Source organism: Diaporthe citri, assembly GCF_014595645.1.
Source record: "Diaporthe citri strain NFHF-8-4 chromosome Unknown scaffold_2, whole genome shotgun sequence".
Taxonomy (NCBI): Eukaryota; Fungi; Ascomycota; class Sordariomycetes; order Diaporthales; family Diaporthaceae; genus Diaporthe; species Diaporthe citri.
In genome coordinates, this window is record NW_025064847.1 from 5,613,988 (window position 1) to 5,743,220 (window position 129,233).

At 49.5% G+C, this 129,233-nt stretch overlaps 27 protein-coding genes across 27 annotated transcripts; 12 read left to right on the forward strand and 15 right to left on the reverse strand.

Moving 5' to 3' along the window:
* Positions 1-1,044: 1,044 nt before the first annotated feature.
* INS49_007097 (uncharacterized protein) lies at positions 1,045-4,446 on the reverse strand (the record flags this gene model as incomplete). The annotated part of the gene is made up of 3 exons (XM_043167862.1): positions 1,045-1,048; positions 3,668-4,268; positions 4,326-4,446. 3 exons carry the CDS (start codon positions 4,444-4,446, stop codon positions 1,045-1,047), a joined length of 726 nt encoding a protein of 241 aa, XP_043029006.1.
* Positions 4,447-5,000: 554 nt separating this feature from the next.
* INS49_007098 (uncharacterized protein) lies at positions 5,001-17,545 on the reverse strand (the record flags this gene model as incomplete). The annotated part of the gene is made up of 12 exons (XM_043167863.1): positions 5,001-5,058; positions 5,155-7,713; positions 8,357-10,816; positions 10,871-12,071; positions 12,408-12,834; positions 12,988-14,884; positions 15,143-15,437; positions 15,516-15,671; positions 15,765-15,856; positions 15,909-17,297; positions 17,348-17,384; positions 17,440-17,545. 12 exons carry the CDS (start codon positions 17,543-17,545, stop codon positions 5,001-5,003), a joined length of 10,677 nt encoding a protein of 3,558 aa, XP_043029007.1.
* Positions 17,546-18,307: 762 nt separating this feature from the next.
* Positions 18,308-23,620, forward strand: INS49_007099 (uncharacterized protein; the record flags this gene model as incomplete). Its single annotated transcript, XM_043167864.1, has 5 exons — positions 18,308-18,491; positions 18,556-19,155; positions 19,210-19,407; positions 19,481-22,975; positions 23,079-23,620. The coding sequence occupies 5 exons, from the start codon at positions 18,308-18,310 to the stop codon at positions 23,618-23,620; spliced, it is 5,019 nt and encodes a 1,672-aa protein (XP_043029008.1).
* A 901-nt stretch (positions 23,621-24,521) lies between these two features.
* INS49_007100 (uncharacterized protein) lies at positions 24,522-26,317 on the reverse strand (the record flags this gene model as incomplete). The annotated part of the gene is made up of 3 exons (XM_043167865.1): positions 24,522-24,712; positions 24,783-26,027; positions 26,266-26,317. The coding sequence occupies 3 exons, from the start codon at positions 26,315-26,317 to the stop codon at positions 24,522-24,524; spliced, it is 1,488 nt and encodes a 495-aa protein (XP_043029009.1).
* Positions 26,318-28,488: 2,171 nt separating this feature from the next.
* INS49_007101 (uncharacterized protein) lies at positions 28,489-31,998 on the forward strand (the record flags this gene model as incomplete). Its single annotated transcript, XM_043167866.1, has 2 exons — positions 28,489-28,654; positions 28,727-31,998. The coding sequence occupies 2 exons, from the start codon at positions 28,489-28,491 to the stop codon at positions 31,996-31,998; spliced, it is 3,438 nt and encodes a 1,145-aa protein (XP_043029010.1).
* A 3,072-nt stretch (positions 31,999-35,070) lies between these two features.
* On the forward strand, positions 35,071-36,117 carry INS49_007102 (uncharacterized protein; the record flags this gene model as incomplete). Its single annotated transcript, XM_043167867.1, has 2 exons — positions 35,071-35,428; positions 35,486-36,117. The coding sequence occupies 2 exons, from the start codon at positions 35,071-35,073 to the stop codon at positions 36,115-36,117; spliced, it is 990 nt and encodes a 329-aa protein (XP_043029011.1).
* Positions 36,118-36,444: 327 nt separating this feature from the next.
* INS49_007103 (uncharacterized protein) lies at positions 36,445-38,045 on the reverse strand (the record flags this gene model as incomplete). Its single annotated transcript, XM_043167868.1, has 4 exons — positions 36,445-36,812; positions 36,968-37,735; positions 37,792-37,974; positions 38,033-38,045. 4 exons carry the CDS (start codon positions 38,043-38,045, stop codon positions 36,445-36,447), a joined length of 1,332 nt encoding a protein of 443 aa, XP_043029012.1.
* Positions 38,046-39,045: 1,000 nt separating this feature from the next.
* On the forward strand, positions 39,046-40,488 carry INS49_007104 (uncharacterized protein; the record flags this gene model as incomplete). The annotated part of the gene is made up of 1 exon (XM_043167869.1): positions 39,046-40,488. The coding sequence occupies one exon, from the start codon at positions 39,046-39,048 to the stop codon at positions 40,486-40,488; it is 1,443 nt and encodes a 480-aa protein (XP_043029013.1).
* Positions 40,489-41,641: 1,153 nt separating this feature from the next.
* On the forward strand, positions 41,642-42,988 carry INS49_007105 (uncharacterized protein; the record flags this gene model as incomplete). Its single annotated transcript, XM_043167870.1, has 4 exons — positions 41,642-41,845; positions 41,893-42,386; positions 42,469-42,545; positions 42,615-42,988. The coding sequence occupies 4 exons, from the start codon at positions 41,642-41,644 to the stop codon at positions 42,986-42,988; spliced, it is 1,149 nt and encodes a 382-aa protein (XP_043029014.1).
* Positions 42,989-43,469: 481 nt separating this feature from the next.
* INS49_007106 (uncharacterized protein) lies at positions 43,470-44,960 on the reverse strand (the record flags this gene model as incomplete). Its single annotated transcript, XM_043167871.1, has 3 exons — positions 43,470-43,888; positions 43,951-44,479; positions 44,562-44,960. 3 exons carry the CDS (start codon positions 44,958-44,960, stop codon positions 43,470-43,472), a joined length of 1,347 nt encoding a protein of 448 aa, XP_043029015.1.
* A 1,013-nt stretch (positions 44,961-45,973) lies between these two features.
* Positions 45,974-47,828, forward strand: INS49_007107 (uncharacterized protein; the record flags this gene model as incomplete). The annotated part of the gene is made up of 4 exons (XM_043167872.1): positions 45,974-46,014; positions 46,082-46,310; positions 46,398-47,577; positions 47,671-47,828. The coding sequence occupies 4 exons, from the start codon at positions 45,974-45,976 to the stop codon at positions 47,826-47,828; spliced, it is 1,608 nt and encodes a 535-aa protein (XP_043029016.1).
* A 218-nt stretch (positions 47,829-48,046) lies between these two features.
* On the reverse strand, positions 48,047-60,101 carry INS49_007108 (uncharacterized protein; the record flags this gene model as incomplete). The annotated part of the gene is made up of 6 exons (XM_043167873.1): positions 48,047-54,085; positions 54,683-55,067; positions 55,566-58,360; positions 58,431-59,923; positions 59,996-60,032; positions 60,081-60,101. The coding sequence occupies 6 exons, from the start codon at positions 60,099-60,101 to the stop codon at positions 48,047-48,049; spliced, it is 10,770 nt and encodes a 3,589-aa protein (XP_043029017.1).
* A 2,237-nt stretch (positions 60,102-62,338) lies between these two features.
* Positions 62,339-64,057, reverse strand: INS49_007109 (uncharacterized protein; the record flags this gene model as incomplete). The annotated part of the gene is made up of 2 exons (XM_043167874.1): positions 62,339-63,761; positions 63,864-64,057. 2 exons carry the CDS (start codon positions 64,055-64,057, stop codon positions 62,339-62,341), a joined length of 1,617 nt encoding a protein of 538 aa, XP_043029018.1.
* Positions 64,058-65,013: 956 nt separating this feature from the next.
* Positions 65,014-65,877, forward strand: INS49_007110 (uncharacterized protein; the record flags this gene model as incomplete). The annotated part of the gene is made up of 1 exon (XM_043167875.1): positions 65,014-65,877. The coding sequence occupies one exon, from the start codon at positions 65,014-65,016 to the stop codon at positions 65,875-65,877; it is 864 nt and encodes a 287-aa protein (XP_043029019.1).
* A 268-nt stretch (positions 65,878-66,145) lies between these two features.
* Positions 66,146-67,231, reverse strand: INS49_007111 (uncharacterized protein; the record flags this gene model as incomplete). The annotated part of the gene is made up of 3 exons (XM_043167876.1): positions 66,146-66,408; positions 66,587-67,010; positions 67,073-67,231. 3 exons carry the CDS (start codon positions 67,229-67,231, stop codon positions 66,146-66,148), a joined length of 846 nt encoding a protein of 281 aa, XP_043029020.1.
* Positions 67,232-68,402: 1,171 nt separating this feature from the next.
* INS49_007112 (uncharacterized protein) lies at positions 68,403-70,149 on the forward strand (the record flags this gene model as incomplete). Its single annotated transcript, XM_043167877.1, has 3 exons — positions 68,403-69,396; positions 69,469-69,843; positions 70,106-70,149. The coding sequence occupies 3 exons, from the start codon at positions 68,403-68,405 to the stop codon at positions 70,147-70,149; spliced, it is 1,413 nt and encodes a 470-aa protein (XP_043029021.1).
* Positions 70,150-72,412: 2,263 nt separating this feature from the next.
* Positions 72,413-74,558, reverse strand: INS49_007113 (uncharacterized protein; the record flags this gene model as incomplete). The annotated part of the gene is made up of 3 exons (XM_043167878.1): positions 72,413-73,949; positions 74,012-74,381; positions 74,546-74,558. 3 exons carry the CDS (start codon positions 74,556-74,558, stop codon positions 72,413-72,415), a joined length of 1,920 nt encoding a protein of 639 aa, XP_043029022.1.
* A 2,057-nt stretch (positions 74,559-76,615) lies between these two features.
* On the forward strand, positions 76,616-79,243 carry INS49_007114 (uncharacterized protein; the record flags this gene model as incomplete). The annotated part of the gene is made up of 1 exon (XM_043167879.1): positions 76,616-79,243. The coding sequence occupies one exon, from the start codon at positions 76,616-76,618 to the stop codon at positions 79,241-79,243; it is 2,628 nt and encodes an 875-aa protein (XP_043029023.1).
* Positions 79,244-79,539: 296 nt separating this feature from the next.
* Positions 79,540-81,108, reverse strand: INS49_007115 (uncharacterized protein; the record flags this gene model as incomplete). The annotated part of the gene is made up of 1 exon (XM_043167880.1): positions 79,540-81,108. The coding sequence occupies one exon, from the start codon at positions 81,106-81,108 to the stop codon at positions 79,540-79,542; it is 1,569 nt and encodes a 522-aa protein (XP_043029024.1).
* A 646-nt stretch (positions 81,109-81,754) lies between these two features.
* INS49_007116 (uncharacterized protein) lies at positions 81,755-83,253 on the reverse strand (the record flags this gene model as incomplete). The annotated part of the gene is made up of 4 exons (XM_043167881.1): positions 81,755-82,671; positions 82,726-82,798; positions 82,872-83,125; positions 83,181-83,253. The coding sequence occupies 4 exons, from the start codon at positions 83,251-83,253 to the stop codon at positions 81,755-81,757; spliced, it is 1,317 nt and encodes a 438-aa protein (XP_043029025.1).
* Positions 83,254-84,191: 938 nt separating this feature from the next.
* On the reverse strand, positions 84,192-87,149 carry INS49_007117 (uncharacterized protein; the record flags this gene model as incomplete). Its single annotated transcript, XM_043167882.1, has 7 exons — positions 84,192-84,512; positions 84,587-84,854; positions 84,919-86,336; positions 86,393-86,560; positions 86,608-86,803; positions 86,857-86,973; positions 87,037-87,149. The coding sequence occupies 7 exons, from the start codon at positions 87,147-87,149 to the stop codon at positions 84,192-84,194; spliced, it is 2,601 nt and encodes an 866-aa protein (XP_043029026.1).
* A 1,655-nt stretch (positions 87,150-88,804) lies between these two features.
* INS49_007118 (uncharacterized protein) lies at positions 88,805-96,623 on the reverse strand (the record flags this gene model as incomplete). Its single annotated transcript, XM_043167883.1, has 4 exons — positions 88,805-92,932; positions 93,008-95,766; positions 95,842-95,928; positions 95,999-96,623. 4 exons carry the CDS (start codon positions 96,621-96,623, stop codon positions 88,805-88,807), a joined length of 7,599 nt encoding a protein of 2,532 aa, XP_043029027.1.
* Positions 96,624-97,757: 1,134 nt separating this feature from the next.
* Positions 97,758-99,175, forward strand: INS49_007119 (uncharacterized protein; the record flags this gene model as incomplete). Its single annotated transcript, XM_043167884.1, has 3 exons — positions 97,758-97,784; positions 97,862-98,523; positions 98,596-99,175. 3 exons carry the CDS (start codon positions 97,758-97,760, stop codon positions 99,173-99,175), a joined length of 1,269 nt encoding a protein of 422 aa, XP_043029028.1.
* A 485-nt stretch (positions 99,176-99,660) lies between these two features.
* Positions 99,661-100,212, reverse strand: INS49_007120 (uncharacterized protein; the record flags this gene model as incomplete). Its single annotated transcript, XM_043167885.1, has 2 exons — positions 99,661-99,995; positions 100,074-100,212. The coding sequence occupies 2 exons, from the start codon at positions 100,210-100,212 to the stop codon at positions 99,661-99,663; spliced, it is 474 nt and encodes a 157-aa protein (XP_043029029.1).
* A 1,163-nt stretch (positions 100,213-101,375) lies between these two features.
* Positions 101,376-102,785, reverse strand: INS49_007121 (uncharacterized protein; the record flags this gene model as incomplete). Its single annotated transcript, XM_043167886.1, has 1 exon — positions 101,376-102,785. The coding sequence occupies one exon, from the start codon at positions 102,783-102,785 to the stop codon at positions 101,376-101,378; it is 1,410 nt and encodes a 469-aa protein (XP_043029030.1).
* Positions 102,786-107,704: 4,919 nt separating this feature from the next.
* INS49_007122 (uncharacterized protein) lies at positions 107,705-109,266 on the forward strand (the record flags this gene model as incomplete). Its single annotated transcript, XM_043167887.1, has 3 exons — positions 107,705-107,867; positions 107,919-108,297; positions 108,354-109,266. The coding sequence occupies 3 exons, from the start codon at positions 107,705-107,707 to the stop codon at positions 109,264-109,266; spliced, it is 1,455 nt and encodes a 484-aa protein (XP_043029031.1).
* A 2,874-nt stretch (positions 109,267-112,140) lies between these two features.
* Positions 112,141-116,290, forward strand: INS49_007123 (uncharacterized protein; the record flags this gene model as incomplete). Its single annotated transcript, XM_043167888.1, has 5 exons — positions 112,141-112,446; positions 113,585-113,648; positions 115,014-115,027; positions 115,089-115,249; positions 115,312-116,290. The coding sequence occupies 5 exons, from the start codon at positions 112,141-112,143 to the stop codon at positions 116,288-116,290; spliced, it is 1,524 nt and encodes a 507-aa protein (XP_043029032.1).
* Positions 116,291-129,233: the final 12,943 nt, after the last annotated feature.

Here is a 129,233-nt window from a genome sequence, read left to right on the forward strand (position 1 = left end):
AGCATTACCTTTAACTATATTAAGTTTACCTTTATATTAAAATATATATAAAATATATTTATAATTAATATAATATATACTTAAAAGGGCATAAAAGGTATTATATAATGCAATTAATTTAGCAAACTTTTGCTTATATTAATAATAAAAATTATAATAATAATAGCAATTAATATATAAATCTTTATAAATATTATAAATATACTTAAAAAGGATATTAATATTAATTAAAACTTAAATATAACCCTTATATAAAAACTTTTTAATAATAAAAAGCTGCTAATTATTATTATTATTATTGCTTAAAATAAGGTAATTATTAATAACGTAATAGCTTTTTAAGCCTTAATTATTATTATTAAAAGAATAAAATAAGTTTCCTTTAGCATTAATAATAATAATACCTTAATTATTATAGTTTTTATTAAATTTATTAATAAATATTATTTTATTAATATTAAAATTATAATAAGGTTAATATATTTATATTATAAATATAAATTAAATATAAGCTAAATATAATAAGAATATTATTAAATGCAAGTTAAGCGTATTATAAGGTAAATAAGTTAATATAATAAGAAATTATATAAATATTGCTATTAATAATATAAAAAAGGGCATTATTAATTAAAAGGTTAAGTTTATAATATAAGTAATAAGGAATTATAAGGGTATTGCTAATTAGCGGAAATATTTCTATTAAGGTTATTAAGGCTATGTATTAAGTATAAGCTAAAAAAAAATAAGATAATAATAAAAGTAACTTATTTAATTAATAATAATAATTAAAATAAGGTAAAATAATATAAATATATAATAATAATAAGTAATTAATGCTATAATTATATAATAAAGTTATTAAAGAAAGGTTATAATATTTTATAATTATAATATAAAAGGAACTTAAATATAAAATAATTGCATTATAATATAAATTAAGATTAAAGAATTAATAATTTATAATTATTATAATAAGTAAATAATAATAAGCTAAGCATATAGCTAATATATATTATATTTAATATATATTATAATATAATGCTAACTTAATGCAATATAACGCTATAAGGTGCATAAATATTAATAAGGTAAGGTAGGAATATATAGCCTATACCTTTTTAATTAAGTATAAATAAGCCCTAGCATAATTAATATATATAGCTTATATATAATCATAACATATTAATAAAGGATTATATATATAGTAAATGCATAATTAGCATAAGATTATAAAAACCTTAGATTTAATTCTTATTATATATAATATAAGAGTGGAAAGGGGGTTATATAATAAGCTTAAGCTATTGCCTAAGCTATAATATATATTTATATTAAGCTTATATTACATTTAATCTTTTTATATAATAAGGCATATACTTAAAAGATAAATTTAAAGTTAGGCCCTTTTAAGGCTTAACTTACTTTTTAAATATTGCAATTTATAACTCCTTTTAAGTACCTTTTAATAAACGCTTAAGGCCAACCCATAACACTATATTACTTATTAAAAGCTACTTATTATTAAGAATATCTGCAAGGCATGCCTTTAATAAGTTAAAGATTATAAGAATTAAATTGCTAAGTAGTGGGTAAAAGTTTTTTAAATTAACGAGACGTGGGTGATTAAAGGCCCTTATTATAAGCAATATATTATTTGCAAAAGCAATGAGATTTGGCACCTTAATTGCATTGTTAAGAAATACTAATAAAAAGGTGGTTAAATGTTTTAAGCTTGCTTTTTTAGCATCCCTAGCTATTAAAAGGGTCCTTGCTTCTTTTAAGAAAAGGAATAGGGCATAATTACGGAGGAAATGTATTACGCTCATATGATCCCTTTTATTAATGGCTAGGTTATGATGTATTGGCAATAAAAGCAAACGGAGCTTATTTTTATGCATAATAACGCCAGCGCTTATGCAGCAGCGGGTATTTATAAAAACCTTTATAAATAAAGAGTGATTATAATGAAATGGCTAACCTTTAGCCCTAATCTTAACCCTATTGAAATAATTTAATGTTATATAAAAAATTATATTAAAGATTAATATAAGTATATTAAAAAGCCCTTATATAATTAGCTATGGCAATAAGTATAAGAAGCTTAGGAGTAAATTAATAAGAACTTTATTAAAGACCTTTTTGCTAATATATTTAAGCATTGCAAAGATATAATCACGGCTAAGGAATGACATATTAAATGGTAGCTAATAATAGCGATAATGATGATAATTAAGGGCTTTTAGTGGGCTTTAGGGCATTATAGCCCCTAGAAATGCAATAAAATAATATAAATTAAGTATCTTTTTAACGTTTAAATTAATGATTTATAAGGGTAATTATATGCAAGTATTTAAAGTGTTGCGTTAAGTATTGCGTTAACTACCCCTTTGGGCTAGCTGGATAATTTGCTATAAAATCACATACAAATTGGGTAGTAATTGATAATGTGGGGCCCGAGTGACCTGCCAGGGGGGTTTTATTTCCAGGGGAGACCACAGTAGGTACTTGAATAGACAGGTAGACTAGACCTAGGTACTGCAAATTGCGGGGCATTGGACCTCGGGAAGTCAGGTAGGCATGTTCTGCAACTTTTCATCCAACTCGACCAACATCCAAATCAAAGCGCTGCTCAAGTACCTATGTCGCCTGGTATCGGCTCAGTGATTTCCCTCCAGGCTTCCCATCAGAGTCCACTCACAACCAACTTTGACGCCCTTGATACAGCAGTGAGAATTCTTGCTGGGCACAGTACACTCAATCTGACCGACCCGTCGGCCAACAGTGTAAGAGTCCGCTCGATCTCTAACCTGCAGTTTCTTCTCAGAGCAAACGCTTAAACAAGGTGAGATGCACACACTAATTCGCTCGTCGGAAATATATGCTATACGTGCGTTACTCGACGTCATGAACATCTTGTTTACTCAAGTGCTCTAAACAAGCATCATCCTCCGGCTTTCCTCTTTTAAGTGCACCAACAGAATCTCTCCTCAACTGAGCGATCAATTCAGCTTTCTCCGTCACACAAAGTTTGAGGTTGTCTCCGATGTTCTGAAGTGAAGCCCTTGTTATTCCATTTGCCCAACACTTCAGTCATGCGTTCAGCAGAATTCCCCTAGATATCCAAAATGGGATATCCGCATCTCAAACCTTGTCACAAATCTCAGTCCTGAAGTTCTTATACAACAGCGAACATGACCAAGCGCCCAGCATGTCGTCTCGCACTCGTCCAAACAACGCTGTGGTGGAGGCTCCTCAACATGGTGTTGACCAAGTTGCGCAACCCCCCCGGCCCAAGATGAACCAAAGCCTCGGGTGGCAAGCCCTCCGGCGCTTTGTCGACTAGCTTGAGCTCTACGAGGATCCAACAAGCCCTGTTGCGAAAGAAAACCGAGCAGGGAAAACAACTCACCGCTCATAAGCAAGGCAACCAACAGGATGCTCTATCAGCTGGGATAGGTACCACCCGATCATCTCATGTCACGCATAAAGGACACGTGCAAAAAGAGAGAAAAGCGAAACATTTATCACTCATCTCCCGTTTCTGGTGATTCTGGAGACCATGAATTCTGCAATGTATTCTGCATCATACCGCCTTGGAAAAATTTCCAACAAAGCAGCATAGTAGGGGGGTCGCCATGCCGTAGCCCGAAGCGCCGAGACGTACTCGAGATACTCTGGGTAGTATCCCGCATATCCCCAGTCGATGATGGCCGTTATGCGTGACCCTTGGACGAGAATATTTATGGACTTCAAATCCCCATGAGTGAAGACCACATCATAGTCCGTCCGCATCTGGCTGCGCACCATGTTGTGCATAGGCGCCGCCCCCGGCCAGTTCCGAGGAGGGTCTGAAAGCACAAAGTCGATGTGCTCGGCCACGGTCCGGAACGGGCCCCCCTCGTTGACGAACAAGCGAGAGTCAACAGCTGGACCGCCGTCGAATGATCCGATGAAGGACCCTTTCAGGCCCCGGAGCTGGGTGAGATAATCGCGGAGTTCCTCGCTGATGGCTGCAATTTCAGTACTGGATAAGTCCTTCCATGCCTCCTCTAAGGTTAAACCCTCAACAAACTCCATTGTAATGGAGTTTGAAGTCGTCTCATAAACCGTCGGAACCGGAATCGTTGTGTTCTCTCTGAGAAAGCGTATCGCGGCGGCTTCATTAGATATTCGCAAGGGGCCCTCGGTGGTGTTGTTGATCTTGGTCACTCGGTCACCGTGCCGAATGACCTTTCGTACACCGAATTTCTCCTGAAGTACTTGTCCTAGAAGCATCTCAGCTCGCGGAACTAAGTCGGAGAAATCATCTAGGGGTGTCATACCATCTTGGTTGCCTACATTGGAAAGACTGTCGGCACTGGCAACGGCGGCCCCAACGTCATGTCCGGTTCTTGGCAAGGAGGCGTCGTCCGTAGTATCCTGGGAGCTTTGTGCATCTGCCATCGCGGCTTTCGGTAGAGGGTGCTCGATATGACAGAATATTCGCAAGGAAGCGATGGCGGTGAAAGGAAACCTGGAGCAAGTGGATGAACTCTGCAGATGTTGGTTGGCATGGGTAGTGTGTAATAATTGTGGTACTGTACAATGCTTTTGTAAAGTCACGGTGCCAGCTCCTATCAGAGACTGATCGTCTACTGACTGATAGGTCTGGGCATTGATCAGAAGCAAGCTGGCAAAACCCCGGGAACTTATTCAGTAGACCCAACCGTGAGCAATTTATAGCAGCTTCAGCCTCTAGGAACACAAACACACCCACGATTTACCAAAATAATATGCGCATCTTTCTCACGAGGCTTCGATTCTGAGCTATTTCAACGGTACAGGTCGTCTGGACAATTGCCAAGGTACCATGTTCTCTAAGTTTACGCACATATATGGATGTGCGTGCGTGCGTGCGTTGTATGTATTCTTCCCCAACCAGACCAGATACGCCAGAATGCATCCCTCAACAATCCATCCAACAAGCCGGACAGTCGCGATTCGAGGGACAAATACGATCAAGCCAAGTACGTATACGAGTTACCCTCCCGCTCCAAGTAATCCTTCTCGATGAGCCTACGAAGCAAGACAGAGTTAGCAACGAGACGGAAGATTACGAAATAAAAAGAGCTGATCAGTCACTCCTACAGGGCAAGGGAGGCATGTACTCACTTCTCAATGTTCTGCTTGATGTCCCCCGGGTCCATGGCGCCCCTGCTCTTGGTCTGGTTGATAACCTCGGCGACGAGCTGCGCGTGCGGCATCGTCTTGCGGCTCTTCATGACGCGCACGATGGCCGCCTGCGTCTCGAACTGCCGGTCCGCCGCCACCCGGCGGTGCGTCTCCTGGTTCTCCTCGGCCGTCTCCTTCAGCTGGATCTGGTTGATCTTGACGCGCACCATCGGGTGCGTGAAGGCCTTGTTGAACGAGAACGTGTCCGTCGGGGAAACGTCCCTGCCCTTGGGGTGCTTCGCCAGCACCCGCACCTTGCCGCACGCCAGCGACTGCAGCGTGCGCTCGAGCTCCCCGCCCGACAGGCCCGTCGCCGTCGCGATCTGCTCGTACCCCAGCACCCCGTCCGGCGCCTGGTTGAACAGCACCAGGACGCTGGCCTGCATCGCGCTGACCGCCAGGTCCTTGGTGCCCTTGGCGAAGTACCCCTTGACCATGCAGTGCGCCAGGTTGTGCTTCCAGAAGAGCTTGCGGCCCGTGTGTTTGTTCTTGTAGAAGGCGTCGTACTGGTCGATCTTCTTGGCAACGTCCTCAGGTATCAGCATCTTGACGTCGGGGTATGACGGCCACGCTGCTTGGGACAGCACGCTGACGGTCAGGTCGCCGCTTCGATCCCTACCTGTGGCGTCCAGCCAGCCCTTGTAGGTGTCCATTTCCTCCTTTGCCAGTGCCATGTCCTTGAACATCTGCTCCAGGTTGTGGGTGAAGCTGGAGCCGCACTCGCTCTTGAGCTTGGTGAGCATGCTACGCTCGGCGTCCTGGCTGGCACTCCGGCCCATGAGCAGCCGACGGGCCAGGTCCTTCTTGTAGAAAGCTTCAAAGACGTCCTTGCCCTCGATGAAACGGAACAGCTCGAGTGCTGCGTCCAACTGCCGGTCCAGTTCGGCATCCTCGTCCCCTGTGCTGGCCTGACCACTCCTCTCGGCTTCACTGCGGTCCTTGCTATCCGAGATCAGGGATTTTGGCAGAGCCTTAATTCCACCTCGCAGCAACATGTCAATGTGCTTGGCGATCATCTCTCCGACCTTGGAGGTGCCAGTGCCCCAGGATGATGATATCTTCTTGTCGTTGATGAAAACCGTGAAAGCCTCTCGAAGGCTGTACGTGAAGACCTCATCACCCCCGAATGCATCACGGATCATGGTGTCCATAGAACGCCGGAACTCCAGCAGTCGGATGACCATCTCATCGCCTTTCTCTGTGTCGTTTACTATCCTCGCTCCCGCCTGCTGTATGTACTCCTCCCACGGCCCCTTGAGCTTTCTCGGGATGTTCGACAGACACAGCAGCGAGTACAGTGCCTTCACCGAGCTTATGTCGTTGTCATCCAGTAATCTCGACACGTCGCCTTGGTCCAGCAATACCGCGCTGTAGTTTTGTATGAGGATCTCGTGGGCCTTCTCGAGTAACAGCACTTTCGTCGTGCTGTCAAAGTTGTATGTGTTGCACCTGTAGTCCTCCCGCTTGAGGAGCCTCTCGCATGCCGTGATGTACGACCTCAAGCCATCATTGCTGTGCTCAGCAGCAAAGTCCGTGAAATAATCCTCCGACTGCCGCAAGAACTCCCTCTCAAACTTGCTGCCGTAGACCCCGAGAACCTTCAACATGTTGATAGAGTCGTGCAAGAGCGTCGGGTCGGCCGCCGCGTTGCCCCGGCGGTCGTGCTCCACCAGCTGGCACATGCCCGCGACCACCTTCCTGCCGCAGTCCGAGTCGTCGGCCGAGTTGAAGACCATCTTGCGGAAGAGCGACAGGAGCAGGTCGTTGATGGACTGGTACTTCTTGTTGTTGAGCAGGAATGAGCGGTCGAGGTAGCTGAAGGCCGAGCGGACGGTGATGAGGGTCTTGTTGAAGGCCGCCCACTGCGTCCTCACCCGCAGCAGCAGGTCGGTGCTGGCCACCGCGCCGCTGCCCTCCCTGATCCGGCCCAGAATCTCACGGGACAGGTGCCTCTCGCATTCCTGCTTGAGCACCCCGAACAGCTTGTCGCCCTCCCCGCGGAGGCACAGGTCCTCGACGCCGCGGTAGACCCGCTCCAGCGGCACGCGGGGCACCTCGCCCCTGAGGATCGACCGCAGCGCCGTCTCGACGTTGTCCCACGTCTTCTTGTAGTAGTCCTCGACGTCGGCGGCCGTCTTGGAGCTGGCCCTCAGATTCTTGATGACGATCCGCCTGGCGCCCGACAGCGGCTGGAAGCCCGCCGCGCCCTCGGGCTTTTTGCCCATGGCCTTTGCGCTCATCGTGCCCGCGGTGGCCATGGTGTTGATGGAGGCGGCCGAGGTCGGCCTGAAGGCTGTGGTGGTCGGCGCGGACTCGCCGGAGCGGATGCGCTTGGGGTCGGGAGCAGATCGCGACTGGGAGGAGGAGGGGATGGAGTCGACTCGATGGCGGCGTCGGGAAGGGGGCGAAGTGTGGCGGTGGTTGTCGGGGGTCGAGTTGTCGAAGGGGCCCTCGGTTCCTGATGGCCGTGACTGCATGCCCAGGCCCCGGGGGATCCAGCTGCAACAACTCGAGCTGTTGTCGCACAGATCCTGGTGGGTATGTTGCTTCTTGGCTGACGGGGCTGACTCTGCTTTGACTTGTGAGGTCCAGTACTACGAAACAAAACCCGAAAGTGGGAGGACCAAAGTCTTCTCGTCCTTCGAATGTGTGCTAAAAAGTAGACACGAGCAGGAATTAGTAACGAAGGACGACGAGGACTTTGGGGAAGGACGGTACCACGGTCAATGACGAGTGAGATGTGACCGGGCCCGCGAACGTCGAACGGAGTTAAAGAGCTCCCCCACATTCTGGTAAGCTGACATGCCGAGGGCCCACGGCGTCCCTCTCCCCAGCGATCGGTCATGCATGGGCCTGAACTCCATAACTGGCCGTTATATGAGCAGCCCAGTCTACTCATATGTATGCTGTAGGCTCTTAAGTAGGTATCACCTATTTCTCTTACAAGCATCTCCGGTCAACTGTCAGACCGTCTCAGCAGCTGTGCTTCTGGATGAAACAATTGGTTGATATTAAAGCCCGATATTACACACATTCTGTACGATGGCCACAGCTACTAACATGTACAATCTCCGTTACAAACCCCTGTCCCAAAAAATGCATCTGCAGACCCTCCTGCTGGCCCAACCTCTATCAAGCATACGCCGCCCACCCCGAGTACAGCACCGCCAGGTTCCTCTCATCAGTTGCTTGGTTGATGAGGTCGTTCACTGTTGCCGTGACGCTCAGGGTCTTGGACAGCTTCTTCCTGACCACCTCTAGCGCGCGGTCTGCCTCAGACGGCTCATTCACCACGCTCTTTTTCTTCTTGTCCGCCCCCACGCCCGCAGCGCCCCCCTCCTCGTTCCCACCGTCGCCCTCTTCCGCCCGTCTCGCCGCCCCCTGTAGCTTCGCCAGCCTCATAGGTGTCGAGCTCCAAGAGTAGAGCGGGTCGTATCGAAGGACGTCCAGGATCGTCATGATCGAGTACGTCTCCTCACGCAGCGCGTCGAGTGTGAACTCGCAGCACCTGCGGAACACCCCGTCTGTTTTAGTCACTCCCATGCCGTCCACAATGTCACGCGTCATGCGGAACGGTACGACCTCGGGCACAGGCAGGATGCGCCCTGACTCGAACGCCACACCCAGATCGATGTGCACGACTTCACCCGTCTTCTGATCTAGGAGGATATTGTGTCCGTGTCGGTCTCCGAGCCCAAGCACATGCCCGAGGATGGATATCGCAGCCGTCGTGCGCGTATAAGCGAGGCGCTTGACATACCAGTCGTCCGGGTCGGGGAACGACTCTATGAAGAAGTATCGCATCACGGGATGGAACTTTTCCGAAACCTTGCGGTAGGTAGAGACCCTCACGTCGTTGGTGCGGCCGGCGACGTTGGAGATCTCCTTCCTACAGAGATTGCCCTTCATGTCCTTCGGATAGTATCGTTCGTGCGCCGGCATGAGCCAGTCGTGTAAAGGTATCGTGTTGGCAACAAACTCGATCAGTCCAGACCTGTTCGTGAGAGGCAGCACCTTGTAAGTCCTGATGCCGAGGTTCCGCTGCCTCGTTGCTCGGTGTTGCTTCAGCAGGGAGGACACAGCAGCAAAGACCTGCTCCATGATTGCGTCTTGTCGAAGGTCGTCATTACCGCCTTTGACGAGCTGCTTGTACCTCTCTCCGTTGCTGGCGACCACCGTGATGATCTTTGGAGCGCTGACACCGGATGCAATCGATATGGTAGGCTCCAGTCTCTCTATCACCGGAACCGTTGAGTAGTTCCTATCCGCACGCAGCTCGATCTCCAAGGTTGGTGGCGGAATAGGGTATTTCGCAAGGCATCTTGAGAGGGTAGATGCATAAGGGGAATCCTGAATCTTGATCCTGGCCCCGCTTCTATACCGATCACTCTTCTCCTTGGCCAGATAATGATAGCATCCACATGCTTTCTTGATGGCGTCCCATGTAACTGCAACTCCGCCTTTCTGTCGTTCAAACTCTTCCATGACCTTGGTTGCAGCCTCCTTGCGTAACATGGCAACCTCATCTTCTGCGTTCGGGTTCGTTCTAATTCCCGACCAGATCTGATACATGCCGTGGTACGGGTGGTCGAAGCAGATACGGCAGACCAGGTCTCTTAGTAGGGTCTGGAAATGGCTCTTGTCAAGCTGTAAGCGTGAGCTTAGTTGATTCATGAGTGTGGCAAATTTGCGAGTTGGCACATTCCTGAGGAGGTGATGAACGGCCATATTTGCGACTTCTGTTTCTGAGCGCTCAAGCCACAGCGCGGTGAACCTGAGTGCGTCGCTGTCGTGGTCATCCGAAGCAGATAAAGACTGCAGGTAATTCTCAAGGCTGAGTTTGACAAATTCGTTCCGAGTTCTCTGGGTCCGCTGGAGCTCGGTCTGGTCGAGGAGCAGGTATTTCTCGGCTGTCCTCTGGTACCTGTCATACTGTTCCCTGAGCTGTGAATTCTTGGCCGATCTGTATTCCTTCTTGTAGTGCTCCACTTCGTCCGCTTTCGTCTGAACTAGACGCTCAAGTCTGCCCAAATCTTCAAGCATGTCGGGGTCTTGTAGCTGCTCATCGCAGAACACCGCAAATTGGTGGAATACCTGCCCAGCTTCCTTGCCCGAGCTTTTGCCCTTCAACTCTTTGAGTGCAGGCTCGAGGTATTTTTTCTGAATGCTGTCGGCTGTCTCGAGCTTTGCGACTGACACCTGATGCCCAATCTTGGAAAGCAGATCAGCGTGCGTGACGGGGATGCTTTGTTTCTTCAGAGACGAAGGGTTCCCCTGAAGCCCTTGCAGGAGTCTGATGGATGGTATCATCTCCCCGTAGTCCCAGAACGAATTGGCCGTCTCTAGAGAAACAGCAGCATCGATACTCAGACCAATGGCTTCGCTTGAGCTGACAAGGTCTGTCAACCTCGTCGATACGTTCAAGGACTCTTGTCTGGAATGGTGGAATCGATAAATACTTGATGACAGCAGCATGCTCCGAATCTCAACCAATCGAGCTTCCGGTGAAGTGAGGTTTAGTGTGCTTCGAATCACGTCCTTTTGGCCAAGAACACTGAATGTTGTCTCACGATGAGACAAAATCTGGCTGACATCGTCGTACCTGATTTTGGATTAGCAAGATATTAGAATCCTCATTGTCGCCAGTGTCACAAACCTTCCGCTCATCATCCACGCCGACCGTGCCTCGAAATCAGCCAAAACCTTTTCGAGCTCGGCAAAGTCAGCCACGCCCAGGACAGTGTCTAATTCGGTAAGGGCTGCAAGTGTGCCCAGGTGTTGCCGCAGTTCGGACACTCTCAAGTCTCTGGTGGCTAGACGCTTCATCGTTGTTGCCAACCCGTCCTGGACAGCAAGTCTTGCAGGGTCCGTCTCCACAGCCCTGTATATAGACTGGTACGCCCGGTAGGATGTGGCGGCATGGTTCTCAAGGCTTGGGGGTGCAGGTAAGTTCCAGATCTCAAGGCGCCTAGCGGTGGTGAAAGTGCTGTCTAGCGAGGCAGAATCATCATGGTGTTGTTGAATTTGGAGCAAAGAGTTGGAAAGGCCGGACAACCCCAATCCACTGAGTATTTGGACGAGAGACTGCCCGTCACGATCTGCTTCAGAGTCTCTCATACGCAAATGGCTGTCATATTGAGAGCCGCGGAACGCCAGGCTCTTCCCGCCCTCCTTTTCATACTCGAGTCGTGCCAAAACATTGGACAAAGACGCTGTACGGTTCAACCCGTAGTAGGCATCTGGATCGTCTATGTTTTCGAAAACTTTCAGCAAAGTCTCTGAAGAGTCTTCTGCCTCTCGTGCAGCCGAAGATCGCCGGGAGTTCCTCGCTGGTTCAGAAGAGGCTAGTTCGGCGAAGAGCAAGGCAACCCTGAACATGCCACATCCTGTAGCTGCTACTGCCACACTAGACAGGTCCAAGTCAAGCCAATGCGATCTATCGGCAATCGAGGTTTCATTCGGAAATTGTCTTGTTCTCAGGTGGAGTATAACATTGATGAGAAGCTTGATGTTGTCACTGGCTGCTGGCGAAGTTGATCTCATCCATTCTTTGAGGGCTGCGGACAAGCCACGTTTCAGCGGTCTCTGGCTGTTGAGTTCCTCGACAAGCACCAAGTGGGCAATGAAAGGTAATGCCTGCTCAGCGAAGCCATCGATCTCGCCCAGAATTAAGGGCAAGGTCGCCAGGACTGCGTTGCCTTTTACAGAGCATGCGAGATGGATGGAGGTATCTCGAGCCCAGGAAGACGACTCTATGCTCTCAGCCTCGAACACCCCGACCTTGGTATGTTTGATCTCTCCGCTGTCTGTAGGCGGCGTCTGGTATTGCATCCAGTCAGACGATGCAAGGAGGTTTTCTGGAAGGCTTCGAGTACAGTCAGCAATCAGGTCGTGGTCTTCTGTAGAGGACGCATGGGACACAATCTGTCTCAAGGCAGACTCCGCGAGACCAGCATGGGCCGAGTTGTCGCTCAATGTCAGATTTGCCAACAGTCTCAGCAAGCCGTGCACAGAATCACCATTCATCCCCATCGTCCTCTGATAGGTTGACAAGTGTGATTCTCTCAAGACGTCGCGCGGAATGCTGCCAGATGACGCATAAGAAGTGCCAACTACTCGTCCTGCCCATGTAAGATACTCCTTACTGGAGTTTACTGCCCGACAACTTTTCCAGATCATGGGGCCATGGGCACGAGCGTCTTCGTCGGTGTCGATTATGTCGTCTCTGTTGGCTTTTGGGATCTTGAATTCGCCGCAAAGCATCCGCAGAGCCAGCTCACGAGCAGACTCGTTCAGCAGCTGGTGCTCCTGCTCGGCATCCTTGAGTATTTCAAGCAAAAGCCTGCTTTCCTGCGTGTCCTTCTGAGAGTTTCCCGACGATCGGATGCTGGATGCTGACTCAATGATGGCTTTGAAGGCTTGAGCCTGTGTATCTGACTTGAAGGCGGACGACGACTCGAAACCCTTCAACAGCTTGACGAACCACACGTGGAAATTCTGAGCCTTGCTCACGGTCGACTTGAATTGGCTCTCCTGTGTAGAGCTGGCCTGACTCGACTCCAAGAACATTCTCAGGCTGGCCAGTGTAGACAAGGCATAGCCCGCTAAGAATGAAGGTGTCTGTGCCAAGTGAACGGTGCCTTGGGATATAAGCCAATTACTCATTGCAAGAGCTTCGTCCGCGCACTGTGAATTCGAGAGGAAAGGCCGGATCGACTGTAAGAGCATCTCGAGAGGGTACGAGGACGTAGTCTGGAAACCGGCAAGGCATACCAATATTCGGACCTTGCGGACAACTGACAATGCATGCAGTGGCCCTAGAGCTGGATGGATGGTGTTCAACAGCCTCCGCGCTACAGATGTGACCAAAGGCGGTGTCCAAAGGGACAGGACATCGTAGTTCGTTCTTCGGACCAGATGGGAAATTGCCCGGACAAGGTATTTGCCCTTGAACATGGGCTGCTGGTTAGGCCCCAGAGCTGTTGACGATTGGCCGCATCTCTTGATCTCGTCCATGAAGTCCGCAGCATATGAGAAAGTCTCGTCCTTGCGCCACGAATCTTCAATTGCACCCTCCTGGTCGATGACATCGCAAAAATGTCCAATGATGTCTGGGAAAGTACGATAAATACGATCCAGATAAGGCTCTTTGCCAAGAAGTTTTCGGACTCGAGATTCCGAGGAAGTTGAAGAGTCTTTAGACGAACTGAGATCATGCATGATCGAATATGCCATGATCTTAGAAAACCCTTGCTCAACCAACTCCACAGGCGTAACGTGTAGCCTACTGGCTAGGCCGTTGACTGCTTCGTCTTGGCCTCGCATGATCATATGAGCAGTGGCCTCCGTTCTTGCTCGCTGGAGGAGGTCATCAAGACTGGCAAAGCCAAATATGCTGAAGGGGATATCTTCGAACGAGTCCTTCTCGAGCCAGGTGTAGAGAAGCTGGGGGGCGAACAACTGGAAGAGCTCTTGAGGCGACTTCAATAACCTTGCCAACGACACCATTTTCATGCCGCGAGTGGCATATTTTGCAGATCCGGCAACCTTTCCAGACGTCTCCACAATGTGGTATACACATCTCCTTAGCAGTGTTGGACACTTGCAACCAAGGCCGGCCAAGACGAAAACACGCAATCCGATGCCCTCCATAACCTCTGGGTCCGTTGGCAGGGCTTCCAGAATGTCGACGAAAATGTCTTCGTGAGTGCTTACAACAAAGAATTCGAAGATTCTGGTAAGCCTCGGTGCAATGTAGAATTTGGCGCGCATACTACCCTCCCAAAAAGGACCTGGTCGTGGGTCACGAACCTCGATCCGAGTCTTTTTGAGACTATCGGGCGTTGAGAGCAGAGTTTTGTGGGGAGGTGATACCAACGACTTCTTGTCCTTGTGGAATTGGGCATTGATCTCCCACAGGTGAAGAAGTAGCCCAGAGTATGACAATTGGACCTCTGGCGACATCAGGTTGTGCGGCCAAACTGATTTCACCAGGATATTATAAAGATCCACAAATGGATTGACAAGGTCTGGATCACCTTCGCCCATGGACCAGACAGGTGCGAAGGACAGGAGTACGTCGACCAGCGTACACAAGGCGACCTCGCATGTCTTGTAGTTATCCTTGAATACGACTGCCGCAGTCTGCTCAACGATATCCTTGGCGTAGTTGGAAACATTGCCGAAGTCAGACTGGAGAAGTTCGACAAGGAATTCTCTGCAGAGAAGGAATTGATCATCCTCGAGTGAGAGGAACTTGTCCATGAAAGTCTCAGGTATAAGTCCAACCTTCCCAGGGTCACTGAAGTATTCGGAGAAAAGCTGCAGTTTTGTTTTTGTCGCCTCGAAGAAGGCATTGGCGCTCATGCTTGACGCGACCTTTTGTCTTGGAATGAGGAAGCCTCTGTTGCCGGGCTTCTTCCGCCTGTCTTGTGACTCGAACTCGTCGTCCACGTCCATAGCGTCAAGGTCCTGGGTGGGCCTCTGTTGACTGCGCTGATCATCTATCATGCCTGATAGTCTTGAAAAAAGTCGCAGAAGATGTGGCTCCTTGCTGCAGAATTGCTGCACTCGGAACGAGTCCAAAGGAGGGATGTAAGGAGCGAGCATCGCCAGGATCAACTCGAAAGATTCACCACTCTCAGATGATTCGACGACCATCTGGAAGCACCTGTCCCACAGGCTTAATAACGTAGTGTTGATATCATTCATCCCCCGGTGTTCCGTGATTTCGAGGTGTGACAGGAGAATATTGCTCGAGATTAAGCATGCTAGCAGACTTCGCCAACGATCAGTAGATAGGTGTATCGCTGCATCGTCGCTACGCCGAGTCCCCGATTGGGAAGAAGGCTCTAGCATCTCCACAAAGTCGACCAACTTGGGATGTAGCAAATCCAGGACAAGCGTTTTCGAGGTCTGCGAGCTTGACGGCTGCGAGTTGGAGGTCTCGTCCGGCTCTGAGAATTGGCCCCCACCATTTCCATCCGAAAGCGCCACTAGATGCTGACTCCGTACTGCGGCATCATCCTCGCTCAGTAGAAGCAAATATCGAGTCATCGGAATGGTGTCGTTGTAGGATTTCCAGAACTGGCTGAGGTTACCGCCTACCAGCCCCATCTGCGGCGGAACTTCAAATTGAGGCACGCCACAGCATGATAGGAGCAGATTGACGAGATCAACCGGTACCATATTACTTGCCAGTGACGTGGCGTAGTTTGCTTCCGCTGAATACTGTCAGTGAAGAGCAAGTCGGCGCGGTACAACTTCACGCAGCAGATAGGAGGGGAATCGACTGTACTTACCTGGTCGCCACATAGTAAACGCCCATCGTATTACGTAGCTCGATGTTTTTTGGCTGGCACTGGGAACCATAGAATTGCGTACGCTGGCCAGGCAATGCATGAATACCAGAGATGAGTCAAGCAGAGCAGCCGGACCGCATATGTCGGCCATTGTCACTATGTTGTTGACATCATTTGCAATTGCATGGTGTGGTATCAGCCGTGTTTGGAGAATGACATGGAGCAGTACGCAAGCTGCTCGGCAAGTACTGGGGATGCTGATAGACCTGACGGCCAGCTGCCATACTTGTTTCCACCGTGCTTCGGCGTTCTCATCTCTCGCCTGCGACTCAACAGCACAGCTGTGAATGCCTGGTCAGTAGATTGCTCAGTAAAGCCGGGAAGAGGACGTACCTGGCACATGCAATCATTGCCCAGGACGACGAAAGGCCTTGCTTGTCACCGATCATGGGCAACAAGTCCTCCATCACGGTCATCATCTGTTCTTGGTCCAGCTTGCTCAAGGGCAAAAAGAAGGGCAGCAGTTGCAGTGAAGTCAGTTTGGTTGCGGCATCCGATGATAACATTTTTTGGTGTATCCTATTGGAGCCTCCAGCACGACGTTGTCTTTTCCTTGGTTGGCTGTCCTCAGTCGCCAGACGCTGCGAGTTGCTTTTGGAATGTTGCAAGAAGATGAACTCGAGTTGAGACATGACCTCAACCAAGGCCCAGCGGCGTTCTGCATGTTGCCTGAAAGGCTTCAAAGCAAACAGGCCGGTGGAAAAGTGGCCAGATGAAGCCTTCAGAGATGAGAAAGTCACGTCGTCAAGTTGGAGGCGAGCTCGAGGATTCCGCGAGGAGTATTCGCCCCAAAGTTCGTCCAACAACTCTTCGAGCTGCTGAAGGAGAGCCGCAGCCGGATCATCCTGTAGCAAGTAGTCCAAGTAGACGCTGATCGCATGCATGGTCTTCAGCATTTCGTCTCTTACCAAGAACTGAAGTTCATCTTTATCGAGGGTCCGGCGCTGCCACCAGTAGCCAAGCAGTGGCACAAGTTCCCTCGTTAGATGCTGACCGAGGGCAGGATCATCACCGGCAGTCTGCAACAAAATGCGATTCAATATCGAGAAGGCAAACCTGTGCAGCTTGTCCAAATCGAAACGCAGCCGCAATACCCGCAAGACAGCATCGGCCACCTCTTGACGCTTTGACATGCAGGGCGCATTTGGGGCGGAGACCAAAGACTGTAGACATTGGAGGAGCGACAAGAGGTCATTGCGTTGGACTTGCCCTGCACCACGCTGGGTCCCCAGCCGCGAGCGAGCGCTCGAAGGGCCAACCGAAGAATGACGAGCAGTTCCAGGCGCAGGTGAGTCCCGGCCGATGAGGACGGAGGCATGGGCAGAATCAGCGCCGTCCAAAAGGTTGCAGATTCTGTCAACGAGAAACGTGACGCACTGTTTCCAGCCGCTGCCATCTTTCAAAGCCAGATTCTCGACGTGGGTAGGACTGTCGAGTATAATCACCAACGTCTGCATGTAGTCCTGTGCGAGAGGCTCAAAGAAGTCTCCATCGTATGTGGGAAGCGTATCTGTGATATGGTCGATGATGGCTCTCACGGTTTTACCTTTGAATTTAGAAAGACCATGTGTGACAGTCTCACGCAAGGCCTTGCCACAGTAGCCGAGCCGTTCGTTCGCCTTCCCTGTGCCTTTGCCACTCAATAATACCGTCTTGTCGGCCAGAGCCGCTTGGAACAAGGCTTCACAGATGCTGTGATATTCCTTGTCTTTCAGAACCTCACTAAGTCTCGTCAGCTTGAGCTGGCTGAAATGAGAACACATGTTCCTTACTGATTCAAAGTAGGGTTCCTGAAGAATGAGATCAGGTCTGTATATACATCAGCAGCTTGTACATTCGACCAGAAGGGGTTTCGCTGACAGACCTTGCAGGGCTTCACTGCGAGCGGTCACCGCAGTTCCGGTGATCCAGCTCTTGAGCTGCGCAACATTGGTGATCTGAGGTCTCAAGGCCGGTTTCCGTGGCGGCATGGTGACGACCAACACCCAGAGAGTTCATCAAGGCGAGGCTATTGTCTGAGACGATGCAAACTCTCGGTAAGGCGAACAGACCAAAGGTGAGAGGATATGAGGCAAGGCTGGAGGCCAGTCGCACAAAATCAACAACAGCACGCCACGGCCAGTGCGATACGTGAACTGCGACGGGGCGAGAGTCGATGAACCATCCTTAAATCCGAGGCGGCTTGAGGCAGGATCCGTTCCTCGGGAAGGACAGCAGGTGCAGGTCGGCCTCAGACGTTGCTGACGTTGTGTAGTGATTTTGGTCGGCCGGAAGTCTCAGTTCTGAAATCCATGATGTGAAAGAGTGCAGCTGTAATAAGAAATCAGGCAGGAAGGAGTTGGCGTTCAGTTGAAAGCGCTCCAATGCGCCTTCTCTTGCATGGTCCCGGGGACCCCCTGTCAACACAAGAGCTGGAGCTCTGGCCACTTTACGCCCCAGACCCATACTTAGCGGCTCTGTGATTGGGGAAGAGCAACAAGGCTGCAGAAAGTCTAACAGACCCGGCCCCTGGGCAACTGCGGACGGCAGAACCGCGTTGCCGCCAAATTTGTGTACGGTACGCGACAGCTTCCCTGCTCCCAAAAGTTCGACAGCGTCAGCGCTTCTACCAGCTGGGCCGACGAGAACCACTGCAGCGCCCCAAAGTCGACCCAGCGCCGTCATACCGACTCGGCGGAGACAAAAAGAAGACACTGCGATGCGTTGAAAACAGCACAGCAGAGCAGTTCACCATGGCCGAAGTCACTGCCCTGGATGGCCTCGAGGCTCTCCACCGAGAGCTTGTCGCAGCCTGCGAGCATCGCTTCGAGAGCCTCCAACTCCTCGAGCAGGAGCTTGACGCCCATGCCGAGGCTTTCAAGAAGCTCCTCGACAAGCGACCGAGGAGCAATGCCAGCCGCGATGTTGTCAAAACTGGTTTGTTGCGCCTGGAAGAACATTGGCCAGCGAGAGAACGATGCTGATGGGGTTCGCGCAACAGGAAAGATCACGGTCGATGACGAGAAATACTCCATCAACGCAGAATTCCAAGAGATGGCCCTCCAGCTGGCCGACGAGCTAGACCTTGACGAGGTGGACTCGGCAAAATTGCTTCTTGATTCTCAGGACGACACTCGAACCCTCGGCCGCCCGTTGCTAGAATGTGGTGTCATCCGATTCCACCAACAGCGCAGGTACCTGCTGGACTGCATGCGACTCTGTATCCAGATACGGACCTCCGACGACGAAGAGCTCGACCCCCTACAAGATGCCTTTGGCACATACGTCACTGAGAACATCTATGGCGGAAGAGATAATGCGAAGATTGTTTCGAGATGTATGACGGCCATGCAAGACATAAAGAACTGGTTACAGAAGCTTGCAGACCGGATGACCACTGCGAACGTCGTCTACGCCGGCGCCGCTCCTCGGCTGCCTTACCACGAGGTGGTCGAGTTCTCTCGCGTCAGTCTGGCACAGCAACATGAACTGCTGGCCTTGATAATGGCCAGCGCGATTGAGAAACGCCACGTCAAAGCAGATGACTTCAAGCAGCTACTGAAACATCTGCAGAAGGTGGATCGTTATGATCACCTGCTAGGTATGAAAATTGTCTAGGAACAGTCCAGACATTCCTGCTTACTGATTGCTTTAGTCCACTTCTTCCCTGTCATTGGCGCCTACGTATCTTGTTTCGGTTCCCCCGAGGGGAGCGCTTCCACGCAAGAGGGAGAGGAGTTCAACAAGTTGATATGCAAGCAGTCCGATGACGACACTTGGGTTATGCCATATCTGCATGCTGCAGTACAGGTATGGTGGATTGCTGAATACTCGGGCTGGTTCTCCCAGATTGGTGAGACAGGCAGGCAAAAGCTTGGTATGTAACAGCCCTGCAGAAGTTTTCCCACATACTGACGTGGACGCAGACGAGGAGATGTTCTTCGGGCCCTTTGCCGAGGCTATGAAAGCTGGCGCCTTTGACTTTGTTCTCTCCGTTGCTGCGGATGTGAAGACTCCAGAATGGCAGGATGCTGGTCGATTGGGAATACGACACTGGCTCCAGAGAAAGTCGCCCTCCCTTATCGATGCTGCCCAATTCTCAGATTCTTTCCAAACCGTCCTCATGGTTCATCTAGAGAATTTGGTAGAGGGCCTCATCTCGAATCTGCCAGACGCACTTCGCAGGATGCGGAGCGAAGAGGACGAACAACGCCAGCTCAGTCAAACCCATGAACAAGATTTGGATCTGGAACGATTCCTATTGATCATCGCCTACGCATATGAAGGCCGGCCTGACGCAGCCTCAGCCTTCTGGACAGACCCTGACAGCAATCTCGCCGGCTTTCTACATTGGGCTTCCCGAAGAGCGTCCACGCCACTGGTCAGCGCCTTCTGTGAGATGCTACAGTCCATCTCGGATGATGATGCTTGCGCTACAGCCGCCCACAACTTTCTTTTAGACGAGAGTCAGCCGGCATCTGGCAAGATGCGGAAATCTCTCTCGCTCACGTGGACTCAAATCTTCAAGGAACTCCACTTCTTCACGGTCAAGCTCCGGGAGCGACCTTCTACATCACAATCACACATCTACCGCTCCGGAAAGCCCCCACCCGAACAAGCTGAGGCCGAGCCTGAGTCGGCGATGATGTTGGAGTGTTATCTTCGACTCATCACCAAACTGTCAACACAAAGCGAAGATGTCAGGACATTCCTCCTCACGGACGACTTCAACCTGGTACAGGGGCTTTTCCTTCTGGCCAGCACCCAGATTCCTCCCAGGTTGAAGTCGTATACTTTCTACGCACTACGGGCGCTGATGAGCCGCAAGACGGAAGAGGAAGGTACCATAATGTGGGCCGTACTCGACTCGTGGGCGACTGGGCAGCACAATCCGCCTCAGATTCAAGGACGTCAACCGGCTGGGCCAACAAACCAGACCCCAGCCGCTCAAATGCGAAGGCAATTGCTGGAACTTTCTCGTGGATTCGAGGAGCCGAACGCAGTGGTTCAGCTTCTGAACTCTCTTATCTCTCCCGTCAACGAATCGTCACCATTGAATGATGCCCTTCCGTTTCCAGAAGACCTGGGCTCTCAAGTCAGGATGCCAGGTATTGATCCCTACGCGGACTATGTCCTGGGTTTCGTCTTTGCCGACAATTCCGGAGCCCTGCAAGATATGACCCAGATGAGGATGCTGCGGCTGAGCTGTCTTGAGTTTGCGCTGCTGTGCCTCGACACCTTCAACGAAGATCTGATTGTGCTCGGCAACGAAACGAACATTCCTGTGGATTCCATCATGGCGACAACCGATCTCGCCGCCTACATCAGACTTCATCCCTTCGCGCGCGTGATGGAGTGGATGTTGAACGAGCGGGTGATGGCTGCCCTTTTTGAAGCGATAAACCAAAGGCACCCAGATGATGTCGCCCAACTCGCCAGTGCGCCTCCAGATTCGCCTATAATACTGAGCACTTTACGCGCTGTTGAGGTTGTGAGCAAAGTACTCGACATGCAAGACACGTATGCCGATCTCGTGCGCCCGCTTCTCCGGAGCCAGTCGATAAAGAGAGAGCCAGTGGCGACATCGTACACATCTTTCACCGATGGGATGATGAATCACCTCCCTCTGATCGTGAATCTGGGCCGCTACTGTGGAATGGGCCACCCAGGGTTGACACTCGCATGTCTGAAACTGCTAGAGAAGGTCTCTTCCTCCGCAAGGATAACCTCAGCTTGGAACCCCGGCCACTTTGGTCAAACGCACCGCAACAAAGCCATTGTCGCTTTGGAGACAAATGGTGACGCCGAGTCCATCTCCGGGTCCTTCATTGCAGAATTGGTAGCTCCTCTTGATCTGGCGCGAGGGGCAGATACACCCAACTTCATGATCAAGTTGTACATTCTTGACTTTATTTTTGCCTGCCTGCAGGCCACTCCTAATCAGCCCACCATAGCCCATCTGTTCCTGGGCTTTCAGTGTGGCATGGATTCCGTGTCAGTTGAGACCGAGGGAGACTTCGATTCGCGCACCTCCATGTTTCACCACTTGTTACGCGTTCTTCTTGAGACGCCCTTCGGTGACGAAGAGACGGGCATGTGGCGGTGGACGATTGAATTGAAGTTCAAGATCATGAGGATTCTTCGAATCCTCTGGACCTCGTCTCTGACTTCGTCCATCGTTCTGAATGAGCTCAGGGAGAACGAGTTCCTCTTTCATCTCCTCCTCGGCGAGATCCCTATCCAGCCCTCGTTGTCTTGGGATGGTCAGCTCATGACCGGGCCTGAGTTTCTGATATCCGAATCATCCATGACTTTCATATCCTTCCTTGCCCTCCGCGCGATCACTCTCGAGTACGCTAGCATTGAGCTGTGCAGCGTCTCCCAACACAGACTACCACACTTCAAACGGCGACTCATCGACGCTCTGAATGGACAGCTTAAGGGGGACGATGGCGAGCTCATGCCAGTGTCGAGCATTTTCGATCTCTTCGACTTCCTCCCGCCAGATGGGCAGAACTGGGGAGTGCCACCACCACAATTTCAATACTACCGCGACCTAGACCTGAGGCCCTGCTTGGCTGAAGATGCGGATGGCAACCCCATATACAACATCGACAGGGTCAAGGACATCTTGCTGTTGAAACGCAACGAGTTCGCTAACTTGGGCCAGATTGCCGCCGAGAAGGACATAGACTTGCTGGACAGGGAGGAGTTGCTCCTCGTGGAATTCCTTGAGTTCTCGAACCGGCAAAAACAACTGAGCTCCTTCCGCCTCAAAGTGCTCAGGTATTGGAGCAATGTGCTGTTAGTCATGTTCGAGTCGAACGAGTTCAAGGGCAGCGCACAAACCTCGTTCCTCCTTCAGGCTCTCCAAGCCGTACTCCCCAGCCTCGAGATATATGCGTCGGATAGCCCAGACGAGGCATATGAGCTGGCCAAACTGGCCAAGATTCTCCTCTTCAAGATCGACTTCTCGACAACGGCATCTGAAAGCGGAGACAGTCGGAGAACCGGAGACCTGGTCAGCGACAAACTCTTCCAGCTCTTCCAGATCTGCCTGGCGGCCATAGGCAAATGGGCCGGGAACTCGGAGCTCCGCGCCCTGTACTACAGCATCTGCTACCGCTATCTCGCGGGCATCGTCCAGAAGGACCAGGACTTCCTGCCCAGCCGCCACAAGGCGGTCAAGTCAATTCATGTGCATGGGGAGAGGCTGCTGAACGTCATCTGCGACGACGCCTACGGGAGCGACGCCGCCTGCCAGACCGCGGCTCTCATCCTCATCAACGCCCTTGTCAAGGTGGGTAGCGTCGAGGACGACGCGTACGTGGTTGAGAACCTGAACAGGCTGAACTTCATCGGCATCCTGGTCGACTCGCTCAGGTCCGTGCTGGCAGAGTGGCTCGAGATCGTCCAAACAAGTGAGTCAGCCAAATTAACCCCAGGCCAAGCAACCACCCCCCCCCCCTTACCCCCGCCCCCAACTCAATAAATGTAGACCAACCAAACTAACCGCCCAAGCAGGGAACATGGAGGCCGAGCTCCTCTGGAACGCCAGGCTCGCCCTGGTGATGTCCATCTGCCAGACGCGTGATGGCGCCAAGCACGCCCTGCAGGCGAACCTCTTCCCGGCCATCGAGCAGTCGGGCCTCTTCGCGGCGGACCCGGAGCTCCTCGAGGACGTGCCCGGCGCCGCAGCCCTGGAGAGGCACTACGCGCTGCTCGTGCGCGTGGCGCGCGTCGTCTGCGCCGCCGTGCTCACCCGCGGCCCGCAGAGCAGCGTCGCGCAGGGACCCGCGCGCCGCTTCCTCTCCGAGCATAGGATGCTCGTCGTGCAGACTCTCAAGCGCAGCGCGGGCATCGGCGGCGCTGGAGCAGAAGGAGGAGGTGCTGGCGGGGCCGCCAACAGGGAGGCGGCGCTGCTCCTCGGGGAGGCCGTGGAGGAGCTGGCCGAGTCGTTCATGGTGCTCATCGCCGCGACGGGGTTCCTCGAGTTCGAGGAGGAGATGGCCGCGCCCAAGAGCAACGGGCAGCAGGCCGGGGGGCTGCCGGTGCTGTTTCACTGATTTTACGGGTTGCGAGACGGAGGGGTTTGGGTATGTGGCTCTTTGTTTACTTCTGGCCGAGTTAGGGTCAAGACATTGTATGAATGAATGCACCGTAAAAGCCTAACTGCCTAGGTCGACAGACACATATGGTTTAGGTCGATCGTTTGTTCTGGGGGATGATCGTTTCCTGGGATTGCATTCGTGTTGGGAGTCGGTGAGCAAAAAAGTGCCTGGCCATATGATCTAGCCTCTGAGGCTCGTAGATAGACGGCTGGTAATCTTTTACGAGCAACAAATTCTTTGATGACAGTGGAGAATAAAGTCATTCACCCAGTGGATGGTTCAAGGGGCCCTCCAAGGTCTGCATTCAGGTTCAAGATACTGCTTGCCTGGATGAGAGTCTTGTGATCAACGATCCGAAACAGATTAGTAGTCACCAATCAAGGTGCAAAAACCATGGCATTATGTCTTTATTTCCATGTGTTGCTTGTCGGGGCTCCTCGCCCTCGGCCGCAATGAACGGCAACAAGGGAGAAGCACGCCTCGGGTATTTACCTATTTACCAATTGTGACAAATCCATCTTGCCAATCCTGTGCCCCTTTCCTGACCCCCTTACCAGCCATGCAAGACGCCGCGAAAATGCAAAGGGGTATTGTTTCAAAACCATCGTGAATGCTGCAAATCGTTTGTGGTACAGCCTGTCGGCTTGTGGTACACACTGATGCCGGACTCTTCGTCGGAAGAAGGAATGCTGACTGTCTTTCACATGCTCTGCTTGTTGCTCCTCCAGCTTCCCTCTCCGCACCGGATGCTATCATCCTGCTCCTAGAGCTGGTTGTCCCTTGACACGTCAAGCACCGTTATGGCCACCACTCGACTCTCCCTGCGACAGCCTCAACCGTTGTGGCAATGAGTGGGTCAACGACGAGCGGGTTGTTTTCCATTTTTCTTGGAGGGTCTGAGCTTCAACTCAAGGTGGAAAAAGGCCTTCGCCGGAGGCTTCGATTTCGGAGTCGGCTTGTCCAAGCGCTGGCGGCACATCGGGCAGACCTTCTTAGTAAGTTCGGTATGCATGGCCTGGTGGAGGCATTGGGCGCAGAACATGTGGCCTGCAGTGATTGTCAGTCGGAAAAATGTATACAGACAGGCAGTGTGGCAGACAAGCTCGGATGGACATACCACAACATGTTACTGTGAGGTTGGTGGCCGCGTCCATGCAAATGACACACTCAAACGTGGAGAGCTTGATACTGCTGTCCTTGACGGGCTGGAAGAGGTCTTTAGGCACCCCATCGTCGGACTTGGTCAAGTCGTAGAGCTCAACCCCACCCGAGTCACCGTCTCCATCGAAGAGGCTGTCGAGGTCGTTGTCATCTGACTCTATTGCAACAGCCGCTGGTATGGGCGTATAGTTTCTGGAGGCTGCAGGTCGCGGAGTGTTCCTCGAACGCCCAGGTGTAGCGGCCCTGCGCGCAACAGCTGTACGGGGCCGCTTGGGTGCAGACGGGCCGACCTCATGCTCTTCGGGCGAAGCTGCTGCTGCGCGATTGCGCTTTCTAGTGGCAGGCATCTCGGAATGCAGTGAATCGACGGTTCTCTTGTCGTCCAGGTCGTGGTCACCGTCCCCCTCGTCCTCCACCTTAAACAGTCCAGTCTCGGGATCGGGCAATCGATGGGCTGGCGGATAGTAAGAGTGAGGTCGCTGTCGATGGGCCGAGTGATTGAAGATCGGATCGTGCTGAGGCTGATGTTGTGGTGGGTTTTGTGGGCTGTACGGTGGCAAGGAAGGCGAAGAAAAGTCGCCGGTGGCGAGAGCCTCGAGAACGTCGTCGCTGTTCGGTTCGCGCTGGCGGGCCTGCCGAAAGTCGTCGTTGGGGAAGTCGTGGAACGGCGGGGCGAGAGGGTGGTGAAGGGTTTGGGGGCCAAGATTGGCGGCGGGATGGGAGAGAGGGGAAAGGTGACTTTGCTGTTGACTAGCGTTTAAGCGAGAGGCTGATGTTGTCGCTATTGAATCTGTTGTTGTTGTTGTTGTTGTTGCGGTTGCAGTCGGGACGTTGTCGGTAGGGCGAGTCGGGCGGTAGGGGCCCGTGCTGGGGTGTTGTGACAGGGCCAGCGATGGTCCGTCACGGCGACGGCGGCGGGCTAGTTGGGATGACGTCGACAATGCTGGAGCTGTAAACGGCGACTGGCCAGCGAGACCAAAGGCAGGTGCGTGTGTGGGCGAGATTGCAGGTGCAGGCTGCCCCAGAGACGAGTGGAAGCCGAAACTCGGCCTCGGCGAGCCCAGGGAAGAGTGGAAGGAAGTGAGGGAGTTGAGGAGAGGCGGTAAGAAGGGCGCCAGCGAGGGCGTCGAGGGATGGCTGGACTGCAGAGCGGGATGTGATGGGAGTGGTTGCGTCTGTTGCTGCTGGTCCGGCCAAGGTCCTAAAATCCGAGATAGGAAGAAGGTCAGGAGGCGATTAAACGGTGGGGTGCTTTGAGGCAAGAGAAGGCAGCGAGAAATAACGAAGGCAGCTGGGGAAATTGGATTCGATTCGGTGGGAAGGTGCTCGCTGGACTGGGCTGAGCTCAGATTCCGCTGGATTGAACGGGGTTAAGCTGGGCTGGGAGGAGAAAAACTGGCAGACGGAGATGTGAGGATGAAGGTAAAGAGTGTCCTAACCAGAAATCCAAGCGTCCATTTCGTCCGATAAGAACGGAGACCAGTTGGTCATGGTTGTGAATGAGTAGGATACTGTCGCAATCGGGAGCTTTGGGGACGTTTTTCTTCCAACCGAAGTCGCCTCGCCTCGCCCTGCCACAGCATTCAATAGGCCACCAAGGATGCCCTTGTCGATATCACTGGCGTTGCCGATGTCGCCTCTGGTGCTGCGAAATACAGTCCGGGCCGGAGGAGCATCGCATATCTCAACGGTGTCACAGGGGAGCAGGCAATCAGGAGAACAGGAGGCTGACGGTGGGCGGGTGAGGCAGGTTTCCAAGGTTCTTATGGGGCAACGTGAGGACCACTCAGTGGGTGAGAGGCTTTCGACGGCGGCAAAGGTTGGCTGGCGTCTGGACCTTGTTTGGACAGCACCCTCAGAACTCAGAACATGGGACTCAGAACGCAGGATGCAGGACTCAGGAGAAGGAAGTGAGGCCTGGACCAGGCGGCTGGGCTGTATTTGAGTGAGATTAGAAAAGTGATCCAGTATCTTCTCACCGCTCAGACGTGGTGTGGTCTCTGGCACGGAGGCCCAGAGATAATACAGGACGGAATAAGCAACTCAGCAGTACAACAAAGCTAGAGTACGTGTGGTGGACGCAGGGTTTGTAGAGTGGTCCTCAACACCCCGGGGGGGAGCACAAGAACAGCAAAAAGGTCAGCGAGCCAGGGGTGGTGGGCTGAAAGAAAATAGGTAGGCGCGGGCAGGAGACGCAACCAAGCTGGAGTTGCCCAGATTAAAGTACTACGGATATAATGTGCAGGTGCGGCACAGGGTTACGGGGCCACGACCTCCCAAGGCTGGAGGTGCGCACAAGGGCAACAAGGGGGAGAGGGGCATACACCAACAGGCTGGGAAAGGACAAGACGCTTCTGCGGGAGGAACGGGATCGGGAGGTTGGAGTTTGGTGGGACGGGACGGGATTGGCCCCGACATGCACGCATACCTAGGTAGAGTGCGTATAGACTGGATACGTCGATATGTATGCGGTCTAGACTGTGGATACATGTACATATAAGACCACCTGGCACACGAAGCAGAGAGCACACGCATGTATGAGCTGGTCTGGACGTCGGGGAGGACAGGCTCTCGGAGAGAGACGAGGTCACCACCAGCGAGGCTCGCTTGCGCGCTTGCTCGGATGACCCATGATCCCGCGCTGCTGTATGCCGTAGACTGCAGCCCATACGGGAATGAAACCAGGCAAGTGACATGTCAATTCTACAGGGCAACAATGCGCCGACCTGACTGCCTTGAGCAGCTCCGAGCAGACCGGTTTACTGGGCACAGAGCATTTCGCCATGGCTCCTTGCCCCCCAATCGCATGCTCCATGCGTTTCCTGAACCGCAAACTTGCGCCTGGGTGGGAATTGATGCAGACAATCAAACACCCCCTTCACGCCCACAACCACCGAGCACCATGCGTGTGATACCACTTGTTGGCCTAATTGTCCACGTTCGCCCAGACAAAGACGTCGGTGCCATGCCCTGCAGAGCCACAGCAGCATTGGTCCCAGAGCTGGATGACGGTCCGTGAACTCACCACACATGACTGGCTCGCTGACAGACAACACAGACTGACTGGTCATTGATCCGTTGACTGGCTGCTGGGCTGCCCTTGAAGAGGGGCAGGGGTACTGCTTATGGAACGACAGGGGTCGAATCCCATTTCACAGTCTAATCGACAAACCCCGGTCTGTCACTTGGTTTTTTTTTTGGGGGTGGGGAGCTCTCAATGGAGTAACCCGTCGCAATTTTTCTTCTCTGTGCCACCACCACACCACGCCCATGTCCATGCCACAAAGCCAGTCGCACCTCCCAGGCTTCCCGTGCAAACCAAGAGATACTCCAACGCGCGCATTCAAGACGCGAGGCTAATACCCCTAACACGCTACCGACCAGCAAAGAAGCACCTTCATCCGGAATCACCCACCTCTCGCCCACGTCGCTCAAGGCCATGGAGTGAGATGCCGTGCCATCAGGGACTGCGCCCAGCCATGATATCGTCCTTAGTGCGGCCGTCCAATCTATGATCCAGGGGACCCTTCCAACCTTAGCACTCGACCCTTTGCGACACCATCTAACACCTCGACCCCACCCACGAACCGTTGCGCCAGCGAAATCCAACTCTCGACACAGGCGGCAGCGCAGCGGACAAATGCAGAACTGGATGCGATAGAATGATCAGCCCCCTCAGGAGCCCCCTCCGAAGTGCCTGTCCCACTGCGAGTTTCGTCCGGCTTGCGAGGCATCGGGCGCATCGGAGATGGACAGCACAAGTTCGCTGGCAGTCTGCCACTGCCACGGCAGAACACGATAGGAAGACGCCGAATAGCACGCTTGCCAGTAAGGATGCACCCACCTTCCGGACTTGATGCATGCCAGTATTGCCAGAAGACTGACTTGATGCGGCCCTAGTCCCCTCGACCGCTCGCCAAAACGCAATAGGGGTTCAGCAGCTGAGCGAGCACCTCTACCCACAAGTCTTTCCCAAAGGATCCGAGCCTCCCCCAGAGTCCCTCGTCAAGCTCTCCCAGGATCACCTGCGACGTCACGACCTCCTAGGCAAGACTACCGACCCGACCGATCCTATCGCGTTCACCCTTCCAAGATTACAAGCCCCAGACACGGGGACGCTGGATGAACATTTCTTTAGACTCGGCACGGATGCCGCGGAGCCCTTCCTGTCACACGCAAAGCAGTTCGCAAGGTCAAATACGCCCCAACAGCCCAGGGAATGGGTACACCGGAGCGGATGGACAAAATATTACTGCAAAGATGGGACGGGGCCAGAGATCGCGGAGCAGGTGGAAGCGCCGGACGAGACTATGCTGTCATTTGACGTCGAGGTCATGTGGCAGGAGAACCCCTTCGCTGTCATGGCCTGCGCTGCCAGTCCAACTGCCTGGTATGTGTGGCTTTCGCCGTGGCTACTGGGTGAGACCGACGTTAAGACCCAGCTTGTGCCCTTGGGCAATCCCACCAAGGAGCGGATCGTTGTCGGGCATAATATCGGATACGACAGGGCCAGGATCCTCGAGGAGTACGACATCAAGCAGACGAAGAACTGCTTTCTGGACACCATGTCGCTGCATGTAGCAGTGAATGGCATGTGCTCGCAACAACGACCGACCTGGATGAAGGCTCAAAAGAACCGCGAGAAAGAGCGCGTCGCTCGAGCCGAGGGAAACTTCAGCCTGGACACCTTGATGGACGAAGAAGAGCTGTGGGTCGGGAGGAGCTCTATCAATTCCCTGCGGGATGTGGCCAAGTTTCACCTCAACGTCTCTATGGACAAGTCCGCACGAGACGACTTTAGCGGGCTGGATCGGCAGAAAGTCCTGGAAAAGCTGGACGACCTCTTGAACTACTGCGCGGCCGACGTTGCCATCACACACCGCGTCTTCTCAATCGTCTTCACCAACTTCCTCAAGACATGCCCCCATCCAGTCAGCTTCGCCGCATTACGGCATTTGTCCTCTGTCATTCTACCAGTAGATACCTCCTGGGATTCCTACATCGCTAACGCCGAGGCAACATATCAAGAACTGTCAATCGGCGTCCAAGAGCGTCTCATATCCCTGGCTGAGAAGGCTTTGGAGGTCAAGGACGACGAGGCAAAATGGAGCAACGACCCCTGGCTGAAACAACTGGATTGGTCGGGGCAGGAGATCAGGTGGGCCAAAGGCAAAAAGAAGGGCGACCCACCAAGGCCGGCTAAGAACCAGAAAATGCCTGGCATGCCCAAATGGTACAAGGATCTATTTCCCACAAAAGATGCCCCTATGAACATATCGGTGCGGACGAGGATAGCACCTCTGCTTCTGAGGCTGTCCTGGGAAGGAAACCCGTTATTCTGGTCAGACGAACACGGGTGGACTTTTCGTGTCCCCCGGGAGCAGAAAGAAGAATATGTCAAGAAATCAATGAAGCTATGCGATATGACGGACGAGAAGACGATTCCTTTGTTGAGAGACGACTTCAGTGGAGCTTACTTCAAGGTTCCACACAAAGATGGCCCGACGGCTCGATGCGCCAACCCGATGGCGAAAAGTTATTTGGGTCATTTCGAAGGCGGGGTCTTGACATCTGAATATGCTTATGCAAAGGAGGCACTGGAGATGAATGCGTCTTGTTCATACTGGATAAGCGCCCGCGAAAGGATCAGGTCGCAGCTGGTTGTTTACGAAAAGGAACTGCGCGTGGCCAAGGGACAAGATGCAGGGGGGTCTGCTCAGGGCTACATCCTCCCGCAGGTGATACCGATGGGCACCATCACGAGAAGAGCTGTCGAAAACACGTGGCTGACAGCGAGCAATGCCAAGAAGACCAGGGTGGGCTCGGAGCTGAAGGCAATGGTCAAGGCGCCACCAGGCTACAGCTTCGTGGGAGCCGACGTGGACTCTGAGGAACTCTGGATTGCAAGCCTACTCGGCGATGCCATATTCCAACTCCACGGCGGCAACGCAATCGGTTTCATGACGCTAGAAGGCTCGAAGGCCGCAGGGACCGACCTCCATTCCCGGACGGCTTCGATTCTCGGAATCTCAAGAAATCATGCAAAAGTCTTCAACTATGGGCGGATCTATGGCGCAGGCCTCAAGTTTGCCGCCCAGTTGCTCCGACAATTCAATCCCACTCTCTCCGAGCGTGAGACCTACAACATCGCAATCAAGCTGTACAATTCCACGAAAGGGGCACAGTCGGAACGGAAGTCCCTCTGCAAGGGCAAATTCTGGCGAGGTGGCACCGAGTCTTTTGTTTTCAACAAGCTCGAAGAGTTTGCTGAGCAGCGACGTCCGCGCACACCTGTTCTCGGCGCCGGAATCACGGAGGCACTGATGAGCAGTTACGTCAGCAAGGGCGGCTTCCTGACCAGCCGCATCAACTGGGCCATCCAGAGCTCAGGCGTTGACTACCTCCACCTCCTGATCGTTTCCATGGACTATCTGGCCCGGCGCTTCAACATAGATGCGCGTCTTTCCATCTCGGTACACGACGAGATCCGCTACCTGGTCAAGAGCGAGGACAATTATCGGGCCGCCATGGCGCTGCAGGTCGCCAACCTCTGGACACGATGCATGTTTGCCCAGCAGATCGGCATCGACGACCTCCCGCAGTCGTGCGCTTTCTTCAGTGCCGTCGACATAGATCACGTCCTTCGCAAGGAAGTTGACATGCCCTGCATCACCCCATCTCACCACACACCTATCCCACCAGGCCAATCCATCGACATCCAGCAACTTCTCGCCAAGGGCAGCGAGGCCCTCCTCGACGAATCCATCACCCCAGAGAACCCGCCACAACTCGATCACATTCAGTATACCCCGCGTATACCAGTAATGCAGACCCTGAAGGAGGAGGACGCCTCCACCACGGACCTAGCCTTCATCAAGGCGCAGATCACGTCCGACATGAAGGAGCTAAACGAGATCTGCATTGAGCAGCGCAAGAAGATCGCCGCGCTCACGCCCAAGAAGGAGGCTGCGCCCCGCAAGCCCAAGGTCCTGCCGTACTCATCGCACGCGCAGCTAATGCCCATGGAGGAGCCCCTCTTAGTATCTGAGGCGTTCCGTGCCGACCAGGCCAAGCGCTTCGGCAGCGGCGCTCCCGGCCAGAAGAAGATCGACTGGCCACGGACGGCCCGCTGGCCCAAAACTCATGTCGCCAGCCGGGGGACGGGCCACTGAGTGGGGCTCATGGGGCTGATGACTGCCCTGCGGCGCAGGCGCACGTCGGTTTCCTTTTTCTTCTGTACATTTTACGTGGCAGAAGCCCCTCGCCTATTTACTATGCACAATACGTGGCCACTGTCGTTTGGAGAGAAGCCGGAGGGGGCGGTGTTTCTGTTTATGTGCATGCACGCACGCGCTGTTTGGATACCTTGGCAGGTGTTCTTGTATGGGCTCGGCTGGGGGGCCTTCGCATCTTGTTTCTGGGCCGGCGCAGGGCAGTGACGCGGAGCATATCGCGGATAGCTGCCGGAGTTGAGCGTAATGGGGAAAAGGCAATATTGATTTTTGTTGTACTGCAGTCACGCCTAAGGTGTAGTGCCGCCTTTCGCGGTTGAAATCAATCGAATTTGTAAACCATTCTATCTTTCACCAGATGGCACTCCGTGATTTGTCGCCTCCTCGGCGTTGGAGGAGATGGTATCTGAGCATGATGACGATCCGGCCAAGGCGAGGAGGACAAACAACGTGTTCCCTCAAACCGGGTGCTGGATCCGGGGTATCAATTTGCGAGGCCGCAAGCGGAAGCTCCAAGGCGGGTTTGCTTTTTCGACCCGACCGTCCTGCGGACAAGCTTGCTTTTTTTGCTCGCCACTGAGACTTGTTCCGGTCAAACCCGTTGTGCACACATTTCCTATGAGTCTCGGGAGAAGTAATCAACGGTTGCCACAGTGGCTGGCCATGGTATGCCCACGCCAGGCGCTGTCTGGAGGAGGGAGTCCCCAGGAAGCAAAATAAGCGGGTGGGTGTCTCACATGCAGGTGGTCAGGCCCAATTCCGCGGCGATGCTCGTGGCATGACAACCCAGACAGCACAAAATGCCGCCCCACAGGGCGCCAGCCAACGGTTGTCAAGGCGAGGGTTGCGTGGGAATTCTAAAGATGCCCCGGTGTGACAGGCCTGAGACAATGCTCCTTGCGGCGGCGTGAGGCATCGTAGGTTGCTTTTAAATCCCCCTAGCGGCTCCAGGCCCGTTATAACATTCTGATTACTTGTACCAGATATAATTTGGCCATGTCTCGCCTAGAGAGCTTGCTGCTCGCCTTCCTTGGCTGGTACACACATGCCTGGGAAGGGTGTGTTTGACGATGGTCAGTGGGCCTAGATTGACTTCTCACAAACACCTCTCGGAGGAAGAAAAAATGCAATCAAGGATAAGTTAGAGAGCCCCATTTTTTAAACAGATAGTCTTTACCAGCCACAAGTAACGTTATATGCACTAAGTTTCCGTAGCACTCCGTAGAAATGTTTGAATACTACCGTACCACTCCAGATGTCGATGTCACGGTATCCACTACAGTGGCCCGCCTTATAAACGCCGCAGCTTCGCCTGCGGCTTGTAGACTTCTAGTTTTCCTTTCTTTGCGCAACAACAAGTTAATGCTATGGCTTCTTAGCAGCACCGTAACAGTCGAGCCTCGCTAACTTACTATGGCCTCAAACCCTTATGCCAAACAATAGAGCATTTGAGAACCAATAGAGGACAAATCCGTGTGACGGCAAAACTAAAGAGGAATGCAATGGTTCTCAAAAACGTTCTGGGAAATCCTGACCTTTTGGTTCTGCGGCTCTGGTCTAGCCGTCGAGGGCTCCAGGGTGCCGTCCCACCCCTTGGGAAATCTGTAGAAGTGATCCAGTGAATATAGCAGGTTATCTTTATTATGCAATGTTGAGGCACCTTGTTTCTCCCAACATGTTGGAGGTTCAATACGGCTGTACAATGAATAATACTGCAATTTGGATCAATAATTGTTCATTACGCGTCTTGAACGAGCAAGATCTGATGCCTGTCATTGGTCCTACACGTTGCTCTGTGGATCTGCGTGCCGATCAATCACACCATGTGAGTGAGAGTCAACATTGAAGTTTATATACGACATCAAATATAGAAACAGCGATCGATGTGAGGAGACATGATCTCAATTCCAGCACCAACTGTATGGCGCTGCAGACCAAGCACCCGATCCTGTCTTATGTTAAGTACCTATATGTGGGTGAATATAAACTCGCGAAACAGTATTCGAAGGCAAACTTTCTTTTATGGCCCCTGTCTACCCAAAGCAGCAACTCTAGCAATACTACCATCGAGTTCAGCACTGTGCTGCTTGGATCATGAGCAGTTCGGGCTCCTTAGTGAGGGCAAAAAGATTTGAATACGAACTTAGAATGGAAGGTATATACCACAGTATGGGGCAGCAGCGTTATTTGGATCGTCAGTGTCCATCTCCATCAGGCAATTTAGCAGCATGGTGCCTTCCATGGCGGCTTCAAGACTGCAGAGTGCCGGGTTTGCCATTCGTGATAAGATAACCTTTGAACTCTGTATGTCAACCAAGTCAATACGATGTGTTGCCTAAGCTGCCAAGCTGCCTTATCCATTTTGTGGGAAACGATTGTACAAGGTCATATAGTATTCCGCTGTGAGTAGCTGGGGGACGCTTTCTGGGTTGAGCATATTTGGACTGCAAGCGAAAAGTAGCTGAAGCACTCGGTAAAGCCTGCGACAGGTCCGTTGTAGATGTTGACAATGAAAGATGCTTTTAATCGCTAACGGCTTGGCCCAATTTTCGGACGAGTGTTTGGATGTGTGAGGGTTTCTCGTAGTACGCCTCACGTAGTACGTCCCTCAGCGACGAGATCGAGAGCAGCAGGCTGCGAGGATTGTGTCGCACTATGTACCGTAGTACCTACGTAGGTACGTACCTGGGTACTTCTGTTCCCTTGCCAATCTAGCTCATTGGGCTGACCGTGCAGCAGCTGCAACTTTCATGTTGCACAAAAGGAGGGGCAGGCAGCATTACATAAAGGAAGCAGTGTGACACATCGACCTGTTGGTAACGACCAGGACTTCAGCTGAGAGCCTGCCTCATAATTCAAGCATTTATACGTATCGATTTCCCGCCCGCCCCTGCGACGAGCCGCATCGACAAACCTTCTCCCTGCTCATCTGCTCGATTCTCATCATCACCTCTGCATCTCTTCATCTGCGTTCCTTGCAATAACCCTTGCAGTTTCGTCTTCGAGTTCAAAATGGTTGGCGCTACGGAAATCACAGAAAGCAACGTTGCCTACACACACGAGCAACACAGCGGGCTCGTGTGTGTCTTTGCGGGCGCTACTGCAGGCATCGGCCGGGCCACCCTTGAGCGATTGGCCACCATGCTGCACTCCTCCACTTTCTACATCCTGGGGAGGAACAAGCAGCGCCATGCTCCCTGGCTTGAACAGCTAAGAGCGTCTTCTTCGAACAGCAAGTTTGTCTACGTCGAGGCACAGGTATCCCTGATCTCGGATATTGATAAAGCATGCAACCAAATCCTCTCAGCCGAGCCGAAGGTCGACATACTCTGCATGAGCCCCGGCGGCATGCCCTTCGCTGGAGCAAAATGTATGAACTGAGGCCGATTCCCAATAAGCTCTTCGTACTAATACGCAAGCCCTCCAGATACTGAGGAAGGGCTCGAGACATGCTTTGCAGTCTCATACTACTCACGCCTGAGAATGGTCTCGAACTTACTGCCGCTGCTAAACCAGTGTCAAGACCATCCTGCGCATGTTCTGTCCATCCTCAATGGCACCAAGGAGACCAAGATTGACGAAGATGATCTGAATCTTGACAAGAACTGGGGAATCCGCGCGGTTGTCAACCACACCACCCTTCTGACAAGCCTGTCGTTTGACTACCTTGCGGCGCAATCTCCGCAGGGACACATTGTCTTCCTGCATGCTACTCCGGGCTTCGTCAACACCAACACCCCTCGTACGAAGGAGCACTTGCCATCCAGGGAGAAGGTCGGACTCCTCCAATGGGCGTTCATTTCGTTCGTACAAGTGGTCTCTGGCTGGGTTATTCGCTACTTCGGCATGAACATCAAGGAGTCTGGCGAAAGGCATGCTTATCACCTCACAAGTGACAGGTTCAAGCCTGGTTCCTGGAGGGTGGATAGGCACTGCGAAGTCGTCCCGGACAACGATGTGCTGAAGGACTATCAGAGCCGCGGATGGACAGAGAAGGCGTGGAATTTCACTCTTGCGACGTGGGACAAGGTCCTTGGTAACGCTGGCCCTGCGCACTGAACCTACTGTTCCCGGAGCGAGTGGATTGCTTGTGAAGGTGGAGTGGACTAGGACTAGTTTGTGTACAGAAGCTCATCCAGTAGGCCCTTCTACAGAGGACCGAATCACGCTTGTTGCGAATCACAGGCAGAACAATTAATCACTTGGGGCAATATTAAGAATTTTCCGAGTCAACGCTAATCCATGCCCTCAGAACAATTCGCGCCACGCACCCCCCCTCCGGCCGCATGATCTAGATATGTGTCACCATCACCAACAAATATGGGTATCGGGCCTCCCAGTCTCCAAGGTCTCGAAAGTTTCGACAGGGTCTACTTCCTCAAATCGCTAGGCCTTGGCCCTGAGCTTGAAGCCGGCAAGTGTGAAACGAAGCACGCAAAATACCAAGCAGGCAGACAGCAGCAGAGCAGCGGCATATGTCCATGCCGCCGTCCAGTCAAGCGAGTCCCCGTCATGCTGTAGGACGCCGCCTGCGCCGGGGCCACCAGGTAGCACACTCAGGCCAATGACTGCGTACGCCATGCCCATACGAGCGCCCAGTTTTGTCTTGTCTTTAGTGTACGCCATGAACAGCAGGGGTGGAAGTGATATGAATGTGCCAGAGAGAATCCCCAAAAAGATGGCGACGCAGACAATGCCTGCTGCATTTGTAACGGCAAGATTACAAAGCAGCACGGCTGCTATGAGAACCGAGCCTTTTGAGAGGACCCTGTTAGTAAACCAAGCATGCACAAATTTGTATGACATATCTGGAAGTTGCAGAGGGGGAAAGTGTGAGAGAAGAGGCGCGGAGGAGAAAAGAACCGGGGAGGGGCCATTGTTGGTCGACTAGGTATGGAAGCATACGAACCAGGTATAATGACATTCACGGGGCCAATTTTAATGGCCAGGACGTTCGGGAGCACGCGCCCGATAATCGAGCCTGCGTTGATAATAGGCAGGAGGTAGAGGGCTAGGTTCCCTGCCAGCCAGCCTTTGACCTCTCCGTAATAGGCGATGTAGAAGAAGGAGACCTGACAGCCACCGTATCCAAGGAAGCACCCGAGGATGGAGAGTAGGAATGTGCGGTCGGTGAATGCAGAGATGTCCAGCAGTTTGCGAGCGGCCGGAGGCTTGCCGCGCATTTGCATGACGATGATGGGGATGCAAAGCGTGCCGAGTGACAGGAAGCCGAGGGCGCGTACTGTCCATGCAAAACCGACGCGATCGATCAGGTTGATGAACATGACGGCGTAAATAATACACCCAATCGAGCTGCCTGTGCCTATGATACCTAGGGCCATGCCGAGACGGGTGCTGAAGTACGGCTGGACGACCGCCAGAGCCGGGACGAAGAGGCAACCGCCGCCGGCGCCGACAACGAAGCCTTGGGCTAGGACGATCTGCCAGTACTCTTGGCAGAGCGACAGCATCATGTGTCCAAACACGATGAAAAATGAGCCGACCACTAGAAGCAGTCGTAGATGGCCACGGTCGTAGACGGGCCCGGTGAGAGCCCCCAAGGCGAAGAAAATGAAGGACTGGATGGAGCCTATCCATGAGATATTGGCGGAGGACTGTGTGAAAATAGCCCCACGCTCATAATAAGCTTGATAGAGACCAAAGGTCACAATCGTGCCTAATAATGCCTACATTAGTCATGGGCGAGGGAAAAGATGGGATAATGGCACACACCCATCGTGTTGAACACCAGAAACCAACTGCCCAGTACCTGAAGCCATGCTTTCATGCCACCATTGGGCGGGCCAGGAACGACATCATTCGATTTACCTCCCGGCGCGGTCCCCTGGCTAGACAGTTTGTCTTCGTCGCTAGGGGTTGGCCCCGTGGCGTTGCTGTCCACGTCATGCTGAGCACCTGGGATGGTATTAGTGAGATCTTTCCAGCTGCCCTATCAAATTGCGATGTTTCCTACCTTTTAGGCCCATTTCAGTGGCCTTGGGAATAAGAATATGTGAGAGCAGATAGACTTATTCGTGTTCTTGGGTGTTCAGGGTTAGATGATGATGTTTTCTCCTTGGCGGTTGAAGAGCACAAGATTCCACAATCGAACAGACAAGAGCGTGACCATTGATGGGCAGCCAAAACTTCGACTTACTTCCAGCAGACCTAGCAGAACCAGAGTTCTGGGGGTGGCCTTCTGTTCTCGCAACTTGTCGGCATCTCTCCAGGCAGCCGGACCCGTTGCTTACCCTTCAGCTACGTATTGTGCAACCTTAGAAATGTGACCCAACATTCCAAAGCCCGTGCATATGACAGCAGACAGAATGAGTCAATTAGAAGAACATGTCTCATTTTGGAACCTGAACCCCCTTGTATGTTCATGTACTTGTTCCGCCCCCACCTGAGAACCTGATACATGGAAATGCAGCGCAGCAACCCCGGCATGGACTAATTTTGGGCTGTACCAAAGATGTAGATGCAGTATCCCTTAGCAGATTTGAAATACGCATGCAACTATATGCAGGGAGAGTACGGCTGAATCACGGTTCCATTGCAGATGCCCGACACCATCCATGAGTTATCTGCCTATTTTCAGTGCTTGCCAGTGTGGAAATAATCAGCATTTGAGATAAGACCACAAGTATGCTAGCACGACAAGTGATTAGACTGGAGGGCGGCACTCTCAGCCAGCATCATCCGCCCCCAAGGCTTCCAGATGTCGACGATGATGGCGCAGACGTCGCTGCTAACTTATACCAGGACTTAGATTCAACTGGGATACGGCTCCTTTCGATATAACCAATACCTTCGTCTGAATGATGTCCGTCTTATCTTGAACTGAGTAGCATAAATATCACAGCCTCGCGCGCCCGCGGGCTGTGGATCTGAACAGATGCATCGAAAAGGAAATACTACCAAAGCACCGCTGCGATGGTCGGCACCGCAATTACTACCACTTGGCGTTCTCGGCGCACATTTCTTACAATGCTACCAACCGCGTCACGGGTTCTGCACCGCAGGTACCGTGCATCTGTCCTCCCGCCTGAACAGGCCGAGGTGCATCATGTGCAACCGCTCGGCTGGCAGGAAGATCCACAGGTGGAAACCTGGAAGCTTGCCGATCTGGAGTACACAGTGCCGCCGGTGTTTCTACGGCAAATGCTTGTCTTCAAGACCAACAAGAACGACGACCCAGGCAAAACCACGGAGAGGCTCATCAAGGCTCTGGGAATCACTCTGAGCCAGTGCCGCACCCTGACGGGCGTGTTCGAGAAAGAGGCTGGCGAGGTCAAGATCGTCAGGGCCCGGGGAGCCACGGTCCCTTTTGTTGTGCAACACGACCACTCAGTCTCCCTCCAAGATCTTCAGTCAAACGGTTTTCCGGAATCGATCGTGGGCAGTCATGCGCATGAAGACCACGAGAAAGCCAGCAGGGCCGGTATCTCATCAATCACAGATGGCCAGCCACTGTGCAAGGTCCAGGCCACGTGGATTCCAGGCGGTTTGGTACTGACTGCCGGATTCCACCACTACTGCACAGACGGTGCAGGTTTCTGGGCATTTCTCAGACAGTGGGCGAGCAACTCGTCAGCCCTCAAGAGAAACGCGGAGCTACCTCCATGGGACCCAGCCTGCCTCGGCCGTCAGCGCCTCAACGGCCGCCTCGTCCCACCAGAGGAGCGCACCGATCCGCCACCCGAGCCCGAATCAGCGGCTCCGGCGGTCACGGCTGACCACCAGTGCCGCCTGGTGGTCCTGCACCTCCACAACGCCAACGTCGGCAGGCTCAAGGCCGCCGCAAGCACCCCGGGGCAAGCAGTATCCGCGTACGACGCCGTGACCGCCCTGCTCTGGCAGGCCCACACCCGCGCCCGGCTCTCCATCTACGACCCGCGGCCGGACGAGGTCACCTTCCTGGGGCAGGCCGTCGACCTGCGGCCCCGGTTCACCCCGCCGCTGCAGCCCCAGCTCCAGGCCAACGCCATGCTGGGCGTGCTGACGCCCTTCATCCCCGTGCGCGACGCCGTCGCCGGCGGGAGCGGCCTCGCCTCGCTGGCGTCTCTCGTCCGCCGGGCGCACATGGGCGCGACCGAGGACACGGCGCGGGAGAGGGCCGGCGCGGTCGCTGCGCTGCGGGACAAGACGCTGGCGGCGTGGAAAGGGGGAAGGGCGCCGAGGTTTGGCATGGCCATGAGCGATTGGAGGCGGGGAGGGATCTACGAGGCCGACTTTGGCTGCGGCAAGCCGCTTGCCGTCCGGGCCATGTACCAACCGGGCCACCCTTGCACGATCACAGACCTGCCAACCGGAGAGGAGGGTGGGAGGGCGCCCGGCGTGGAGGTGCAGATTCCGGTCGAGGTTGCGTGCCTGGATCGGTTTGTGAAAGACGCTGAGCTGCTGCAGTATGCTACTGTAGTCAGTGTGTAGGATTGTGCAGTATTGTGTGACTAGTACATGTACGGTATTTGTAAAGGATGCCCGTCGGCAGCGAGGCGAGCTTTGTTAGCCCGGATTCTTGATTTCTTATCTCAATGCTGTATATATAGTACAGCCTGGTGTACGGCACAGCTCTTAATTCCATGACGGTCCCCGGCCCGCGATTTATATACGTAGGATCATGGTGCAGGCGGTCCTTTTTCACACCAAGTTTGCGAAATGAAATTTGAGCGCTTGATGGCTGCCACCACCTTGCAAGGGCACCTTGGTTCATGCACTCATGCACGTTGGTGACACAAGGCTGTGGATGTAGAGTACAGTGCAGCTCCCATCGTAGACAACACTGTCACCCACGGATGGACTACAGTAGTGCTGACAGCAAAGCCCAGGTGAGGCACTGCGGGGAACGCCCAGCCGTGCCTCCCAACAAACCTCGCCACCAACGAACGACAGTGAATATGCTGATCCCGTCCCAATCTTGCCATGTGTTGTGCAAAGGTGCGGATGCCTATCTAGCCCCCAATGCAACAACTGACAGTGCCATCCTGCAGTTGGCCCCCCCACTGCCACCGCACCCGCAGACAAATTGGCATAAGTACCTAGATGTCATGCCCTCTCTGAAGTCTTGGGCCGCGTCCGGCTGGTCACTAACGAATTTCATCTGCAAGTCGCCGGGCCAATGTCTGCCCAGCACAACATTCGTTGCACTGCATGCTCACCGGTCATTCCCTCCATTTTAGTTTTCTACTGCGCGATATGTGTGATTTGCAGAGCACTGTTTCGGAAGAAGAGGGTGGTGGTGTTCTTGGGCACATTTCAGCTCCTTCGAATCCTACTCCATGCTGTGCAACCCACGCGTGGTAGCGTGGTCGCCCACTTGGACAGGCAAAATCACGTAAGGTGTCGGCGGCTGATGCACTGACTTGCCGCATCAAGGCCATTCAGCTTGCAAGAACGTGCCTGGATTTCCGGGGCGTTCAACGTCTGCCCTTCATCTATTACTACTTCTTCTTGTGTCCCGGGTGGTGTTCCATTTCTTACATCGCGAAAAGGTCGTTTCTTCACTAGTGACTGTATTCTTTCTTCTAAAGAATTCCTCTGATCAGTCTGATCCCTCATCCCATTCCGTTGCACCGCCGCTATCATGTCAGACGGATATACGGACACTCCCTTCGAGGACCTTATTCCCCCTCCGACCCAGATTGATGACACGCACAGAGACACTGGCATAGCGGCCGCCGTGATAGTCCTCGGGATTCTGACACATATCGTTGTCATTGCTCGACTATGCCAAAGATATGTGTCCAGGAACATGGGGGCAGACGATTATGCCATCATCCCAGCCCTGGTAAGAACCTCAGTCACAGTCGGGTCAACCAAATCTAATTCTCGCAGCTGCTCTACCTTGGCTGGACAGCCATGGCCGCGTTCTACAATCTTCACTCGGGACTTGGCAAACCGATCGGTGACATCACCTACGGCGAATTCATCAACTTCTTCAAGGGAATCTTCGTAGCGGCGTGGATGTACCCAGCCATGACAGCCGCCATCAGAGTTTCTGTCATCCTGTTCTACAGGCGCATCTTCGCCCGAGGAAACACATTCTACTCCCTTTTCATATCCACAATGCTTGTTCTGCAGGCTGCTTACGTCATCGTGTTCGAAATCACGCCGGGTTTCTCGTGCAAACCGATCCGGGATGGTTGGAATCCCATCTTGCGGCTCACGAGCTGTACCAACTTTTACATCTACCAGACCGAGGCCCTATACAGCATCAGTCTGGCTTTTGACGTGATATTGCTCATATTTCCTATATATGCCGTCTGGAAGCTCCAAATGCCGCTCAAGAAGCGTCTCGGAGTTGCTATAATATTTGCGCTGGGTGCCGTGTAAGCTTGGAATTCTTTACCTATCAAATCCATCCGTTCTCACAAGGGGACCCTGGAGACATCAAGCTGACCTCCGAAACAGAGCAAGCGTTGTGGCCGCCTATAAACTCGCCATCTTCATATACCAATCCAACAACTTCTCTGTAGACGACCCAACATGTAAGTTGGACTTGTTGCGATTCGTCCACTCCAGCCGACTCAGTTTGTCTGACCATTCATTCCCTCCAGGGTTCACATACCAGGCGTCTTGGTACATGTTCCCCCAGTACAACTCGTACGGCCGAACATTCTGGATCCCCACCCAGCTCGAGCCAACTGTCGCCCTGATAGGAACATCCCTGCCGTCCATGATCGGGGTCTACTCGGCGGCATCCCTCCAGTTCTCCAAGCTACGCAGCAGGCTGACCTCGTCGCGGCGGGGCTCGGGCAGCAGGGACCCCTACGAGCACGAGAACAAGACGGGAAGCAACGTGCGGCTCAGGGCGATCAACTCCAAGACTGCCAAGTTTCAGCCGCTTGAAGTGTCAGGGCCGGGCCTTCATCAGCCCAGCCTACCTAGCATGAGGTCTGATAAAGTAGGGCATCGCGAGAACGGCCCGTAATGGTGTTCGTCAGTGTACAATATGTGTCATGCCCAAACTCCGGTCAAATGCCTTGTATATTTGTCTTTCCAGTATGGACAGAGTGTGGATTACGTGAATAACGGACGTGGCTAAGTGATTTGGTATGCTTCAGGGTAGTGAGACGGAAGCCATCGTGGATGTGAAGGGGGCCAGGTAGCTTTCTACTTAGCAATGAAAATCATCAAATATTGACCACCAAATCAGCTTGATTGCCCACTTCCGCAAGAGGTGCTCAATGGACGAAGGGACTGGGGCATGGACAGTTGTATCCACCATGGAGACACTAGACCGCGGGCCTTCCGACTTGCTTATGAAGACATAGTACCACGAAAGAAGCTGCCTTGGCCATCTCTGAGTCAAGGAACGAGCCCGCAATGAGTGAATAAAAGACAACATAGCAGAATGGCATAGAATTGCATGCATCATAAACTCTTCAAATAGCCGGCTAGCAGCCCTGCTATTAAGCTGGCACAAACGCAACCTTACAGCCGTTCTTGTTCGATGGCCCAACACGCATGACTGCCGTATATCGCTCACTGTCCCTGGACTCGACAGCCGCAAATTCCTGGAAGATTCGGAATATAGTATACGCGCACTCGGTATCGACCATGATGCTGGCGGGGCAGATGCGCGGCCCTCCCCCGAAGGGCGCGAAGTTCCAGAGCGGCCGTGCCTGCGCCCACCGCTCCGGGCGGAAATCGCCAGCGTCGGCACCCCAGATGTTGGGGTCGCGGTGCATGAGGTAGCGGTTGCAGTGCACGATATCCCCCTTCGCGCAGAAGATAGGATCGCTGCCGTCAGGACCGCCCCCTCTGGGCAGGACGGTGTCTTTGACGCAGTACCGGACTGTTTGCAGGCTGACTGGGTAGAGACGGTGGCCTAGTTGGGAATTTGTTGAGAAGGTATTTTCACAGATTTGACGGGAGAGGGTTCCGACTCACTCTCATTGATGATCCATCTGAGATACTCCAATGACCGTAGGCGCTCGAATGTCAAAGGTTGATCTCGGCAGCGAAGAATCTCTTCTCTGAGCTTCTCGACCACACGGGGATTGAGCGAGAGGGCAAATATGGTATTGCTGATCAATATCGACGTTGTCTCGTTCGATGGGATCCACACTCCAGTTAGTTGCGTTCGCAGCTCGAGTTTGTCAGGGATGTGGCGGGCGATGGTCCAAAGGAAGTCGTTCCGAGGTCGACCGTCACTGTACGTAGCAGGCTTGCCGCTTTTTCGTTCTTCATCAAGCTGGCTGTACGCCTTGTCGATATAACTATCGAGGAAGCCATGAATTCTCTTGCAAGCACGGAGCCAGTCTTTGTCACGATGTAAGAAGACAAAAGAACTAAGCTGTAACCGAGTACGCAGGCCGGCATGCACTTTGAGCATTTCTATGTGTGGCCAGCTCATCTCCGGATTATCTAGCGAGTTGACAGTCTCGCCGAAGAGAAAGTCGGTTGCGGTATCAAGAAACTGGGGAGAACAAAGCCTGTTATTTGGGATTCTCATGGAGGCAGACTGGGAATTGCCAAGTTTTCAACATGATCCCACGTACCCACCGCTGCAACAATGGCTGCATATCAACAGTTGACCCATCCCTTGGGATCTTTCCCAGTAAGCGGTCCACATGCCCGCCCAGACGCTCCAGGTTCGAAAATGCGGCGCGGTCGAAGTAGGGCATCACGAGCTCCCGGCTCACCTGCCACTTCTTGCCATCGGACAGGCTTACACCGCGGCCGGTAAAGGGTGTGACGGCACCGTTGCCTACGCGGATGGGCTCGATTGCAAAACAGTCCCGGTGCGACGTCGACAGGGCCTTCAGGTTCTCGGACGCAGAGCTATACACCATGCGGTTGCCCAGAAAGTTTGCCGTCCACGCCTGGCTTTTAGAGCCACCTATTGAGTATGTGTGGTCCTGAAAGTCGAGAAAACGGTTCTCCTTGAGCGCCTTCATCATCGCGTAGACGTAGTCAAGGCCCAGGACTTTGTCCCATCCCGGATACCGTCTCAGCGGGGGGCAGCCCAGCTGAGCCTGTTTTTGCTTATAACGAATGATATGAATCCATGCGCGGCCTGCCCAGCAGATAATAGCAAGCAAAAAAAGCCCAAGGATGCTTGTATGTGTCAACAACATTATTCTAATGGCTTGATCTGGCTACTAAGCTTTTGTCATAGGGGTGATAAGGACACTTGATTCAAACGTCAGCCTGATCTGCAACGAACTAATGAGAAGGAATAAACGTTCCGTGCTGTGTATTTTTGTGAATGAATTTTCTACCGGACGTCCGGAAGTCCTCGTGTGATGCTATCGAAGGCAGTGATATCTTTGCAGGCATTGCCAACCAGAGCTCGTTGCCTGACGAGCGCCAATATCATCGGACCGACTCCACCCCCCTCCCTTTTTTTAACTTGCCCATTCCAACAAAGATCTTTCGATGCCCAGCGAAATCGTCAGCAGTTAGCCTGTTCTCTTGCTTTTCGTTGTGATTGTGGACTATGTACATGTACATACTGTGTACAAATAGTTTCTTCAGAGCCTGGTCATTCAGCCCCCAACAGTGGTGTCGCATTGCATGGAGCCTCAGAGCCTGCAGCACGTTGCCAAGTTTTGAATGTTGCACAGCGTTCAACTGTCGCTGATCTGGGAGCGGGGTTGTGGGGGCTGAGAAAGTAGGACATGCTCTACGCGCCAGGCTGCTGAGACGCACTGAATGTGCGCAGACGTCTGGTGGCTGGCCGGCAGCTGCCTCTATCATTTCAATTGAAGTCGTGTTCAGATTGCTCAGATTCTTAGAACGGATGATTCTATAATACCAGTAATCATGGAAAAGTTCAATGAAATGCTCATGGGACCTCACTCGTTGACGGCCCTGTTGCCACGGACCACGGGCGCCATCCTACTGGCTACCATATTGTTTTGGACGTATCGCCGTCTCTTCCCCAGGCCCATTCCTGGCATACCTTACAATGTTGGAAGCGCACGAAGGATTCTGGGGGACGTTCCTGAAGTGAGGAGACTGTCTCGGCACTTGGAAGCCACAAGTGATCTAGCTAACACTAAATACAGTTTCTCAGGTGGCGCAAGGAGACGGGCGAAATGTGGAGCTTCGTCAAACAGCGTGCTTTGGAACTGGACTCGCCCGTCTTCCAATTGTTTATGAAAGGTCCTTTCAGTAAACCATGGGTCGTAGTCACGGACTTTCGAGAAAACCAAGATATCCAATCCATGCGCCAGGGCGAATTCGATCGCTCCACATGGCTTGGTGACGTTTTTGGTCCTCTCCTACCCGGAAACCACGTTTGGGTAGGTCAAGTTCCCAAACTAATTTCCGAGAACAATTTACTTCGGCCAAGCGCTCATGTTTTCTAACGACTGTTCACTGTCCTGTAGATGCAGAGTAACGACCAATTCCGCGCGAACCGTAATCTTCTCAAAGACACCATGTCTCCAGCCTTTCTCAACAACGTGGCCGCTCCAGGCCTTCACGCGGCAACTCATGACCTGGTGAAGCTGTGGCGCGAAAAGATACGACTTTCTCAAGGCAGGCCATTCCAAGCTGACGTGGACATCATTCGGGGGGTTGTGGACGCAATATTCCTTGTCAGCCTGGGGTTGGAGCTCGGCCTTAATATAGCCCAGGAGGCTCTTCTGTCGGGACTCGACAATATCGCGGTCTCTGCCGATCTCGATTCACCAGTTATTTTCCCCTCAGCGCAAGAACATCGGGCCTACACTGCCGTTCGTGAATTGGTAAACAGTATCCAAATTGGGATGAGTTCTCCTTGGCCAAAGATGACCATGAACTTCGTGCTGAAGTTCTTCCCCTCGCTCGTCGCTGCTAGACGGTATACGTACCATGCAGTCAACGGAGTTTTACGGGGTGCTTGGAGCCGAGTCTCCACAGTTCAGTCCGGAGAATTTCAAGTAGAAAAGGCCAAGTGTGCGGCAGATCTGATGGTCCTACGAGAGGCACAGCAGGCCAAGAAGCAGAACCGTCCATTCCAATACGACACACCAGCGATTCGGGACGAGCTTCTAGGTTTTTACCTTGCTGGTCACGAGACCACGTCCACTACGATATGCTGGGCCGTCAAGAACCTGACCGAACACCAAGATGTGCAGCAGGAGCTTCGCTTAGCCTTGCGCTCCGCGTACCCGGACGCCGTCAAGACAAATCGCCTTCCGACGGCCCGCGAGATCGTTGAAACATCTGTGCCCTACCTAGATGCATTCATCGAAGAGAATCACCGTCTGGGTGCAGCAATCCCGACAATGATTCGCCGCGCGACACGGGATGCCACGGTACTCGGACACAAAATCCCCAAGGGCACTGACGTTTTCATGATGGTAAACGGGCCCAGCTTTCAAGGCCCAGCTCTTCCTGTCGACGAGTCAGCACGCAGTGAGACGAGCCGGGCGACGAAAGATCGGTATGGCACCTGGAATGACGACGATGTCAATCGATTCGTGCCAAAACGATTCCTTGTCCAGGACCAGGGCGGACATGAGAGGTTTAACCCCTTTGCCGGACCTGTACTGCCCTACGGAGCGGGTCTGCGTGGATGCTTCGGTAGGTGGTTTCACTCGAGAATGGGACGCTTTTATGCCCTCCTTTCATCTCTTGTGAAGTGGGAACCATTCTGATGCTTTATTTCACCCTTAGGCATTAGGCTCGCAACCCTGGAGTTGCGAGTTATCATCACGTTGATCGTATGGGCTTTTGAGCTACAAACAACACCCCCAAATCTGTCGTCATTCCAGGGGAACGACGTGAACACACATCGGGCGAAGCAAACATATCTCAGGCTTGTGGAAGTCTGAGGGTCCGCGGACTTTCGTCCAGTTGAGCGGGTGATAGACACAATCGCATGATATCGCAAGCAGTCAGTCATACTATCAGAGGAGCCTACAGTGCTTTATCATCTTTCCAATTGGTTAAATTAGAACATTTTGATAATGCATTACGATTGAAAAATCACAGTGAGATATTGACTTTGCCGCTGAAAATCATCACCAGCTGGGCACCAGGGCAACCATCCTCACGATGCCCCCATGTAAGGGAACGTAAGCCTCGCCGTCCCAGCCATGTTCGCCTTCAGGTAGCTCACAATCACGCTCTCAATACCAAGTCGAGCTGCAGTATCGATCCATTCCGCCATGGGAACCGTCTCGAAACTGCCCCCGTAGAGCGCCTCCATCCGGCTCCCCAAATCACAAAATGGGACCTTGACACCAGAGCTGTAGTGGCGGAACGACAGCAGGCACTGAGTGCGACCAGCGGTGCCAGCCATGTCGCCTTCCGGGGTCGAGGGATACACAGGTCCCCCAACAATCTCGGCCGCCACCTCCGCCGCGTCCCTGAAGTCGAAGAAGCCCTCGGCGCCCGGCACGTCCGGCACGCGGCGGCCCAGGCGCGAGTAGCGCACCACCGCGTTCAGGGCGTCGTCGGCGGGCGCCAGCGATCCCACGACGGAGCACGGCCGGTGCACGACGACGGGGAGGTCGCGGGCGCGGCGCGAGACGGCCTCGAGGAAGCACTCGCTGGCCCACTTGGAGGCGGTGAAGCCCTGGGAGCCGTCCCGGGGCGGCGGGTGCGCGGCCATGGAGGCCGGGGGCGACTCTACGGACTGGGAGAGGAGGATGACGCGGGGTGATGATACGAAGTGTAACGGCACGCGGCGCGGGAGGGCGAGGCGGGTGAGGAACTGGGTGGAGATGTAGTTTGCTGTTCGCACGGTCGAGTAGTTGTTCAGACAGTGCCCTTGTGAGCCGGCATGGATTATCTGGTCGATCAGGGGTTGCAACTGTGAGAGCTCAAGTTGGGAAAGGCCGAGTGTAGGGCTGGTCAGGCTGCCGTTGTAAATCTTGACTCTTGCGGCGGAAGAGATGTTGTGTTGTTTATCAGCCGGCACCGCAACGCAGTGGACCATTGCGACACTGGCATCGGCGAGCAAGGCCTTTAGAATCTCAGAGCCCAGAAACCCTGTTGCTCCGGTCAGTAGCACATGACGTTCAGCTCCTCGTGGAGCAGGAGATACTGCGTCTTGGGGAATCTCGTCGACGATATGTGCGGGAATGCTCGTCTCGCCGGTCCAGTCAACCGTGTCGGCAACGACCCGGCCTCGTTGCTCGCTAGCTGCCACGGCCATTGAGCGTAGCGTGCTGTTTTGATACAACTCGTGAAGCGGGATGCGAACGCCCATTTTCTCGCTCAGAGCATTCTGTAAGCGGACCAGGAGCAGGGAGCTTCCGCCTACCATGAAGAAGTCAGTACCAGCCACGATGCGGCTGGCCCCCGCGGCCTCGCCCAGGACATCAAGCCAGAGTAGTCGCAGTTCTCCTTCGGCCATGGTCAAAGATGGCTCCTCACTGTCTGCAGATTCGAGACTGGGTCCTGATAATGCAATGTCTTCAAGGGCGTTCCGGTCTACTTTGCCGTTCAATGTTGTCGGCAAGCGCTCCACTTGCATGATAACAGAGGGTATCATATAGCGAGGCAATGGAAGATCGGCACACAGTCTATCGAGTTCGAACTGCTTCAGATCGTGATCCCGTGACTTGACAACGTATGCGACGAGGAACTGCGGGTTACCCCGGACACCGACCACAGCATCAGAAAGCCCGCCTCGTGCAGCTTGAAGAAGTGCAACGGCCACCTCGTCAAGCTCGACGCGGAAGCCGCGAAGCTTGACCATCGTGTCTCCGGAGACACGGCCCAGAAACACAAGAGACCCATCTTGACGCAGACAGCCCTTGTCACCTGTCCTGTACATAACACCGAATCCTCGGTCAACGGTGTCGGCTGCAACGAAAGGATCGCGAAGAAACTTGGCCGCGCTTTGTTCTTCGTCAAGGTAACCTCTCGCAACACCACGGCCACCGACGCAGATTTCACCGGGGTACCCAGCCGGCAATGCCTGTCCGTGTTCATCCAGGATATATACGGCCGTGTTAGAGATAGGCCTGCCGACCGAGGCCTCCTGAATGGGTTTCGAGACCAACTCAGATCGGAGAGTTACGGCGCACGAGACCTCAGAAGGGCCGTAACAATCTGTCAGTGTCAGACTCGCAAGGCCCAGCCTTTGGAAAGCACTGATGACCCCATCAGTCAGAACCTCACCACCTGAACACGCATGCCTCCACGCGGCACATCTCTGGAGTGCATCCGCCGCGTGAGTCGCAAGCAGCAAATACTCAGACGGCGTGCAGACGGTGAAGCTCACATGCTCCCGCGCCATCAGGTTCGCGATGGCCACGGGGTCGCCGCGGCAGCGCGCCGGGGCGACAACGAGCGTCCCTCCGTTGGCAAAGGCGTTCACCACCTGGGCAATCGACATGTCGAACCCCGCAGAGCTCTGCTGGAGCACCTTGAGGCCCGGCCCTAGCGCCAGGGCGTTCTTCTTGCCCGCCGCGTAGTTCATCATTCCGCTCTGTGTCAGCCGGATTCCCTTGGGCACGCCCGTGGATCCGCTCGTGAATAGCAGGAAGGCCTCGTCCTCGGCCACTGGCTGGGGGATTTCATGGCTGGATCTAGACTCTTGCAAGAAAGATACGTCAAGCGTGGGAATATGGTTCCCAATTTGCCTTGCACGCTCAGCTGTGGAACCGTGGAACAGCAGCAGAGAAGGAGAGCAGGCATCTGTCATTGAGTGAATCCGTGCCATGGGAAGACTAGGGTCGAGGGGAAAGTAGATACCTCCAACGTGTAGGACTCCGAGGAGGGCCGCGTACATATCGACGCTGGGCTCACATAGAACAGCCACTCGCGCACCGCGCTTGACGCCGGTCTCGCAGACCAAGGCCGCAGCTATTTGCCCGACTCGACAAGCCAGTTGGTGGTATGTGAGCGAACTACTTGCGTCCGAGAGGGCGACGGAGCCGGGGAAGGAGGCGCAAACTTGTTGAAACCTCCCCGTCAGAGTTTCCGGCCAGGGATCTTGAACGTGCGTATTAACTCCAGGTGGACATTCTCGCTCTGCCAACACATCTTGACGTGGCAGACAGTTCTTGAGCTTCCGCGACTGGTCCGCTGCCAAAGACTGAAGCAGGTCAACATAGGCCCCCGCGATACTCTCAGTCGCCGCCTGAGAATAGAGGTAGGCATTACAGCCGACTTCTAGCAGCTGCCCGCCGTCTGAGGTCTGGGTCACTGTGAAAGTCACGTCATAGGTCACTTTGGCATCATTGTAGCGAGCCAGTGTCAGAGAACAATTCCCAAGGTCGCGCTGCAGCAAGTCGCCAACGCGATAGTTGAAAGCGACCTGAAACAAAGGCGTGTGAGACACAGAGCGGTGCATGCCCAAGCGCTCCAGGATATGGTCAAAGGGTACATCTGCGTGCGATAGACCGTCCAACACCACCCCCGACGTGGCCGACAACAGCTCGGCGAAGGAAGCCTCTCGGTCGATTCGGAAGCGCATGGGTAGCAGATTGGTGAAGTGCCCGATGGTGTCCGATTGATGCCTTTCCGGTCTCCCGGTATGTGCGATGCCGATACACATGTCCGTCAGCTCCAGCATGTTTGCGAAGACGGTCTGGATCACGGCGAGGTAGAAGTGCATAGGTGTTGCTCGGCATGACCGACCGGCAAGTTTGATACCCTCAGCAACACTAGGACTTAGTTCGCGCTGGACAATGTGGCTCTTGTATGCTCGCTGGGGCAGTCTGTGTCGTTGCCGTGCAAGCGGCAGCAGCGGGAGGACGCCGGGAAGAGGATCCAGCTGCTGCTGCCAATATGTCGTAGATTCCTCCCACGAGCCACCCTGGAGTGCCTCAACTTGCTCGCGAGAAAAGTCCAGGTATGAGCTGGGAGGTTTGTCCAGAGGCGACATCCGGTATGCGCGGTCCAAGTCCCGAAGCAGAATGTGCCAGCTGACGCCGTCCATTATGATGTGGTGGCAGCCGACAAGCAAGCTGTGTGATTCCGGAGTGTGCGTTACTATAATGGCGCGGAATGTGTGCCCATTCTCCAAGTCCCATTGGTATTCTGAAAGCTCGCCAAAAATGTCTTGCACAAGGTCTCTGTTTGTGGAGTTTAGGTGTGTGAAGACGGCGCCGTTGACGCTTGGCAGGAGCCCTTGCCGCAACTCGGCGGTTCCTGGCTCGGTAAAGAAGCAGGTTCTGTAAGCATCGTGCTGGCTGAGTGTCTTGTCTAGCGCCCTCGAAAATCTACCGACATTGAGAGGCCCTTCAATGGCGTACTGTGCCGTGACGTTAAACGTGGTAGAAGTGTCCAGGAAGGTGTCGAGAAAATGAAGACCGATTTGTGCGAATGACGCCCGGGCTGTGTCCGTGTATACCCCGGATCCTTGCCTTGCTGAACCGTAATCAAGGTCCCTCAGACTAGGCAGTAGAGATTCCTCCTGGGATCGGATCGTTGGGGCCTCGGTCGTCATGCTTGTCGACACAGAGCGTTCCGAGGGCGAGGTTGTCTCTGAGGGCGTAGGAACACTGTCTATGTTACTCTTGCTGTAGTACAATGCTTCGTCCTTGGGAGAAATCTCGTCGCCAGAGGCTTTGATCTGGCTTTGCCAAACCTCCGAGTAGAGCTCATTAGCATCCGGCTGACTTTCCTCAACAGGCGCTGCAGAAGGACTGGGTTCTCTCAGGGAACCTGTCTCAAGCACTTCCACACCTTCCCTGGCGTACCTCTGCACAACCTTCGGCGTGATGGACAGTATAGATTCGCCACCTAGAATCCCCAGCAGAGGAGCTTCCACACCGACCTCAGCAAGAAGCCAAGTCCTAATTTCGACGGCCAGAAGCGAGTCGAGTCCCAAATCGGACAGGGGACTCGCCACATCAATGGAAGCCGCCGGTGTTTGTGTCATCGATTCCAATTTCTTGCAGAACAGGTTTTGGAATGCATCGGCAGCTTCGATCTCAGAATCAGCCTGTTCGAGCCGCTGACGCCAACTCTGTGATGTGCCCGACTGCGGCGCTGCCCCACCACGAGGAGCTGGCGGAATCACCATGTGTGAGAACCGCGGGTTGCTGTACCACGGAGGTCTCTCTTTAGCGTCTGGGTCATCAACGAATTGTTCAATCCCCATGGTCAGTTGCTCATCCAACGAACCCGTGCGTCCGCGTTGGATAGCCTGGACGAACATGTTGTGGAATTCACTTTCAGACAGCGGTGTGTAGAACCGTGATCGCAAGTGTCGTTCGATGTGTGTGTTGGCTCGCTCACTTTTCGCGACGTATCCGACGTCCGATATCATCCCGATGTTGATTACAGATGCTGCTTGGCCTCTGGCCTGGCGCCTTGCCGCGAATGTGGTCATGAACATGTTGGTGGCGTGATAGACGGCCTGACCTGGATTGCCATACACAGTACCCAACGAAGAAAACAGGACGAAAAAGTCTAGGGGATCCTGTGCAAACTCTTTGTCAAGGTGAATGGTGCCATCAACTTTGGCACCTAGCTGCCTTTCAACGCTCTCAATAGTTGCGTTCACGAAGAGTGAGTCCTCTAGCACAAACGCAGCATTTGCTACCCCGGCAACCTTTGGCATGGTCTTTCGTATTGTAGTGACTGTATTGTGGACTTGTTGCGGGTCAGTAACGTCCATTCTGACTGTGCAGATATCAACGCCCGACTTGCGCAGATTGCCAATCCATTTTTGACCGGTCTGGGGATTCCGACTGGCGAGCACGATATGTCGAGCACCTCTTGAGACCATGAACCTGGAGAGTGACTGGCCCAACTCGCCCGTCATTCCAACCAAAAGGTATGTCCGGTCCGGCTGAAAGATATTCATGCCGTCAGTGGGCGGAATAATGACGCTCAAGGGCCTTTCTCGGTGCCATTGTATTACATTGGTGAGACGATCCTCCTCCATATCAATGGAACAAAGGTCATAGATGCTGGTAATTGATGGCACAAAATCGAAGCTGGCAGACCGGGTCAATTCGAGTGCAGAAGCGATGTCCTCGCTGTCTCCAGTGATCATGTCAGGCTCGAACCGTCGATTCATGCAACCCTTTGGGAGGAATGTCAAGATATTGTTGCCCTCGACATGAGAGAAGCGCCATATGGCAGTTGTGTTGAGTGGTATGAGAGGTCGAATGGTCCTGGGCTGCGCAAGGGGATGCACAAATTTCCAACCAGGACGTGTTGACTTGGGAATCGCTGTGATAAATTCGGCACGCGAGGTTTGACCCCTTCCTTCCAACAACTTGGTGACTGCTGCCGCAATACTTTCCGTTGGTTCGTGCAGCAGTATTTTGCCGTGCTTTGGGCTGTGCGAGACGACATGCGAGGCAATAAGATAGGCCCCAATCTCCACCAAGTCTTTTGCATCGCATCGATCGAAACCGCTCGTCGATGAAATTTGGGAGATTCGACGTGTGTCTACCACGGCCACTGAAGAGTTGACATCTACCAGTGCCAGCCCGTCTGTGCAAGTTCCTTGGACTCGCCCGAAGCATAAGAAGCGTGGATTCTCCCCACGGGAGTGCATGGGCACCGAGAGCTCAACATCTATCTGAACGGTATTCTGGGGAGTTCCATGGCAAATGTCCTCCTCAAGACTGGGCGGTGAAGATGCGTAAGAGATGACGATTCTTTCCGAGGGCTTCACGAGCCTCTTGACTCTCCGCCGCCCAGAATTTAGGCGTTCATTCGCATCCTGGTCAGGAATAAGGCGTGGGATAAGAGCTTTTCCTCCCTTCACCTCTATTTCTGGCTCTTGTGTCCAGATGTGCTTGTATTCGGGGTCCTTGAACTGAGGAAGTGCGAGGAAGATGAGCCGGAGAAAGTAGTTTGACACCGTATTCATGTCCCACGAGGAAGGTTCATCAAAGTCAAGGAATTGCATCTGCACATGCGGCAGCTCGTGAGACAGAGAACGGCCAATGCCGGTCATCATGCTTTGATAGGGGTCGTTGGTGAGGCCGCCACATGTAACCCACAACACCTTTGATACGTTCCCAAGGAGCTCTTGCAAGATCTCGAGTTTTGCCGAGCTCAGAGGCGTAGCAAATATTGCCCCGTCGAGTTCCACTAGGGAAAGCAAGTTGGTTTCGGGCCCGATACGACGCAGATCGACCTCTTCAAGACTTGCACAAGACGAAATATGTGGTGTCCAGGCCTGCAGCAACTGTTGTATTTGGTTTACGGCCTGGGAAACAGCCGGCGTTCGTCCTCCGATGATGAGAATCTGTGCTTCAGGAACAGAGCACAAATTGGCTGGGGCCAATGGTTCACGCAAGAGTGAAATTCTGTCATCCACTGCCTGCGTAACAAAAGCAGAACAGTTGTGTCTGGAGACATCCGCTTGGTCGTAGGCGATGGTGTCGATCCCAGAGAATCCACACTTGCGCAAGAGCTCGTCCCACGCCGTTGCAGATATGCCGGGGGATGGGAACCGCCCTTCGTCGGTGCCCAACCACCACCCCTCCAGGCCACCCATCAGGCCAGTCTCACGTAGCATAGTGCCCGTCACCTCAACCGCGACTAGGAAACCCCCAGGGCGCAATAGCGATCTGACATGTTGCACTGTCTGGGCAAGACAACGAGTCGCGTGGAGCACATTCGCGGCAATAACGACGTCATACGATGCTGGGGCGAAGCCCTGGTCAGCGGGAGATGACTCGATGTTGAGTGTTTTGAAAGTCATATTCCGGTTCCGATCACCGAACTTCAGGGCAGCCTTCTCAAAGAAGCCAGCGGAGATATCGGTGTAGGTGTAGGTGGCGTGTGCATCGCCAATCGTGTCCAGCACTTTGGAGGTCGTCCCACCAGTCCCAGCTCCGATTTCCAAAATGTTCAGGCGCGGATACTTGTGGCTGATAGTGTGCATGAAGTTGGCGACGTACTCATTGCACGCTGCGAACCCCCGGCCCTCGCTGTAAAGGCGGCCCAGCAGATCATCCTCAAGCATGTGTTCAAGCAATTCTGACTCGTCCCGCAACACAGAAGGCAATTTTTCGCCCACGGCCTTAAGCAAGGCGATTTCAACGCTGTCGGGAAAATGTCGTGTGATATCCTGGATGTCATCCCAGCTATCCCCGAGCCACTCCTTCTTAAGGAGGCCGTGGCGCCCTTGTCGAACAGGATCCAAGAGCACCTTGATACCACGTAGTAGAGCTTGGTGATGCCACTTCAGCCGTGCAATCTCTTCCGGCCTGATCTCCCTCTCCAGATTGTGCAAAAAGAAGAGAGCAGTTCGTTCCGCACACTCTATGCGTTGAAGCTCATTCGACGACGTTGGAGCCGGCGACGGGCCAGGAAACCCGCAGGTAACGTCGGGGGCCCACATGGTCTTGGCAAATATAAGTCGGTCATCAGAAGCCTGAGGCTCCGAGATGGCGTGAAGCATCAAGCCATCAATTTGAATGCCAACGGTTGAGAGCGTTGGGTCGAAAACATTGATATCTATATCGGCCGCGTTTGAGCTGCAATGAACAAGGTGAGCGTCGATGCCGACCTCCGTGTGACCGGCAGCGCCCACAAATCGCTGATTTGGGACAATGACAGCACGCCTGAGCCCAGCCGGGAGAAATGTGGTCGCCATGGACTTGTCGGCTATAGAGGAAAATGTCGCAAAGGCTGTCTGGAATGCGACGTCGAGTACAGCGGGGTTTAGAGAGTAATTCGGGTCCAGCTCACCCGCTTCCCATGATGCAGTCGCTTGAGCAACGCCCCAGATGCGATTGATCGATTTAAAAGCCCGGAATGGGCCACTGTATGTGATGCCAAGGGAAGCGAGCACGGCGTGAAAACGTTCGACGTCAAGGGGCGGCAGCTCATCATCGCAGGGTGACCACTGCAGGTGCTCGCCCGCCATGCTCTCACCCAGGTGGATGAGCAAGCGTCCCTCGCAGTTCTTGTCCAACTTGCGACCATCGATACAACTTTGACACGCAAAGTCGGCTTCAAGAACTGAATCATTGGGCGCGTCGAGTGGGTTGCGGCGACTCCTGACTGTGAAAATCGTCTCGACAGTCGCGCCGTCCTCGCCTACGACCAAAGCTTTGGCGATATTCACGTCATGAAGTTCTAGTGTCTTGAAAGAACGGCCGCGGACAAACTGCTGAGCAGCCTGGACTGCCATGCTGACATATCCAGCGCCCGGGAACACCACTTCGCCCTGGAATCTGTGCCCGCATAGCCACGGTATGTCGCCTTGTCGGAAGACATTGCGCCATGTCATCTCGCTCGCCGAGTTCTGGTTCAACCGGCCAAGAAGTTCATGGGAATGTGTAGTCCCGAGTCGAAGCTCGCTCGAGATGCGAGACTCGTGCCAGTATGCTGTGTCATGATCCCATGCGTATGAGGGGAGACCCTTCAATACCCTTGGCCGAGCGCGTCGGTGGAAAGCATTGCGCCAGCCTTCGAAGTTGACGGGGCACGGCACGATATGACACCAAAGCATCCCCAGGGCTGAGGACAGGCTTTCGATGTCACTCTGCCCACGCTGCAAGCAGCCTTGGTACGGTATCGTCATGTTGTCTAGGGCCTTCAGGGTCTGGCCTACTGGGTTCTGCAAGGCAGGATGTGGTCCCACTTCTATCGCTGCAGCAAACGCACCACATTTGGCAACTGTCGCCTGCAGTACCTGTGAGAACATGACCGTCCTGACCATGTTCTCCACCCAGTAACGCGCCTTCAGTGTTTCAAAATCGCGTTCATTATGACCCTCATGACCCTGTACACTGGAGAGCCAGACAGAGCCTTTGCGTTGAGCTTGTGGTTTGATGTCCATGGCCTCCAGATATCTGGTATATGCTTCTTCGCAGGGTAGCATGTGGTGTGAATGGTAGGCAGTGTCGACTTTCAACAGCCTGGTAAACACCCCTTCACCATCGAAAATCGCCTTTGCTTCGTGGATGGCATCCAAATCTCCAGACAAAGTGACAGTGGAAGGCGCATTACTGGCTGCCACCGTCACCGTACCAGCGAACTGGGATTGTGAGCAAAATGTCTCTGCGTTCTGGAGAGAAATCCCGACGGCCATCATAGCTCCTTGTTTGTTTTTGGAACCCAGACTCAGCTCCTTGACGACCAGACCCCGGTAATATGCGATACCGATTGCGTCTCGTGCAGTGAGAATGCCCACTGCGTATGCCGCCCCAATCTCACCGGAAGAGTGGCCCACGACAGCGTCGAAATCGACACCAGAGGCTTGCAAGAGGTCGACAAGAGCAATTTGCAAGGCGGTTAGGAGTGGCTGAGAGATCTCGGCTTGTGAAATGCGAGAGTTTCCGCTCTCCGCAGCCAGCTCGCTCATAAGTGACCAGGGAGGTCCATCCGGAAGTGCCCCGAGGGCTCTCTCGCACCGTTCTAATGTGGCACGGAAGAGGGGGCAGTGCACCACGAGCTCACGGCCCATGGCTGCCCATTGCGCACCCTGTAGGCTCATGAGATTAAATTGTAAGCCCAAGAAACTGAAATGGTCAGAGGTGAAGGCATCATCATACCTGTCCAGTAAAGACCCCAAGCAGCTTTTGCCGCCGTCCAGGGTCGGCAGTTGGCACCCGGATGCCAAAGGCTGTGCCAGGGTTACCATCGGCTATACGAAGCTGATTTTCCAAGGCACAGATTAGACTGTTGCGATCCGGAGCTTGGATCGAAATTCGCAATGAGTGTGCTGTCCGCCGGTCAAGCAACGTCCACCCCAGGGCGTCGAGATCTAGCTTCGGGTTATGGCTGATGTGTGTGGCCATACGACGCAGAGAAGCGACCAGAGAGGACCGACTCTTCGCCGAGAACACAAATGGGTAAATCAGCTTCTCGGTATCGTCGATTGAATTCTCCTTGGATGGGAGGTCTGCTGGTGGGCTTTCGAGGATGGCGTGAGCGTTCGTTCCTCCAAACCCGAAGCTGTTGACGCTGGCGCGCCGTACCTCCCCGTGCGTTGCCGGCCACGGAATCAAGGAAGTTGGGACACAGAGGTGGTCATAATAAGGCTCGACAGCCGGGTGTATCTTTTCGAAGTGCATATTCGGCGGAACCACACCGTTCTGGATGGCCAAGGAGGCCTTGAGAATACCGGCGAGACCGGCGCATCCTTCCAGGTGCCCGATGACAGTTTTGATCGATCCGCAGTACATCGGAGAATTTCGATCTCCATCGTTGAGATCGCCCGAGAAGAACGCCTCCTGGATAGCCTGGGCTTCAACAGGGTCACCGGCCAGAGTGCCTGTTCCGTGGCACTCAAAGTACTGGCAACGATCCCTCACCAGGTCCAGGCCAGCCCGCTTGTAAGTCTGTTGAATGAGATGTTTCTGCGCCGATGCGCTCGGCATTGTGATGCCATTTGTGCGACCGTCTGACCCCACGCACGTTTCACGTATGACGCACTCGATATCGTCGTGATCCCTCAGCGCCTGGATCAACGGCTTGAGAAGCACAGCTGCGCAGCCCTCTCCTCGCGCCCGGCCGTTTGCCTTGTGGTCCCACATGCGCGAGCGTGCGTCTGGCGAGAGCATATGCAGTTTCGATTCGGCTATGTACGTCCCGGGGTCAAGCAGCAATGCCGTTCCAGCGACGATGGCCGAATCTGCATCGCCTGCTCGGAGGCCCTGGACAGCGTGGTGCAAGGCGACCAGTGAGCTGGAACAGGCTGTGTCGATAGTGACGGAAGGTCCTCGAAGGTCAAAGAAGTAGCTGATCCTGTTCGCAAGCATGCTTCGCGCCAACCCGGTCGCCGCGTACGCATGCAAAATCTCCGGGTCTCGCATTTGCAAGTCGTTGTAGTCCGCTGTCATGGCGCCGACGTAGACCGCCGTTGACGATCCTTCGATTTGCTCTAGAGGCCACCCGGCAGCTTCTAGCGCCTCATAAGTGGTCTCGAGAAGGATGCGCTGCTGCGGATCCATCCCGTGCGCCTCCTTATTATTGATGCGGAAGAAGCCTGCGTCGAAGACGCGGCAGCCTTCCGAGAGTAGGTAGGACTGATTGTTCTTGACATCTGTGTGGCCAGGACGGGAGCCATCCGGATCATAGAATTTCCCGAGATTAAGTCTGTCACTGGGAAACTCACGGATCACATCTCGTGGGTTTTGTAACAACTCCCAGAGCTGTGAGGGTGAATTTGTCGAGCCGGGAAAGCGGCAGGCGGAACCTACGATTGCGATTGGTTCGTCCATATCGAAAGGGCTGAGTGGACACTGATGCCTAAGAGTTGAGGATTCACGACAGTTGACGAGCACTTGGGATGAACATGTGAGATTTTAGGAACAGTAGTTGCAGGGCAACACTGCTCTTTCGAAGCATGCCCGTGTTCATTTTCATGTCTTGCGGCTCAAGGCAAACCCGAAATACTGGCACCTCTACAAGCTGGAAGGTGTATCGAAGCAGTCACCAACAAGCTTGGGGGCTAAAATGGCACTGGAGCTCTTGGCCTCTGGTTGAAGTGCAGCTCTTCAGCCCCATGACAGGCCCAACGCGCAATCCTATCGTCTCAGAATGTCTTGAATGGGTGCTATTATGTGTCGCACGCTGCATTTCCGATGGCTTGGAGGGTGGGGGCCATTAAATTAGACAAGGTTTGGGTAGGACCTCCGTGACGTACATGTAGCTATATGTACTGTACCCAGATTTTCGGTACTTATAGCGATTGCCCCTGCGCCGTGTGCTTGGAAAAGCGAAAAAAAAAAAGGAGGGGGTGGGGGCCAGGTGTCACTGCATAGCTTATATGCGTGCTGTAAATGCATTCGCCACTATCACCAGCACGTAGGATCTGCAGCCTGCTTCAAACATGCGTGGGAACACAGGCACGCCATATTCCAGCTAGAACACTATAGACTGATCGGAGCTGAAGCCGGTGGTGAGAAGATACCCGGACCCCGATGAAAAGACGCCGTTCTCTATGGCGCCCTCGGATTACCACTGGATCTACACCACGATGTAGGTTCGGACTGAGCATGACCCCAATTTCCGGCCCAGTTCAAGTCATTGTGATCGAAACCTGGGCAATGTGGCTTAATGATCAAAGCATCGAAGGGTGTATCGTGGAATTGAAAATGAGTTTGTTCTGACTTCTTCACACAGCACCGAGAAAAGCACGTGTGCACCCATCGATCTGCTCCCTGGGGAGGCACCGCATTCTAACGTTACTCAACCTCATCTACCCCTGGTGCCATTGACATGTTGGTACCTCCTCCACTGATGATCCATAATCTTCTAAAGCCATATCAGCAATGACAAAAGAAATGCGAAGCCAGCTTTGATGAGTTAATTCAGTTCACGATTTCGATCCCTTTGTCAACACTGTGAAAGGGAAGGGCCCGGTTTACGAATTCAATGATGGGCAAGCCCGGACGCCGGAAACGGTCAGGCCACGGCGCGCCATCCATCGGGTCGGCGTACATGGGTCTCAGCCGCAAAAGACGTGGAATTTTGTGCGAATTTCTATCAGTTCAAAAAAAACCTTAGCTGATATACACCTCAAAACAGATATCGTGCGAGGCTCAAGTGTTACAGGAGAAAGAGTCTCGGCGGCTTCTGTTGGCGAGCAAATTAGCCATTTCGTTCAATTCGGGCAATGGGGGCCAGCTTGCAAGGGTGAGCTTTATCGACTCCTTCGGACAGGGGGAGATAAACCTTAATACTCTCATTTGCAATCAATCGTATCGTTTTGGCGCTAGTAACCTGCACGACACACCTCATGTAAATCTATATGCACTTCATTTAAGTTTTTTAATATAGCTTTAATTAAATAATAACCTATATTAAAAGAAAGCCGCTTTTTTTTTAATTCTTTTAATATTTATTTAAAGAGGGTAGAAAAAGTATTAAGGGTGGGAAATATGTTTAAATTAAAGTTATAAATGGCTTGATTTAAAGTTAATTTAAAAGGGGGGGTGAATTTTATAAGTTTTATAAAAGTCATTAGGAAAGCAGGGTATATATACCTAAACTGGCTAAAAACACCCCCCTTAAAAAATTTTAAATCTTTTTTAAAATTAAATATTAACACACCTTACACCTTTAATATTTCCTCCGCCCTCTTTAAATAAATATTAAAAGAATTAAAAAAAAAGTAGCTTTCTTTTAATATAAATTATTATTTAATTAAAGCTATATTCGTTATATAAGAGGTGAGAATAGTTGAAAAATAAAGTGCATATAGATTTACATGAGGTGTGTCGTGTGCAGGTCACTAGCGCCAAAACGATACGATTGATTGCAAATGAGAGTATAGATCATCACAAACCCAGTAGACGTCATCTGCGTTGATCGGCGTCCATGAGGGCATGGGTACATTCTTACTTTATCTGGTTTGACGAAGCATTTCGATGGCGCTGGATCTATGGAATCTCACGTGGTAAGATTGCTGACGCCCAATGTTTACATATGCTGCATATCTTACAAACAGGTATCCCTAGCAGGTTCCTGCCTGTTGGGAGGTGCGCCCGTACAACATTGTCCGTCTCTGGGGAGTAGCACCCTCATAGCCCAGCCCAAGACGCTCCAGGCGCTCGCACATGCCATTAATTGCGGAGTCATGCTCCAGCCGTAACCTACTCGCCTCTTCGGCGTTTCCGATATCACCGTGGTACTCGGCGACCTCGCCCAGCGCGTCCACCGTCAGCTCGTGCCACCGGCCCAGTCTCGTCGTGCACATGTCCACCCACCTCTTGGCGGCACTCTTGGTCTCCTCGGGCGTCCCCTCGTGTCTTGAGATCCAAAACAGGATACGGTAGCAGTCGTCCAGGAGGTAGGCATCCTGCGCGTCCGGGCCGTTCCTCTGTGCCTGGGACAGGACCTGTTCCGCCAGGTTCTGGGCCTCCCCGTACCGATCCCTGTCCAGCATGAAGTTCGCAAGCCTCAGCTTTGCTTCCAACGCCTCAAAGCTCGTCGTGTCTCCACTCGACACTTCCTCGAGGTTCTCCTGCAGCGCATTCTCGATGCTGAGGTCCTCGACCGAGCCGTACGCCGCGACCCAGCTGGTCCCGCGCCCGTTCAACGCCGTCATCTGGGCCGCCGAGGTGGAATCAGGACCCAGCTCGTTGAGAAGCGCCCGCTGGTACGACTGCGACACGGCCCACGCGCACTGGCACAGCTGCTCCGAGGTCATCTGGCGCATCCCCTCGAACAGGACGTACACGGGGTGCCGCCGGGACCCGTACACGACAAGAGCCAGGTCCCGCAGGAACGCCAGCACGGCCTTGGTGAGGACCCCGTGCCGCTTGGAGAACTCGAACAGCACGGCGTAGATGCCGACGGGGAAGTAAGGCGTGTCCGAGGCGAGCAGGTGCCGGCACGAGTCCATGCAGATGCCCAGCAGCCGGAAGGCCGGCGCGACGTGGCCCGAGTTCATCAGCCGCCCCGCCGACCACGCGCAGTTGTGCGCCGCGACGACGAGCCCGTCCTGCCAGGGCACGTGCGACCGCGTCCACCGGCCCGCGCCGAAGCTGCCGCTCACGTAGGCGCGCAGGGCGTGCAGCACCTGCTCCAGCTGCGGCTGGGGGTGCGGAGGGCGGAGGCGCGCCGTCGCTAAGGGCGAGGGCGAGGGCCGCGCCGACGACGACGCCGTGCTCTCGCTGCCGGGGAGGGCTGCCCCCGGTGTCACCGGTGTCCCTGCTGCACCGTGACCTGTTGGCCCTGCTGCGCCGCGCCGCGACTTGGACGCCCGCTTGAGGAGGTTGCGCAACCGCTCCTGATCGACCCTGATGCCCCCGATCGAGTACTCGGATGCCTGCCTGCCCCCCTGCCTGGTCTGCTGCAGCAGCTCCCGGGCCTGCTTTGCGCGGAGGTTCTTCTGGATGCCCCATTTGCGCAGGTGGTACTTGTACATCTTGGGCCTGTTGGTTTTGTTGGTCGTCAGTACGCGGGGGGCTGTGAAAACGGTACCCCAGGGGCTGTGTGTGTGTGTGTGGCTCGTGTGCGTGTAGGCTCTCACTTACGTTGCAACAAAGCCTTGCTCATGCTGCATAGTGTGCATCACACTGCGTAGGGTGTGATCCTGGAACTTGTACAGGTCGACGATGCGCTCCTTGTGGCGCTCCCAGTCGCACTGAGAGGCCCATGTCGTCCTCTGGATGTTGCTGCCTGGCGAGCAGGCGCGGAAGTCTTGGGCGGTGATGAGCCGGTTCTCCATGTCGAGGCATGGCCCACGAATCTTTTGCCTCCGATATGGATTCTGGTCTTCAGCCGTATCAACTTTTCGGATGTCTACAAGCGGCGATGGGACTTGCTGATGTGTCTCCATGTGCGTGCTTACATCTTAATTTATTGGTGCTCCGCTGTTTTCCGCGCCGGGCTCGCCTCTGCGCCAAGTGCGACGTGAGCACACGCTGACATATTTTTTTCAGCTGGTGGATCGACAGATAAGCAGCCAACGGTTCACCGTAAGACTGGTGCTGACGGTGGGTGCTACGTGTGATTTAAAATCGACACTACTGTAGCTGATCTCTAGCCGTCCCACGTGAGCAATAAATCATTCTCCCCTGGCTTTGTTCTGCGGTTGAACATCGGCGATGGCAGGCAGGAGTTGCCTGCAGTCCCTCCCCTGGTAGGAGGCTGTAATTAGGGCTAGCCTTGAAACGATGGTTTATATGGGAAAGTCCAACTTGGGGGGCGTCAGACCGAAATGCGAAACTAATTATCTAATTAGTTATTGCTTCCTGCAAAGGTCACCTTTCCTTGGCATTTGACACGCTACTATTCCAAGTCATCACCCAGCCCAGTGGCCAGCAGGGATCGATAACAGTTGTGTCGAGTTCGTACTTCCCACCTTCAAATCCTTGAAAGAAGAAGCATGCGCTACTCAATCTTGGCTTCTCAAGCCTACGAGTGATTCGTGTGGTGGCCATGTTGTGTACAGCAATATCGCCGACATGTGAAAACATCCCATGTCCACCTCATCGGCGATTAATCCAATCGCCGCAATAAGGGCTTTACTTATAATGCTCGCAGAACAGCTCGTCTGAAGAGATTGAAAACCAAAGTTGATTGTCAAATTCTTTATTTCAGGAGATTCATTAATCCAATCGTGCTTCAACCCAGGTTGATTCCCGTATCATTCCGTACAATACACGGACTCAGCAGCACATCATGACTGAAAAAAAGGTTTGGCTCATCACAGGCTGTGCCTCAGGGCTCGGCAGGGAGATAGCACTAGCAGCTCTCGAGAGGGGAGACGTCGTCGTCGCCACAGCCCGTGACCCGTCCAAGCTGTCAAACCTCGCCACACGCGGCGCCATGACAGAGCGCGTCGACGTGACAGACAGCGACGAGAACCTCGCAGCATCAGTGGAGAGCATCACTTCCAAGACCCCAGGCGGCCGCATCGACATCCTCGTCAACAACGCGGGCTACATCCTGGCCGGCGGCGTCGAGGAGGCCAGCCGCGCCGAGGCGCAGGCCATCTTCGAGACCAACGTCTTCGGCCAGCTCAACATGATCCGCGCAGTGCTCCCCGTCATGCGCGCCGCCCGCTCAGGCGTCGTCGCCAACCTCGGCAGCATCGGCGGGTGGCACGGATTGCCGGGCGCGGGGCTCTACTGCGCGACCAAGGCGTGCGCGACCATCCTGGCCGAGTCGCTGCGGGCCGAGGTCGCGCACCTGGGCATCAAGGTCACGGCCGTGGAGCCGGGGTACACGCGGACGAACTTTCTGGTGCCGGGCCACCAGCTGCGGTCGAGCCGGACCATCGAGGATCTCAGCGGGGGTGCTGTCAAGGACGCGCTGGCCGCGTTCGACTCGTACAGCCTTAACCAGCCCGGAGACCCCGTCAAGTTCGCTAAGCTCGTCGTGGATGCTCTGACCTCTTCGGGTTCTTGCCAGGGGAGGGAGCTGCCCCCGAGGCTGCTTGTGGGTAGGGATGCGTACGGCATCGTTGGTGAGGCCATTGAGAAGCATAAGGAAAACATGAAGCTGTGGGAGGACTTGGCTACTGCGACTGATTGCGATTCGTGAGACGAAGGATGGGTGCGTACCTAGGAATTGATAGATGAATAAAGTACTGGGCTTGAGAAGAAATGTACTGGCGGGAATTGTTTCCACAATGGTGGTGTAAATCAAAGCTCTAATGTGACCATGATTACCGGATGAAGTGACTTGGGCAGGACTCAGATCCACAAGAAGTGCCAGTGAAGTGTGGCTTACGTAGCTGTCTGACTTCGTGGCCATGTGGACGAGCAAGCTGCATGAGCATAAACTTGTCTTCTTCCACCGGACATCGTGTTCAATACATGGCCCATCCACCACTTGCGCTGATGGTCTGGCCCGTGATCCACGCGCTCGAAGGCCCGGCAAGCCACGCCACCACGTCCGCAATTTCCTCGATCGTGCCCAGGCGATTCTGCACCGGGGTCTGCTGCTTCTGCATTTCGACGATTTCTTTGGGGATGTTGTCCAGCATTTCGCTCTGCACAGGCCCGGGGCTCACCACGTTCACCGTTGTCCCGTTCCCACCTAGCTCGGCGGCCCAGCAGCGCGTCAAGCCCTCTGCTCCCATCGACTTTTGTTAGCATGCATGAGCTTCACCAGTGAGCATCCTGCTGGAACGTTCTAGAAAAAGAAAATGCACAGTGACCCGCACGTTCCATTGAAAGGTAAGCAATGACACCAGCCACCCAAATCATAAGGATCTGGCATCAGAGGGATTCAGTCAGGGCAACCGTACCGAGAGCAGCCTTGGAGGAACAGTACAGGCTGAGTTTCTTGAACCCCGCCCTGGCGCCCACGGACGAGATATTCACGATCCTGGCGTTCGGGTTAAGATGGGGCAGCGCAGCCTGCGTAAGCAGGATGGTGCCCCGCACATTGACGTCGAAAACGGCGCTGTAGTCCTCGACGCTGAGCTCGTCCAGGCCCTTGACACGCTCGAGGCCGGCGTTGTTGACAAGAATGTCGATCTTGCCGGGCGCGCCGCCGGAACTGGCCCACTGCACGGCCTCGCTGATGAGGTGCCTCGGGCCGTCGAGGGTGCCTAGGTCTGCCTGCACGGCGTGGGCCTGGGGACTCGGACTGTGTGGTAGCGACTCGATCGTTGCTTTCAGCTCGGCAGCTTTTGGTGCGCTGGACGGGGAGGTGTACCCGAGGACGACCTGAGGTTGGCGTCAGCGGAGAGTGGCAGTGCGGCGTATTTCTGACAGCAAGCAACCCTCACATTTGCACCCTGCTGGGCCAGCTTCAGGGCAATGCCGTAGCCGATGCTACGCGATGCCCCCGTCACGACGGCAGTCTTGCCTGCCAGTGGCGTAGAGGGGGTAATCATGTCGGCTGGCTCGAAATCAATTGGGATGGTTTGCAGACAGGAAACGGACATGATTTCCGTTGTTGTGGAGTGACCGATCAGGCAAGATAGCTGACGACTGATATGTCATCCAGAAGGATTCAGTGATGTCATAGTACTTAGGTGCACAAGTCTAAGTAGCATACAGCATAACTTGACCAGCCCGAATGTACATTGCCCAATATTACCCACTTATAAAAGTTCAGGGTCAATTTTTTTTCTTTCCTGCCGAGAAGCTACCTCGGCCCAGACAAAAAAGAGCGCACTCACAAACTGCTCTGCAAAAGCTACATCAAACATCCCATCACCAAAGTTTCAATTGAACTCTTAAATAACTCATCAATCAATATTTAAGCCCAGCTATCAATATAGCTAGTTTATGGCTTATTTAAAAATTCTTTTGAAAAGAAACGAGGCTGTTAAGTCGATAGGTTGTGGTAGCGGGTGATAGGTTTTGGGGAAGGTGACTTAATGTGAGTGCGCTCTATTTTGTCTGGGCCGAGGCTACATGAATGGAACTACTGTCCAGCACACTGGCCTGCCGATACTAGTATGAAGTATCTCGTGTGAACGTGGATTGACTTCATGGACTATCCAGATGAATTCCTACCCACAGCCATTATGACAGATACTGGGGGCAGCAACAAATCTCCTGTGAGAGTGTCAGCCCTCCATGTATCAAATTGCCTAGTACTTCAAAAGGGTAGCTTCTGCTAACTTTCTCCGGAATGATCAAGGCCTCTACTCTCTTTGTCCAAAATAACTCCTTTGTGGAAATGCTGAGATTAAAGTATGGGTGAAAAAGACAAGCTTCTTGCAACTTTGACTGTCTTTATGATGATCCCGGATGCGGAGCATCAATCAATGAAATAATGCTGTGACTGCACTCCCACTTCTTGGACTATTATAATGGTGATGTTCTCACAGGGGCGACGCCTCGTACAAGCACTGAGCTCTGCGATTGAATTATGTAGTTTCAGTCGTATGTCAAATTACTTCTGGCCCTCTTCTTTCATAAAATAAAACAAAAACTAAAACAAATTCGAAAACTATAGCGGAAACAACAAATCTTAACGCAACCAAGGGAGTTGTGTCGCCTGGCTCAGGGGATCGCAGCACCATATTCAGACCCCCCAAAATTAAGTGCCATATCAGCATACAAGACACAACAGCAACAGACAATACGCTAATACAAGTAACCACAATGCAAGCGACAGGTATAAAGAGGGCCAGGTCGCCAGACGATGATGAGACATGCTGCGGCGGTGCACGCAGCGCTAAGAGCGGTAGACGTCCTGGCAGCTCAGGCGGCGGCAAGGGTGGTGGTAGGGGTGGTAGGGGTGGTAGGGGTGGTAGGGGTTTTGGTCAAGGTGGTGATCGTGGCAAGGGTGGTAAGCATGGCAGCGGTTCAGGCGATGGCACCAGTGGTGGCCCCCGTGGTCCCCCTGGGCCCCGTGGTAATCCTCCCGGTGGTCCCCCTGCTGGTCCCCCTGCTGGTCCCCCTGCTGGCCCCCCCGGTCCCCGTGGTGGCCCGGTCAGTACAACGGGTGGCGGCGGCGGCGGTGGCCCCAGTAATGCACCAGGCGGCCCCGGGGGTGTGCCGGGACCTGGTGGTTTTCCCCTAGGACCCGGTGGTTTTCCCTCGGGGCTGAGTGCTTTTAACCCTGGATCCGGTGGTGTTGCCCCCGGATCCAGTGGTGTTGCCTCTGGATCTGGTGATGTTGATCCGTATCCTAAACCAGGTGAGGAGGAGGAAGCACAAAAAGATGGTGGGAAGAATGCAGAAGAAGGTGACAAGATGGATGTTGAAGCAGGTGAAGGGATGGATAACGAAGCAGATGACAATGTGGATGTTGAAGTCCCTGGCAATGCCAATGACACTTCTATCCCCGGGCCTTCGTATGGTCGCCAAAGGGTTTGGAACAAATACGGGGCAGACAAGGTCAAGAAATGGAACCGCGACAAGATCATCCTATACCTCCCGAATCTTCCCAAAACTTTCGACAGCCAGTGGGATCAGAACCCGAATTTCACCGGGCCGTTGTTCCAGGCACTCCGGGACGCACTCGAGGGGCCGGATGCTGTGATGAATTTGACGGAACTGGGTGCTCGTCAAGATTGCAAACGGGTCCTGGGTAACGAGGATGCTGGGCGATTATTCACAGCTCTTAATGCCACCCATCAAACTTTGCTATCCAGTAAGAATTCATTCATGAAGCTTGTAGGGAGGGCTGAGGGGGGGCGCCCCATAGCCAACAGGCAACACCCAGAAGAACAAGCCTTGTGGCAGGCGTTTCAAGGGCTTGTTCCAGACATGGACAAGTCCGGGTGGGTGTGGGAGCTCTTGCGCGACGCCAGTAGAAGGTGGTTGGATGTGCGTTTCAGGAACTTAAGGGCTAATGCCCGACGTTGGAACGATGGAACCCCGCGAGCCGCCCGTGACCTCCCAAGGCAGCCATCCCAAACGGCTGCTCGTGCCGACATGATCAACTTCATGGTCCACGGAGGCGACTTGAGAATGGACGCCTTGATGTGCCAATTGACGTTTGGCCCCGCGAGGTACCGAGATCCGGCTTACGAGAAATACATGGAAGATATGTTTGAATATTACTACGGCATGAGCTCAAAGGTTGGGGTCTGGTTGTGTAAGTCGTTTGCCTCCATTGCCCCCCCCCCCTACCACCGTGAGCGATTCAGCGCGGTGACTCGAGAGCTCCGCCCGGTTAACTTGACCTTCATAACATCAGCAGAGCGCCGTTTTCGAAAGCGCCAAGGGGTCGACTGGCGGGATTATATATATACTATAGACGCGTGCGTAACAAACGTCATTTCACCCGTCATCTCTTGAGTTCGACATGTCGAGGGATCAGTGGGCCGGAGACAGACCCACTAACTAACTTTCGACAGTTATCTCTCTACACGTGAGGCCATGTTATCGAAACGCGGCGTAAACTATTCAACAATTTCTTATGCGGACATGCACGAGCAACTCTTCTTCCCTTTCGCAAAGAGGGTGGTTGATCTCGTCGAATACGCACAAAGTAACCCTCGTTCAGAAGTCGATGCGAATTTAATCGCAGAGGCCGACCGGTACCGTCACACCCTCGAGGCAGTATGTCAGCTTTGGTTAGACCCTTCAGATCGCATTTTAGGTCTCGACGGACTCACGTATGAGGGGCCTTTATGGAATCACCACGACAGACTACCAAAATGGGACCCCGCGACTAGCTTGGCACAACATTGGTCTTTTAATCCTCAAAATCAGATTTACACTTGTGTGAATCACGGGCCACGACCGCTTGCTCCAATTAATGTGCCATTTCTCCTGAATCTATTTGGTTCAGGGGTGCGTCCAAATGCAGGAGTACCACAAGGACGACCACTCCCATGATGACCGCCTCAGGGAGGACAGCCCTAGAGACCCTCAACCTGAGGGCCTTTCAGATGACCAGGCTTGTCCATGGAGCACGATCTCGGCAGCAGAAGCCTCCAGGTCTCTATTCACTGCCGTTGGGACTGCTACTGTCTCTATCTGCACCTCCTGGACTGTCTAACATCCCGGCTACTCACAGGAACATCAACTGTCAGGCCATGGCCGTCTGATCCGCCAAGACAGCCTGGAAGCCTGGGTCTAAATGAGACTATATGAGGTCCTTTCTAAATCTTGAACATGTTCAGTTGGGACTTCAAGGTGACTGTGGCCGACCGGGGCGTTGATATCGGAAGAGAACTGATTATTATATTAACTCATTGAGCAAAGAGAAAGTTTGGGCAACAGGACGGACGGGATGCAACTTATACTTTCAATTTACGTGCCAATGTTCATTTGTAAACTTGCAAACCTTACGATCACGAAGTTTTTCATTGTATATAATTCTTGAAGTTCGGTAGCAATACAAGCTGAATTCAAAACCGCCAAACGCCGATGCTCCAAACTAAGTGCAAAAACCCCTGAAGCCAACGCCAGTATATTGCACTTGGGAACAAGAAGTGATATCAATATCCACATCTATCTCAAGGGCCATGGTAGGTCACAAAACGCCTGATTCTTGTATTGTACCACCCGTGTCTCCAGAAAGGGTGATTCTCATTGCAGAAAGGATCATCCTAAAAGAATTAGTGATTCAACCGCTGACAGTGGAGGTGGTGGAAACTTACATATTCTGGGAATTTCTCCGTTTGAGGTGATTCCGGTTCATTGGAGTGCTCTTCAACCTTTGCCCGTATAATTTGAATTTGTGACTGAAGGAATTCTACAGTAAGCCCCTCTACTATGGCCAGCCATAGCAGATGGAAAAGAAACTCTCCGAAACTCCTGAAGATGGATCCCATCATGGGGAGAGTACGTACTGAGTAGAGAAATTTTGTCGCACTTTTGCAACGCAACGGCTTCCAGTTCCTGCTGGCGACGGGGTTGAGAAAGTCTTGGGTGCGGAAATATCAAATCTCTTTGGTTGGGGCAACTGCGAATTCCTGATAGATGATGAGCCAGAAGTTTCCAAACTGGAGCCATCAACATGCATTATATATGCCCACAGTCATGGCGAAGATAATACCTTCTGCCTGGCTCAAGGCTTTGCATGCACAGAGGCAAACAAAGGCCCGGTTAACAGGTGGAACACGGCTTGTCAGTAACAAGTGAATTGTATCAATGCCAATTGTGTCAGTCCTTTGTTTAGCAAAACTCAACAACTAAGAATTGGGTGAAAGCTCTCAGGCCCAAACAATCTACTTGAAAGGAGCAAACCACGCAGATCACGGCCCGAATCGCACCGCGAACTTTGTAGAATGAAATCCTACCAAACTTGAAAGGTTCCACATCCTTCACGCTTTATCTTGGAAATAATGTCCACCTCCCGTTCCAGGACGATTAATCAATATCTGCCATTTTAGTGCCGTATCGTTCCGAAGAGCTACTGACAGCTGGAATCGACGGACATTGCTAGTCCTACTGCATCAGCCCACTAACAACTGACCTCCAGTGACCAGTAAATTCTAGAACGTAGAGTAAGGTAGGAACACTTGCATGATAGGGTTCGGCTTCAGAGGTGTGCTTTTATCCAGCGATATGATAAAAAGGACTCTAGAAGCGTGCGGCATCACCCGGGGAACTCGCCATAGCACAGGCTCCACGACAACTCTCTAGACCGCAGCCTAGAGATGATCACTGGCTCATCACTTCATTCTCTGTATCACTAGTATACGCCCAAGAGCTCACGCCCAATATGCCAGAGGCAACCCAAGCGCCTCGCACTGCTGCGACTCCCTGAACGAGTCCTGGTACGACTCCCACGCCAGCGCCCGCAGGGTCAGGTCCCCCCTCGTAGCCGGCCTCCACGCCCCGGCCCTCTCCAGCTCCCCGCTGGTGTTGGTGTACCGCCTGGCCTCGAGGAAGCCCCTGTCCGGGTTCGGGTCGTAGGTCCTGACGAAGGAGGTGAACGAGTCGAGCGCGAGCTGCTCGAACGCCAGGTCGTCCCCGTCGCGCTCCGGCAGGCCCTGGAACGCCACGTTCCCGAAGACGACGTAGAGCTCGCCCGAGTGGCACCTCGCGTAGGGCAGGCTGGGGTCGCCATAGGGGTGCTCTGCCGTGACGGGCGGCTGGCACACGCTCGTGCCCGGGTAGTTGGTCAGCTGGTAGGACCGCTCGAACTCGTACGCGTAGACCGAGCTGTACCTGCCGCTCTCGAGGCCCGCGAACGCCGTGGCCTCGGCGTCGCACCTGAACATGAGGTCTGTCGCCAGGCGCGCGGCGACGTCGTACACGTTCAGGGTCTGGTTTGTGCCGTCGGGGAGCGGGAAGAGCTCGTCCAGCGTGGACTGTGAGATGTTGTAGCCGCTTGCCGCGAGGTACTCTGTCTCGTTCGTCGTGGTTGGGAATGGCAAGAACGCGCCGGCGTCTTCTTTCATTAACCCTAACATCAGCTTATACGGTGCCTCCGGCCCGGTCAGTGTCAGGTTTGCTGTGGTTAGATAGGTGCCGTCCACGACGAAGAAGCGAGCCGTAGTGCTGAGACCCAAAAGAGTGGTCGCGGGTACGGCGCGGAGACAGTCGACTTGGGATTCTGCCTCTGTGCAGTTCGTCGCGTTTAGGATTGGATTTGCGATCGCATCGACTTCTTCCTCAATGGTGTAGAAGTGTGAGTATGTCCCTCCAAGGTCAAGGCTGCCAACATTGGACATTTGGACCGCGCCGGCAAACTTTCCCTCGGCTTTGGGAGAGGCCAGGAGGGCCCGGACAGAGCCCGCACCAGCGGACTGACCCAGGATTGTCACACGGTCCGGATCTCCGCCAAAATCCTGGATGTGTGCTTGGACCCAGTCCAAAGCATTTATCTGATCAGCCAGACCGAAGTTGCCGTTGGTGACTCCATCGTCCAGGGCGAGGTAGCCGAGCGTTGACAGCCTGTAGTTGATTGCGACCAAGACCACGTCTCCCCTGGAGGCGACACTGCCACCGTCGAATGTGTTGTCGTTTCCAGTTCCGCCTATAAGTGCGCCTCCGTGGATCCAAAACATAACAGGCTTCAGAGCGCTCTTGTCACTTTTGCTGTCTTCGGTCGGCAGGTACGGCGTCCATACGTTCAGGAACAAGCAATCCTCGGATCCGGCCGTACCCTGGGCGCACTCGGAGCCGAAGCTGGTGGCTGAGACAGAGCCGTTGGACCCTGCGTATGGCGCAGAATATGTGAACCGTTCCGGGTGGGGCGCGTAACGGACCCCATAGAAGCGAAATGATGTCCGATCACGGAAGCTGAAGCAAACGTTAGCTGCGGCAGTGCAAGTAGATGCTGAATCGGACGGGCTTGTACTGACCCGACAAGCTCTTCATTGTTCGACTGCACAGAAACTTGCCACTTTTCACTTGTGTCCGTGGAAGTAGAGTTTGCAAAAGGCGCCGACTGCGTGCACAAGACACTCAATTCCTGTCCAGGCTCTGCTGTTGTAACGTTCCCTGAGGTGCTGAGGGCACGGGTCTGGTTGCTCTGGGCCGCTATCCAAAAGCTCGTGTCCTTCTCCGCCCTCCCCTCGTAGACTAGGTAGTCAAGATTCGGTTGAATGCTTGCCGTGCCCAGTTCAGGAGACCAGAGGTTCTCGCTCAAAGCTTGACAGCCCGAGACAGCATCTTGATAGGACCTGGGGCTGAGGACAATCACTCCCGAGTCTGCTGTGGGACTGCTGGCTCCTGTGCAATGTTCATAAGCTTATTTCATGTCGTGACGCGAGGGTGTTGTCCTAACTCGCCTTGCAAATTATTATCGAGCAGAATAGTCAAGTCCGAGTCAAGGCTGGCAGGTGATGGTGTTGAGGCTGCCAGAGGGGCCACCAGAGCCAAGGCTCCTAGGATACTTCGGAGGGCCATCCTGTCTGCTTACACTGACACAAAATGGTGAAGCAACGGCGCGAACCACTGTGATCACGAGCACACCAGGCCATCACTTATACAGGCATGGCTATACGTATTTGCTCGTATCCAACGGGGCTTGCCGGCTTAGACTGCCGATCTCGACAACAACAGGCCCGAATTCCCCGCATCAACTGACCCGCAGAAGGAAATGAAGCCGGGGAAAAGGCCCCGCTCGGTCGACCATCCGCTGCGAGTGCGCTAGGCTGAATTGACCCGGGAGCCCGGCAAGGCGGGTAGTAACGAGCTTGCCCCCCTGGATGGAAATGAGATGAACATGCTGTGCAGGGCATAGATTTCGCGGAGTATAGGGCCCCGGTCCAAAGCTGGGGGCATCATGCATGACGGGAGCCTGTCAAACCCGCGTCGACAAACACGGATGTCAAATGCGGAGGTGAGAACCATTGAATCGGTCCGAGACCAGAACAGCTATTTCACCGTGACGAGTGACAATGTTCGCGGTTCATGGATTTTCGTGACGACTTTGAAAGGTGCCGGCTTTAGATAGAGCCGGGCCAGGCATGTCAGACCGAGGTTGATATTATGTTACTCGATGTTGGGTAGACCCGTATGGCGCTCGAGTCTGAGTTCGGGCTGGCAGTGCATGTGTTAGTTGAAGGCTTCATTATTTGACTGGGCCTCTTGAAAGCATCAAGGAGGTTTTGACGCGTCTGGCTTCTCCGTCTATCGTTGTATTCATATCGCCGGTTCGGCAGAAATAAAAGGTGCTTCTTGCCATCTTCCAATATCTCATGGCGGATGATTCCGTGATCGAAGGAGCATCAACTCGAGAGTTCATCGATACTGCATCGGATGACGCACAGTCTACGCAGTCGTGGCCAAAAGCACACTACCTCTGCCTCTCGAATTAAATCTGGATACATCAAAGTCGTGAAGCGAGCGCTCACCTACATCAGAATCGTTTAGGCTTTTCGAGGATCAAGGCGGACTGGTCCCACTATTTTCCGATGAGTCTATAAAAGGATAGTCCGAGACCGGTGCCAGTGGTGGACAACGTCTCAACCGTGCGTTGACATATTCAAGATCTGCCGTGACACCCTTCTCTGTTGTAACAAGCTGAACCGTGCGTAAGACGAAATTAAATCATATGTACCCTATCCAAGCAATTGTTAAACTTCGGAAGACTTATTCTGTTCTGGTTCATCGTGTGAAAGAAATTGGCCTCGTTTGCGCTGCCAAAGTGACAAAGAAGCATCCAGTCTATTACCTTCAATCAACAGTAAAAACTCACAACATACATGTTGAGTTCTGTTCAATTGAAATCTACTTGTCTGAGATCAGCCGTGAATTCAAAGCAAACATTTGACGGCAAGACCGCCCTCATCCACACTCGAGAACCCAGTTTCGAGAGTTAGACTAAATTGTTAGCATGAGAAAAGCCGCTACAAGGTGAACAGTGGACTCCTAATTATCTTGTTCAGCAAACTTCCGATGGCATATAAACTCGCAGATGTCGTCAATTCGTTAATCTGTCGATCACGAGTGTCGCCTGATCACCCCATGCCTACTATGCAGCTGCTGTATGCAGCTGCTGTCACGTCGTGTCCGCGCCGGCCCGAATAGCACCGTTGAAGCAACATTGACTAGTGTATGCACTCTACTATGCCGATGTGGAGACATATAAACATGCTTGTGATCGTATTATGATACAGATACAGATGATCTCCGTCTACATTCCGAAAAGAGGTATACTTGGCTGCACGCTAATGCTGTCCAGTCCCATGTCCCCCCGCATCTGTTTATCGTTGACAGGTGCGCGTACGCTAATGTTGCAGTTCACCTCGCTGCCGACGTTGCACGCTTCGATCTTTCGAGTCAATGACTCGCATGTCTATCCAGTAAGTCATACGAGGGAAGATGCAGAGTGGATTGTGTATTTGCATCACTCTCAACTCGGTGAAGTGGGCACCGGGCTCCTACCTAGGAAGTGTATAAATCAAGCCTTTTACGAAAATGGTGCTGTCAACTAAAAAGACATCAACTACGCCCTCAAGATGCTAAAATTCCTTCCAACAGTGCAGAGAGCCTTGGGCCTCTTAATTCTGATACTCGTGTCACAGCCAGTCGCCTCTCACCCTGCTGGTCCCCTTACCAAGAGATCCGCCGCATCAACTGCACGGGAGCGTCTAAGCATCAATGGAGACTGGAAATTCTCGCGTTTTGCCTCGAGTCCCGACTCACTATCTTACGATCCCGTCCTGAAGCCATGGATTCTTCCTTCGGCAAACGACTTCATTGTCAACGGAACCAAGTACGAGCGGCCATCCGGTACTCCTCCAGGTAGCGATGTTGAGTATGTCCGAGCGACCTTTGATGATTCTTCATGGGAGAGCGTGAACCTGCCTCACGACTGGGCAATCAAGGGCCCCTTTGGAGCACCTGGTATTAGTGGTGGTATGGGACGATTGCCAACCAATGGAGTCGGGTGGTATCGCCGAAACCTTACCGTTGCTGCAAGTGACGTGGAAAAGTCGATATTCCTCGATGTCGATGGCGCGCAGTCTCACGCGAGCGCCTGGCTCAATGGGGTTCTCGTGGGTGGTTGGCCTTACGGATATTCCTCATTTCGACTGGACCTGACACCATACGTGCAAGTTGGCGGTGGGAATCTGCTCGCTATTCGGCTGGAAAATGCTGTCGACTCGTCACGCTGGTACACGGGAGCCGGCATTTACCGGAATATCTGGCTTGTCAAGGTGAACCCAGTCCATGTTGGACAATACGGAACACGAATTACTACTCCGTCTGTCTCGGCAGAAGAAGCGACGGTTGATATCGAGGTGGACGTCGAAAACAAAGCGAATTCCACCCAGGAGGTACTCGTGAGAACAGAGATTTACCCTGCTGGAAGCGACGAGATCGTGGCAACATTTTCCGACTCGACGATTCGAGTTGCTGCAGGAGCGAAGCAGTCTGCGCAAACCTCCGTCACGATATCGAACCCGCAGCTATGGGGCCCACCTCCAACCCAGACGCCAAACCTGTACACAGCTGTGACAACCGTGCTTGTTGGCAACAACTCGATAGTTGATCAATACGAAACCCAATTCGGAATCCGGTCGGTGACCTTCGATGGAACAGACGGCCTCATCGTGAACGGAGAAGCAATACGAGCCCGAGGCACCAACAACCACCACGATCTCGGCAGCCTGGGGGCGGCCTTCAACGTGAGAGCGGCCGAGCGCCAACTTGAGACGCTCCAGGAGTTGGGATCCAATTCCCTCCGCATGTCACACAATCCACCCGCACCTGAATTCCTGGATTTAGCGGATCGCTTCGGATTCCTGGTGATGGATGAATCGTTCGACGCCTGGAATGTGGCCAAGGTACCAAACGATTACCACCTCTTGTTCCCGGACTGGCACGAGCCCGACACGCGATCTCTCGTCCGCCGTGATCTCAACCATCCTTCCGTGATACTGTGGAGCATAGGAAACGAGATCCCCGAACAACGCACCGCCGAAGGAGCGGAGACTGCGCGGACACTCGGCGAGATCGTCCACAGCGAGGACCCGTCACGGCCCGTGACGATGTCTTTCGACCAGGCGCAGCCGGGTGACGCCGTCGCGGGCACTATGGACGTTCTCAGCCTGAACTACCAGGGTGAGGGCCGGGCCAACTCGTGGGCCAGCTTGTTCCCCGGGTTCCACGACACCCACCCGCAGAAGCTGCTCTGGACCAGCGAGAGTTCTGCGGCGGTGAGCACGCGGGGCACGTACGTCTTCCCAGTCGTGGGCAACAAGAGCCAGGTCGTCGGCGACGGCCGGGGCGGCAACTCGACCTCGCTGCAGGTGAGCGCATATGAGCTATATGCGCCATCATTTGGGACGGGACCGGACAAGGTCTTCACGCAACAGGATACGTACCCTTATGTTGCGGGCGAGTTTGTGTGGAGTGGGTGGGACTACCTCGGGGAGCCGACGCCGTACGCTTCCTCGCCGCTGGCGCGCAGCTCGTACTTTGGGATTATCGACCTGGCTGGGTTCAAAAAGGATAGGTTCCACCTGTACCAGTCACGGTGGCGGCCTGATCTCCCGAGCGCGCACATCCTGCCGCACTGGAGCTGGCCCGACCGGGTTGGTGAGGTCACTCCTGTCCATGTGTTTTCGTCTGCAGACGAGGCTGAGCTGTTCGTCAACGGGGAGTCGGCCGGACGCCAGGTCAAGGAGCCTCTCACGTACCGATTCCGCTGGGACAATGTCACCTACTCCCCCGGCGATCTTCGCGTCGTGACATGCAAGAACGGAGACGTGTGGGCAGAGGCGAGCAAGAGGACCGTCGGTCCCGCCGAGGGGCTTAATGTGACGGCGGACCGCACGGCAATCACGGCTGATGGGCACGACCTGTCGTTCATCACCGCGGCTGTGACTGATGGGTCGGGTGACATCGTGCCCTACGCAACTGACAGTATTACCTTTTCCATTTCTGGCCCGGGCGAGATCGTGTCCACCGACAACGGCGACCCGTCTGACCAGACCCCGTTCCCATCTTTGACGCGCAAGGCTTTCAGTGGTCTGGCTTTGGCTGTAGTGCGCACTGCGGCTGGGCAGGCGGGAGAGATCATGGTCTCGGCAGCGGCGGACGGTCTGACGCCTGCTCAAGTTAGTTTAGTTGCTGTTTGAAGATGGTCAATGAAAGGTATCTGCTTGCGGGGAAAGATTTCAGCGCGATCGCAGGTGGGGAGATCAGAGCTGCTCAACAATGTGATCTGTGCTTCGAGTGACTTTCGAAGCCACGTGCAGAATATTAAGACGACGCAGGAATCGAGAGTGACACCGGGTGGGCTCCTTGCTGATCACGTCTTCCCCAGCGATATTGACTTTCTGCACGTTTGGCATTAAAAATAGTGATTAGAATAGTGCTATTCAGGCGTTGAAGCCGATAAAGGCACATTTACACGAGTCTAGCTGGGGCAGAGTCACAGGCCTAGCAATCGCTTTTGAGCTGTGGATGGCTGCAAGTCTTCGGGCTGGTCTGGGTCATATCCAACCAGGCAGTTGACGGTCTCATTGCCCTCACCGCTGTCGTTGATTTCACTGCCCACCGGCGACCGCCATTGCCCAGTGAGTTTGATGTACCCGTCCAGCGCATTGTTCAGCGTGTGCCCAATCTCCAAGGCCTCTGCAGCCCGCGAGTGGGCGTAGAAGGTAAGCAAAGACTGCGCAGCCTCGCGCTGACCCTCCTTGATGAGAAGATTTGCCGACTTCTCCACCCAGTCCTCGACCTGCCCACGCGTCCGGTTCTCGAACCGCGTCAGCATCTCCGTCACGACGGGCAGGTACTGGTTCGGGTCCGAACACATGTAGTAGAGCACGCGCTTGAACACCCGCCCGGCAAAGACGGACGCCTCCTGGAGCTGGTAGTCCGGATTCAGAAAGCTGCTCGACGCCCCCGTGGTCAGGTACCGGTGCTCGCCGAACTCGGGCGGGATCGACTGCACGCCGAGCCACCAGGGCGTGAAGGGCGCCGCGACGGACCCCGTGGGCGCGTTCCAGACGCGCAGCATGTCGCTGTCGGCGACGTCGGCGTGCAGGCGCACGACCTGCCCGTAGCCCGCCTCGTCGTCGGCGATGCGGTGGTCGCGCACGCGCTGCATCAGCTTCGCCTCGGTCAGCGGCGCCATGGCGAGGGTCGCGTCCTCCAGGGCGGCCTGCGACATGTACTTGTAGCCGCCGTCGCGGGCCTTGTACCTGGCGTCCTGCGGGCCGTAGACGTCGAAGATGTTGAACGGCTTGCCCGAGGTGGAGTTCCACCAGCCCTGGTCGACCGCGAAGGACACGATGTTCTCGGAGCCCAGGAAGTCCGGGTTGCCGGCGAAGTCGACGGGGAAGTCCTCGATGTAGCCCGGGTAGGAGACCCTGACCTCGTCGGGCCCCAGCCGCTGCGCAGCCCAGAGCCCGGCGCCGCCCGCCATCTCCCAGACGACCCAGCCCTCGTCCTTGTCGGCAATGAGGTGGGAGTTGCCGCCGTACGTGGATTCACCGTACGCCTTGATGAGCTCGCCGATGAGCTCAACCCCCTCGCGCGCCGTGCTGGCCCGCTCCATGACGATGCGCGCCAGGTCGCTGTACTGCAGGCCATGCTGCGGATTCGGCGTCATGTCCAGCAGCTCCTGGCGGTTGTCGGCCCAGACGTCACGGACCGCGACGCCCTTCTCGTTGAGGCCGCCGTTCGTCAGCGGCGCCGGGAACCCCTCGTAGTCCGAGTACTCCATGCTCAGGTAGCGGAACGTGTGGTTCACCTGCGGGATCTGGATGAGCTCCCCGGGGAAGGTGGCGGCCGAGGTGACGCCGACGGTGACGGTGGCGTTGGACGGGTGGTCGCGCGCCGGGAAGAGCTGAAGCCAGTGGCTCGAGACCTCCTCGCCGGTGCCGCCGACGAGGACGCTGCCGTCCGCGGTGAGGTTTTTGCCCACGTAGAAGGCATAGCTGGCGCGGGCCGGGGTGGCCAGCCAGATGGTGGCCGCCAGCGAGGCTAGGGGCAACATGTTCTCTTGGGGGCTTTGGGGGTGGTTGCCGAGAACAGCCGTGAAGCATGAGGTTCTACGTGTGGTCCAACCTCGCGGGTGAGGATTTCCCCTTGGACAAATACTTGGCGGCTTGCAAGCCTTGGTCTCCGCAAGGTTGCTCACGTGAACTCGGGAAATGACATATCCACAATTCGGTGATGATGCCTCTTATCTCGACGGCAATCCTGCACCCTTGAACCTAGCAAACTACTTACTCCGGCAATTATTCAAGAGAATTACTAGTAGTCGCACATGGTTCAAGCCTATTCGATTGTGGAAATGGCATGGGTTGGCCTGAAGTAGTTTGAATTCAGGAATTTGTGTGTGAATGCCGTGGTCTGATTCACCTGATCAATGTGCGCTCGCAAATATTCATGGGTGCCAAGACACACACCGACTCTAAGTTATGGGGAGGTCGTCTAACGAATTCTGATGAGCGGAGTCGAGGGTTCCCGCGAGACTAGAGAGCGACCAAGCCACCAGGGTATTTGTAAAGACAACTTGTAATTAATTTTCCTCTACCGCTTCTGGACCCGTACACTGGAACATTGAGGAAATAGTTACATATGTTCAGCAGTAATCCTCATCCTTGGTACCAGCATCCCCATCACTATTAGAGAAGAGGTCACTCGTCCCGACGGACCGGGTGAAAACGGACCCTGAACTCCGGCTTCTCCCACATGGCGTACCTGGTGAAGTCACGATCAAAGTCGGCCCGCCTCTGGCCCGCGGCCATCTCGACATCGAAGCTCCAGAGCACCTTCGCAATGAAGAGCCGGGTCTCCCGCCACGCCAGCTGCGTCCCGAGGCACTGCCTCGGGCCGCGGCTGAAGGGGAAGAAGTGCTCCGTCGCGTCGTCCCTGAACGCATCGTCCCAGCAGGGGTGGTCGCGGGGGAGCCACCGCTGGGGCCGATAGGCGCGCGGCTCGTGGAAGTACCGGGCCGACCGCGTGAAGCGCAGGTGGTTGTACTGCACCACTACGCCCTTGGGGATATGCCGCCCGTCCACCATCGCCCCGGGGCTGACGCGGGGCATCCCGTGGCTGCCGATGACAGTCATGCGCAGCGTCTCCATCAGAGCAGCGTGCAGGTATTTGAGATCCGCGAGCGCCTCCGGGACTATATCCTCGTACCTCTCAAAGGCACCCCGGATCTCCTGCACCAGGAGCCGGTAGGTCTCGGGCTCCTGGACCGAGAACATGATGCAGCACTGGAACTGGCTGCCGACGGGCTCCCAGCCGGCGAGCAGGATCTGCGCCACGATGGTCGCGAACTGCGACTTGCGCTCCGCGTCGGGCTCGTCTGCGTCGGCCGGGAGCAGCTGGTCGAAGTGGTCCAGGTGCTTGGTCGTGCCGCGGCGGGCGATGCGGCGCTCCAGCTCCTGCATGTTTGTCTTCTTTGCGCTGATCATGTTGAGTAGACCCCTCGGCGGAAGCAGCAGGATCTGAAACGGGGCGAGGGCTGGGAATTTCTTGAGCACCTGGCTCGTGGTCAGGAAGAAATTGAGACCCCAGATGGAGTTGAGAAACCTGGAGCTCTTGCCTGTTACCACAATTAGCATACCTCGGTTCTGTGTGTTTGTCGTTGGTGGCTTACGGTGTTCTAGTTGACGCATCTCATTGCTGGATGTCAAATCAGCTGAAATGTCCATTGCCGTCCATTCTGACCACTGTCGTACGATGTCGGTCAGTTTACCAGTCGTCATGGAACACAGAGATTCAAAACTCAGGTGGCGTTCTCACTCTTCTTAGCTCGACCCCTTCTTCCCTCGCACCAAGCTCGTACATGCTCTGAACGAAAAGGTCGATGTACCTGTGCATGGTGGGCTCCTTTGCTCTGATGGAATTGGTGGAGAAGGCAGGCGTGACTTGTTTCACCCGCTGGCGATGGAGCTCCGGGACGGTCTCCCAAGTGATGCCATTGAATCCTCCCATCACGTCGAACATGGGAGTTTTGGGGAAGTGCTCCAAGTTCTTGGTGTGTGAGCCGTAGATGTCTGATTTCGTCCTTAACCAATTTGCGGGTACGTCAGGTATGCACATCATACGTACCGGCCGCTGCTTGAGGTGTGACAAAGACCAATTCATTTGGAGCTATTCGAACGACATCTCCGTATTTTCGCATTGCTTTCTCAACAACAAATGGATATTTCCCCCCGAACCTTGAAACGGTCGTTGGAAACAAATGTTTGAATGTTGAGATGAGATCTGTAGGCAGGACTCACCAGTGGTATGCATACCACACATTTGAGACAGCCGCAAGTCTCGGCCCTGAATACTTCGACAGAGGGTGGTAGTAAAGAAGGTAAAAACACCGCAGCGACGCGTATATCAATACCTAACCGAATCAGTTGTGAACGGCGACATGCTGAGGATCTTCTTACACCTGCCAAAATAAACAAAGGCCACTGGCTTATTCTAACATCCAGTATGCTGTCGAGACGACCTTGAAAAGCCATCGTGCCAGATCACAGGGTTGAGCGAAGACATCAAATGGGTTGAGCGAAGACATCAATGGGCTGTGCGGAACAATCAAGATTGAGAACAGAATGATTCACCGTACTGTAAGCTTTAAATTGAGGTCAGGGGACATCTGTAGGATCAATTAGTTAGCGCCAGTGAGCCCCCCTGATGCAACCCAGGTGCTGTGCCGCTTGCTATCACTGCATGCAGTTGGTTGGACTAGTGACGCATTAAACCTCGGATGCTACCATACTATGCTACCATCTCGGACCAACTTCACGTAGCGGGGGTACGAGACAGGAGGGAGTGCTCTCGCCCAACCACGCAAGTTGGATTTGTTAGATGTAGCAGCGGAAAATCTAACGCCTCCTGGTCGGCATTGAAAACATCTTCGTACTCAGTTTCTCTACTGCTTTTTAACCTCAAAAGGCTCACCCAGCAGGCTCTTGTAATGTGGCCCTAACTAAGAATATGACTTTTCTTTGTTTAAATTAGGAACTCACTACATGAAGGCCAAACCACCCTGCAGAGGTGTGAGCGCATGCATTTTCCTCCGGAGTGCAGCATTCTTTCATGCCTCCAGTACAACATTATTCATCATCAGCCAAGGTATGCATGGCTTGAAAGCCATGCGTTGACGTCTGCGGTATCACGTTCAGCCCAGCGTCTTCTGACCTCCATCCCTTCCAGCTTCTGCTCCAAGACCTGCTGGTATACCTTCGAATCGCGGGCCGCAAAGTAAGACCTCACATCGGATATCTGCTCCTCGGTGCCGAGGCCATCGAGGACAACTCCAAGCACCTTGCATCGCAGGTCCACCGGAACAGAGGTCTCGATGCGGACCCAGTTCTCTTTCGTCCAGTCCCAGAGCGCTGCAGCTCCGTGGGCTGAAGAGCCCATGAGCCATACCAGGATATGCAACTGCCGAGTCCTAGACGTTAGACCAGAGGCTCCTTTTGAGCTTGGCGTCGCGCTTGTTCCTTGGGGTAACTCACGTCTTGATCTTTGACGTCCTGTGTGAACGCAAGTTCCAGATCCCATCTAACCAGCTCCGTCGTGCTGGCACGGCCGAGACACTCGAGAACCAGGTACTGCTCATCCTCACTGTGAGATGTTCGCCAAAGATTTAATAACTTGTCGAGCTCTTCCCTGCCTCCGTATTTAGCGACTATTCCGAAGACCCCCCATTTGAGCGATGGATGGATCCCCTTTCCGTCGCCGGCTGTCCACCGAGCAAACATCTCACGCGCTGCGGCGATGACCCTGATTCTTTCGTTAGCATGCGAATCCGACAAGTTTGGGCATCTGGGGAAGGCCAGGAACTCACTTTGTATCCCCGGCCAGACCAGCGGTACTAAACATAGATGCTTTAAAAGAGACCATGTCATCGCTGTCCTGATCTGATATCTCCCATCCCAGCTCACGACACTTCGGCCCAATGATGTCGGCTACAGCATTTTCCAGCGCATTAGTAACCGAGGCTTCACGGAACTTGAAGGCTGCCTGGACACTTTGCAGGTTACGGTCAATCATTTCCCAGACGAGGTGCTCCTTTCGAGGCATGAGACCAAGCGACAGGTCCAGAAGCTCGCTGGTCTTGTTGACTCCTGCGGCGACCAGTGCCTTCAGATCACAGGAAAGCCCGATGCAGTCCCGCAAAGTCAGCCTGCCGTCTGCAGCTGCCTGCATCAACTTGCATAGATGACCTGTCGAGTACGACACTCGACAGAATGCGGTATGGTCTGCGTTGACTTTCAGGAAGGTTAACTCCGGAGTGTGAATAGTTAGCCCCTTGGTGTTAGCGTCAATGATCTGGATCCCATTGTCAGACCGAATGCCGAGACGTAGAGGATACACATCATCAAAGGCTTGTGCCTCTTCCCCAGGACTGGATAGGAATCTGTCCTGGCGAATGCGTAGGGCCACAACTGTCTGGGACTCGTCTCCAGTGACTTCGGTTACGGTGACTACCGGGTATCCAGGCCTCATGGTCCAGACATGCATTTTGTCGCGGATGGGAACAGCCGTGGCCTCTTCGATTGCAGACCATAAATCGTCAGATGTGGTGTTGCCGTAAGCGTATCGTTGTAGGTACAACTTGATGCCTTTCAGGAATCTGCCCGGCCCAAGTTCGCCTGAGATCATCATGAGAATCGCACAGCCTTTCTCATAAGAGATGTCGTCGAAAGCCTGCTTCGCTTCGGCAGCATCTCGTATCTCCATCTCCACCGGGTGACTTCCGTTCAGACAGTCGAGATCAAGAGCAGCTTGCAGGGAGCCAGCGGTGTAATTGTCCCAGACATGCCAGCTGGGGAACAGTTTGTCGGTCGCCAGCCACGACATGAGCGTTGCGAAGCCCTCCTTCAACCACAATCCGTCCCAGTATTTCATAGTAACCAGGTTCCCAAACCACATGTGTGCGAGCTCGTGGAGTACAGTCTCCGCGATATCCTTTTTCTTTTCGAGCGAGCTTTCTTTAGGATCCAGCAGCAAGCAGTTCTTCCTGGAGAGGATCAGGCCCCAATTCTCCATGGCGCCGCCCGAGAAGTCAGGGACGGCCCCGAGATCCAGCTTTGGTAGTGGATACGAGATGCCGAACGTGTCTTCGTAGAGTTGTAGGCCCTTGACTGCCAGGTCCAAAGCAAACGCTGTCTCCTCTTCGCACCCTACCGGGCAAACAATAGATATGGGTAGCTGGCTTTCAGAATGGATTTGGGCGAGTGGGCCGGTCATGAGGGCAACCAACTGTGACATTTTCAGACCGCGAGTCACTCAGTGAAAGGGGCGTGAGTTGATCTTACGTAAGTGGACATCCGGGGAGTGGTTCCGAACACAACCAGCTTCTTGGACTGCGGAAGCAGGAAATTGTGTTCAGTTGGCATGTTTGAGACACACAAGAATGACTGATCCACGACAGCAGACATGTGGAACTTTGCTTCGATATCCGGCTCGTCGAAACACGGAAAGACCTTGTCACATCAGCTTCTTGTACCGACGGCGACCAGCAGATTCGTACCTGTCTGGCGTATGTGGGTTCCATGTGCGTCGTCGCAATGCGGTACTCGGTCTCGTTCGACGTGTAGGTGGATTGGTAGAAGCCTTCGAGGTCGCCTTTGAACTTCCCGGTATACGTGAGGCGGATATTGACGGCCTTTAAAGGGCAGAGTTCTTCGCATACTGCGAACTCCACGGTTTCCTCCGCTTCGTCATAACTGATCTAGCGTTAGAATGCTTCAGTGTGATGCGGGATGGAGTGGCAAGGTACCGTATAGACTTCAGGTCGACCGCCAGTGTAGTGCCTCGGTAGTCGACTGTGACTCCCGAAATTTTGATGAACTTGCAGTGCATCTTGATGGTTGACGTAGGCTTGACCACGTCACAGCTGTGCGGAGTCCTATTAGGTCCGTCTCTTCTGCTTCCCGACTCCTTAGAGAGGATGACTCACTGGATGGAAGTGATTCCGCTGAACTTATCTGCTTCAAAGTGAGGCTCCAAGCATATCTCGTAGAGGTTGGGATTGAGTAGCGCTGGAAGCAGTCTCCTCTTGGAATCTGCCATGGCTGACATGGATACGCGCTAGCGGTCGCACAGGCAACGACGGACAGTATTGTGAAGCTCTTCGGTTTGGAGAGCTTGTTGGTGCAAAGTAGGTGTTGGGTGGTTGACAAACCGTGGTAGAGCGTTTGACGTACCATCAGTCAGGTCATTTAACTGCGCAAAACGTGTGCAATTCGCATTCCTGGCGTGTCGGCTTAGAGACGATCCAGGGCTCGCAGTGAGAGACCAACACCACACTCCACAGATGAGAGCCAATCTGTGAGTGGGTGCCGTCACAGGACTGGAGTGACTGCCAGACTTGGCGCACGTGCAACCTCCAATAACCAGGCTCCGAGTTCTCAGACCACTCACACACCTAGATACAACCTTCCTGCTTTTTCCTTGCCTAGCTACATAAGATTTTCCTCGCTAATGTACAAAATTGAGAAGTTTTTGAGTGGCTAGCCTCTTCTACCACATTTCCTTCTTGAATGACTTTGTCCCAAAGCGTTGGAAGGCTGTTGTTGATCTTGCTGGCTATAGGTTGTTGAGCAGGAGACTCACTGGCATTGTAGACTGGGTGAGAGTGGCAAGGCTCGGAACATTTGAATGTTGCGGTCGGCGTACCAAACGTCATCCCTTCACCTAATGATCGTTTCATGCTATCTCTCAGCTTAGATTAGAAGTCGAGTACCTATGTACCTAGACTAGAACCACATGACTTCGCTTACACGAGGGTATGCTGCTAACTACATGTTTGTAACACATTCCACATCACCGCGAGCGCGAGCTGAACTCTTCGAAACCTCCTCCCGGGGGCTGACCTCAACAGAGACAAACTGGATTTCTTCTGCAGGTCCAGCGCTTCCACCGACTTCAACTTTGATACAAAGTATCGCCCACGAATTCGACCAGACCATGTTTAATTTAAAACTATATTATAAGAAAATAAAATAAACCTATTATTAATATTAAGTATACTTAACTTAATAGTGTGGCAGTCACAGTGGGGTGTGAATGGGTTAATTCAACGGGCCAAGCAACTAGCGTTGCGGAGGCTTCTATTTAAAGAGACAGCTGCCACCCATTCTGCTAAGAAATAGACTCCTTAAACTGCTTAACTTACAACACAAACCACAAATTACGACCCCCCAGGCTGTCTCCCACATTCTCATTAACTTTCTTCAGAGCGTATATTGTATAAGTAGGTGAATGTGAAGTAGGGGGAGGGCTTGCATAAAGGTGGGCAGAAATCTGGAGCCTTAGGCCATAGTTCTCTGGAGATGCGTCATTTCATCGGGTACTGACCATGGCTTCTAATATATTCGTACTGTGTAATACAGGAGTTGCTCCATTCTCATGGACACTGATTTCTTGCTGAGCTACCAAAACATCCAGGCTAGCTTCCTCAAACTTGCCTGCACACACTCTCTCGGACACTGCTTTATGAAACCGGTACACTGTGACAGACTGTGGTATTATACCTACGTAATGAACCTTGATAAATTGATCAGGTAGAACTAAAATCTCCGAATCTATTCCTAAATAACAAATACAGGAACTTGCAGAAGTGAAATTGATGACTGGAAGTGATACCTCCGATTCTTTTAGGAGCTTTACCGGGTCTGTAAGCTAGCGTGTCCTAGTAACACGGGCGCAAGATTAGGCGCTGGTGGTCAATCCGATGCTTTCGGCTGATTGTTCTCTGGAATGCCAGTCTCAGATACGACAACAGTGGCAAGCCCTTCCATTACGGTATCGACGAGGTCAGAGATGGAACCGCCCCCGAGGATCTTAAGGGTAGGCACATTGACTCCAACCTCCTTGAGGAACCAGGCGCGCATGTCAACCGCCACCAGCGAGTCGACGCCCAGTTCCACCAGAGTTGTCGACTCGTCGAGCTCGCTTTCCTCGGGGAGGCGCAGCACACGCTTCAGCTGGGCGAGGAAGCCCGCACTGACGATGGCGCGGGCCGCCTCGGTATTCTGGGCCGATTCAAGCTGGGCCTTGACCTGCATGACCCTGCCTTTGCTTGAGCTCTGAGAAGCGACTTTGCCATCCTCTCGCTTGATGAAGTGGCAGAACTTGACGTCTCGGCGGTGGGCGGCAATGACTTCAACATCGGCAGGTAGATAGTTGATGCCCATGACAACTTCGGCAGGGCCTCTCGCCTTATTGTCAGGTCGGCCGCTCAGTATAGCTTCTGCGAACAAGGTATGAAAGTCCTCTTCGCTACTGTTGATATAGCCCAAGTACTTGAAGTAGTCAAAGTCGAAGCCACTTTCCTCCCGCGCCGCAAAGCCAACGCCTTTAACAGCAGGGATGACCATGGCGGACCCAACGACTCCGCGCCTGTCCCGTCTATTGCATACCAGAGATGTCATGAAATTGTTGGCAGCTGAATAGTTGCTTTGGCCTGTCCATCCGATAACCGCAGTAATACTCGACGCGACAATAAAGAAGTCCAAGGAGCTGTCGTCGTGGAACAGATCGTCCAGCAGCTGTGTTCCCAGCACCTTGGGCTTGGCAACTTTTTCAAACTGCTCATAGCTCATATTGGCGAAGAGCCTGTCATCCAAAACCATGGCGCCGTTGACAATGCCACCGATTGAAGGAAGAGTGGCCATGATGGTGTCTTTCATGGCGCGAAGCGACTCGCCAGATGTGACGTCGACGGACATGGCTTTGACTACAGCGCCAGGATACTTGCTTTCCATATCGGCGATGAATCTCGGATTGACCCTGGGGTTTCGACTGGTTAGGACGATATGACGAGCCCCATGTGCCATCATCCACCCGGCAAGAGACTGGCCGAGTTCGGTCGCCATTCCGATGAAGACGTAAGTCTTGTCTGCACCGAAGAGAATGCCGGAGTCGATCGGCTGAACCTTGACATCCACCTGATCGGCATTCCAGTCGACCACAGCCAGGCCCTCCCTGACAGCAGTGCGGTCAACAACATCCCCGAGGGCTATGGAGCTGTCCTCTGTCGTGGATAATGACACCGAGCCGCCGCCCTCACCAGAATCGTACCAAGCATTTCTTAGCATCAGGGCCACCACGGTCGCCACAGCCGCATCAGTAGTGCAACCAGTGGTCATACCACAGCCCACCGTACTGCTCAGCAGCGCCTCCTCCGAGATCCTGAGACATGAGGCCGGCAAGAACTTGGAGATGGCAACTCTCAGAGCCTCTGACCTCGCACCGCGCGAAAAGTGTACAAAGACAGCGGTGTTCGCTGGCACCACCTCTTGGATGAGATGCCGGGGATTGTCGGGATGGAGAAAGACAGGCTCCGAGCCGTCAAGTCCTTTCAATCCCCTGTCTCTTGCAGGCCGCGACGACGTAAACCTCGCGCTGACACGCTTGCGGTTGGCTTTGGCTAGAATAGCCAGGCGCACTTGAGGATGGGACTCGTTGACGAGTAGCGTGCTTCCAGCAGGGGCCAGGGCGAGTATCTGCTCGGCAACCAGGTTGGAAGCCACTGATACCAGCGCCGACGCTGAGGGAGCGTTGGCTATGGGAAGACAGCAGGGTGCAGGAATGCTGGCAGGAGACGACGCACAGCCAGATAGTGCCAAAACCACCTCCGCCGTCTCGACATCGACTCCAGCACAGACGCGGAAAAACCCATAGTGGCCGACGGCCACACTCTGTAGAAGTGAGTGGGTAATTCTGATTGTTCGATACTCGGCGAGAGACCCTGGCGGTCTGATCAGTTCCAACGGTGATACATCCTGCAACTCAAAAGAAAGGTCCTGAACGCCAGCTAGCCGGATTGTGTCCTTGGCTGTATTGACAGGCTTCATGACATCGCGACGGTGGGAATTGTACCGCAAATTCTTCTCATGGTCAGGCTGAACCCTGGTGATGAGTTGGCGTCCATTTTCAACAAAGATTTCAGGCTCTGCCGTCCATAAGAAGGCACCGGTATCCGTGCCCCATGTATGAAGCATGAGCTGCCTCAGAAGTGCTTCGACTAGGACAAGTGCTGTGTCTGGTTGAATGCCGAACTTGTCGTCCAAATCAAACACTTGTACGTTCAGATCAGGGTACTCATTGGTGACAGTCCTGATAATACCATTCATCATGTAGCTGAAGTGATTCGAATCGCGGGAGCCGCTGGTCGTCCAGACCACAGTGCCAGCAGTAGTCCACAGCGTCTTCAACGCCTCGAACCTGGAATTTGTCAAAGTTTCCAAGTAAGGCCTGTCCAAATCAGTCACGCAGAGGACGGCGACCGACCCATCAATGGAGCTCGACTGGGCCATGGCGGAGCAGGCGTAATCTTCGACAGTACGAAACACTTCTTTGCGCCGAAAGCGGCATCCAACAGCGGCATAAATCTGCCACGCCAGCTCCTGAATGGGCTCAGTAATCCCACCGATAATGGCCAGTGCATCCGTCCAGATGCCAGGTGGGAGGCCCGCCGCGGCCAGGGGCTCGCGCAGCAGGTTGACCTTGTCATCGATGGCCTGGGCAACAAAAACGTTTGTGGGAAGAGAGGCACTGATATCTGATGTCACAGTATCGATGCCGCTGAAGCCAGCCTCCCTTAACGTCGCATCCCATTGCGGTAAAGCAAGCAGAGGCCCCCAAGGGCGGTCTGTGTCGGCGCCGATCCACCAGTCCGGCAGTGTGCCGAGCGTCATTCCGCTGAAGAGCAGGTCGGTGGAAGTGAGCTCGGCAACGACGAGGAACCCACCGGGCTTTAACAGCTTGCGCACGTTGGCTAAAGAGCCTTTGACATCCACCGAGGTGTGTAGCACATTCACAGCGACCACCACGTCATGAGAGCGCTCGCTGAAGCCCTGAGCGGATGGCTCCTGGTCCATATCAAAGGTTTTGAACGCCATACGGTTGGCCTTTTCCACAGATCGTTCGTCATCTGGCAGAAATAGACTGGTGGAGACGTCAGTGAAGGTTGACGACGAGTAGCCCTGAAATTTAGTCTCCAGCACTGCGCCTGTGGTGGTACCTATGCCGGCGCCGATCTCGAGAATGTTCGCGCCGGGGAATCGATGCGAAATCTGGCCCATAATGCGAGCAATCCAGCGAAAGGTGGGGCCGTAGAAGAGGGCGTCCTCGGCGAAGAAGGCGCGCAGTAAACCATTCTGGTCCATATGATCTACCATAGACTGGCCCTCCCGAATCGCATCAACCAAATTGTCGCCGACCACCTGCACGAAGCGGACGTCCTTACGGTCCGAGTACCGCGCCAGGAGAGGGTCGATCTCTTTGCTGGTATCGTTGTTGCAGGAGTCTGGCACCTTCTCACTCTTGCCGCTGCTTATGATGTCTACCATGCGGTCACACCAGGCCAGGTAATGTTGATAGTGTGGGAGGAGGTTGAAGCGCTCCTCAGCAGGAATGGCGGCCGCTGCATTACGTATGTACCAGTACGATATGCGGTCAACATCTTTGTACAGCTGCACCTGGTAGGCAGACAATAGCTCTCCGGCACTGGCCTGCTCGCCATCTGGCTTGCTCACAGCATACGTGAGGCGCGAGAACATAGGCTCGTCATCTTTAGCGGTGGCTCGAGAGAAGGGAACAAATGACACACCCTCCAACTGAATGAAACCCTGTGGATGTTCGCTTTCTTCGGTGTCTAGGTAGATGTCCCCCACAATCTTGGACGATTCCTGACTTCGGACCGTACTTTTGTAGCTCACGCGTGACTCGTTGCCTCCATCGCCCAGCGAGGTGAAGAAGGTGTTGATAGTAATGGTATCCACTGAGACAGGCATGTAGAGAGAACAAATCCGGCCATCGCCCGGGAACGACCATGCAGCAAAGATAGTCTGCGAGGGCGCCGGTCAGAAAACGGGAATATTCAAGAGAGAGTATTGAAGAAATCAGCACAGAGATGTCCTTACCTGTAGAGCAGAATCTAGCATACCAGGATGCAGGATAAGGTCGTCATACCACGCGGAAGAAGACTGATCAACCAGCTTACCCGCGCTGTACCCGGGCTTACGTGTAATGTTTGAAAGGCCTCGGAAGGGAGGCGAATAGTCGTAACCGATTAGGGACAGATTCTCGTAGAAATATGCCTCAGGGACATGTGCCAAGTTGTAGGCACTATCCTTCGCCGGAGGCAGCGCGTTGGGCTCGGGTCGAGAAAGCTGGGCCTGTGCCTTACCCTTGGCGTTGAGCACGATTCTGGTCCCCCTGCCCTCGGGCACGGAATAACAAGCCCAGTCTGCCATTAAACGGCCATCAACTCTCGAGACAGAAGACACACTGAAGATGGTTTCCACGCTGGCAGAGTCATCGTTGAAAGTAATCGCGCTCGGAATCTCGACATTGGTGAGCTTCAGCATGCTGATATTAACAGCAACGTCGCGGCCATAGTCGTGGGCGAGGTGAAGCGAGTTAATGGCCTCGATCGCCATGCTCACGTATGCAGTAGCCGGGAACACCAACTGGCCTTGCAACATATGGCCCCTGAGCCAAGGCATTTCGCTGGGTCGCAGTACGTTGCGCCATTGGAATTCCCCAGGTGTGAGAGCCTCTGAGCATGGCATTCCCAGTACAGGATTCGGCACTTCCCTCTCGGCCCTGTGCTTGTACTGATTGGCAACTCGGCTATCGTGCCAGAAGGTTTGCCGGTGATCGAACGGATATGGAGGCAGGTCGGTGATCACACGCCACTCGTCATGTTTAAGCCTTCCGGACAACAACGCCTGTACGGCGGTGAAGTGCACACTCTCGTCACCTAGTCGGGCCCAGATGTAACCGAATGCGGCGCTCAGTTGCTCGACGTCGTCTCTATCACGAGCAAGCAGTCCTGTGTAAGGACAGTCCGCGCTGACAGCGGCCAACGCTGGACCTTTGAGTGCAGGATGGGGTCCAACCTCAACGGCCAAGTCAAATGAGCCAGACGTCTCAACGGCGCTCGCCAAAGCACCGGAAAACAGGACCGGCTTGCACATATTTTCAACCCAGTACTGGTTTTTCAGATCCTCCCCCTGCATCACCTTTCCCTCGTACACGCTGGAGTACCAGAGAGTACTTGAGAACTCTTGAGAGGTCTTTGCAAGTGGCTGTACACCACAGCCTTCCAGCGAGGCAAGGTAAGGCGCCGCGCACGTGGTCATGTGTGCGCTGTGATAAGCAGTGTCAACCTGAAGCTTCCGGGCAAACGTTCCCTGGGCTTTCAGAGTTGCTACTGCCTCATCCACAATGTCGGCATCGCCACTCAGTGTAATGCTCGAGGTAGAATTGACTGCGGCAACCTGCAGCCTGCCGGCAAACCTTTCCTCACAAAACGCAGTAGCGAGATCAAGAGAGGTACCAACAGCCATCATGGCCCCACGGGAGGCATGATGGAAGGGGCTTGCGGCCAACTTGGCGTGAAGACCACGGAAGTAAGCGATCAGGATAGCATCTCGAGCTGACACGAGACCAGAAGCGTAGGCAGCACCAATCTCTCCTGACGAATGTCCAACAACAGCGTGAAACGAAACGCCGGCAGAACGTAGAATGTCTACGAGGAGGATTTGCACCAAGGTACAGAGGGGCTGCGAGAGCGCAGCCTCAGTAATGCGAGATGTATCCTTGCCTGCTAGTAGCTGTTCCTTGAGCGTCCACGACGGCCGCTCTGCCGCGTTGGGGATAGTACGCAAAGCTTCGTCCATCTCATCAACGCGGCACGCAGCGAAAGATGATAACTCGATCAGGCGCGCCCCCATTCGAGGCCACTGCGCGCCCTGTCCCGTGAAGATACCGAGCACCTTCGGCTTTGCTTTGTTTGCACCAGATCGAATCCCCAGATCCGCCTGGCTTACGACAAGACCATCCAGCGACTTGATCGCTTCCTCTATGGTCGGTGAGGCAATATATGCGCGGTAGTTGAGCGTGGTGCGCCGTTCTTGTGCTGTATAGGCAAAGTCCTCGAGGTTGACGCCAGGATTTGCCTTCAGATACTCGAGATGGTCCGACAGCATGGCCCGAAGAGACCACTCAGAAGTAGCCGAGAAGATGAGTGGAGTGAAAAGGACCTGGCCCGGTGGAGCAGACTGGGATTCGGGAATGTGTTGCTCCAATATACAATGGGCGTTGGTGCCACCAAAGCCGAAGCTGTTCACACTTGCTCTCCGTACCTGACCATCAACAGTTCTTGGCCACGGCTTTGCCGCTGTCGGGATCATCAGATTCTCATAGAAGGGAGTGATCTTTGGGTTAAGTGTTTGGAAATGTAGATTCGGGGGGATGACACCGTGTTTGAGCGCCAAAGATGTAGCTATAACGCTTGCGATGCCGGCAGTGCCCTCAGTATGACCTATAATCGTCTTTATCGAGCCCACGAGTAACTTTCCGACCTCTCCTGTGGCAGGAAACAGCGCCCGCGCGATGGCCCCGGCCTCCTGCGGGTCACCAGCTTGTGTGCCGGTACCGTGAGCCTGGAAGAATTGTGGGCGATCGACGATGTTGTTGATAGGATCCAAACCCGCGCGAGCGTAGCACTCGCGGATCAAGGCGGCCTGGGTAATGTTGCTCGGAATGGTCAGGCCTGGTGCAGCGTGGCCATCTTGGTTGACAGCCGTCTCTCGGATCACGCACTCGATCGGATCATTGTCAGCAAGCGCCTGCGAGAGAGTTTTGAGCAGGACAACCGCCACGCCTTCTCCACCTGCAAAATTGAGGATTTAGTGTCAACCCATCAAGAAAGCACCCCCGTGAGAAGGACGGAAGTGGGGTCTCATACGTGCATATCCATCGGCCGCATCATCCCACATAGCGCAACGACCAGCTGGCGAGAGCATCCCTAGATTGCTTTCGGAGATGAGCACAGCTAAAAAGAAGCAAGAATAAAAAGTCAGTGACCTTGGAAAACAGAGGCTCAAGGTAAGGATCACACGTACCTGGACTCAGAATCAGGTTTGTTCCTGCAGCCACCGCCATCTTGGACTTGCCGCTCCGTAAGGTCTGTACTGCTTGATCCAGAGCAACCAGGCTACTAGAACAAGCCGTATCCACACTCATACTAGGACCGTGCCAGTCGAAGTAATAGGAGATACGGTTTGCCACGATAGCTCTCTCGATGCCAGTGGCAGCGTACCGCGGCAAGGTCAGCCAGTCCCGGTTCAGGACGTAGTTGTAATCATCGGACATCTGGCCCACATACACAGCTGTATCCGAGCCGCGAAGAGAGTTTATTGGTTGTCCTGAAGCGCAGAGACCATCGTAGACTACCTCCAATAGAATCCGCTGTTGCGGGTCCATAGCTTCTGCCTCTGCGGGCTGAATGTTGAAGAAGTTCGCATCGAACCGCGTGATGTCATTTTCCAACCAATAGGACTTGGAGGCGTTTGTGGTGCCACTGTGAGTGCCAACAGGATTATAGAAGGGCTCAATGTTGAACCGATTTGATGGTGGCTTGCTGCTCAGATCCCGGGGACGTTGAAGAAGTGACCAAAGTTTGGACGGTGTGTCGGCACCCCCAGGGAATCGGCATGCTGTGCCGATTATGGCGATTGGCTCGCTCATGGTCGATAGAGTTGGCGAGATCTGGATACGAAGACTGGTGATGATGGCAATGTAGATCCCTGAGAACCTAGCAGAACCAAGGTTGACGACCTTCAGATTCCTATGCTTGGAAGAGCTTGTCGAAAGATTCCGGGAAAAACTGTAACAGTTTGGGTGAATGTAAAAGAAGCTAGAGGTAGAGAATTAAGTGTGTCCTGGTCACCAAAGTAGCTGAAGCTATTGACAGTTTGCACGAACGACTGGTAATTTCTCAAGAAGCACTTTATAACGAGTTCTACCGAATCTGTGTCCGAGGCGTGATGTTACAAGTTCTTCCGCGCGAAGACGAAGTTCATTATCATGGAGGATAGGAATGGGATTCGCAGGCTCGGAATCCTAGATTGTGTCGAATAGCGACATGATAAGACACTACTACCTGACTCTAGCCGCAACTGTTCTGCTTCTGGGCCCTGGAATGATGGCCTGGGTGTGATTTCGGGGGCCACAGGAACAGGATCCCGTTGCGACTATTGGTATCGGAGCGTCGCTTGGCCGCCCCCAATGACATACGAGTGAGATCGGCGCTGACTCTACCAGTGTCCGGATTCATGCCACCGAACAAGCATTGGACTTCCCCTTTGGGACTTTGATGACCCTAACTCCGATATGTACACCAGTCGGATGTGCAAAGTGATATCATCGATACTTACATGACTGTTCGCTTTCTTCCATCCCCGGAAGACTACATCCTAGCCTACTCAGGCAAGTAATCTAGCTCTGGCTTTGGGAGAAGGGACATCCTCAGATATTGTAACCGCGAAACATAAACATGAGCTGTTAGTATCCGTCAGCGCCCTCTTTTTGGAAACAGCGAGCGATCCCAACTTTCATGAACTCAGCTGCCAACGCCATTTAAGTCACCAGAACACGACTAACACGACTAAATTACTCAAATTTCAACCCACATCTTGATCTAAGCGCTTCCACGCTTAATACTTAAGAATCTCCTCAGCCGTTTCATTGGACAGCCATCTGGGAGGGCGAATAGACGACAGGGAGATACCACCAGGATCGGCCTTGCAACAATTTAAAACGAACACCTTCACCGCACAGAGTTTGGTTTTGGTTTCAGAGACGGACCAATAATACCAAAAAATGTCACCTCCCAAGCAAGTAGTCATAGTGAGTAGAGCCAATGGTTCCATCCACTAACGTACTCAGGATCGAATCGTTTTTAGAAGTCGCTAACCTGACAACAGGTCGGTGGCTCCATTGCGGGCTTGCTACAAGGCCTTCAACTCAAGCGTCTAGGCAGTGAAGTCGTCATGCTGGAGCAAGACCCAAGCAAGGAACGGCATAACCACGAATCTGGAATAACTATTGGCCCGAGCGTTGTCGCCCTGCTGGACAAATATGATGCTGCCGGTCGACCAGTAGCCATCCCAGGAGACTTCTTAAGTGCTTCCTGGCGAAAGCACCTTTGGGTGATCAATAGGCCGTGGCATTCAGAGATGAGCAACTGGGGCTGCCTCTACAACGTACTTCGCGCCAACTTTGACGGCATGGTCTCAGCAGCGGTGCCGGTTGCGCCCGCTCCGAGAAAGGGTGATGGCAAGGTCGAGTATCGCTCCGGCCAGCGGGTGAGGGGCATATTCGATGACGCGGACAAGCGCAGAGTCACCGTGGAGTTCACAGACGTGACCACCGGTGTGAAGGGGAAGCTGACCGCAGACCTCGTTCTTGGCGCGGACGGCGCACACTCCACCGTCCGAAGTCTGATGGGTGCCAGGGAAGGGAGGGACTACGCTGGGTACATTGCCTGGCGAGGAACTGTCCCGGAGCGCCTGCTGTCAAAGGAGGCTGCTGAGTTCTTCTCCAACCGGCTGAACTTCTGTCTGCTCAGAGGGACTTATCTTATAAGGTGACTTCTTTGCTTAAATTGGGTTCTCCTCCTGTGAAACCGAACTGAAAGACGAAACTGACACAGTTTTAGCTACCGCATACCTACTGAGGAAGGCAATCTGGAGCCAGGCAAGCGTCTCATCAACTGGGTCTGGTACTTCAAGGTACAAGATAACACACCCGACATGGCCAAGATCTTCACCGATGTGAATGGTGTAGTCCATCACAACACGGTACCCCAGGGCCTAGTAAGTCCCAAGATCTGGGCCGATCAGAAGGCGCGATACTTTGATCAGTTCATTGAACCTCTCGCCGAGGTTGTGTCCAAGACGCAGACACCGTTCGTCACCAAAGTAGGAGATGCTGAGTGCCGTGCGGCTAGCTTTTACGACGGCCGAGTCATCCTAGTAGGGGACGCCTTCGCCGCCCACAGCTCGCACATGGGCATGGCTTCCGAGCAGGCCGCAAGACACTGCTGGCAAATGGACAGAGTATGGCGTGGAGACATCACACAGGAGCAGCGCGACCGGGAAGCGACGTTTTATGCCAAGAGATACTTGTTGATTAACAGAATGATTGGTCTGGGCGGCATGGAATGGTTCCTCACGTTGCTTTGGACAGTCTTCGCTTATGCGTGGCTCATGTTCCTGCACCAAATAGGTCGTGTCTAATGTCGCGAACAGGAATGAATATTTTACCCAGCCACAGAGGTAGTCAATACATTATAAATCCACAGTTGACCAGGCTTAAGTTTGACTGCTGCAATAAAGCTCAAGACCAAGTTGTTGCACTAAAAGGTGGTATGGCGTGTGACGATTACGGCGTCGCTTTTTGCGGTACGAGTCAACTTCAAGTTCATCGAAAAGCAGTGTTTCACCAAATTTTCCATATTTTGTTGTGTACTGGAAAATGTTCTCGAAATTTAATCAATTGTGCATGGTTGGATCCATCCAAGTGACGAAAAGAGAAAAGAGATTCTTCGATCCTGGAAATTCGGATTTTCAGTAGATCTAGGGTACTAATGTGAAGGCCTTCGATACTATACAATGCCTCGGTTACATTACTCCGCGTTACAATGTACCATGTCCATGACAAGAAAACCTCAGTTCCACGCCCTTCCCCCCCCCCCCCCTCCCTCCCACAAAGACCTAACGCCTCAGGTAGGAAGGGGAATGCTATAACAATCGACCGTAGCCATCGGTCTATCAGCACTCAAAGACGGCTGCGCCAGTATGTAGGTCTTTTGGAGATCCTCGTATTGACCGCCGACCATCAGCTTCAGTCTTGTGTTTTGAATCTCGGTGAGGCCGACGCCGGACTCCTCCATGTAGAAAGGCGAGCCATCGCTGGCATGACCGTACGCGTAGACGAAAGTTAATTTTGCCTTGGCCTCATTGCTATCATGTGTGTTGCCGATATGAATCGGGGCAGCGAAGCCGCCGTCAATCGTGCCGGTGAAGGAGGGGCCCGAGATGGTTCCGCCGACAATGGCTAGACACGGTTAATTTTATAGGTATAATAATAATAATATCTGGACAGATTAACATAGGTCTGTAAGTTATAACTCACGTTCGACGTAGCGAGTGCCGCCCTCCAGGAGTGGAATAGGGCCGACAGTCTGCCCAAGACTCACTGATGCGCTAAAGAGGTATGTGGGTGATGGTATCTTTGCATTGGGAGCCTGTTGTTCGTTGTTTGAGGATGTCATCGTAGAACTTTTGCTTAAGAAGACAACACTAACGGGTAACTCGTGGGTTGTTTTAATTGTAATTAGTTTTGGGCAACAGCAAAGACGCCTTGGCCCTGTATCAAATCTAATATCCTCCGTTTCCTACCATTACTCATACAGCAACAAAAAGCACGCTGTCTATTCTAATCACCATCGATGGTCGTTAAGCGGAGCTCATCTAGATGCATAGTCTCCGGAATGTGAAAGTGGGAATTCGGCGAAGAAATTCCTGCTGCAAGTCGGTAGAAAAATATGAGTAAGCCTTCGGAATCGGTGGTATTCCCAAAGCAGAAAATGTGTCTGACAGGAAGACTCCATTTGATGTTGTATCACCCCCCTCCGAATCACCTTCGGCGTTATTGCGGCAATTCTAGAAGCCTGCATACCTGGTATTCTGGATATCCTACAGTACATTTGATTTCATTCGGTCCACAAATACCATATGTCCGCATGCTTGAAGCTCTAGAGTCATACTAATTGCAAATCTATTGCCTTGTCCCCGATCCCTGCTTTTATGCTAGCTAGCCATCTCGGGTTGCGTGTATAACTTTAGAAACCGATGCAGACACAGCCGATGTACTTCCCCCGATCTGCATTTTCGTCTGGCCGATTCTATCCAGTTTAGGAGAATCCTGTTGTCCAACACACGAGACGTCACTGTTGGCTTCTGTTACCAGCAAGCTGCCAGTGCTGCGTTGGCATGTAATCCATTGCTTTTGACCAAGTACTCCGCATATACCTGGAATGCGCCTTGTGTAGCCTACATGCTGCAGCAGATCCAAATGGCTCAGCGCAGATCCAATCGGGGATTCTTTTTCTGGACAGAGTAGTACTCAGCCTAGTGAGAGTTGAGGACTCGGGGAACCAGTGCTTGAAACGGACTGTTGAGTCATCAGCCGAGTTACCATGCTTGGTGCAAAGGAATAATTCCAGTATAAAACCCCTATCTGTTGGAAAACCCGACAGGAAATTCACGTAGTGAGACTGTACGTGTGGTGGAGTTGGATCACATTCGCGCCCAGAGAGATGCAGCCAAATCACATTGATTCTTATCAGCACTGCGCCCATCGTAAGGCCAATGCCGTCGAATACTAAGCAACGTTCATCATACAAATACTGACCAGAATTATATACGGTACGAATCATCTCTCCTCATACCTCTTAAGCATCGCCTCAACATTAGAAACTTTCTCCTTCAGCTGTCCCGTGTGCTCCTCCACAGACTTGTACAAACGTCGATCCGTCAGCGAGTTCATCAGGCTGCCTTCAAACAAAATAGCTCTCTCTCCATCATTGATAACACTCCCCTGAAAGCTCGAAGCTTCACACCCTTTCCCACCAGCATCGGCTTGATGGATCGCAGCAACCCTCACGTCAGCTGGTAGACCCAACACACCCTCTACCCTGCCCAGGAGGCCCAGCATAAGAGACACAGCCTTCCTTATGGGGGCCCAGCCCGCACAAAGACAAATTGGCCGCAGTTGACTGAGCCGCAGGCCGCGGTACGCGTTTATGTCCCATGGCGCAAGTCGCGGTGAGTGATACGTCTCATTTGCGGCGAGTAGATATTTCAGATGGTCGTGCAGATAGTCAAAGACAGATGAGTAGACGCGCATGAGCTTCATGTAGCAGGTCAATGTGAGCAGAATCAAGGGCATGTCCCGGGCAGAGGGGTCGTCTTGGTGGTCGTGGAGTATAGCGGAGAGGAAGCGCTGTGAGAGGGAGAGGGCATCGCCGATGGGGAAGTTGTCTATCTCCGAGGGGCTGTACGCGGGGAGAGCAGACAGATCGTTTTCGTACTGTGACAGTGAAGATACGAGGGCTGCGAGCTCCAACAGGGACCCGGCGGGATTCGAGATCGTGGTGTCCGTGTCCATTGCATCCTCCATGGTGGTGGGCGCAGCCGCGATGGGAGGTGCGTGTTTGGGGCCAAGCAACAAATCTTGCGCTTCCAGATAGCGAGCCATGGCGAAAGTGTTGGAATCAGTCTTGGCACTGGCCGTTATGCCGTCCGGGAGTTCTGGGATTTTCGTATTGAAGTCGTAGGAGTCTTCCGCCCCGTCGAGAAAGTTGGATGGCTCAGAGTGAGATAGAGGTAGGTCCAGGCAGAGCGAGTTGAATATACGGTCCTCATGACCCCATAATTCGGATGGCATCTCTGTCTGCGCATCAGCCGCATCACCATCCACTCCAACCATTACCGGCGTATCATTGCCAGGCACTTGGGCAAGTCGCGAGGGGCTTTGTTTCGTCTGAATCGATGAACCTGATGGAGATTCAATGTCGCACAGAGCAAAGGCGCTCATCCCCGGGATCGTTGCTGTTGCCAGTCCGGTAGTCTTTGGTAGAGCCCGGCTGTCAACATCGGACGACTGCTTATGGCGCCCCGCCCGCGAGCGATTACTGAAGATACACGACTTGCTCAGCTTAGCCCTCGAACATCGCTCGCATGGTGCGGGGGAATTTGTGCCCGAGGATGGTACACAGCGGAGTTTCTGGGTCCGGCACCGGTCGCACGAGGAACGGCGAGGAGTGTTGGCTGCTGCGTCCATAGCTGTGGCTAAGTACCTAGGTAGGTAACACTGACCCCCGTCGGTCAAGGTTGTCTGTGAATTGTTTCTTTTTGAGATCAGGCAACTTTGCCCCTAGTACACTCGAGCTTGACTAACAGAAGGTTCAGGCCGAGCCAAAATGGTGATATACCCTCTTCTTGACGTGCGGGTTGTAAGTAGGTGCAATCCTTCGTTCTAAAGCTGACGCGTGGCCCCCAACTTTCAACAACAGGACTCTACAATGTGTGCCATCACGGCCGAAAAAACTCTGCAGCAGTCAGAATCCTGTCACCGGGTATTTGCGATGTAAAAATGCCGCCTGGTCTTGACCCAAAAAAAGAAACCTCTCATTCCGTGGCTTGCGTTGCTGGAGGAGATCCTTCAATGTTGCTTACGACCATGACTTATCCCTAAACTGGTGTCAACAATCGCATAAAAAAGTCGCCAAGCAAATCCTCAGCACTGTCCGTCAGATGGGCTGCTTATACATCTCGTGTACGCCAGAGGCTTTCTTGGTGCCTTCTATTGGCTGCGAGGCGATGGAGAACAAACCTGGTAAGACCTCTGGAGAGTGCACTTTTATGTGTGGTGAGCTTCAGCTGTTCATGTGAATTACGCTGGCTGCGTGGCTTGGTAAAGTATCTCGGGTTTCCCAGAAGGATCTGGTTCTCTTCATCTATCGATGTACACTTGGCTCCCAGTGGCTGTGTTGCCCCCCAGGGTGCCATCCTCGCCAACCTTGTGTACCAAGACTTTTCGGTCCTTCTCCTTAGAGGCCGTCAAGAACCCGTACAACGAGGCTTGTGATTGTCTTCACGTCCGTGGATTACTGCGCATGGGTCGAGAAGGCCAAGATGGACGATCAAAGTTTACCTAAGCTACTAAGTATTCATTCACACGACCAAATACTCGACCAAATACTTCACCGAAGTCATGGCCGCTAGATGGCTGAATTATTTGCCAGATTTAGGTCGTGTCAGGCTGGAATGAAAAGGATCTGGTATGTGCCACCCGAATTCACGCAAGTCCTTGCTGTGTTGCCCCAGCTGCACTTGAGTGTGGCTTGATTTCCTGCCCCCCCTTGGAAAAACTGCAATACAGTGCGGATTTTGATTGCGGCATCCTGCAACTTGGCTGCCTGGCAGGAAGCGACCCAAACTCGGGGCAGTAATGCCGACCTATAGAAAACAGTAAATTGGTCGATCTATTCTATGCCTGAATTTTGTCAGCATCCATCCTATGCACTGCTGGCGCCACTTGCTCTATCCGGCCGTGCCAGCTACCCATCCGGTAAAACTGATACGTCATGACACCCGCGACAACATCTAGAGCGTTCCCTGTCCAGGATGCAGCAAGAACCCATACCAACGTTTGAATAGACCCACGACCACTGCGAAGGGCTTCATATTGGAACTTGCATCAAATGATTCTAATTGCCTTGTGATGAGAAAGATATTTTGCAATAGGTTTCCAAACCTCCCACTAGGCTGAAAGTTTCTCGGACCAGCGCTTTTCTCAGAGGCTTGAGGCCATCGGGCCCCAATCTGAACTGCTTCCCCGAACTGTTGCTTTTCACAGCCCACATATTTGGGCTTCCAAGTAGGCACAAAACGAACGGCTCGGAAACTGGCTTATCCACATCCTGACTGGGCCTCATGCGAGGCGATTCAGTCGGAGCTTGTGTCCCTAGGCACTGGAAGGCTCACATTTCGCCCTCAAGCATACCGCTCCGGCCTATCTTCTTACTGCAGCAACACTGTCCGGAAGATCGTTTGCAATTGGATCGATGGGCGATGTGGATGCACCGCTGCATGCGGTCGAAACTAAAACAGTCCAAAAGCAGTATCAAGATAGCAAGCCGGTCTGTTGATCCGACCTCACCAATTTCGGACTTGAACCTACACTTTTCGTACTTCTTTCGCCCCCGCCGTAGGTCTTGGAGTGTCTGCCATATAGAATCTGTCACGGAACCATCGCTGTTGACTGATATTGATGAGATCGGAAGGAGTTCATTCTTGCAGGTTGATCCCGATGGCTGTGGTTGGAGACGACTGATACGTGAGCTTACCTAGGTTAGACTGTGCAGCACTCATTCTAGTGTCAGCATACGGCAACATGAAGTCGATGTTCCAGCCAAATAAAGCGATTTTGGTGATTTCCGAAGATTGCACTTGAGCGTTGGTAGAAACGGTTCCTGGTGGCTTGATGGGTTGCCAGGTTTCCATCTCCGAGTCCCAAAAGAAGTAGGTTTGCGGCCATTGTTCATCGAATTTCCATGGAATCACTTCCGATGGCTTCTTCAAGACTGCCGCCTGCTAGATGGATCTCTGATCTAGTTCTCCATCATTGCCGTGGATCTGTAAGAGGCTTGGTTGAGTTGGCACTGGGCCATATACAGAAGACTGAGAGGAAGAGGAGGGGTGCTATCAGACAGAGTTGGGGAGGGAGCTTGTTTAGATCACTTAAATAGTTTGGGTTTGAAGAAACATGAACGCCATTTGTAACACGTCAATTAGTTACAATGCAGCGGTTCTTCTGTCTCCTGTCTGCCGATGATTGCACTGGCTCGGATCACCGTTCAACTCTATATAACCTTATATGCATGGCCAGAGGAAGTCAAGGCTGGCGCAGCGGCTGTGGGCAGGTCAGTTGGGCCCGTACACACCCCTGCAGGTGCCCACTTATCGGTAAGACCCTCCTGGCTGACAGCTGCAGCCCAGAGGGCCCCCCCTCCGAAGCCCTCCATTCTTCTTTCCTTTCTTTTCTTCTTAAGGCCAGCCTACTCTTCAAATTCATATAATTCGGTGCACATTTAGAGCTCTCGTGCCGTGAAAACCAAGTGACGCCACAGAGGACTCGTTTAGTTATGTATTAAATCCGTACCTGTGGAGGAGCGACGGCGCAAAGATTTTGCTTTCTGGACCTAGCTCTTCAAACATTCCCAGGTGCAGCAACAGTTCAGGGAAAGGGGGAGCTGTGCAATGAACCGGCCAATGTAAACATTTCTAAGACAAGTGCCATCATGGCCAAGAATTGGACCGGATGAGGTTGGCTCTAGTTTTGTTGAAGTACCGCACATGTACCGCACATGTACCTGGGCGGCTTAGATACCTATCAAGCGACGCAGTCAGCAACCACATAACTTCTCCGAGGTCTTCGGAATAGACTACCTTTCGGCGATTTGCGTTCGGCATTCCCAGATGGGCAGCATCAGCATGAAAGCAAGCCTAGGTCTTGTGCAGTGCAGAAGTGTGTGATTCGGACCCTTTGCAGCACCAAATAGGCCTAGTGGGAGTATCCACTCGAACCACCAGTGTTTAATGGTTTTCCATGTGGCACCGGCAATCTCTTAATTCGGTCACCTACGCAGATACGCCGAAGACTCAGGTATTTCCGCATTTAATCTCGGAGCCCATTGAAAATGCTTACATTCCGCCAGCTCCTGTTAAGGTGCATGCAAGCTTTTCCTGGTCGCCGTTTCTGGGGGTCCTCCCCCCTTTTCCGGCTTCTTCTTGGCAACTTGAGCAAGTGTAGAACCGTCCTTCCTCGAATCTTTGTCCCCACCAGTCAGAATTCCACATCAGGTGAACCTCAGAGAGGCAGGGACAGCAAGGAACAAAGCAGTGTGGTTCCAGCCTCCATTTGCACCATGCATAATAGGCCAGACAGGGTTATTCATGTGCTACATGAATTTAGCAATATTGAATATAAGGGGGCCAGCCATCCAAGCTACAATTCTGAACTTCAGGCAGCCCTTATAAGCGGAGTTAACATATAAGGTTGCAAACTAATCTAGGTACTATGTCCAGATCATAAAGCTAATAGTAGCAAAGCGGCCTATGAAACTAGGAACCAGGAAGGCATTCAGGCTAGTAAAGGATAGCAGGTGGATAATAATATATATCTATTGCAGACAGGAAAAGAATTTGCGTTGGCCCACTGCAACCCCGGATTTCCTAACAAAATCTTGTCCATTAACTTTGACCCAACTCAATTCACGGCATTCTGATTTGGCTTCTTTTTAATGCATTCCGATGTTTGTCCAGAGTTTCTCTCCTTTTTTTCCTCCCTCTCTTGTTTTTTTCTCCCTTTTTTTAGCGTATTTGAGCAGCATTCTAAATCTGGTCTTCGGTATTCTCCATTTGGGCTGTATCTGAGGTGGCTGAAGCCTGCCAGTGCTCAAGTTAGAGGGAAAGACGCCGGCGGCAAAACCAAGAACAATCCTCTAGGTTTGAGCCAATGTCACAGTGACATCAACGGCACGCAGACAAGTCGCACAAGACGGGTATGTAGGAGTCTTTCACATAGGACTTCACCTGCTTCGTATCACCCAATAACAAATAGATCTATTACACAGCGTAAGCGACGACAACCGACATCCGTCACAAGAGCTTCCCCATTTTGCTTGGGACGGGCGACGTTCCATGCGTGCAAGTGTAAGCAAGCATAGCGTCCCACCCCGTGGGATTAAGTCAAATATCTCAGCTTTTGAGGCTGCGATCGCCACTACGCAAGAGCAGCGGCGATAGTCTTGGGCACAAGGAGTCGTCTCGATCTTGGAGGCAGGTAAGATATTGATTGTGTGAGTCTATGGTTGTACGACCAGAAGCAAAACAGCCCAGATGTACCGCACCTGTCTAACAACGTAGTCTGTCTGCTGGGCATTTTTTCTTATTTCTGAGTGTTACCAGGCAAGGGTTCGAGAACGGAAGGGATTTAGCGTCTGCTGTGTACTAGCCTTGTTAACGTTTTCTGGCTTGGCTCAACCCTGGTCAGGTCCCGGGATTAGTACAGTATGAACCTGCGTCATCGATCTTCGTTTCAGTCTAGCAGCCCTGCCTCACCCGTTCTCAGCTCTTGCCCTGTATTCCCAGTCAACCTTCTCACTTACAATATTTACTATAATTCGGCAAGAAATGATGTCGAATCATAATGAGCAATCACCGCTTTTACAGCACAGCAGAGAGCAGGATGGAGAAGAACCGCAGACCATCGAGTTCTCCAAGGAGGATGACGATAACCCCAAAGCGTGGTCGCGCTCCAAGAAGCTTACAAACATCGCAGTTATTGCGATGATGGCGAGTAAGCAAGCCATCGAAACACAAAAAAATGCTCCTTGCTGATACCTCAAAGTTCTCAGTCCACTCGCCAGCTCCATGTTCACGCCGGGTATCAACTCCATAGCCGAAGATCTCGGGACCACAATGAACGTCGTCATAGGTGCCACTACCGGGTTCACCGTGATGCTTGGGGTCGGACCTCTCATCCTTGCGCCCCTGTCAGAGACGTTCGGCCGGAGGACGCTGTATTTATCCTGCTTTTCAGTCTTCACGCTGCTCCAGATCCCGACGGCACTGAGCCCCAACGTGGAGACCCTGATCGCGATGAGAGTGCTCTCCGGCGCTGTGGGGAGTGTCGGCATAGCAAATGGTGGTGGGACGATCAGCGACATGTTTGAGCCTCACGAGAGAGCGGGTGTGTATGGCTGGTACCTGCTTGGCCCGCTGCTGGGGTGAGTCCTCCTATCTGCTTGTTCGATGATCAACACTAACTGGGAGAGTGCGACAGACCAACAATCGGACCTCTCTTCGGTGGCCTCATAGTCCAGAGACTCGGCTGGCGGTGGATCTTTTGGGTTTTGGCCATTATCTGTGGCATCAACACTCTTGCGGGTTTCTTCTTCCTGAGGGAGACCTATGCTCCCGTTATACTCGCCGCACGCCTGCGCAAACTTGAGGGCGACGGAGGTCAGCAGGGCAGATACCGCTTCGCTGGCCAAGATAATCGTCCTCTATCCTCCAGGCTTGCGACCGCCTTCTCCAGGCCGGTCCGAATATTCATCCAACCCATCGTTCTGACCCTGAGTCTCTATCAGGCTCTTATATTCGGTACGACCTATAGTCTCTACACTAACTTCGAGGCCATCTACAGCGGCATATACGGGTTCAACACGGAGCAAGTTGGCCTGCTGTATCTGTTCCCCGGGGTGGGTTTTCTGATCGCAGTCCGGCTCATCGTACCGCGTATCGACGATGTCTACAACGCCCTCACGCGCCGGAACAACAACATATCTAAGCCAGAATTCCGGCTCCCCTTGGCAAACATCGGCGCCTTTCTCGTTCCCGCCTCCCTGTTTTGGTTTGCGTGGACTGTAGAGGCCGAGGCGCCATGGTTGGCGACGATCGTCAGCACACTGTTCTACGGGGTTGGCCAGGTCTTGATTGTCAACTGCGTACAAAATTATTATATCGACTCGTTCGAGAAATACGCCGCGTCAGCCATTGCGGCTGGGGCAGTGTTTAGATCTGTGGTTGGGGGGATCACACCACTGCTGGCACCATCGCTATTTGACGCCCTTGGGTATGGGTGGGGAGTATCAGTGTTTGCCTTCCTGGCTGTCGCACTCGCCCCAGCGCCTGTGGTGTTCTACACATTCGGTGAAAGGATAAGGGAGAGGTACCATGTTGATCTCGACCGTTAACCGCGGGGCGTTGGGCTTGTATGAGGGTACTCTCGCCAGAGGCTAGGGCTGCTAGACGAGAGGTTTGAGCAGTTGGGAGTCGAATCGCATGAATTGGATAAGATGGGAAGACAAGTAGCAGAGAAGGCAGATGGTGAGCACTCCCTTCGGACATTGTCTTGCTCCAACCGGGGCCTTTGAGTCTGAAAACCGTCTAGGAATGTTTTTGTATGCTCGACTTGTTTTGGACTACATCTCCTCCAATATCTTCATACACCGCGACGAATTGAGACGTTCGATCAGCCAACTACCTAAGCAACTTTCCGAGTTGTACGTCGAGCTACACCTGACAGTATGAATTTTCTTTTTCTAACAGAACCTGTTTATTTATCACAAGATCTTGGCTCAGATCCTGGCACCACTGGACGCCAACTCAGTTCATCATATCAAGTGTATTCTCGGTTGGCTTGCCTTTTCCCGACGGCCGCTAAAGAAGAATGAGTTACTGTCTGCCGTAGCATTCTCCTCGGGGAACCCCGAGATAAGACTCCCTGCTCCTGAGTACATCCTGAGTGTGTGTGGGTCGCTGGTTGAGGAGCGCAACGATGCTACGTTCTCTTTCATCCCTGTGTCCGTGAAGGAGTGAGTACCGAGTACACATATTTCGAGGTATAAGCTCACATTAGACGCAGTTATCTTCAGGGAACATCGTCTGATTTGACGATACATGAGGAAGCCGTGCTGCAGCAACACTGCCTCGCCACTGTCACCTGCCTCTTTTCTAGCTTCCGTTTGCTTGATGATCCTTCTGACAAAAAGTATCAATTGATGGCGAAAGGAGTATTGATTTGCAGGTCTATGCCTACGAGGATTGGACAGACTACTTGTTATGCGTGGCGGGATATCATCGTGGTCTTGAAGCGGAGTCACAACTCTTGAAAATGCTGAGTAGGTTCTCGCCACGTCTCCGACTGACATTTCAGTATCATACTCAGCCGGAAGGCCCGTCTGATGGGGAAATGGAACGCCGAATACAGCATCTACACGATCATCCAGAGATAGCGGAGCACGTAAAGAGAGCACTCCAGGCAAGATCGGTCGAGCAGCTTGAGCGGAATTTGAAACATGAGAGTGGTAAGTTTACCCATCTGTCTGGGTTGGAAACGAAACTGACCGACTACCATCGGATTAGAGATACCCGAGGAACTTGGATCCGGATCCGACATTGATGGGATAACGAAACTGCTTGCTAGCTATCAACAAGCGGTTGTTCACATCTTGGGCCAACCCGAGATCCCCGGCGTCTCAGCAAATGACATGGAAAGCTTCTGCGCAAGGTCTAGGTCATCTGCCTGTAGTTGTGGAGTTTGGTCCTGTCCCAGAGCAACCATTGGCTTCGATTCGGCAAGGCTCCGAGGTGAACATCAAATCGAGCACACGCACAAGTACTGCTGCACTTATCCCACCTGTCAATATCCACCCTTCTCTTCGTCTCAAATTCTGAAGAGGCACATCCGTACAAACCATACAACTGCAGGTCCTCGAAAGTCGATACGCCAGGTCAAAGACACGGGGGCGACTTACCATGGCAGAAGTCATGAGGCAGATGGAGTCTCACTGCCACCATCTTCGTCTCATAGTATAGGACCCGAAGCTGGCCCTCAGGAGCAAGGAACAAACGACGATTTTTCCCGTCAAGTATCTCGGTTGAGCACCACAATCTATCAAGCTGAAGTACACAAATATCTAAAGGCGCGAAATTTCACCGAAGAGACATGCCCTCCGCAGGAGCTATATAAATTCAAGGAGAGTTGTCTTACAAGGGCTGTGGAAGGGGTCCGGCAATATTTTAGAGTTTCGGGTGGACAGTGTTAGTGCCTGAATGGCACCTACTCCTGCGGATAGGACTTAGCCACAGCCTCGATCTTTACCGATAACCGCAGAGATGTCTACATTAGAAGGCTGTCTACAGATGTTGTCTTGAATGTATGCGACCCAGAGCGGAATTTCTGTTAATTATATTTTTTGATAGCTTACCATTAGAAGGGGAGAATTTGTTCTATTTACTAGATTCCAAAATAATACAACATAATGCAGTCACTACTCTGGCCACAACCTAGGTCCGGAGCCAGGCGGCCCGAGCCAGAGCGCGGTAGTAATGCTGGAAAATGCTGCTATGATTGATAAACTCCAGGTCATGGTCGGCCAGTCGCTGGCGTCCCTTATCAGGCCCGCAATTATGGGCCCTAAGAGGCAACCTCCCGCGAAAGCAACGTTGAACAGACTGTAGGTCTGCGCGTGTGCACCCTTTTTGCCAAACAAACCAGGCCTGTCGCGCTCTATGTCTCGGAGGGCAAACGTCAACTCGGCCAAAACAGGAGCCATTGTGCCATTCACGACCAGCCCAATGCCAACAAGCAAAACACACAACACCACGATCTGAGAGGTGGAGTCATGCGTGACGAAGCGCAGGAGGACAAGGAGAGGGACTGTGCAGACGAATCCGCCAGTGGCTAACCAGCGGGAACCGTACCGGTCGGCAAGCCAGCCTGCTACTGGCTCGACGAAGGATGGAATTGCGATCGGAAGAAAGATCAGTCCAGCGCCCAGACTGTCCCAATGGAAAGTTGTTGTGACGAATATCGGAAGAACAGCGTCAAACGCGGTTAGGATAATCGATACGGCAAGGGCCGCCCACAGGGTCGCCAGAACTCGAGGGGATGAGAGTAAGACCAGAAAGGCTTGGCTTCTTTCCGCAACTCCTCCCGTCGTGCTCACGGTCGACCCAGCATGGCTTGCGACCTGGCGCACGCTCGACTCGGTATTCCCACCGTCTGCTCTCTCTTCATCGGGGGAGGTGCTTCCTTCCGGCTTCTGTTGTTGTGTCACCTCGGGATGGTCGTCCTCTTTGATCCACTTCGCAGCCACTTGCTTCTCAATCATGACCAGTCGCAGCACGATGTCTACGCCGAGAAGGCCAAAGCACATACCAAAGACAGCGTAGTATCCTGCTCGGCTGAACACGATGCCACCGAGCAGAGGCGCGAGGAGCAACCCGAGCCCCATCGAAATGCCGGTGGTTCCCAGCATCTGGCCAGTCTCTTCTTGGTCAACCGTGTCGACGAGGAGCGCAAGGCCCACCGACCATACGACCGCGGCGGAAACGCCCTGACATATTCGTCCGGCGATGAACATGCCGATGTTCGTCGCGGCCATGAGGATCGCAGTGCTGGCTGCGAGGGCGAAAAGCCCAATGAGAAAGGGGAAACGCCGGGAGGAAGTGTGATCGGCTAACCACCCAGTGAACGCTATCCAGGCGCTGTTAGTCGTCCGGACTAACATGCATCACGGATTCAAGAAGGGGATGCTCACGAGATGCGACAAGAACAGCTGCTCCGTATACGGCGAGCAAGATTGACACCCATCGTTGCACTGGACAACAGAGTTAGCGAAATGGCCCGTCCTCTGGGAAGTAAACACAGAATGGTTGCATTACCTTCTTCCTGAGGTACACCTGCCCTATCATGAAGAGCGGAAGGTATCACAGGCACGATGACTCCATATAGAAACAAATCCTGAATACCGAGGTTAGCCAAAGCTCGAAGTGACGACTGGCAAATGCCACTAAGTGAGGCCACTCACGGTGAAGATGGCTACGCAGATCGAGGTGAGGATAAGCGTCTTGCTACTCCGGAAAGCCAGCGCCACGGGCGGCTTTTGGGATTGGTTCCCCCCTAACCACTTCATTTCGGTCGGGACGTCTAAAATTGCCTTTGGAGGGAGGAAGGGGGCAGGCAGTATCGGAAAGTGAAGTTGACGGTCAATCGTTTCTTGCCAAGGAGTAGCTTTCTAGATAGCCTCTACATATGTAACTCTTATTAATGTAGGTGGACCTCTCCGTCTCCGCTTGCCCCATCGGATTCGGAGCCCGGAGCCCACGGGCTGCGGTCCCCATTGTTTCGGGGCCCTCTCGGCGTCGAATCCGTGCGTTCTTGCAGACACACATACCTCCTTGAAACCACAGATCTCGATGGCGAGTAGCGAAGCCGATCTCGGTGTTTCGTCTCCTGGCTGTATATTGCACGAAGTGTCGGTCAAGGGATGTTCTGATGGAAATCGCAGCGACGGAAGTGATACCCGTGAAGCGCGGGGATCACATGTAAGCAAGTCTTCGGCAGCCAATCTGGGTGGCAGGTTTCCCAATAAACATCATTATTTTGGACCGGAGCCAAAGATTACATCCTTTACGAATCACAGTCTCATCGACGATAGAGGGTAGACTTTGGGAAACTGACTAATAAGGCAATATTTGATTGGCGCTGGCGTAACAAGAAACCAGATGCCAGAGAATCCTCAGCCAATCAAGCTTGGCGCGGCGGGCTCTGACAGGAGCGAAACGTCATGTCGAGGGTTGTATGGGCGGATGGGGCGACATGATCCCGCTAAACCGTAAGCAGTCAAAAGAGTGCGATGAAGAAAATGAAGATCGGCTCCAGCTTCTGCGAGCTCAGCATTGGCCGAGTAGAAACAGCTTGCGCAGACTTCTTTTACGGTTCTCGGATCCTTTCGTTTCATGGTCTAAGTTTGCTTTGTTGGATGCTCGACCCCTACATATTGTCTTCCGGCTGCTGTCAGGCATGCTTCCAATAATAACGGTGGCTTTGACTGCCTCTGGTACAGCTGGCGCTGAGACGCATTCTGGAACAGTACGAATCGCAACCGAATGAAAATCATCATGAGATACTTGTGACACGCTGATCAAGCTTTGATGATCACTTTGCTTGGGCGCCTAATGCCATGGGCAGTGTTGACTCCCATGCAGAGATGGACAAATAACTCTTGGTCCATATGAGACAGCGACGTTTTCTTCATGTTCGACAGCTTCAACTGCTAGTTCAGTTGATTCTCTGTTTTTGTTTTTGTTTTTGTTTTCTTCAATGCCGACTGGTTCGGCAAGACTGGCTACTGGATAGCTGTTTTTCCCCCCTGACCATTTTGCCACATTTCTTTGCTGAATTGTATTATTTGCATTTTTTGAAAGTTCACAACACTCTTTTCGAATCCAAAGAAGAAGAACAAAATCGAAAAAAAAGGGGAAAAAGAAAAACGAAAACAAAAAGGGAAAAAAAGGGACACAATCATGGGTTGGGGTGTGGTCGAAAGCGATTTCAACAAGTTCCCTCCGGGGACTGTGAACTTGGTGAAAAAGCCAGATGATAGTGAGTTTCCCCGAGTGTTTATTGTTGCTTAAGAAGTCTGACAGATATACTCGATACAGACGAGAGCGTGGCAGTTGGTGTCAAGAAAAGGGGGGACGTTATCCTTCAACCACAGCCAAGCGACGATCCTAACGACCCTTTGAATTGGTAACAATGCCTGGATGAATCACGACGATGCGCTCCCAGGAAATTTGCTAAGGAGGCACCAGGTCTCAATCATTCAAAATCGCCCACGTGTCGGTCCTCGCCTTTCTGTCCGCTGCGGCAGGTGTGTAAGTCAATACGCTCGCCGCAACCTGTTCAATTAACTGGCACGACAAGCTAACATGCGAGATGCTACCAGTGTTCCTGTGATGATCCAGCCAGGCTTAACTATCCTCGCCGAGCAATTCCAAGTGTCGCCTGACACTGCTTCCTCCTTGACAATCGGGTCTCTGGCTTTTTGGACAGCGGTTGCAAGTTTCGTCGTCGTGTCTGCAGCTGTTGTCTGGGGGAAAAGACCACTTTATGTGATTAGCGCCTTGGTGCTAGCCATTGCTAATCTTGTAGCCTTCAAAGCCGATGTAAGAAAGACTCGAGAGTGCTTATCCGATGCTTCGCTCTGCTAACCAGGTCAAACACCAGAACTTCGGGCTCCTTGTTGCCATGCGAACAATTACGGGCTTGGCGTCGGCCCCCGGTTTCTCGCTCCTCACGGCTACCATAGCAGATATCTTCTTCGTCCACGAGCGGGGCTTTTACATAGCCCTATGGAACATCTGTCTCGGGTCTGGAGGACAGATTGGGTGCGTATAGTCTTAGCTCCGAGTAGCGATAGGAGCGGTACTAAAACAGTTGTCATACACAGACAGGTTATTTGCGGATTTATTATCGAGGATCTCGGTGTCCCTGCAGTGTTTGGATTCGCCGCGATCGTCTTTGCACTTCTTATGGTGGCGTCGTACTTTCTTGCCCTGGAATCTACATACGACCGACCAGAACAAAAACCCGTCGATTACGATAGCAAACTTGACTTCGGTTTCGAGGAGGAAGAAGACCTAAAAGCCCCCAAGGCATCTCAAGTCAAGAAGTCCTACTCTCAGCAACTCGCACTTTGGAACGGACGGCTGAGCAACCAGTCCTTCTGGCTTGGAGTTGTGAAGCCTTTTGGCCTGATCGTATTCCCAGCCGTGGCCTATGGCGTTCTTGCTTTCACAGTGGCCTTCTCCTTCCTCGTCGGCGTGCCCATCGTAACCTCGGTCGTCTTTGCTCAGCCCCCATACAACCTTACGCCCTCGCAAATCGGCCTCACCAATCTTCCACTAGTTGCTGTATCTATCATTGGTGGTCTCTTCACCGGCTGGTTCGCCAACGTGGCAGGTAATCACATGGCGAGGACGAACGGCAGCCAAGCGGGCATGTTTGAGCCCGAGTTCCGCTTGCTCCTGCTGGTCATGTCTGGCCCAATCACTACGGCAGGCCTCATCGGCACCGGCATAGCCCTTGATCAGGCCCTTCCGCTGGCGTGGGTCCTGGTTTGGATGTCCGTGTTCTCTTTCGGCACCCTGTTTAACGTGCAGGTGATTCTGACGTACGTGGTGGACTGCTTCCCGGAGAACTCCGGGCAAGCCTTCTCAACTATGAACCTTGTTTCGTCCATTGTCATCTTCGTGGGCTCCGGAGTCTTGATCACATGGTACGAGACGATGGGACCTATGGTTGTGTTTGGATGCCTCGCTGCTGCGAGCGTCATCACCTTAGTGACATCCATACCTCTCTACGTATTTGGCAAGAGGATGAGAGCTTACATGGCTGGACTTCCATGGACACACAAGCTTCTGGATTGAGGAATTTAAGAGCTTAGTGGCTGGTATACACAATCCTTGATAGAATTTGAAATATGCCTAGTCCCTATTTAGATATTGCATAGTGCCAAATCATGTCTTGAAGCTCCCTTCATGGGGTATCAGGTCGAGTATACTTGATGCTACTAGTAGGTTTATTCTTGTCCTCACGAGACGGTTTAGGATTGAACGCAGCTGGCCTTCTGCCTATCTTTAGGCGAGCCCTCCCCCTACTTCAACTCGCCCGCTTATGCGAGATGTGCTCTCGAGAAAGTCAGTGATGGCACGTTTGCTTGATTTCCCAGGGTCGAAATCCGGGATCATCTTCTCGCCTCTTCCTTTTCAGTTGCCTTACACTGTTTCCGTTGCCAATATCCGATCCGAAAGCCATCGGATACTCTATATTCATCGTGTCTAAACTGTACAGCCACGACTGAACGTGTTGCGGTAGAAAATCGAAGCGAAGGATTTGATCACCCGGGTAATATTGCGCTGTGGCTTGGGCCCAGGCCTTTAAAGATCTTGATGCCCAATCTCTGCGGCCGAGGCTGGCGACACCTGACAGTCTCCAGTCATAGCACACAACTTTTGCCAAGTCTCTGTCTCAAAGCCATTCCGCTGCCCCACCTCGGTGAGGAGGTATGCGGTTAAGTGACCTTAATCCCTGTACCTTACTTGATATCTAAATATAATATTTAAATGTTAACTAACCTCGTTTTATATTTAGATGTTAATTAACCTCGTTTTATATTTAAATATTAAAAAAAGAATTATTATTAAATTATTGCGGTTAATTTTTAATTCATATTAATGAATTTATTTTAATATTTTTATATAGTTACTTTAAGCCATATAAAAATCCCAGCATTTACACTAATATTAAGCATAACCCATTTCCTCCATGCCAAAAACCTTAATGCATTTATAAATTAAATCTTTCTTATACTTATAACTTTTATAATAATAGCATTTCTTATTAACCTCCATTTTACATAAAGTAATTAAAACTTTATATAACATTATTAAATTTTCTTAAATAATCTTTATTAAATTAACCCCGCTTATAAACTTATTATAAAAATAAATATAGATATTATTACCATTTATTTTAGCGAGCTTTTTAAAAATAGCCTTTTATCTTTTATTAAAATTATATTATTAATAAATTAAAATTATACTTACATACTTTTTATTAATTATATTAGTTATATTAATTATAAGATTTTAAATAATAATTACATTACTTATCTTTATCTTATATTTTTAAATAACTAAATTATCTTTAATTAAATTAAAATTAATAAGGTATATAACCTTAAGTTTAAGCAATATTTTAAAATTTTCTTTTTTTTAAATTTATTTATTAATAAGTTAAACTTAAAGCCCTAAAAATATAAGTACTGCTAATTACTACTTACGCCAAGTTATCCATTAAGTTAGTTTTAAATAAATATATTAAAATTAGCTTCTTTATAAATATAGCTTAAGGAGTAAAATTCTTTTTATTTTTTAATTTTTTTACTTTTTTACTTTTTTAATCTTTTTAATACATATTATATTATAATATATTATATATATAATTAAATATAATAAAGTTTTAATTATTAATATAAATATTATTTTATTATTAAGGATTTATTATTTTTATTTAATTATTAATAATTAAATATAAATATTAATATAAAATTAAAATATAAATATAAATATAAATATAAATATAAGAAAAATATAAAATATAAATATAAATATAAATATAATATTTTATATCTTTATTTATATTTATATTTATATTTATATTTAAATTTAAATATAAGTAATTTATATTCTTATAATTAAAACAATTAAAAAAAATATAAAATATAAATAAATAAATAAATAAATAAATAAATTAATAAATATTATATTAAATATTTAATATAATATTTTATTAATTATTTTATTAGGTATTTTATTAAATATCTTATTAATTATTTTAAATTTATAAATAAATAATAAATTACTTATTTTTATTATATATACTTATATTTTTTAGTAAGTTTTATATAAAAAAGAAAATAAAGATTTAAAAGGGTTTATCTTTCTTTATATATATATTGTTTTATATTTATATTTATATATATATATAAATATAAATATAAATATAAATATAAATATAAATATAAATATAAATATAAATATAAATATAAATATAAATATAAATATAAATATAAATATAATATTTCATATTTTTAAAGATATAAATATAAATATAATATATATAGTTATTAGGCATAATAGGCACTAAAAGGTAAATGAAAATAGTGTTATTTATAGGTATTAATTGCTATTAAAACTAATTCTTAACCCTTTTAATGGTTTTTTAAAGGCTAGGTTCTTTCCTTTTATACCCTAAGCCTTTAGCTACTAGCCATTAAGCCCTAAATCATTATAAAAAATATAAAAATATAATTATAACTCTAAGTAATATATAGAAAGTATTTTATAAGATAATAATTTAATTTAAATAAACTACCTTATACCTATAATATCTTAATAATTTCCAAAGCTAAGCTAAACATTACAATAATTAACCTTTTATTTTAATAAGCATATTATTTATATTTAAATATTAGCATATATAATATAAATACTTTAAGATATAAATACTTATAATAAGGAATAGCTTTTAAGCTAAGAGTTTAAATACAGCTAAAATAAGCTTTATATATAAAAAGCCCAATATATAAAGTTTACATTACTTCTTAATTACCATACCTTATATCCTATATAATAATTAATTTAATATATTAAATATAAAAGTTTATAATATACCTTTGCTAATTATAAAATTCTTTATTTATTTATATAATATAATTAAAATAAATAATTTTATAAAAAAATAAAATAAGAATTTTTCCTTTTCCTCTTATAAGAATTAATTATAAGGATAATAACTTTATTTTTAACTTTATTTCTTAACTTAAATATATAATTATTAATATTTAAGCTTTTATTTTTAAAAAAATACTTACCATAAAGATGGTTTTTTAGCTCTTTAACTGCTTTATTTAGTAAACCTATATTTAAATATTAATATATTTAAATATAGTATTTAAATATATAAACTTACTTATCTTAAGCAGCTAGCTTTTCCTTTGCATTATTATTCTCCTTATTTAATTTAAACTTATATTTAAATATTAATATATTTAAATATAGTATTTAAATATATAAACTTACTTATTTTAAGTGGCTGGCTTTTCCTCTGCATTATTATTTTTTTCATTTAATTTAAACCTATATTTAAATATTAATATATTTAAATATGGTATTTAAATATATAAACTTACTTATCTTAGGCGGCTGGCTTTTTCTTTGCATTATCCTCCTTCTTATTTAATTTAAACCTATATTTAAATATTAGTATATTTAAATATGGTATTTAAATATATAAACTTACTTATCTTAGGCGGCTGGCTCTTTCTTTACATTATCCTCCTTCTTATTTAATTTAAACCTATATTTAAATATTAGTATATTTAAATATGGTATTTAAATATATAAACTTACTTATCTTAGGCGGCTGGCTCTTTCTTTACATTATCCTCTTCCTTATTTAATTTAAACCTATATTTAAATATTAATATATTTAAATATGGTATTTAAATATATAAACTTACTTATCTTGGGTAGCTAGCTCTTTCTTTACATTATCCTCCTTCTTATTTAATTTAAACCTATATTTAAATATTAATATATTTAAATATAATATTTAAATATATAAACTTATATATTACTAAATATATTAATATAATTTATAGCTTTTTCTTTTTTAAGCCTATTATTAAATATTAATATTAATAATTATACTTTTATATTAATATATATTTTACTTATTACTCTTTATTAAAGTGCTTTTATTAAAGTTTATATAATAGAAATGTTTTATTAAAGATATTACTTTTATTTAAAGTATACCTAAAAGATTACTTTTCCATAGCCTTTCTTATCTCTTAAATTTAAGTATTAAGATTAGCTATTAATTATTTTAAGAGTTGATAAGTTAAAGCTAAAAGGGAAGCCTTATTAAGGCTGCTATAATAATATTAGCTTATAAGTATATATATATATATAAAAATATATATAAAAATACTTACTTATTATCTTCTTTATTAATAAAGTCTTTATTAATTTTTAAGTTAAGATATTTATAAGATATTAATCTTTATACTTTATATAATATAAAAATAATATATATATTTTAAGTAAAAAATTTAACTTATTCTTTTCTTTATTAATAAAAGTACTATTAAGAATAGTACTTTTTTTATTAAATAAAAGAAATGTTTTAAGAATAAGGTTATGTAAATAATTAAATATAATATATTTAATTTATATAATAAAGAAAAATATTAATATACCCTAAACTTAAATTACTTTCTTATTAATTTTAAATCTTTTTTAACCTTGCTTATCTTTAAAACTTTTCTTAATTTAATAAAGAGATTTCTTTAAGTTTTTATTAAAGTTTTATAATAAAAGATTTTATAAAGCTTACTTTATTATTATTAAAGTTAAAAAATTTAAGTAATGGAGTTTTAGTAATAGTATTTTAATTAAGGTTATGAATAAACCCTTTAAACTTAATACTTAAAGAATTATTATTATTAATTAATATAAGTTTTGCTTTATAAACAAGATTTATATATTTATTAAGAATAAAAAGATTAAGCTTTTTAGGATAATTAATATTAAAGATATAAATTCCAGCCTTTTTAAGTTAAAATAGCTTTTAAATTATTAAATTTATATTAAAATAAAAATTAATAAAAGTAAAACATAATTAATAAATTATATATATAATATGCTTAAAGTTCTTTAATTCTTAGATTTAAATTATACTTTTTTATATTTAATAATATAATATTTTTATGCTTTAGCTTAATATAATTTTATAAAGCATTTATTAATTTATATAAAGTTTTTTATAATAATAATTAATATTTATTTTATTATTAAAATTAAAAAAATACTTACTATTAAATAATTAAGGTATAAATACTATAGCATATCTACCTTTAAGATTATTAATTTTAATTTTATATTTTAAGAAGGAAAGATAATTAATTAAGGTAAACTAAACTTAATAAGAGTATAATATAATAGCTATAAAAAAAGAATTAATTTATAATTTAATAAAAAATAATACTAAAATATATATACTTAATCTTTAGCAATTCATAACTTAAGTGCTATAATATTAAAAAGTAGCTTTACTACTTAATTTTAATAAATATAAAGATTAATACTAAGAAAGGTAAAGATAGTAATATAGAAAATTAAAGGAAAGTACATTTAAATATATATATTTAAATATTATATTTAAATATTTAATTAATATTATTTAAGAGTTAATAAGAATAGTTTAATCTCTTTATTAATTTTAAATATAAAACCCATATTTTTACAGTATTTAAATATAATATTTAAATATTTTATTAATATTATTTAAGAGTTAATAAAAATGGTTTAATTTCTATTAATTTTAAATATGGAACCTATATTTTTATAAATCTTTTTATTAATTATAAATCAAAAACTTTACATTTTACAGTATTTAAATATAATATTTAAATATTTTATTAATATTATCTAAGAGTTAATAAGAATGGTTTAATTTTTATTAATTTTAAATATAAAACCCATATTCTTATAAATCTTTTTATTAATTATAAATCAAAAACTCCATATTTTTGCAGTATTTAAATATAATATTTAAATATTTTATTAATATTATCTAAGAGTTAATAAGAATAATTTAATCTTTTTATTAATTCTAAATATAGAACCCATATTTTTATAAATCTTTTTATTAATTACAAATTAAAAACTCTACATTTTTACGGTATTTAAATATAATATTTAAATATTCTATTAATATTATTTAAGAGTTAATAAGAATGATTTAATTTCTCTATTAATTCTAAATATAAAACCTATATTCTTATGAATCTTTTTATTAATTATAAATTAAAAACTCTATATTTTTACGATATTTAAATATAATATTTAAATATTCTGTTAATATTATTTAAGAGTTAATAAGAATAATTTAATCTTTTTATTAATTCTAAATATAAAACCCATATTTTTGCAATATTTAAATATAATATTTAAATATTCTGTTAATATTATTTAAGAGTTAATAAGAATGATTTAATTTCTTTATTAATTTTAAATATAAAACCTACATTTTTATAGTATTTAAATATAATATTTAAATATTTTGTTAATATTATTTAAGAGTTAATAAAAATGGTTTAATTTCTATTAATTTTAAGTATGGAACTTATATTTTTGCGGTATTTAAATATAGTATTTAAATATAGTATTTAAATATAATATTTAAATAATCTTAAATAATAAAGTAATAAAAAAGTAAATTTAATAATATATATATGCATATTAACACTTACTTTAAGTATAAAGTTTATATTATTAACTATATTGCTACTTATTATTCTTATAATATAGTTAAACTCTTTATTTTTCTTTATACCTTTAGGCTATAATTTTACCTCTTTATTATCTTAATATAACTTTATTACTTTAATTATTTAGTTATTTATTAAGTTTAAGATTACTTATTATAAAAGCTTTTTTATTACCTTTAAAGTAATTAAAAGTATATAAATTAATTATATTTATATAAGTTATATTTAAATATATCTTTTAATAATTTATTTAAAATTAATATTAATTTAGCTTAATAAACTATTAAAAGAAGATAATAATAAATTTACCTTTATTTTTTATAATAATACTTTTAATATTAAGGCAATAAAAACATATTATTATAATTAATTCTTAAAATACCTATAAAGTTTAAAGAATAAAGTTGCTTATATTTATTATCTTAAATACTATAAGATTTATAAAATGGCTTTTAAGGTAAGTAAATAATTATATATATATATATATAAATTATTTATTTTTATTAATATATTAATAAGAAATTTAATTTTATAATTTATTATTTTAAGGAAAGCTTTTTAAAATAAGTCCTTTTTTCCAAAATAAGCTTATTTATTTCTAGTAATATAACTATTTAATTGCTTTATATTATAAATATCTTTATCCTTACTTAAAGGAATTTTAATATAATAAAGCAGTATATTTATTTCCTAATAAATTATTAAATTTAATTTAAGCAGCGATTAAAATAAAATTATAAAATAACTTCTTTTAAAAATCTTATAAGTAAGTAAATTCTTTCTTTATATTATAGAAATTAATATTTAAATTTTAAAATATAAATGGTTTTATAATATAATTGCTGCTTTTAGCTTAAAAAAGGCTTTAAATATATAAACCCTTAGCTATATAGTTAAAAAGGTTGTTAACTTAAAGTTTAAAATATTAATATAATAAGTACATCTTTATTAATTTATTATATTATATTTAAAATTAACTTTTTATAAAATTATTTAAAACATTTAATATTTATACTTTGCTATTAATAAAATAAATTAAAGAAATAAATGCTAAAAGGAGTTTAACACTTCTTTATAATTATTTTAAAAGAATATTATTATAATATTTTAATTTTATTTTAAATACTTAATAATACTTATTTATTAAACCTAAAGTATTATTAAAAAGTCTTTTTAATAACTTTACGCTTAATAACTTATAATACATATATTTTATATTTAAATATAATATTAAGATATAATATTTAAATATTAATAAATCTTTAGGTATAATTTATTTTTAAGGCTTAAGATAACTTAAAATGCTATTATATAAAAGTTATAATATATTTTAAGTAAAAATCTAGGATACTTTTTTAAGTCCTTCTTAAATAGTAATAATCTTTTATAAAACTTATTTGAGCCCTATTCCTTTATTAATAAAAATCCTGCTATATATTTAAGAAGAGCTAAATAGCATTATTACTTAAATTAATTTACCTATTCTTATAAATAGTAAGTTATCTTATTAATATTAAGATTTATATAGAAAATTATTAATTATTATAAGTACTTTGCAAAACCACTTCTTAATTAGCAAGTAATTAAAGGAATAATAAGCTTAGGCTTTAAGTAATATTTACTTATTACTTATTAATAAAGATTTAATTTAATTACTTATTTATAAGCATTAATTAATTTATTAGCTAAAACGCTTTAATTTACTTATAATATAATAAATATTTAATAAAGAAAAGAATTTAAAATATTAAGTAAATATTCTTTTTATTTAAATTATATTAATTAATAGTATTATTATTAACATTTTATAATATATTTAAAATATCCTTATTAATAAGGATTTATTCCTTATTATTTATTTTACTAAGGCTTAAGCAGCTATATTTCTAAGAATACGGTTTTATTTAATTAATATAAACTTTAAATATCTTTAAAGCAAGCGCAATAAAGTTATATTTACAGTTTTAAAACTATTAACAGAAAAAAGTAAGTTAAAATAACCCTATATATTTTATATATATACTTATCTTATATAAATATTTAAATATTACACTTATTTATACTTATATTAATTTAAACTTTCCTTTAATATATTATTTTTTATTTAATAAGTTATTTAATATATTAAAAAAAAGATTTAATTAAAAAGTATAATAATAACATTTTATTAATATTAATAATACCCAAGTTATAAATAACTTTATTAATTTTACTATTAATTAAGATTATAAATTTCTTATTAATAAGTTAAATATCTTATTTAAATATAATATTTAAATATAATATTTATATCTTTATAATATTAAGGTTTAAAATATATCTTTATAGTTTAAATTTTTAGCATTAACTATAGCAATAATAAATTAAATATACTATTTAATTTTACAAAATACATTTTTAATAAGGAGTTAAAAGAATATTGAATTAAAATTATATAAGTTTATATCTTAATATAATATTTAAATATAAAATTAATATATTTTAAAGTAAATCATTAAGATTACTATATAGCCTTATAATGGCTTTACTTAATGCTATTAATTTTACTTAATACACTTAAACTTATTAATATATATAAAGTATATATTATTTAAAAGTTTTAATAATATAAATAATACTTATTTTATTAAATCTTACCTAAACTTTTAATAATAAGCTAAGTATAAAGTAAAGTTTATTAAAATAAGTTAAGCAAAAGAAATATTTAATTATTTATTATAGCTTTAATAAGCATAATTTTAAAATCCTATTTAATAATTAAGATAAAATATTATTATTATTAAATTTAGCTAAGGTTTAATATTAATAAAGCTATTTAATTAATAATAAATATAATTTACTTTTAAGAATTATTATTAAGTAAGTTATTTAATTACTTATATATATTTATTTATATTAACTTATTTTTATTATAAGTTTATAAATATAAAATAAAAATAATTTTAAATCTCTTTTTATTATAAAAAAGTATAATCTTAAATTTAGCTTTTAAAATATAATTACGCTAAGCTTTAAATATAAGCAATAAGCAACTTATACTTATAAGTAATTCTATTTTCTTATTTAATTATATTTATATTAATAGCTATATAAAGTTAAAGCATTATAAATATACTTTTCTAAGTTTTATTAAATTAAGTTAATAAGAGGAATTAATACTTTTAAATAATATTATTACCTTTCTTAAGATAAGTTAGCATATTATTAACTTAAAAATAATATAAAAGTTAACTTAAAAGCAGCAATAATTAATACCTTATTTATATATTAATTTAAACTATTATTATTTAAACTTTAATATATTAATAAGAATAAAACTATTAAATAATAAAAGCATATATAATTTTTTATTCTTAATATATTTAAGGAGGAAGGAAACTATATTATAGTTTTAAGCTTTTTTAATTTACTTATACCTTCTTCCCTTCCTCTTATACCCTTTTTATTAACATTAACCTATTTTAGCTTATTTTAAGTTTTATTAAATATTCCTTTAATTAAAAAGCAAAAGGAATTAAAGATTTAAAAAATAAAGCTAAAAATAAAGATATTAATAAAGTTAAGTAAGAAGGCTAAAGAAGAAAGAAAAATTTAGGAAGAAAAATAAAAGCTAAAGCAATTATAAAGAATAACATTAAAAAGGAACTTAAGATTACCTTTTAATTTAAATAATAATTTAAAATAATTTAACCTTTATTAATTTTAAATAAAAAACCCTTATTTTTAAAATATTTAAATATAATATTTAAATATAATATTTTAATATAATATTTAAATATAATATTAATATTATATAAGATTTAATAAAGGTAATTTAATTTAAAATTCATATTTTTATAATATTTAAATATAATATTTAAATATTTTATTAATATTATTTAAACATTAATAAAAATGATTTAATCTTTATTAATTTTAAATAAGGAATTTAAATTATTATAATATTTAAATATTATATTTAAATATATAATATTTAAATAATCTTAAATATTAATGTAATTAAAAGGTAAATTTAATAATATATATATAATTATATTAATACTTACTTTAATTATATAGTTTATATTATTAATTATATTACTATTAATTATTTTTATAATATAATTAAACTTTTTCTTTTATTTTATACTTTTAAGCTATAATTTAACCTATTTATTATCTTAATATAAGTTATTACTTTAATTATTTAATTATTTATTAAGTTTAAGATTACTTATTATAAAAGCCTTTTAATTAGCTTTAAAGTAATTAAAAGTATATAAATTAACTATATTTATATAAACTATATTTAAATGTATTTTAATATAAATATTCTTTTTTAAGTTTCATTAAATTTAATTAATAAAAAGAATTAATATTTTTAAATAATAATTTTACCTTAAGAATAATATAAAGTTAACTTAAAAATAATAATAATTAAAACCTTATTTATATATTAATTTATATTATTATTATTTAAACTTTAATATATTAATAAGAATTAAAATATATTAAATTAATAAAAGCATATATAATTTTTCATCCTTAATACCTTTAAGGAAAAAAGAAATTATATTATAATTTTAAGTTCTTTTAATTTATTAATACTTTCCTCTCCTTTTATTATACCCTTTTTATTAATATTAACCTATTTTAGCTTATCTTAAGTCTTATTAAATATTTATTTAATTAAAAAGTAAAAGGAATTAAAGATTTAAAAATAAAGTTAAAAATAAAAATATTAATAAAGTTAAGTTAAAAGATTAAAAAAGAAAGAAAAGTTTAAAAAGCAAAATAAAAGCTAAAGTAATTATAAAATATAGCGTTAAAAGGAAATTTAAGATTATCTTTTAATTTAAATAATAATTAAAAATAATATTAACTTAAAATAATAATAAAGAATAATATTAAAAATAAATATAAAATTATTATAAAGTTATAATAATAATTTAAAATAATATTAAATATAAAATAAAGTATAATAAATATAAATTAAATTTAAAAATATAAATTATCTTTAAGATTTTAATTAAAGTTATAATAATTAAAAGATTAAATAATATAAGTATATAATATATAGCCCTTAATAATATATAAATATAAAATTTTTATTAAGACTTAATATAATAAATTATTAATATTATAATATTTAAATATAATTTTAAAAAAGCTTTTATATTATTTAATAAGTAATTTATTAAAAATTAAGTTTTATTAAAATAATTAATTTTAATATATATATAATTATAAAAAATATATTATATATTATATATTATATATTATATACTTTTTATATTTTAATAATTTTAAATTTAAGAAGAATTATTATAAAATATTAATAATTCCTTTTTTAAAAAAGAAAAAGAATTTTACTCTTTAAGCTATATTTATAAAGAAGCTAACTTTAATATATTTATTTAAAATTAATTTAATAAATAACTTAATATAAATAATAATTAATAGCACTTATATTTCCAAGGCTTTAAGTTTAACTTACTAATAAATAAATTTAAAAAAAAAAGAATTTTAAAATATTGCTTAAACTTAAAATTATTAAGCATATTAATTTTAATTTAATTAAAAATAATTTAGCCATTTAAGAATATAAGATTAATATAAATAATATAATTATTATTAAACATATTATAAATAATATAATTAATATAGTTAATAAAAAGCATATAAGTATAATTTTAATAAAAAATAAAAGGCTATTTTTAAAAAACTTGCTAAAATAAACGGCAATAATATTTATATTTATATTAATACTTATGGCATAACTTTAAATAATAAGTTAAACTTAATATTAAAGGATTTATATTATTTAATTGGAATTTTAATTGCATTTTATGGAATTAAGGTTAATAAAAAGTATAATGATTGCAAGAAGTATAAGCCGGAAAATGCTTTCTTTAAGGAATGCTTTATAATCTTTAGTATAAAGGAGTTGGGCTGCTTAAAATATTATGTAGCTTATAATAACTGCAGCAAGAATTAAGATAATGCTAAAATAGATTTATTAATACGAATTAAAAATTAATATTAATAATTTAATAATAATTCTTTTTTTAATATTTAAATATAAAATAAGGTTAGTTAACATTTAAATATAAAACAAGGTTAGTTAACATTTAAATATTATATTTAAATGTTAAGTAAGGTACAGGGATTAAGGTCACTTGACTACGTCCCACTCGGTGAGGCGTTCTCGTCTACCCAGGCCATGGGTCGCCCATGTATGGTTTGCCAGAACTGGACAATTTGGACCTCATGATGCAAAAAATGGGCCCAGTTCATCACACCGGTGAAAGTGAAGGATTGTCCTGGACCAGGACACCGAGTGCCGAATTCCGGCGTACGCCACCGAGCCCAGCAACTGGCATCACGCTGGTGACCATCGCTTGTGTAGACCGGCTTCCGTACAATTCCAAGCAAGGATGGCGGGAAAATGTTGTTGCTTCTTCTATCAAATCTCAAGCAGCTTTATTCAGTAA